Source organism: Thrips palmi, unplaced genomic scaffold (assembly GCF_012932325.1).
Source record: "Thrips palmi isolate BJ-2018 unplaced genomic scaffold, TpBJ-2018v1 HiC_scaffold_18, whole genome shotgun sequence".
Classification (NCBI taxonomy): domain Eukaryota; kingdom Metazoa; phylum Arthropoda; class Insecta; order Thysanoptera; family Thripidae; genus Thrips; species Thrips palmi.
Window position 1 is genome coordinate 17,790,322 of NW_023144627.1, and position 112,018 is coordinate 17,902,339.

A 112,018-nucleotide genomic window follows, 5' to 3' on the forward strand; every position below is an offset into this window, starting at 1 on the left:
GAGGGGAAGGGGAAGAGGGGAGGCGACGATGAGGCTCACACTGCCTGCGCTCCAGTCGCATTACAAAATGAAAATTGTTGTCCAGCAATCATGTTTTATTATTTCGTGGAGGGATATCGATATTGCCGTACGTGAGCGATCGGGGGGACGAGTGGGAGAGAGAGCGACGCACCGCGAGCGGCTGTCTCTGTTTGGCCCGTGACCCGTGTGTGATGCACGGCCCGGAATGCCTTATAGGCCCCAGGAGGTTTCCAAAAAGTTACCACGGATTTTGGATTTTCAGCTCGGTAAGGAGGTATGAAAGGAGATTTTTGTGCCAATTACAAACGATTTTGTTTCAAAGTCTCGCACACGTTCTAGTGCGTAAAAGTGCCCGACGTGCAAAATCCTGTGGAAATAATGTGGCAGAAATAGTACAATTTCAATTGATGTCGCGCGAAATGCCCTTTCAGAGTTCAGAATTCCGTAAACTGGGGCAACTTGAGACAGCAGGGTAAACATGAGACACTTGATCCTCATCTAGTTTCATTTGATGCGTATCTAAAAAAATAGTAACTTACAGGAAAAAGGCATCGGCTTTAGTGATAGCCCTCTTTCTTAGTGACCAAACACGTGGTGTCCAGTGACTCTCAAATGACACCAAAGTCGTCTGAACCTAGTCCAGCTCACAGCACACGCAAAAATATTGCACCTCCTTCTTTTATTCCCTTCAACCATTTTTCACCTTCCCGCTGAGCGCCACCTGGCCGTTGCAAAACGCAAACACCCTTTCTCTACTTTCCTTTGGGCAGCGAATGGCGTGGTCGACCTGTCGGCCTGCCGTGTGGCCTGTCGACCTAACGGGGCGCGGGCCTTTGTGTCCGGGGCCTTTCGGGCCGAAGGAAAGGACCGAAGGCAGGCCGGCGCCGTGGCATATGGAGCACATCGGAAGTGTGGCAGCCTTTATGGAGCGATGTATGAAAAGTGCGCGTTTGTTGTCGTCCAGGACGGATATGATGGATACCCGATAAAGGCCTCGTGTGGCTACCGCGTCCTGCCGCAACCGCGGCCCGCCACGCCCCGCCACGCCCCGCCCCGCCTCGGCCCCGCCTCGGCACACCCCGCCTCAGCCCCGCCTTGGCACACCCCGCAGTGGCTCGCCCCGCCACGCCCCGCCACGCCCTGCCCCGCCCTGGACACACCCCTGGCGCACGACCCACTGAACCCGACAGGAACCGACTAATATGTAAGCAATGCCATACACGTTTAGCTTTGGTTTACGCAAAAATGGAGGAACGGCATTGCAAAAAATGAGAAAATAAATTTGTCCAAGAAATTGTTTTAGGCACTTAACATTGTAATTAGATTCCCCGTTCGGAGAGCAATCCATTGGTTCGGTTCGCGTCCCATTTAGCGACCCTGGAGCTCAAAACGCGTCCAGAGTTTCGGCCGCCTCCACAGGTCTTCACTGTGCGACACCATGCAGGTGAAGCATTCTTCCTCGTCGCCGCAACGAAAACCGCTATAAATCTGCATTAGCGACCCGGCGGGCGGACGGCCCGGATATTCTCACGAGATTCCGGCGGGCTGAACCGGAAAACCGCAAATCGTAGCGATGATCGGCCATCCCACGCATGGCATCCGACGCGGCGCGACGCGAGCACAAAGGAGGCTCCTCAAGTTCGGCTGGGCCTGGCGTGGCCTGGCGAAGGTGTCGGGGTCGCCACGCCTCGGGGTGCCCGCCAGGCCACCTTCCTGGTTTTCCCAGGAAGCCAATGGCGAAGGCATAGGCGATTTCCAGGGAGTTCCTGGGAAAACCAGGAACCGTTTTTACCGTGTATTTCTAGACTTTGGATTGTCACATGGACCACAGCACCTTCATTTTTAAAATAAATGCAGAAACCGATACCTGTACTATTTTTTTTTCGTGGTTTCTGCGGGCAACAGCCTGACCACATTGAATGCCCGATGACACACAGTGACACGGTGAAGGGATGTGTGTCATCAATAACACAGCGCCCCAATGTGGCGCGGGGCCCGAAAAGTGGCCGAAAAGTAGGAAAAATGGAGGTGTTGGCTGTGACGATATCGGACGCCAACGTTTGCCAGTGGCAGATATGTTTGCCAGGAAGATTAGTGGTTGTCGCGTCCGCGCTCCGCGTCCGATTCGGTGCCCACAAAGGAGCGAGCAAACTTTGACGCAGGTGTGAGCAAATATACACGAGGAGCCTCCGGGCAGTCTATCTATCGGTTGGCACAGGAAACACGTGTTCCGCCAGTCTGGTGACGCTTGTCGCATTTTCGGTGGGAAACGCTAAGCCAGGATGGATAAAACGGTATTTAGGTAGGGCTTTGCACGCTGAAAATGATTCTGCACTGTGAATGTCTTACGGTGAAAGGCTGCACCAACATATTATGGTGCAGATTTTCTCTATAATACCAACGAAATTCGTCAAAATATCTATAAGGTACGGTGAATTATCAATGGTATGTTATAAAGTCAACTGCACCACCATAATATGGAACATTTTTACCTTAATATGGAAGATCTTCACTGTACAACACTTAGAGAGTGAAATATGATTTCGACTTCGCGTCTTATTCTTCGCCTTCTTGAACGTCGGAAAGACCACCCCGCCGGCCCGCCACTGAACACCAGGGTGTAAATAAATCGGAAATCCAGCCATTGACTGCGACATCATTTAGTGCCGGGCACTGCTTTTGGCGCTGCCTCTCACTCCCCAGCGGGACGGCCCACGAGTGCGAGAGGGACAGAGCGATGGGGAAACAGCCCGCCGGGCGGCGTGCGTCGGAGGGTGGCTTGGGCCTCGCGTGGGTGGAGGCGATCGAATCAATGGCCAAACGTATGAATTGTGATCGAAACCATTCATCGGCGTTCCCACACTGCGCGGACCCTTTGCCAAGGGGTTCCGTGTTTACATGACGGCGGACCAGAGAAAACACATGTTCCTTCGGCTGGACAAAACGACAGTTGTCGGGGAAGAGGACGACGGTTCGACTCCGCTCGGCAAGAGGAAAAAAGAGGAATTCGGACGAGGAATTCCGGCAGTTAACTCCGACCAGTGGACTCGAGTGAGAAAAGTCCCGAGACTAAATGCTTATCGACTTCTTTCTTGCACACACTGGCACGAATTCTGTGCGTAGTCTCACACCGTTGAGCGACTCTGGAGCTCAAAACGCGTCTAGAAGTTTGGCCGCCTGCGCCGGTCTTCTGGCCCACTGTGCGGTGCATGTAAAACCGCAGGCAGTGCTGCGACGCGCTGCGCGTTTCGGCGGAAAAGGGCAGCCAGTGCGGTTTGCGGATTAGGGCCGTGATGAATGGCCGGTGGGGCTGCTACAATGGGAAAGCAGGAAAAGGGGGAGGCCGTACGTAAGCCCATTCACTCCCTGTGAAAACAGCGAATAAAGTGTTGTGTGTTGACACTCTCGAGATGCGTCGTTTGTTCGTGTGTGTGTGTGTGTGTGTGTGTGTGTGTGTGTGTGTGAGTGTGTGAGTGTAAGGTGTGTGCGTGTGTGTGTGGGTTGTGGGTGTGCGTGCGTTGGTGATCCCTGGCCGTTGAGAGGATCAAGGACACCACGTTGATAAAGGGGAGATACGCTTCGGAGGAAGCTTGTCTAGGAAATCCTGTAAGTGAAAAATTCGCGGATCTGGTTGGAAAAAGTTTTCTCTTTTGTGGCTCTTTCTTTTGGCGTCGTGGAAGTTCAAGGCAGACCTTGGTGTCCTTCCGTTGGGTATTTCGATACCTCCTGTTGAGAAGGACCATTTTGGCGCGTTGCTACTGAGTCTCTCCCCGAGCGCCACAGAACAACAGAGTGTTTCTTACTAGAAGTAGGTAGCGATCTTTTCTGCAAGCGGGGCACGGTGCCGTGACGGCCGAAAGCGTTTCCAAATCGTCACTCGAACGACCTCGTCCCCAAAGCCTGTCCTTACGCGAAATGAAACAGTAGTAACTGAGCTATAACGTCCGTTTATAAGTCTCCCATTCCGTGCATCAAAGTGGACGAGGACACGGCACGGCAGACCAGCAGGCCCGGCAGGCCGGCAGCAACGTCGGAACAATAAAAGTGTTCCAACAATGCTTCCGTCGCAACGCGAGCGGAACACAGTGGCCGTTCGATCACTGTTATTAGCGCGTTGATTAAGGGGTTTCCGATTAATTAAAACGGTAATGACTCGGAACTGCGGTAAACAAATCGGGATGGTACCCGCGCCGCTCTGTGCCGCCCTGCGCTGCAGCGGCCGCTGACTTGTCACGCGAATTCCCTGCCCCCCCCCCCCCCCCCCCCCCCCCCCCCCGGGTACGTTCGAGTCGTTCGAGTGGCCGCAGCGGCCTGCCGCCGGTCGTTTGCGGTCGAAGCGCGCTCCGCTTTCGAACGCGCCCTCCTGTGGTCAGCCGTGGCGCGCGCCGCACCGCGCCGGCCGGAAGGGGTACAGTGCACTGAAAAAAAGAAAGATTACAAGTCGTGCCAAATCGACTGTCACTTGGTTGAATCTCTTAGTTGGGTGCGATTTAGAGAGAAAAGAACACTAACACCAATACTTGTAGTACTCGACTTGACTTAATGTCGTTTACTGTTTAGCACCAATACTGTACACTGTTGCATTGCGGGCAACTCGGGAGTGCGAGTGATCCCCCCCCCCTCTCCATGCGTCCGGTCGGTCCGGTGTCGTCGCATCATTAGCAGGCGGTCTGGGGTTACCAGTGGAGTGACTGGGGCTGCATGCACCCCGCAGGAGGCTCATTCCGAAATAGGGCCTCGTCGCTCTGTCTCTCTCGCACCAATAGAGCACTCTGCTGGAGTGCGAGAGAGACAGAACGACGAAAGGACCGCCGTGGACCAAGGTCCAGTGACACTGTATCCATTATGACCCCTCGGAGACAACTCGAACAACCCGAGCGTTAATTTGGATTCGCCGTTCAATTATTTCGAATGGGGTCAGTTGGGGTGATTATGCCACACCAAATGTGTCGTTTCTATTGTAAAAATTACATGAGGAATTACATGATTTTTAAAATTCTAAGATCTTGTCCAGGAAACAGCTGTTCAACTGTCACCCTTATGTCCCAAAGCTTCCCCAACTGACCTTACAGCACCTTGTTGAAAAGGACTGCGGAGGCCTTTTCGGACGGCTTCCACCAGTGTCGAGGAACTTCACCATTGGGAGGTGGTCGTCTAGTGGTGTCAGATCTGTTGACGACAAGAATAATAATTCATGCCCGGACGACATTGCAGCCGCTCATACGCACGCGCGGACGCATGCGTGTACACACACACACACACACACACACACACACACACACACACACACACACACACACAGAGAGTGCACCGTGCCGTCAATAACGACATCAGCCCCCGGCGGTGTCGACAATCAAATCTGCCAACAAAGCGTGGCTGGGCAGAGCAATGCTCATTGCGAGCGGCAATGCCGCGCCCCGTGGACAGCAGACGTCAACATGGACAGCTGCAAAAAAAAAAAACTATTTTTTTTAAACGAACAAACAATTGATAACAACTTAATTTGTTATGGTTAAAATTTTGGGCACGTGTTGATCGTTTCCCCGGTTCTATGCTCTGTAAAAATTTCGGTTGCCACTAGATGACAATTTCAAGGCTAATTCTTCTTCCGAGAATGTCCTCAAGTTCACATGACGTAACCAGTCATTACAGTATACGCCCATGCAGGCGAAGGAGCTAAAATGAAATAAATTTGAAATTTGGGACGAAATTGTCACTATTCAAAGGGGAAAAAAGGGTGAAAAATGGCGTCGTACATTTTGTTACCCGACGGTTGAGTGGAAGAGCTGTGCAAATTGTTTTACAGCGTGTGGATTTTTTTCGTACAGGCATTTGACCCATGGGAGCCCGCTAGCCCGCTAGCAAACTATGCCCCCTTTCTGACATCCGAGAAAGGCCTCGCAGGGAAGTCAAGAGTGTAACGAGGCTCATTGACTTATCCAGGTCACGCGCTCTGCGAATGTGTGTTTGCGTGCGCGTTAGTGCGAGAGTGTGCGTGTGTGTGAGTGTGTGTACAGGAGTGTGTGATTATATTATTTTCACGTGTTTACCCCCGGCAGTGACGTCACACGCCAACCGTCCATCCCCACAATGCATCATTGGTGTGAGTTTCATCACTGTCAATCAAAAAAACAAAAAATCAACAAAACAACGCGCGAAAGTTAGGAAAACAAAAACGTCCCCGCGTCGTCGTCGCGCGGACCGTGATCGAAAGGCCGCTGCTGCGTCCGCAAATAAAATAATAAGCCTTGGGGGACGCGGGTCTCGCCGTGAGGTCCTGGGGGATGGAGAGAGGGAGAGAGAGAGAGAGAGAGAGAGGGAGGGAGAGAGAGAGAGAGAGGGAGGGAGAGGGAGGGAGAGAGAGATAGGGGGAGGGGGGACAACGAACTGGGGTTGGAGAGCCAAGCGTTTCGTAAAACGGTTCGCGAAGTCGACTCCGCCGCCTCCGCTGAAAGGAGCGTCCGATCGTCTTTTGTTTTTACCGCCCCATGGAACCCTTTCCCTGCCGGCTGCTTGGCTGGCCGTGGCTCACTGTGATGGCGCTTGCCGCGTTCCCTTGTCGGGGTTGTCGGTCCCCCGCAGCGGCAAGGCACACTGCAAGGCACTGCAAGGCGCGGCGAGGCTTTGTCTCGGGGCGATGCTGCGGAATCGTTGGTCCAAGACGTCTGCTGCCGGGCCACCACCGCCGCGCGGTTTGACGCTTACCCTCCGCTCTCTCTCCCTCGCTCTCTCTCTCTCTCTCTCTCTCTCTCTCTCTCTCTCTCGCTCTCTCTCGCTCTCTCTCTCTCTCTGACACACACACACACACCCTCAGTGCATTCCTCGCGTAGGTATACTACTTCTGGAACTTCCGCTAGGGCGCCGCGGCGCCGTAAAACGCGTGTCGCTGGGTGGCGTTCGAAACGCCATCTAAGGCGCCCCCCTCGAGAGCGACAACCCTGTCGTCCTCGAGAGAGAGAGAGAGAGAGAGAGAGAGAGAGAGAGAGAGAGAGAGAGAGAGAGAGAGAGAGAGAGAGAGAGAGAACCCTTTTTTCATTTCCGAACTCGCTGCTCTTCGGCGGGGGCGGCTCCGTCGTCACATGGGCGAGGCGATCCCTCGGCCATCCGTCATCCTACAAGTACGACAAGGACGGAAGATAAATCTGACATTGTTCATTTGAAGGTGGCGCGGCGGCAGCATGCGGCAGCGTAGCGCACATGGAGCAGGTCCTAGACAAGTGCACCGTGCGCGTGCAGCTGCATTCCTACATCCCTTTTAACGGCAGGAAATTTGGATACAAAAAAGGGAAAGAAATGCGGGAAATGTACATTAATTGGACGGAGCACGTGAAAGGGAGCGGAACGGCTATTTTCGGATGTTCGCCGCACATGTCGCGAAGACCGACGAATAATTGTTGACCCTGACAATGAAGACTCCTTGGAAGTGGTCTTGCCGTTGACAAAGACAGCCCAACCGACAAGGCGTACCCGCCCCGCCCCGCCACGCCCCATGGCGTGCGAACCATTCCCTCTGAATAATAGTTTCTCATTGAACGGGTCAGGTTATGCATACCCCTTGATTAACTAACCACCCCGCGGCACGACAAATCGGACATAAAAAAGGACATGCGTCCTCCTCGCACCCTCGCGGGCCCGTGCGGCCGCCGTGCGGGTGCGAGCGAGACAGCTGCCGTAACAGGCGGCGTGATGAGTTTGAAACGCATCTGCCGTCCTAACCTCAAAACACACGGCGGCGGTCGGAGAGCGGTGGCCGCGCCACGCCACGCCGCGCCACGCCATTCACCCGGCCTCGCCTCGCCACCCTCCGCAGATCTGGGCGTGGCTGTGGGGCCGCAGGGGCGGGACGGGACGGCGTCTGGCTCCGGCTCGGCTCGGCCCGGTCCGGTAGGACACCGGCTGGCCCGGCTGCCGCCGGCGCTCCGCTCGGCCCCGCACGGGTTAAGAATAGTCCAGACGGTCAAGGTGCGGGAAGAAAGAAGAAAGTAGAGCCGAAATTGCGCTCAATTCGGAATCGTGACAGGGCAGCTTTCTCACGTTGCCCGTCTATTTAGAAACGCGCCTCTTTTCGAAAGACCGAAATTTTACTGGCTTTGCGCAGGATGCATGCACCACGGTAAGAATGTAAACAAACATTTCCATCAAAATACCGAATTATGGATTGTGTTGCTGCGTTGCCGTGGTTGGGTACCGGGAAAGTTCGGTGAGAAACGAGAAAATCTGCCGGTGGCGTTCGCAGTGTCGCGGCCGGAAGTGCAGAAGAGTTTAATGGGACAACGAGCCCCAAGTGTGCCCCGTTTGACTGATGTTCTACGCCGCCGCCATAGCGCCATGTCCACTGCATGTCGTCCTCCACAGCTGCCGCTCCACAATGCACTGTGTGTGTGTGTGTGTGTGTGTGTGTGTGTGTGTGTGTGTGTGTTCGCGCGCACGCTTGCGCCCTCGATGCTCGGGCATTTGACGTTGACGCTCGCGTCGAGGTGAGCACAACGAACACACCCGTCAACGACAGGAGCATCGCATAAGCGACCAGATCGTGACCACTAACGGGCTCGCCCCCTCGGGAGCAGTACTCTGCGAAAAATAAGGTACCTTCACTGACAAAAAAAAATCGTGAAATTGTTTCTTTTTTTTCAGCATCGGTTTAAGTAACTGTTCGACGACTCTCCTTTCCACAGTGCAGTCTGCAGCGACGCCCCTTTGCGGCCAATCTATTAACTACCGTCCTGTTGTGGGACCCCCTTCGATCCGCCCCCTTTTAGCTCCACTCTTAATTTGACCGACAGGAGTCAAATGGGAGGCACAAGCCAAGGCACAAGCCAAGGCAAAGCCTGCCATCGCACGTGGCGCTCGGCCACACCCACCGACGCCAAGCTTTAGTCAAATGGGCCGGCGACCCTTTCGCCTGCCACCTGTCTCGCTTGCACCAAGGGCAGCGCCATTTGACTGCCGCGGCGCATGCAGTCAGCATCCACGTGGCAACAGCAGATACGTCTCACTCAATGTTACGCATGCTACGTACAATTTAGGCGTTAGAGGTTTTGTTTTCTGCAGCTGAAATTTTTGCACGATGACGGTACGGAAAAGGAGCACGTTTTCCTATTTTCGGGCAGGAATTCGCGCAAATTCCTACGGGAAGTTCGTCTGCACAAAACAATGCAACGTGTCCTACAAAATTCGAAACTATACTCACAGTTTTTGTTGCACTCCAAAAACGTAAATCAAACTGCAGTGACTGCATGTGCATGTACTTGAGACAGCGTAACACAACATTGAAGTCGCTTCAATAAAATTGCGACTTAAACACAGCTATGGACTGGAACCGTACAGTTAAAAACATTTCTTCACATTTTGGAAAACAGCGTCGATTTTTTTTTTAGTATCCCCACTAATGCGGCTGCTCATGCAGTGCTAACGGCCCTCTTCCTCGGAGTGAAAAGAAGGAGGGGCGTCGCGTGAGCGCGAAAAGCAGCCCGACGCAGCGCACGCCCCTACTTCCCTTTTTTCCCTTCATTGAGGGAGATAATCGTGGACCTATTCTCGCCGTAATGCGGCGCGTGTGTTTGTTTATCGAGCGTCATTTAATTAGAACGCCCCCGGGTCCGCCTTTCGGAGGTGCAGCCATTGTGGGGCACTGGGGCGACCTAATGCGCTGGCAGAAGGAGAAACGAGGCTCGAGGACTGAAAATGATCTTCTGGACGTTGTAGAAGCGGTGCGTCGTTGCAAGTGGATCATTTTCAACCAACGAAATGGCCGAAAAAAGCGTTTTTTTTTCGAAATCAATAAAAATATAAGAAATGAGAAAGGGGTGCCGTAAAAACCATTAAAAGCTATAGAACCCCTCAAAATTTTCATTTTTTTTTCTTTTGCAGTGTGTCTTAGAATGTAACAGTTCAACTTTTCGAGCATAGCCTATCACTCATATTGAAATTTCGAAATCAGACCACTTGCTCCCTTTCTTTTTTCTTTCCCGAACTCCGGGCCGGGCTGTTGGACGGTCGTGGAAACGATATTCCTCCCCAGTGCTGACTCCGCCTCGGACTCCGCCGCTCCAAGGAGTTCTCCTCTCTGCGATTCAGCCGGTGTACGCTTACAGTGCACGCGATCGGCCGTAAATTCGTCAGTCCGTCGGAAAGCGGCCGGGAGATAAATGGCTGCCTGTCCCTGCTCCGTTCGGGCGCGTCCGAAAATTCGTCGCTGCGCCGGGGCGGGTCTAAGGGGAGCCGCCTCGGACGTGGTCCCGGGGCGTCATAGGGTCGCAGAACACTGCCACTATCAAGTGAGTCCCCGCAGAGTTGCGGACCCGCTCAGACGATTTTTTTGTGGGTCCCTTTCGAGTTTGCGACGCGAATAAATCCGAAGTCCGTTCCAGCTCGACCCTTTGCAGTCCGGGGCCTGATTTAAGTCGCTGGAGTCAGGGGTAATGCAATGACGAACTGTTTAGAAATACGTGACCGAAGTCCATTTTCCGGGAAAGGATTCCGTAAAAGTGCGACGGAGAAATAAGTCACCGCAGCACACCGCAAATCCAAGTGTGGGGCAGTCTGATATTATCTGGCGTGAGCTTTTATGGTCCACGGTTAGCAATAAGAGCCACGTTTGTCCCACACTTGCAAGTTAGAGACGGTTTGTCCCACTGCACTGAGAACGAAAAAGTATTGATCAATACCCAATTTTGGGCTGCACCCAAATTTGGGAGGGAAAACCTTCCTCACCCAAATTTGGGTAACAAAGAATTCCTTACCCAAAATTTTAGTCATGATTTGGTCATGATCATGACTGTTTCATTTTCAGTGTGTTGCAGGCGTGGAACCCAAGGCAGTGAACCACAGGGTGCCATAGGCAGTAGTGTCTTACACTTGCAAGTGAGAGACAAACCCTGGTTCAGACTAGTAAGAATGGGACATTTTGGTTAATGCCAAATGAGACTGTCCCATCGATTTGCAGTGTACTTCCGTTTCATCGCGCCGCTTCCGACAAGGCGGCCCGCGTCCCATTCGGATCGCCACCTCCCCGCGCCACAGCGCTGGTGAGATGCGCGGCGAAAGGCGGTGAGGCGGCCGAGAGAGAGAAATTATGACTCGAGAGAAATATGGGCCTCGCGTCGCGCTGAAACGCCGCGTCATATAGACTTTCGGTTAGTTCGTGTACGTTGGCAACCCTTTCAACACTGCTGCAGTAAAATTTTGCCTAAATTTGTGGCATTACAGGAGCTGTACAGGACACACTCATGTCACTACCAGTTTTGGTCTCCCCAAATGAAACCCACATTTATTTCATTCATTTATCTATCTACGTTACTGACCTATGCGCGCTCGTCATGGGAACCTGGCGACGCCACTGTACAGTTGGCTCCCGTTTGTTGACACCGCCGGTAAATACTCACCCAATATTCCACCAGATTGCCCGCGGCGTCAGGGCGCATCCGCCCCCCTCCCCTCGGCTCCTCGCCCCCAACTTATTTTGACAAATGGCTGCGTTTTTTTCCCGCGCCCATCGACTTTTTCTCCCCCTCTCGGCGTGGAGTGTGTGGTACACTGTGTGTTCGGCGCCTCTGTGAAGAGCCGTGTTGCTCTGCTCACGTGACCCCGGAGGCCAGGTGACACGGCGGCCGCGGAGAAAAAACAAAGGGTCATTATTTTTGTAATTATTTGTTTGGAATTAGTATTGGGAACAGACGGCGAGAGGCCTTGCGAACGACAAGAATAACGTCGACATTGCTCTCCGAACGAGGAAAGCATTGGTGGGGTCACACGTTCAGTTCGAGGCCTGTATAGCGACTGTGGAGCTCAAAACGCGTCTAGAGATTTGTCCGCCCCCACCGGTCTTCTGGCCCACTGTGGGACGGGGACCGAGGACGCGTGACAGGGAAGACGCGGGGGACGCGGGAACCGGAGTGCGACTGGAGGCGCACCCCGCCGACCTCATTTGTCGCAGCGAGCGTGTCCTCTTCCAAAGTCAGGAGGCCTAATGGCTCGCCCCTATCGCGGCGCTCTCCGTCTCTCTCGCACTCACGGGGAGTCCTGTGGCGGTGCGAGAGGGACAGGCAGACAGGTCGACGGCGGTAGGCAAAAGTGGCCGATGCCCTGCCGGTTTCACGACCCGGGAGCTCTCGCGACTGCGGTCTCGTTTCAGCCGGTGAGGAGCAGTCCAGTGGACCAGAGCTCCAGCACCACCGGAGCCAGACAGGAAATCTGGCAGCTCTTTACCTCTCAAATGCCGCATCTTTAACAGATCTTCCCGCTCATAGAGGACCGATACCGAAAGTCGATTTCGTTGTTGTGTCTCTCTCACTTTCATGGGGCATCCCACATAAATGCGAAATAGAGACAGAGCGACGAAAACGGTTCTCGGAATCAGTCTGCACTACTCAGCGGCAACGGTGCCGCACGGTGCAGTGCGCAGTGTAGTGGCAGCGCGTGCCTCGCCCGCTGTGCCACCCATCGCTCACCTGGAAGACGACGCTCTCGGCGCGCAGCGGGGCCGCGAGGGTGCACTGTAAGGCACTGCACTGTAAGGCACGGGCCGCGATGCCCCCCACGGAGTCGCCACCCCGCGTCAAACACTAACCAGCCGGCACCGTCATTTGGAGGGCCTGCGGGCGGAGAGTCGTTTTCGTCGCTCCGTCTCTCTCGCACCCATACGGCACGCGCCACGAGTGCGAGAGAGACAGAGCGACGAAACCGACTCTCAGTGTGCCGGCGGCCACGCGCGAGGAGCTCGACGCGCTGCGTGGCGCCGCGGGAGCGCGACGCGTTTCGAGGCAGTTTGGGTGAGAGTCGCGTCAAGGTTCCCCCAGCGCACGGGCTCCCAAACCGGAGGTACCAGTCGAATAATGAATGAAGTGCAGAGGTTTTGGCCGCTGCCTGCAATAACGATTGCTAAAAGCTGCAGCAAGACGCCTGCGGCCCGTAATGGTAATGGTAATGCAGCGTAGGCACCCCGCTCCAGAAGCGTGTGTTGCGGTACAGCATCGGCTGACTCGCAGGCGCACTGGCCCCGACAGCGCGATGTTTGCAGTGTGTCTAGTGCACGTCGGAAGGGACGGAGTACGGAAAACCTTCACGGTTGTTGAAGGACTTCAGTTTATAGCAGTAGACGGGATCTCGTAAGTAAGTAACCTAACCGAGAGGGACATTGCGTAGAGACCCCGCAGCAGCCGCACTAATGCTTGTTGTTGCCATGCAAGCCACCAGTACTGTCCATTCCCTCAACCCTGAGCCAGCGGACCAAAGGAAAAGTTAAACAGCCGAACCCCACCGGGGGCCTCATTGTCGGAGTGCTGTTCCGGTGCATTATAAGGGTTCGACCCTTTGTTTCGCTCGTTGTTCCGAGGCTGTTTGCCACACTCATGATGGCACCAAGAAAAGGCCTGCATAGCAAAGGGTCGCCGCTGGCTCAGGGTTGAGGGAATGTACAGTAGGGTGGGACCATGGAGGAACGGCGGCCGCCGAAGTGACGAACGATGGACTGCTGATCCTCGGCGTGCTCAACTAAATGGAGAGATTGCGCACTGAGCCCCTCCCCTCCCCTCCCCTCCCCTCCCCCCCTCCCCTCCGCCGCCTAACCCTGCGCCTCGCCGCCCCCAACAGCCCGCCAATTCAATTGCTGCCGCTTGGCGCACATTTATCGCCGCGGTCACAAAGCAAGCCGAGCAGCACTCCATTCCCTCTCTCTCTCCCACTCGCACTCGAAAGGGAGGCCGCATGCGAGTGCGAGAGAGACAGAGCGAGGAGGGCGCCGTTCGGATTGAAGCCATGTGTGGCGGACGAGGGGAGACGGCGTCATTGCAACGCAAAGCGAGCAGCGGATTACTTCCGTAATGCGACTCTCGGTCAGCTTGGCGAACCTCAGGGTGAAGTTCAAGGTTCACGATGCAACGCCCAAGGTTCAAGGTCCACGATGCAACGCCCAAGGTTCAAGGTTCCAGGTCCAGCACAGAAATTGTGCTCATTTCAGCACATTCCCTCCATCGTTGACACTTCCGCCAAAACGCCGAGTGAAGAAGAGGAGGAATAAAAGCACCGGGGCTAGTTCACCAAATCGTCTTATTTTCAAGTTATGTCGGGTTTCAATCTTGAAAATCAATCTTCGGTTATTTTGAATAATTCTAGAGCCCAGAAGAACGCAAGGTTCAATTTTAGCTTTCTCAGAGGACAATCCGGGACCAGAAGGCTCAATTTATGAATGAAAAAAATGGAGCTGCACTAGAGCGGCAAGGATCAAACTTACCAATGGATTTTTCCAGTGCGAGTGTTGGATGTTTACCCCTCACGTCCAATAATCCTCGAATTGTCCCATGTATTCTTTTTTTCAGTGGCTGCGGCGTCACAAGCTGTTGCTGATGAAAAGAAGATGGCCCAAAGCAACCTCGAATCGCCCTGCTTGGCCCCGCATCCCCTCCAGCAGCGCGTCGAGGCGCCCTCAGCCTCGGCTCCACCCACCCTTCCCTCGTGGGGCGTGCCCGGCCACCCCTCTCCCACAAAGCAGAAGCAAGTGCAGACCTCATCCAGTCGGGCACTTGAGACATCAAATCCAACCCCAAGCCAAGGGCCGTCCTGCGTACACTGCGAGGGATGTTGCACTGAGGGCTTTCTGCTCCGAGAAGAACGGCACCGGCATGAAAACGTCGCCGTGAGCTTCACGGCAAGTTTATCGTCACAGCTGAGGCTACGTGTTACTTGAAGTAGCTCACTATGAGCTTTTGGTGACTACTCTGTTCTCTTTGCTTTCTGTTTACAGGTGCAGCAGAGCAGTCTAGTCGTGGACATATACTCGAGGAAACATGCTATTACAACACATTGAATTTCATAAATTGTCCAGTTTTGGAATAGTAAATACCATTGCTAGGATCAATAAAAAAATGAACTTAGACTACTTTCCTCTGTAGTGCCACCCGTGTCAATTATCCTCCCGTAAAGTGACTATCCTCTAAGGGACAAAGCTCCCCAGCAGTTACTTTTTTTTTTGCAAGTCGTAAGAATTGAATAAAGAAAAACTGTTAGATATTATTTTCTTTTATTTTATTTGTCATACATTTCTAGTACACGATTCCGATCAAGCTGAGTTGAGAGGATGGTAGTTCCAGAGTCCACAGAAACAAAATCGATGAACCTGTTGGCAAAAACACAAACAAAACAAACCGAGTGTGTGGCCGTGGGTTGAAAATTCACATGCTAGAGCGAACTCCACCGCTGTTCCTTGATTTTCATTTTGCTGAAAATAGTCATACATTCCCCCAAATATCCACGGTTGTTTATGCATCCCTCTTTGCCAAAACGACTGTTTATTTCTCCGTGCCTGTACTTTCGCAAAACAAAGCGCAGTTCCAATACACATGCTGGGCATAAACCGCACGCGCGCCGTCCGCCGCTTCTGCCTGTGCTTTTTTGCCCCCTTCTCCCCTCCTTTACAATGTACATTCATTTTCCCCGGATTCGGCGCCGTGCCAGGCCGTGCCAGGCACTGCCAGCGAGCCCCGCAGAAACCGCGGAGGACGTGTTTTTCGGCGGCACGGTTTATTGTCCCCGTGCGCGTCCGCGCGTGTGTCGCGTGCGTGCCGCGTGCGTGCGTGGAGAGGCCACACTATTCGCACGACACGCTATTCTCACCGGGGGGTGGGGATGCGTCCGAGCGAGGCACACTGCTGTGCCATCAACCCCGCAGTACGCAGGACGACGGCAGTGCGATGCTGCTTACTCGGACGCGCTCCTATTTTGTACAGCGCCCGCTGTGCGTCGTAATGTATTCTTATTATCTGCTGGGGTGGCCCGTGTGCGTGCGCTCTCGGTGCGCGTCGCGAGGACCGCGAGGACGGGGTGAAAGGTCTACGACTTCTGCTGTAAAAAAAAAACTCCGAGTCCCCCTCCATCTAAATGCATTTTTTGCGCTTTTTCAAGCAAAGTTTTCGTACTAGTCGCAATTAAGCACCGTTTTTAAAGCCAGGCGCTACGCAACACTTTCCGAAATCACGTACGAAGTAGAAGTAAAGTAAAAACGCAACTAAACCTGCGAAAATTTGCAAAAATTATGGCTTTTGTCATTGAAAAAAGTTGTGAGGCTGATAGATATTTCCTACGAAAAAGAACCCTCCTAGGAAGCCCCTGAGGTTGTAATAGACCTATTACGGCTCTCCATTTACAGCGCGGCTCGCAGGACTGCGACGCAAGTCGCACGTTCCGCGCCTCTCTCTCTCTCTCTCTCTCTCTCTCTCTCTCCTCTCTCTCTCTCTCTCTCTCTCTCTCTCCCACCCACCCCCGCCGGCAACCAGATTGCGGTTCATTTCATTACCACGGCAGCGCGGCCCGCTGCGCCCCGACCATAAAACACAGACGCATCAGGCGACGCCGCGGCGGTTGATGGTCGCCAAGGCAACGCGACGGGGGAGGCAAATGACAACAAATTTAAATCAAATCTAACCTAACCGCCGCCGCACCGTCCCGAGGGATGGAAAGCCCGAGCGCTCGACCCAGGGATGAAAATAATTTTGGCGGGAGAAAAAAATTTCAGGCATTCAAAATGTTCCGTAATACTGTCAGCGAATGGGGCGTTTATCTTGTCCCGCGATTTCTAAGGGGCGAAAAAAGCGAGAGGGTGCGGGAGAGAGAGAGGGAGAGAGAGAGGAAAGAGGCGAGCCTTTGAGATTCAGACGGCCTTTCAGGGCCGCCGTTTCGGGACACTGACTTTGCCGCCGCGTTTTTGGTGGTCAGCGGACACGCGGCGGGGTAATGAAAATCATCTCTCATTGAAATTCAAGGAGGATTGTGCGTGGGATGGCCGATAATTGAGGCAACTAGCTGGAAAGGGGTGCGGAGCCGTGCGGAGAGAAGGCTAATACCGTGCCATTGTTTTCGGCTCAGTGCGGCTCGGTACACCCGAGGGTGACGCGGGCCGCGCAAGGGGTGGCGCCAGCAAGGGGTGAGTGTGTACACTGCACGGCGCCGCACCTTCAGCGTGGGAATTTCAGCTACACTGCAAAGCAATGCTGGCTAGAAGCGTCGTCCTTTGGTTTTCAAGAGCCGGACAGCCTGCTCTTCTTCTCCTTGGCTCGGACGTTGAGTTTGCTGCTGGGCGTTTTCAGGGAAAGGGGTGTCTGAGAAGGAGGAAGGTCAGGAAAAGTCAGGATGGCAGTGATTCAGTAGATTGTCAACTCTATCAGAGAGGAAGGAATGATTAAGTCAACAGACACTTGACAGTTCATGACGATCAAAGACACATTTCCAACCATAAGAGGACGTGTAGCTAAAGGCATCGCAAATTTTCCTGACCTCTTCCCTAATGGTTTGTTAAATGAACACAAAAAAATTGATATGTAAAGTAACGTTTTGTACTTGTACACTATACACATTTTACATTCGATCACGGGGTAGACAATTGTGTACACAGTCGAAGATCCACCCTCAGCTATTTTATGCACAATACTTATGAGACAAATCAACAATAAAATTCTAGATCACTTTAATAATTCTCGATGCTTTTTTTAAAGTATAAAGATAATTTGTTATGTACAGAGAAACATTTTCAGTATAAATTGTTGACAAATAATTTATAAACATAAGCAGCATTGTGTAGTTGTAAACAAGACTTTTTATTCAAAAATATTTTCAAAGATTTGTCTAGGCTGAAAGCTTTTAAGGTACAGTAAAGGTCGAAATTAATACAACCACTTGTGAGACTGGTGACTCCTAAGACAAAACCATTTAGTGGTGTCACAGCATAACCATTTTCCTACATCACCAACTCGGCCCTCGGCTGATCAGTTTCGCTGCGGCAATCCCATGCCACAGCCGCAACAGACCGAAAACCCCTCACATCAAATGAAAAACAAATCACGAATATTTAACTCATTTCATTACCCACATTAAAAACGATTTCCTAACAGTAAACGATACGAGATCCAGTGAACAATTCATTTTCATAGGTGGTCTCATATAAAATAGTTTTAAAACAATATTACATTATATGTACAGCGTAATTAAAATCTTAAGGGTATGATACAGGGAATGGCGTTGTCAGGAGGGCATCACAGACTACGGGGGCCTCGCTGCCACCGCGACTAGGTGGGCAGCTCCGTAAGACGAAAACAAAAAGCGCCGCAAACGATTGCACCACAAACAACAACAACAAGAATTGCAACAATAACCAAGTGCAATACAGAATTAATGACAGCTGGCTTGCGGCGCAGGGGCGGGAAGGCTCTGGCGCTTCATGCCGGGGCGTGCCGGGGCCGGCCCTCGGGTCGGGGCGGTTCTGGAGGGAAGCCCCACGCGGACACTCGCGCCGAAAGCGGCTTCCGGCGGCGTCCGCGCGGGGACGGGGCCTCCCAGCAGAACCGCCGCGACGCGAAGGCGCTGGACCCGACACCGGCTCACCGCGGAAAGTTTTCAAACTAAAAAGAGTAAAATTTCGAAAATTCTCAAAAACAAATGAAGGAAAATATTTGCTGTTTTAATTTAAAAGTGTATCAATTGCATGCTTGCTTACTGACAGGATTTAGGATCAGTGCCGGGAGGAATCGAACACTGCAGGAGTGGGGGAAAGTCAGACACCTTATTTTTTGAACTTAATTGTCTCACTTAGCGACTGAAATTAAGGTGTGTGATTTTCCCCCACTCCTGCAGTGTTCGATTCTTCCCCGCACTGACTCCAGATTTCCAATCAAAACGGGTCAAAATGGTCAACTTTTTTTCAGAAGTGACGCATTGAAATGGGTGCGGTGAGCAGGGACGGCTTGGGGGCCATCCGCAGCCTTCCCCTCCCTGGCCGAGCAGAGCAGCTCAGACTAGAGAGCCGGCGTGTCACAGTCTTACGGAAAGGAGGGACTAACTCGCTGGCGTCGCGCCGCGTCGCGCGTGGGTGGGGGCAAGGACGACCTGGACGAGGCACGCCCGGACGCAAATCGGTGATAAGCGGTTGGCCAGCCCGGCCTGCAACAAGGCCGTCATGCGCGGAGCGACAAGGCTGTCCCTTCGCCAGCCCTGCGCCTCGCCGCCGGCCTCGCCTTCGGGGCCCCTGGGGGGCCCCTCGGGGGGCGCGGCGGCGTGCGGGGGCGCGAGGCCAGCCGGGGACGGCGCCGGCTACTGGTACATCAGTGCCGGCGACCACGAACTTCAGACAAGGCCCTGGGGCTTGACATCCTCTAGCCCGGCCACCGACAGCCCCATGGGAGGCGGCGTGTGCGTGTGGCCTAGGGAGGCGGGCGAATTGACGCCGCCCCCCATCTCGAGCTGGGAGTTGTCCTCCGAGTCGGAGCACGACTCGGAGCTGCCCTTCTTGGAGCCGTCTCCGTCCCCGTCGCCAGACCCGTTGTGGGTCTTGACGTGCTTGGCGAGGTGGTCGCTGCGCATGAACCGCTTGTTGCAGACCGGGCAGGCGAACCGCTTCTCGCCGGTGTGCGTCCGGAGGTGCCTCTGGAGCTCGTCCGACCGCGTGAACCGCTTGCCGCAAAAAAGCCAGTTGCACACGAAGGGGCGCTCGCCCGTGTGCCAGCGCAGGTGCGCCTTGAGGTGCGACGTCTTGCCGTACACCTTGCCGCACCCCGGGATGTGACACGAGTGGATGTTCCTCTTTCGGAGGTGGATGCCCGCCGGCCCGAGGCGGTCCGCCTCCTGGCAGTTGGGGCAGTCGCACGTCGCCCTGCCGGTGTACCGCCGCTGCGACCGCGGCGACGGCGACGCGGCCGCCTGCGAGGACGCCGCCGTGGAGGTGGACGTGGCCGGCGACGGCGTGGAGGTGGTGGTCGGGTGGTGGTGCGCGGCGGCCGCCGCGTGGTGGCCCAGCGAGGTGAACCCGGGCGCCGTCTGCATCGTCTTGTAGTCCTGCAGGAGGTGCTGCCCCACCAGCGGGTGCGCGGTGTGGCCCAGCGTCGAGTAGTCCGCCGAGCTCGCCGCGGCGTAGTTGGCGGCGGCCATCTGCGCGTGCACGGCGCCGGACGACATGTCGAGCCAGGAGCCCGCGGCCGCGGCCTGGTGCACGTCCCACCAGGCGCTGTTGTCGCCCTTCATGGCGCCGTGGTGCGACGCGTTGAAGGGCCACGCCTCGTAGGGGTGCCGCGAGTACAGGTCCTGCTGGCCGCCCGTCGCCGCCGCCCCCGAGAAGTACAGGTCGCCGCCGTAGCCCGTGCCGCACGCCGCGGCCGATCCCGGCGTCGTCATCTGCCTGCTGGAGTACGCCGCCGCGCCGCCCTGGCCCGACATCTGCCGCGCCGCGCTCTGCGACGCCGTGCTCTGCGTCGTGCTGCCGCTCGACACGGGCAGGCTGTTGTTGTTGTTGGAGGTAGAGTTGTTGTTGTTATTGCTGGTGCTGTTGTTGTTATTGTTGTTGGTCGTGCTGTTGCTGGTGGGCGGCTGGTGGCCGGGCTGGCCGCCGCCCCCGCTGGGGCTCTTCTTCCAGGGGTGGAAGCCCTTGCCCACCGCGGCGTCGGCCAGCGGCGGCGGACTCTTGCTGGACAGCTTGTTGCACTGCGCCGCCAGCATGGCGAGCGGGGTGCCCCTCAGGCCCGGATGCTCCTGCAACAAGACGGAGAGACGCCACGTCAGGACCCGCGCTCGCACGATGGGCCAGAAGACGGGCGCCCGCGGCCAAAACTCAGACGCGTTGCGAGCTCTAGAGTCGCTAAATAGGACTCTGGAGCTCAAAAAGCGTCTGAGTTTTGGCCGCCTGCGCCGGTCTTCTGGCCCACTGTGTGCCATAGTTCCGGGCAGTGTAGGATGTCATTGGGTGAGATTGATTCGCCCGAAGGTAGGAGGAGGGGGACGGGTCGTCGGGGTCGCCAGTAAGGTTGCGATGATACGCGCATGCAAGCAGCCGACATTTATGGGACAAACGGCCACACCGCGTGATAAAAAGCATGAATGGAGGAAGGACGGGGAAAGAAAGAGCGGACCGCGAGAGCGAGAGAGACAAAAAAAACCTGGCAGGATGCGACATTGAAAGTAGGCTGCAAAGTGAAAATTTGTGTGCACCGCAGCGGAAGGGGAGGGGGGATTTTAGGGAGTGATGACTGCCAAATGAGGGTGTGCTTTGTCGCCGCCGCGTGTTTGACTGACGCGCTGTCTCGGCTCACTGAACGTCAAAGCAAGGCAAGCAAGGCCAAGCCCCGCGTCGCATCCTAATGCCGCGTTGACACAGTGGCGACAGTCGCCTCTAGAGGCCGACTAGCGGGCTGGGGCTGGGCTGGGGCCGCCGGTCGGTTACCGTTGCACAGTGGGACAGAAGACCGGCGGAGGCGGACAAAACTCCAAACGCGTTTTGAGCTCCAGAGTCGCCAAATGGGACTCGGACCGAACGTGTAACCCCACCAATGAATTGCTCTCCGAACGAGGAATCCATTGGTGGGGTCACACGTTCGATTCGAGGCCTGTTTAGCGACTCTAAAGCTCAAAACGCGTGTAGAGTTTTGTCCGCCTCCACCGGCCTTCTGGCCCACTGTGCGTTGGATGTACGCCATGCCACGCTGTGTGGCGTCTGGGAAAAAGCGCGAACATCTTTCTCGACACGGGAAACATTTCCTCTCCTCTTCCTGACGCGATTCGGCGCGAAATGCATCCCCCCACGATTGTGCGTGAAATGGACTGTTTGCAGAGCGCATCAAGGGCCGACCGTGAAAAGAAGGGGAAAATTAATGTTTGGGCGTCCGGGTGCTCGGTGGCCGCTCGGTGCTCCATCACTGCCTCGGCGGCCTCGGTGCTCAGGCTCGCTCCCCCGGGGCCCGGGGGCATCGGGGGTAGGCAGTGGAGTGGCCGGCAGCCGCCGGCAGCCCCCAGCGTAACGGATCCCAAGACTCTGGAGCTCAAAGCACGTCTAGAGTTTTGGCCGCCTCCGCCGCTCTTCTGGCCCACTGTGTGGCCGCAGAGGCGCCGCCGGGCCGGCGAAAAACTCGCCATCTTCTCTCTCCGCGGCGGCGCGTGGGGCCGTGGTGGCTTGCGGTGGGGGCGTGGCGGGGTGGGGCGGGGCGCGGTGGGCGTGGCCGCGTCGCGACGCATCGCAGCCAGACAGATGCGTGCGCGACGCGCTGGCCGGAGGGGAAGGGGGAGCGGTTCGCGGTGCCATGCGACGCCTGCGACGACGCCGTGCCCGCGCGGCCCGACCGCGTCCCCCTTCCCTTCCCCCTTCCACTGGCTGCCACTGCAGCGGGCCGGGGGTTCGTACCCAGTGCGCCGCGCATCTTTACGCATCTTCGCCGTTTTTCAAAATGTCCTCTCCTCGCCCCTCCCACTGTACCTGCGCGGCCGCAGCGCGCACCCCTTCTGTTTTGAATCGGTCCGCGGCAGACGCGACGGAAGGGGAAGGGGGAGGGGGGAGGGGGAAGGGGGTGAGACGGCAACGCCGAGGAAGCACCGAAACGAAAAAGACGCCGGCTGCATGCAAATGCAATCCAAAGCATTCTGCAGCCACATGCAGCACGTCGCTCTGTCTCTCTCGCACCCATGCGGGGCGGCCCATGAGTGCGACAGAGACGGAGCGCTCCGGAATCGCACCGCGGCGCAGACGGACTGGAACGAAAATAGTGATCCGTGGTACTCATTGTCGATCCCCGAGAAGAGCGCCCCTCCTTTGTAGCAGTCGGACTGAAAGGCCCAAAGGCCCCTCACCTCAATGCGTCTCTCTCTCTCTCTCTCTCTCTCTCTCTCTCTCTCTCTCTCTCTCTCTCTCTCGCTCTCTCTCACACACACACACTCGCGGGGCGTAGGGGTGCGAGAGGGACGGAGCGAGGCCGTCGGTCGTCGGTACGTGAGTTTGCAGTTATTGGCTCGCAACAATGCAGGCCCCAGCCCGTCCAATTACAAACTGAAAATTATACGCCGCTAAAGGACGGCGGCAGACTGATTCCGAGAGTCGCTTCGTGGCTCTGTCTCGGTCGCACCTCCACGCGACGCCCCATGGGTGCGAGAGAGACAGAGCCACGAACACGTCTCTCAGTCCGCTGGCGGCGGGCCTTCACAAATGAGGCGCGCAGTCAGTCGCGTCCTTTTCTTATTTATACAATGTTCTATCCGGGCGCGCTCCTACACCGTACGGCTCCGTATACGGCGGCTGACCGAATCTGACCGGGGCGGTCGGGCTTGACTCGCCGACGGCCGAATGGAGCGCGCCCCGCAACGCCCCGCACACATCGGAACCATTAGGGCCAAATTGACTCCCCGAAAAGCACTTCGGGTCTCCCGAAGGACCCTCTACGGACCGAATGGCCCGACGAGAGAGAGAGAGAGAGAGAGAGAGAGAGAGAGAGAGAGAGAGAGAGAGAGAGAGAGAGAGAGAGGCGGGAGAGGTACGTCACAAAGTGGGGGATGAGTGCTTGACCTGTGGCGGCTGAAGGCACCGCGGCGGCACTTTTGAGGTTAGGCCGCCTTGTTTGTAGAGCGGGAAAAGAGACACGCCCTGGCCGGGGCTTGAACCCGCGACCGCAGTAGCCAATCTCGGGGTTGTTCTTTGAGACTCGCGAAAAGTGGCTGTACTTCGTGTGCTCGCGTGCCTGGTCAACTCAGGTCAGTACCAGTAAGAGCCAAGCAAGAAATCTGCATGCTAGGCCGGAATTCAAATTCAGATTCGAAATGACAGTAGAAATACATAGTAGCAGGCCTGGCGGCGACGAATCGGAGGCACAGAGACACAGACAGTTGCCTCGTCATGCTGAGTTGTGCGTGGCCCGCCGTGCGTGGCACTGCGTAGCTCTGCGTAGCGACCTGGATCGGGGCCTCCTTGAGTCCGCCGCCGGCCTGCCTCCCTCTGCGCGCACGAATGCACCAATTCGACTTTTGTACGGAGTAAAAAGCGCTTCTGGCGCGGCCAAGGCTGGGTGGGTGGTGCTGGCCGGGGCTGTGCGGGGAGTTGGCTGCGGTGGGGTTGGAATTAATTTGCATATCGAAGAAGCACGGCCTCCGCCGCCTTTAGGCCCCTGCGGCGACGGGCATCGCTCCGGTTTTCTCACTCCCACTGGCCGCCTCATCACTTTATCCCTTTTGTCTGCTCTGATTCAGTTGGCAGCGGCACAAGTCAAAGGAGAACAAATAAATATTGTGGCTGCAGGTGTGGATGAGTCTAACGCCGTCTAGCGCGTTTTGCTGCTGTCGCGGGTTCACGTTGACAAATACTTCATGAAAATTGAGCTGGAGAACGCTGCTTGACCTCGTCGCGTTTGCGTGACATTTGTGTCCCAGACTACCACTGCTTGCCCTGCGTAAGGTGACAGAAGACAAACTTGGTATGAGCAACAGCTTGAGTCAAAATGCCTCCTGGTTCTTGGGTTTGCTTTCTGTCCAGTTTCGTAGTGCAAACGCAAACAACGGCAATCTAGGCTAAGTGTCATACGTGGTCCAGTCTCTTAAAGTTTAATTTGAAGTACTTGTCATCACACCAGCAGGAACCAGGAGACATTTTCCACTATGGGTTCTGCTGCGAGTTGATTCAAGGTGATGTTCGTCGGCCCAAGTCCAAAGTCCTGACTCCAATTCTTTTGACTTTTTGAGTCCGTCTCAAAATCAGACACTTTCCTGTTTTGTGCGAGGCACAGCCTGCCCTGCTTGCCGAAGCATTGCTGCTGGAAAAGCACCTGGAAAGCGAGGGGTGAAGGACTCTGTAGGAAGAAGGACTCCCTGCCGCCCATTAGTCGACTGCAGGACTAATCTGTCTGTGCTTGGCCGTAAAAACTGGCGAATCGTCCTTCCTGACTTGACTGTCCCGTCCCCAGGGCCTATCGCGGTCCTCCATCGCGCCGCGAATCTGCCACGTCACGTCGCGTTGTCCCCAAGGGCCGCGGTGGCGCACTCGGGGGCCGCACGTAAATGACCAGCGTAATTCTCTGACGAAGCGAAAAAAAAAAACAACAACAACGACAGAACACTTGTACGTAACCGGGACCGCAGTTACTGTGAGCCGAACATTAAATTTCTGGCCGCTCCGAAACAAAGAAAAATACTGCCGCGCCGGACGAAACAAAAAATTGGGCAGGAAGAAAATGAAATAAAAAGGAAAAAGATGTTTTGGAGCGAGCGGCAGCGCGATGTCAGTCGCCGTCAAAGTGAGGTGAGGGAGGTGTTGGCGCCGTCTGATGCCCTCTCCCCCCTCCCTTTCCAGGCTCTTTCCAGAGCACCAAGAGGGAGCCCCTCATCAAAGCAGCAGTGTCATGACCTAGCCTCATCGCAGCCCTCATCCACTAAGACGTCCCCGGAAGGACCGGAACGATCAGCAAAACTCGCGACAGCACGCGACACGATTCCGTTCCATATCCCACTTCCGCGAGCAGCAACGCTCGTTTTCCGCTTCCTCACTTCGTGCCCACGGAACGCGTCGCTGTCAGCACAAGGGATCTCATTAGCTCTCTCTCTCTCTCTCTCTCTCTCTCTCTCTCTCTCTCTCTCTCTCTCTCTCTCTGCCTGCCTACTGCCTGTCATTAGGAAGGAGCCCAGAAAAAGACTACACGGGACAGGTTTCGAACCCAAGACATCCAGATGACGTCCGAATTTCGACCACCTGGCGGTGCTTTGGCGATTCGAAGTAGAAAGTCGGCCGAGCCCAGCTTCCCCCAGCTGCTGTTCGATCGTGGAGCTTGTATGACTCACACACGGGGCGTCCGAGGGCAGGGGGCGTGGCGGGCAAGGCCGCGCCGCGGCGCCACGAGATCACAAATAATTAGAAACCAGGCGATAATGAAAAATGAGTTATAAAGTAAAGAGATGAGGTAGCCTGGGCGCTGCACTGGTCCGGTTGGCCGCTCGGCTCTCCCAGGCTGCCAGGCGCTGCCAGGCGCTGCCAGGCGCTGCCAGGCAGTGACTCACTGGGGGCAACGGCTTCGGACTGCCGGCTTCGAATCGGCCAAATTTACGTCTGGGATCCGCTGTCATAACACCGTACGTGCAGTTCTGAAGAAGTCGCCTCCGAGCAAATCGAATTTCATAAACTTTCCGGATTTGTTCCGAGGAGGGCCCCGCGCAAGAAGCCGGGACCCATCAAGCCCGCGTGCTTAATTACATTTGCCACCAAATGACTCCATTTTTGTTCCCGCGTAAAAACGGAACGGGCGAGTCGTTAGCCGCGGCCTCCTCAAAGACCTTTCCTCTCTCTAGCGTCGTGGCGCCAAGGCGCAGCCAGCCGGCCAGACCGCCGTGTTTTAATGCCTGACCATAACAGCGAAATAATAGAGTGGCATCCAGCCATCGATAACCTTTCATTTGCCTCCAAATGACAGTTGGAATCTCGTTTGGGACACGACCACTCGTATTACGAAGTGAGATTTTACTGTGTATCTGAGGTCTTGGTTCCATGAGGTCTCAGCTCCAGTCGAATAATGAAAGAAATCATTTTTAACGGTGGAGGGAATGCCTTCCTATCGACACATGTGTGTTGTCATGGTATCGGCGGCGCTGGCGGCGGCCTCTGACGGGCACCTTCCCCTTCACGGCGGCGGCCCGGCGGCAGGCTCGCGCTCGCGGGGATGCGGCGGGGAAAAAATATGTCGACAGGGAGCCGAAAGGGTTACGAGATGACGGTGTCACGACATGGCGGCACGTCACGGCGCGAGCGGGGCGGGGCCAGGCGGGGCGAGCAGTGCGTCTCGTTGTCGAGCTAAAGGAGATGCACCGTGGAGGATTCGAGGTGCAAACAGCCATGACCCGTAAGAAAACAAATAAGTTGGTTTGAGAACGCGGTAAAGTTGGACGCATAGATATCAACTCGCGGTCGAAAAAGTGCCGCAAAGGGACAAGTTGTATCATCAAACATGTAGCTTTTGAAAGCTTCGAAGACTGTCCACCTTTCAGAAACGACCACAACACATATTGTAAGTGCTGTGATTTTTTTTCTCTCAACGTCTGAGAGTGTTCCGCAGGTCCTTCAGGATGAACCAGCCTCTGAGTTCCCACAGGCGTGGCAGTGCTTGGCTGTGCTTCGCGCCCAGTCCGCTGGTTGGCCAGACTGACGTGTCAGGCGGGCTGATGAAGCCGTTGCCAGGAGCGCCGCGGGCAGCATGGGCTGCTGGCGCGGCCGGGCCGCGGGACGGGGGGCCTATCGACCACACAGTGATATGCAAATGCACGGTAGCCGAAGGTGTGTTGGGCTGATTAAATAAAAGGATTGGGAATGTAACGAGGAACGACAACTACTACATCGCAGTGGCGTGCCCGGGCCCTCCACAGCGCCCCGCCTGCGTAACGCGGGGGAAACGATCCCAATGAAACAATTTCTGAAACGTATCGAGCAGTGCGCGTCCCACTCGGTCGACTCGTCTTGTAAAATTCGAGCCGGCCCGCCCCCTGTCGCCCGTGGCGAGGCGCGTCGCGGCCAGATGGACATACCGAGCAGGCCTGGATAAACGCGCCCAAATGGCTTTTAAATAGTTGGCTCGCCACACCGCCACTTCGCACTGGAAAACGGAGCCGCTCTTCAGGGCCTGATGATGATTACGGCAGTGATAAAACATGACCAAGAGGCGGAAACGAGGTCTGTGGTCATGAAGGATGCTATCTCCGGTGCAGCCGCATGGAATCGGGGAGCCCTGCGCGACGCCTTCGTGGAGCTGGCACTTCCCCGCGAACTCTCAGAAAGCTCCTCGGCAGTTTCAACCACGCATGGCCATCCCTAGGGTGCACTCCAACTAATGATAGCATTTACTTAAAATAATTATTTTGACTGCTCTGTAGTTGTGAATCAATGACAACCACCCCGGGAACAACATGTTTCAAATATGGCTGAAACTACCGAAGATTTTTCTGGGTAAATAACCCAAGCCTTAGACAACGACCTGTTCATGAAAATTAATACGCAGAGTACAGAGCATGTAAATGATTCATGGGTGCGTCTAGGGCCGGTAGTTGCAGTGACGAAGCCCCCCCGCTCGGGCCCCGCAGCCCCACCTGAGGCGGAGTGGGGTTCACAAGCCCTTCAAACATAAATCAGTGCCGACTCGGCTACCGGGCGATCGGATTCAGTCTCGGCGTTGCTGCGGCCGTCTTTGGCCGCGGGGCAACCCGAACAGGAGCCTTCACCAGTACAGGGGGTGCCAAAAACTCGGCCTGAGTCGGTCCCTCGCCATGACCTTCAACTCGCCAGGAACGGGCATTGAACTCTTCAACAACTCACGAGTAAGTCATAAATTGTAGCGAAAGTGAGTTTGCTACAGTTTCAAGGAATAAGCAAAGACCGCAGGGTCGCTTCCAATCTGGAAAGTGACCCTAACCAAGCACATTCGGTGCATGTGGAATGTTTCCAAGTAGTGCCAGAACTAATTTTTCAGACCGCACCGCCAGTCGTAGCATACTTACCAGGATTTCCTGGTCACTGGGCCAGGCCACGCCGACGCCCACGCCGACGGAGCTGGCTCTGCTATGCACCACCCCGAGCGAGGACTGCAGGAGCAGACCGTCGCACACCTGCAACAGACGAAAGAGGTTCAACTTAAGCATTGTCTCTTGCAAACCATGTGACGCCCAACAGTGCTTGGGTGCACCTTCTATAGTGGGTTGTCCAAGGTTTGAGCCAACTCAAGATTTTCATGTACACTTATTATATTTAGAGTATGATTACATGTGATTTCTTTTGATTATTTTATTATTTATCACTGATTATAGGGGGTTATAATGTTGATTATTGGGAAATATTGGGGATTATTTGAGCGCCGACCTCAATATAAGTGACTTTGGGCAGCCACTGCGTCAAATTTAGTTGCGGTCATAGGCCTCCCTCGACGCCTTACTATTCTGAAGACCCTACACTTTCATGCCCCGCCTCGGGAAGGCTTTGACCGCTGAGAGTTTGGGAGCAGTGGTCTCGCAAAAATGGTCAAAAAGTGAATGAATTTCAGAAAATTACCGTTTCTGCTGACTTTGAGCGGTCACTGCATCCAATTTAGTTGCGGTCAAAGGCCTCCCTCGACGCCTTACTATTCTGAAGACCCTACTCTTTCATGCCCCGCCTCGGGCAGGCTTTGACCGCTGATAGTTTGGGAGCAGTGGTCTCGCAAAAATGGTCAAAAAGTGAATGAATTTCAGAAAATTACCGTTTCTGCTGACTTTGAGCGGTCACTGCATCCAATTTAGTTGCGGTCAAAGGCCTCCCTCGACGCCTTACTATTCTGAAGACCCTACTCTTTCATGCCCCGCCTCGGGCAGGCTTTGACCGCTGATAGTTTGGGAGCAGTGGTCTCGCAAAAATGGTCAAAAAGTGAATGAATTTCAGAAAATCACCGTTTTTGCTGACTTTGAGCGGTCACTGCATCCAATTTAGTTGCGGTCAAAGGCCTCCCTCGACGCCCTACTATTTTGAAGACCCTACTCTTTCATGCCCCGCCTCGGGAAGGCTTTGACCGCTGGTAGTTTGGGAGCAGTGGTCTCGCAAAAATGGTCAAAAAGTGAATGAATTTCAGAAAATCACCGTTTTTGCTGACTTTGAGCGGTCACTGCATCCAATTCAGTTGCGGTCAAAGGCCTCCCTCGACGCCTTACTATTCTGAAGACCCTACTCTTTCATGCCCCGCCTCGGGAAGGCTTTGACCGCTGATAGTTTGGGAGCAGTGGTCTCGCAAATATGGTCAAAAGTGATTGAATCCCCGAAAGTATGACTGTCATTTCATTGGATGATGTTGATTATTTCACTGATTACCAAGTAGACATGCAATGATTATCTTGAGTTGGGTACCCCTTGCATGCTACTTATCACACAAGTTTCTTGGGTCACTTCTAGACGGACCTGAATCGACAGAAGATCATTGTTCATGTCCTGCCATTTTAACCTCCTGGAGCTCAGTCGATGGCCTAGGAGTGCGAGCTGCCAGGAGCGTCAAGCTTTTTGAACTCAGCCGACTGGTTGACACTGTCATCATTTGGCGCGAGGAGGCCTCGGACTGGCTGATGCGGCTCCACAGGTGTTTCCCCATTACCGCTGCGCGCGCCGACTTGACTCGCTGCGCCGCCTTGCCATGCTTTGCCATTCGGAATAAAAAGAAGACCGCTATAATGACCGCCTTCGCTCTGAAACATATTCCGTGCTCCCGATGCCAACTGGGCACTGCCACGGCGCTGCCACTGCCAGGCACTGCCAAGCCAGGCCGACACGCAGCCTGGAAAAAGCAGCGGCTCGTTCGTTCAGGGGCCGCTAGATGAGAAACGAGAAACTCGGCATTCAATAAAAGGTGCGTGTGGCTGGTTCCAACATGGCGAAGCAGAGCGAGGCAGGAACGTCCTTTAGCGGCGCCTAGCCTAACCTGAGCAAATAAAAGAGCGTCTATTGGTGTCGCGGCGCCTTCCCTGAGCCAACGAGCGTCTGTACCTAAGCAAGCTAACACAAGTCTTTTGGTGGAGCCTAACCTAAGCAAATGCATAAGCGTCTTTCAGAATGACCTTAAACGCCTCTCAGCGGATCTCAGGGTCTCTTCAGGAAGTCTAAGCGAATCAAGGAGCAATCATCAGTGGCACCCAGCCTAACCGAAGCAAATGGGGCAGCGACTTTCGTCGGCGCTTCTTCGCTTGTCCGAAAGATGACAGCCGGTACGGACCACCCCGGCACCGCTAATGCGTTACTATTATCGCCCGGAATCGCCGTTTTAGTGAAGAGTAAATGTCGATATAAATGATATTTTATGTGTGGCCGAGGCTTTGGCGGGCCGCCGTCCGCGCGCTTGAAAAATGGCTCTGGAATCGAGTGGGACCCCTCCTTGCCTTCTTGGGCAGCGCTGGGCAGCCTTGGGTCAGTAATTAAAACGGGGCCACGCCTCCAGCGCGTGACAGCCGTCATGCGGTATCAATCACGACCCACTGGAAAAATAGCGGTCAAACAGTGCACTTGCAAAGGGCGTCCGGTAAGAAAGCGGAGAGCAAGAAGAAGTATAACAGCCGTACACGGTAGCTCGGCTAATCTGTTTTTGGACCATCTCGCTCCCTACCTCCCCCTTCTCTCTCCCTCCCTCTCTCTCTCTCTCTCTCTCTCTCTCTCTCTCTCTCTCTCTCTCTCTCTCTCTCTCTCTCTCTCTTCCTCTTTGTTTCTGAGTGGCCACACAGCCGCCTGCCTGATGCCCCTCAGGTAATTAACCCATGCTGATGGCCGGAGCGGTCAGCGTGCCGCCAGCTCGGCCGGCCAAGCCGAGGGCCAAGCCGGGCAGTCGAACTTGGGGAGTGTAGAGCCACGGCCGCGTCGGCAACACGACACTGGCATCGGTACACAGGAAAAATGATCAAAAGAGATTTACTTTTTGCTCGCAAGTTTCTGCCACCGTCAAGAAGGCGAATTGTGTTCCTTCGATGTTTCTTTTCTCCCGAGCCCTTTTAGGCCACGTTTAATATCGCTGCCGTACAATCGCGCGAGGAGAGTTATATCGACGTACTGGGAACTCGTTTACATACGCGTAGCTCAGCTGGACGAGCTGACGTTACACCGTGCCCTCCCCCCCCCCCTCTCTCTCACTCACACACACACACACACACGATTCGAAGAAGTGCCCATGCCCATCCACGAAGGTGGAGTGGCGGCCGGGGATCGCCCTGGCGCCCCACACTGTTGCTGTTGTGGTGCAGCGAAATCGTGCATATTAATCACCCGCGTGTCGTCTGGGAGACATGGCTCCACTTACGGCCCCGCCCCTCGCGCCGCTGGGCCAGAAGACCGGCGCAGGCGGCCAAAACTCTAGACGCGTTTTGAGCTCCAGAGTCGCTAAACAGGACTCGAACTGAAGGTGTGACCCCACCAATGGATTCCTCGTTCGGAGAGCAATCCATTGGTGGGGTCACACGTTCGGTTTGGGTCCCATTTCGCGACGCCGGGGCACAAAACGCGTCCGGTATTTGCAGTGTGGTTCGGGTCGCAGCAAATCGCCGCGTCCCCGTCGCTATCTCTTCCTGCCCTTATCAACCCCCCGACGACTGGATTTCCGCCCGTTTTACCCGCCACAACAGCAAAACATTCCGCAGCCAGTGGTGTGTCTCTGTCGCCCATGCGGGCCTCCCAGCGAGTGCGAGAGGGAGACCTCACACAGTCCGCAGCAGACGACTCGTCCGTTTGCCCCTCGAAGAAAATAACGAAGAAGGGAAAGGAAACGGGACGTGCGCAGGAAATCAGAACGGGCCGAGCCGCGCGGACCGGGCGGTTTGTAGCCTCACGAGAGGGCGCACTTCGGAAGCACCCCTCCAATGGGACGGATGCGATCTCCTGAGGTCAGCGCTTCCCAGTGTAGCAAGCAGAGCAAGCGGAGTGGCCGGGGAGAAGGGTTCCCGCTGGGGGAGGAAAAGGAATGGCCCCGGACCGGAACCGCCCGCCGTCGCGCACACTGTCGCGCACCACGCTCGCTCGCCCACCTTGCAATAAAAGCAGACGACACTGGAATCCCCGATCGCAGCGCTGATGCCGGGGAGGCTGTCTCGGGCTGTCTGTATCGGGATGCACCAATGGAAAAAAATTCGTCGACAATCTTGAATTTGAGTCGAGTGTCTTTACAACTCATGAAATTCAGTCGAAATCCGTAGAAACTCTTCAGAAACCACTGGATTTAACCTCCAAAATTCAAGAAAATTTGGCTGCAATTCATAGTTTGCCCAAAATTTATGCGGAATTAGAAAAAATTGTACTGAAATTCAAAGACATTTCCCCTCGGGCTGGCCGCGGCCACCGTGAACAGGGCTGCCAAGTCACCGCTCGCCGCTCCACTGTACTCGGTTTTACTTTTTTTCCGAGAAGCACTTACGCTCCTCTCCGTTCCCCTTTACTTCTCCGTGTGTCTCTGTCCGGCGCGCTCCTATCCTTTCCTCTCGGCAGCTGCTCCAGTATTTTCTTGGCATATTCCTCCTCGGCCTCTCTGTGCGCACACTGTACGATCTGCCGGGGATGAAGTAAAATGTGTCCCCTGAAGCGAAAGACGATTTCCGAGAAGGTTGCTGCAAAGTCCTCGCTGGCCACTGCATGCCACGCCACTCGATGAATGGAGCGCTGACCAGAAAGAGAAACAAACTGTGCGGCTTACACGCGTAAAGTGTCACCCGAGCTGTCAAGCCGCCACGTCCTCATTGAGAGGAAAAGTTACAAGTCCACCCCCACCCCCGCGCACAGATTCGGCAAAGCTGATTACCACTGCCACTTCAGCAGGGTCCTCCCGAACAAGTTCGAACTTGTTCGGGAGGATGAGTTGCGGTTGACCTGAAAGCCTTCCGCAGATCGTCTGCAACCTCAGGAAGCGAGTTCGCTCCAATCTTGACCATGGTGATAGTACTGGACTATCTCCATGACCTTGACCATGGTGATAGTACTGGACTATCTCCATGACCTTGACCATGGTGACAGTACTGGACTATCTCCATGACCTTGACCATGGTGATAGTACTGGACGATCTCCATGACCTTGACCATGGTGATAGTACTGGACGATCTCCATGACCACACCGGTCATCTGGTCATTCAAAAACCCGCGAGGGGTTGACGTGCGCGTTTGCCGCGACGGTCAAGCGGGGCACGCGGGAACGCGTGAGCTGACACTTCTGCAGAATTCCAATACAGCGGCAGAGCAAAGGAGTGTCTTGACGGGTGGAAGGAGAAAGAGAGGGGGGACTCACAGTGGTCCAGATATCAGACATCACATCGGCCAGCTTCTCGAGTGACGAGACCCGTCTGGCAGGTGTCAATATGATGCCCGCAGTCGGCAGCTTAACAAGTGTACACTGCTCGCGAAAGAGCGCTCCCCGGCCGCCTTTGCGCATTCCCCACCGCCCCACACGAGCGCATAAAAACAATTAACGGTGCAGCAGGTTCGGTTTCATGAGTCATGTTTCCGGCAACGAGAAGCCCAAGTGCTCTTTCGTTTTTCTTGGCCGATTCGCGTGCAAAGCCCTGGCGCCGGCGACTGGCGACACAGGCTCTCGAAATGACAGCTCGCCGGTCCTCGGCGAAGCCGACAGGGGGCGTGGCGGGGCGGGGCGTGGCGGGGCGGGGCGGGGCGGGGCGGGGCGCCCGACTTGTTGCGGGGCACTTATGACGGCCAGTTTGACAGAGCTCCCCGATTCTAGTTTTGTCAGGCTGGCGTCCAATCCGATCGTGGCGCCGGCGGAGAAAGGCTTCCCCCTTTTTTTCCTCCTTTTCTTCGTTCCCCTCTCGCCTTCATTTTGACCGGGCCCATAAACACTCATGTTTACTGCCCCGGGCGCTCCGGGCTGACCCGCCAACCCGTAAAACACACCGCGAATAAACCGGCGCGGACCTAGCTTAACCTAACCTTGCAACCCGTAGAACTCCCCACGAATAAAGCCCGGTGGACCTAACCTGACCCGCAGGACTCGCCGCGAGAAAAGCACGGTGGAACCTAAGCTAACCCAACGCAGGGGTGAGAGGGCAAACTAGGAGACGAAAAGTGGGATAAAATCCCGGCAAACGACAAGAAAAACAAGAATAAGAAAAGGGCAAATTATTTGGGCAGATACTCGCAGGGGTCAGGGCAGCCCAAAGTTCAGCGCTGATTTATGCCCCGCTCCGTGACTCCGGCGCCCTTGGCTTTCCGGCGGCCTCCGGTTCGCGCCAAAACAAGAGGGCCTCGTGTACGAATGACGTAACGACACCGGATCAGATCACGCACTCCGAAATTTTGCTAAAATGATGGGTACAGTGGGCCAGAAGACCGGTGGAGGCGGCGAAAACTCTTGACGCGTTTTGAGCTCCGGAGTCGCTAAAATGGGCCTCGAGCCGAACTTGTGACCCCACCAATGGATTCCTCGTTCGGAGAGCAATCGTTCGGTTCGAGTTTTTCGCGAGTTAGCTATCCCAAGAGCCGCAGTCGGAAGAAACAAAACAACTCGGACGCTGCGGGGAATTTCAGTGAGCGGCCGGCCGGGTAGGGCCGTGAAGGGACGGAGGCCCGGCAGCTGAGCAGCTATCGAGACTATCGAATGGTCGATCACGAACGCGTCTGGCGTCATAAATTGTTGCGTATCTCGATTGGCTGCCAGCAGCGCGGAGCAGAGCTCTGCTAGCGCGCTAGCGCAGCGCCCCGGCGTCGCCATGAGGGCGAGCACACTGCTGCGAGCGGCACTGCGGCAAACCGCGCCTCGGCACTGTTAATAAATAATCAGGCTACCCGGAATAAAACACTTATCTGCTAGTCTCGCGGCGCCAATTGCACCTGGAAAAGCGCGCCAAGTTCAAACAACAGAAGTTACGGCACGCCGAGCATCACGACTTCCCCGCGGGGTGTTCGTAATAAACAATCGGCACGCGGAAAAGAAGACAATAAAATGATAAAATAATTCATGCTTTCTTTTCAGGCAGCAAAAATTGCAGTACGCATATTTGCTTTTAATATTTTCTATTAAAAATACAATAATTTTAAATGCAGTCACTGAAAAAGACGGTATAACTACTGTAGCACGATTGTCACCGACGAGGGAACCAAATGACTACAACGACGAGTATCATCTGCTTTCACTAACGTTCCTTGAACGGAGTTGTTTGGAGGAAACCTCGAGTTATTTTTCAGTGGGTGCATTATTATTCAGCCGAAAACGTCAGGACAAATTCGGTGCCGCCAATGGGGGGCCCGGGATCGACCACGGCGCCCGAATGGCTGCGGCATGGCTGCGGCACTGCCGACTGATCCACTGATAAGGGGCGGTGGTTCCTCGGCCAACCGAAGACTGCCAAAGCGCCGGCCGCGTTCCGTAAAATAGGACCGGGGGAAGGCCCAAATTTTCTCAAGGTTTATTATTCTCCCTACTTATCATTTTGATCAGAGACGCGCGGTGAAACTTCACTTATCCTCTTTCCCACACTGTAAAAACAGTTCCAGGTTTTCCGAGGAACTCCCTGGAAATCGCCAATGTCTCTACCATAGGCTTCCTGGGAAAACCCGGTGCCATTTTTATCGTGCAAAAGTTATAAACTATTGTCGCATCAAAATGCCCGAATCCAAATTTTGGACTGGATGCTTGTAACAACTGCCGCCGTTTAGGGATCCCAAACTTGAGACTCTCCGACCTCCGACGAGTCCTCCCCCGCCTTTGTCGGCACTTTTGGGGCAAAAAATGACGCGAATTTCCAGCTCGGCAATAAATCCAAGTCGAGACAGAGAGAGAGAGAAAGAGAGAGAGAGAGAGAGAGAGAGAGAGAGAGAGAGAGAGAGAGAGAGAGAGAGAGAGAGAGAGAGAGAGAGAGAGAGAGAGAGAGAGAGAGAGAGAGAGACCTTAGCATCGACCCAAGGAGGAGGCGGAGGGGCGCCCCGCTGACAGGGGGCGGGGCCGCGACGCCCAGGGGCGGGGTGGGGCGTGGCGGGGCGGGGCGGGGCGCGGTGGGGGGTGGCGGGCATGCGTATTTGGCCAGCACGCGCACCAGCCAACCACCGCGGCTCCGCGGCCTCACGGCGGCGCCCTTCTCGGCCGAGGCACTGCGAGGCACACTGCAAGGCAGCGCCAAGGTGACGAGGCCGCGGAAACGAGCATGATTGTCTCATTCAGCAAGTCAAGCCAGTCAGGCCGGGCCGGGCTCGTTGAGAGAGGACGGCCTACGCGCGCGCGAGAGAGTCTAAAAGGCGCAGGGCGTCTATTCTTGAATTATTTCAGCCAGCAGGAGAGACAACCGGGAAAAAAATGGCGGGTTACTTCAGCGCGAAATATTCAAAAAATGATGATCTTTGCCCAAAGAAAGTTTTGGTCTCTCTATGGCCCCCAGTCTGCTTCCGTCACAAAAAAAAGAGGACGAAAAGCAAAAGGCACGATAGGCTGGCGCGCTGGCGCCGCTGGCGGACCCATCTGCCTGTATCAAAGCCGTCTGCGCATACCGGGCGCGCTCGCTTGGTATGCAGGGGTCAGGCCTGCGTCGTCAATTTGCCCACAACCCATCCGTAAAGAAGACACTGTCTACGAGGCCGGCGGCGCAGGAAAAAGGCGCGCCGTCTCGGAGGGTAAATGTTTTGGCCCGAAAGCAGCCGTGCCACCGCGCACAGTGGGCCAGAAGACCGGTGGAGGCGGCCAAAAGTTCTAGACGCGTTTTAGCTCGAGTCGCTAAAACAGGCCTCGAACTGAACGTGTGACCCCATCAATGGATTCCTCGTTCGGAGAGCAATCCGTTGGTGGGGTTACAAGTTCGGTTCGAGTCTCCCATTTAGCGACTCTGGAGCTCAAAACGCGTCTAGAGTTTTGGCCGCACCGATCTTCTGGCCCACCGGACGCTTCTGATAGTTTTGGAGCGTGCGGCGAGCACGGCATTCTCTCCGGCGGCGTCGTGCAACTTGTTGGTGAGTCATGCGGCGCCTCTCCACCCTCCACCCGCCGCCTCTCCAAACTCGCCTCGCCTCGCCTCGGCGTCGCGACGCCTCTCTAAGCGCTTCGCTCGGCGCCGTCTTTTTATTGGCTGCGGTGGCCCTGGAATGCCGCCTGGCACGCGCGCCGCGGCAGTTAGGACCCTCGCGACAGAGACAGAGAGAGAGAGAGAGAGAGAGAGAGAGAGAGAGAGAGAGAGAGAGAGCGGCGCCGATGACGCCGACGATTAGCCAGCGCGTGCCTTTTGTGGCGCCGCGCCGCGCGAGGACCCATTTGGAACATCTTATTCTCACTCTGTGGGGACGTTGTTTTCTAGACTGACGACGCGTGACACGCTACACGATTTCGCTTCAGAATATTTACTAAAATGCAATTGATCGCGTTTAAATCAATTTTTTTTTTCGATTTCAATCAGTTTTGAAAACAGTATCGGTTTTGTTGTTTCGAAGTGATCAGTTCGGCAACCCTTAGTTGTCAGAACTTGTCCCACTTTCAGAAAAGCACACATGTCCCACAGTGACCACGACACACGTGGACACACACTCACACACACACACACATTCAAAGACAGACACAGACACAGACACGCATCCGCCGCGGCGCGACAAATTTTACAGCGAAATGATTTACGCGCCGCGTTTTTACGATGACACGTGTGTGGGTCCGCCGTAAATTAACGAGCCGAATTTGAGACGCGTTAACAGGACGCTCCTCCCAGACTAGAATAATCGTCGCTGAAAACGGCGCCGTCCGACGGGACTTCCGGATTTTCAATAATTTTCTGTGGCATCAGCCTTCCTCCCCGTCCCCCCGTCCGTCCGACTCCACCAACCCCCTTCTTTTCTTGCCGTTCCCGGGACTGATGGTGAAACAAAAGGAAGGAAAGCAAATCAATAACCCGAGCAGATGTGCATCGGGCAGCCCTTGCGGCCCTTGCGGTCTCTCGGAAAGGAGTACAACATCTGTTGGCCGCTTGGGCGAGCGTGGCGAGCGGTGCTGGCTGGCCATTCGCAGAGACGCACCGCACGCAGAGAGCTGTCGGCGCGGGAAGCGTTTTCCGAAAATCAAATCGCAGACCAGAAGAAACTGCAGCAGCAGACAGTAAAGTAGCTGGGGATGGACGTACCATGGGCCGACAGATCTGACATAGACTCCGCAAAGGGAGCTCTACACAGCAGCGTGCCAGCACACTTCAACCTGGAAAGACTCATTTTTGTGACAGACTTCTTACTGACTAAGCACGTGGTTTCAACTGACTCAAGCTCCCCAAAATAGTCTCAAGCTTCCCAAATTTACGCTACATGCCGTATTACTCGTACTTAAAGACTGACACACAGGCAGACATACAAACAAACAGACAGACAGACAGACAGACAGACAGACAGACACACACACACTGAATGCAACATTTGTAGCCCTCATTACTGCGCGGGCTGCAGGTGTTGCATGGGAGCGAGCGACGCGTGTTGCCGGCCGGTCATCAGAAACCGCAAGCCCAGTGGCCGTGGGGCCGTGGGGTGCCGTGGGGCTGTGAAGGCGAAGGCCTCGGTGCGGCGGGCACGCCAGGCGGCAATGCGGCAGCGCGGCAGGGCAAGGATGATGAGTTCATGGCTTGTGCCCGCGGGGCCCGCACTAGGGGCGGCTGGCACCGCCGCTGTTGCTGCTGCAGTTGCTTCAGTTGCCGCTGCAGTTGCTGTTGCAGTTGCAGTTGCTGCAGTTGCCGCTGCTACTACTACTGTTGTGGGCCGGAGGGCATTTACACGCTGCTCGCAAGGCCTATCCCACCTGATTTCCGATCCCTTTCCTCATTTTAATCCCTTCCCCATTCAATCACCGGTCTCGCCGGTCCCCGTACAACCACGTATCATCCAAGGGCTCCCTATGGCTTACGCGGTTGTGTCCGGGGCGACCACCCGAATCTGGCAGGGCAGTACGTAAGCACCGCGCAGTGTATCACGCAGCCGACCTGCCGAACGCCGGAAACTGACTTCATTGGATCAGTGGGAGTCTCTCTCTCGCACCCCTACGGCCCTACGGGACGCCCCGTGAGTGCGAGAGGGACTTGGGACTCGGAAAAGCTCTTCTATTTCAGCTAAGGCCGCCCACAATTAATTTCAAAGACTGGCGAGCAGGGGCGGGTGGGGAATGCCCGAGGGGGCAAAAACTCGGGATTTTCGTGTACACATGATTCGGAAAACGCAATGATTCGCAATGATTCGCGTAATTCACGCGTTTGAATAATTTGCGTGATTTTGTCTGATTTGAAAATTTTATCTTGATTGCGCGTGATTGTGTGATTTCTATGTAATTGTGCATGGCTTTAATTGATTTCATGGCTGATTCTGCCTTATTTCGCGACGCACCAGGGTGATGTTGAGCGTGATTGTGTGCGATTGTGTTCGGAAAGAAATGATTTCGGACTGATTTTGCCTGGTTTCTTTGTGACTCTGCCTGATTTCGATCGATTTTAGTGATTTTGGTTGATTTCTGATTGCTTGATTTCGCGTGATTCTCAATGATTCGCGTGTGATTTCGGGGGCCGTGTACACATGATTGCGCGAGTTTTTGCCCCCTCGGGAATGCCACACCGGAAAAAGGACAACACCCTGCCGAAGGTGCACTAGGAAAGGGTGAGCAGCGAAAACACGTGCAGTGTGCAAAAGGAGGGGCATCGCACCAAGACGGATCCGGCGACTCGTGTGACAGACAGCGCGAATGAAAAGAAAAATAAAGGAGGAAAAAAGAGAAAAAGCGCAGTGAGGCGATTACCCCCAGCGGACAAGGGCAACGACGACGGAAGGGAATTCGGCCAAAGAGGAAAGGGAAAAAAACAACAACAAAAAACGGGGTCTTTTCCAGCGAAATTTCATGCAAAAAGATTCGCGCGAAAAGGCCAGCGGTGTTTATGCAAGGCGAAGAAATGAGGCGGCCGATCATAATGCGCGGTCCATTACAAGGACACGGTTCGAGGGCCACTGCTGGCGGGTACGAGTGGCTTCGCTCCGTCTCTCTCGCACCCCTACGCGACGCCCCGCGAGTGCGAGAGAGACAGAGCGACGCCGTTTCGGATTCACCCTGCTAGGGGAGTCCCACTGGAGTACGTCCCAGGGGGCACCGGCTGACAAGTACGGGCGTGTAATCCTCTTTAGCGGCACGGATTTGGCCATTGGCCTCAACCCCTCTGCCCCTCCCCCCCCCCCCTCCCCTGCCACTCTCCCCCATTGTCCGCGAGGTGTCACACCGTTTTGTGGATTTTCCGCTCCACATTTACAAGCTCGACACACCGGCGCGCACCTTGAAAACCTACCCCAGGTGTGGCACTGATTCCGACAGTCGGTTTCGTCGCTCTGCCTCTCTCGCACCTTCACGCGTCGCCCCACGGGCGGGAGAGAGACAGAGCGGTGACTCTCTCGGAAGCAGTTTGCCGTGCCGCCGCCCCCTGGTCCCTCGGGGTCTCCGTTTCGGCCGATGCGTCCGCGGCGACCCACAAATCCAACTCATTTCGGCGAACAATCTTTGATCCCGACTCCACTTTGCGATCGAGGAATCCGCCCACCGTCGGCGCAGGTCGGTTCCGCCCTCTCTCTCGCACTCACGGGGCGTCGCGTGGGGGCCGTGGGGGCGCGAGAGAGACTCAGGCCAATCAGGGCCCTTCCGAGGCGGGGCTGGCGGGGCCACCGCCAGACGGTCTCCGGGACGCTCGACACCCGCGCCAGCATCCCGAAACGGAGCTCCATCGCTCTGTCTCCCTCGCACCCATGGGCCGTCCGTAAGGGTGCGAGAGAGACAGAGCGACATCCCTCCGGAGTCAGCCGGCAGACCGCCCACACCGACGGACCCGCGTGAAAATCCGCGAGAAACGGGAGAAACCGCCGCGAGCCTCTAATGTCATCAGGCAGCTGATTTGATCCGGGTCGTCCCGAGGGGGGAGAGAGAGAGAGAGAGAGAGAGAGAGAGAGAGAGAGAGAGAGAGAGAGAGAGAGAGAGAGAGAGAGAGAGAGAGAGAGAGTCAGCCCCGCGGTGGGCTTGGAGTGGCGCAGCGCAGCCCACAATGGTGCGGACACGCGTCGGGCGAACAACAGCCGTAAAACAGTTTGTCGAGGCAGTGTTTCGCTTCCCGCTGCGGTATTGATTGATATGCTGATCCCCCGGGAGCGCGACCGCGGTGGCGGCGCGGCGGCGCGGCTCGGTGGCGGCCCCCCGCCGGGGATGCATCCATGGAGGCGGCGAGTGTCGAGTACAGGCAGCGTCAAAAGTCCTCGAACCGAACGTGTGACCCCACCAATGGATTGCTCTCCGAACGAGGAATCCATTGGTGGGGTCACACGTTTGATTCGAGTCTCATTTAGCGACTCTGGAGCTCAAAACGCGTCTCGGGTTTTGGCCGCCGGCGCCGGTCGTCTGGCCCGCTGAGCGTCGGAAGCACACAGAAAACAGTCCTTCCCGCCGGAAGACACGAAACAGATCCTGGCGACAATGTAGCCTAGCCGTCCGTCGGCGCGACTTCACAGGGAAACTTGTAACCAGAGAGGAGCGCTTTTCGGCAACAAAGAGCGACCACTAACATGGGGTGCATGTCCGAGGCCCGAGGGGCGCTCCGGATAGGGCAGGCGGCTACTCGGCAGACTCTCGACGGCGCAGCGGGGTCCGCCCCGCCCGCCTGGCCCGCACAGGGGCACCAACTACACGGCCAAAAAAAATCAACTTTTGTAAATTTTCACAAACTCAAATATACGGCAAAAGAGGAGCTGCCGAGATTTCCAGGTACCTCCAGGAAAGAAAGGTTTACTTTATCCCAGGATAGCCACCGGTGAGTCTCAGGTGCTGCTTTTGCCATGCTCACTCAGAGGCTTCTAGGACCAACAGTTACCAACTGGGAACAATTTTGTGCTGAGAAACTTTGTATAACCAGCTTTGTGACGATGTCTCTGGACGTGGTCGTGCACAAAATTTGTTCCCAGTTGGTATGCGTGGCCTTTTAGTGTGAAAACCACCTTTGCTCTTTAGTTTCCCTGAGGACGCCTGTGAAACGGATTTATAGCCAGACTTTTGAGCGTCGATGATGTCAACAGGGGGGGCTTCTGCTGCGCGTTGCAGCGCGCGCCGCGACGCTGGGCCACACAAAGACTCCCCAGCCGCATCCCGTAGGAGGTCCACCACACCGCCGCTGGGTCGTTTTCTTCGCTCTGTCTCTCTCACACCTATACGGGACGTCCCGTGAGTGCGAGAGAGACTAGAGCGACGACAACGTCTCTCGGATTCACCAGTATGCTGTGGTCGGTGGTGGCAGGACGATCACACCAAAAGGCACGATATAAATAGTGGGCATTGTGAACGGCCGAAATCCCCAAATCCTTTGGGAAGGTGACATGTGACAATGACCTGGTGGAGGGGATGTCCCGGACTCATTAACGTCACGTACCGGTCACGCTAAAAGGATGCATGGATTGGAGCCGGAGGGTGGGGGGAAGGGAGAGGGGTCGACCGAGGGCGTGTTGCCAAAAGCAGCCCCGCAAAAATGATGCGGATCCATTAAAATCCGCCGGCCCGTTTCGGGACATTAGAGCTGCCTGCTTTATTCTTCTTTTTTGTTGTTTTTGCCTACATTTTTTCCCCTTGCAAACAGCGATTAGTCATTGTCCACTTGCCGTGTGCTTAACGACGCCGCCGGTAGTCGAACCCGAGTCAATCAGCAAGTCAAACAACTGGGTCAGGCGCCGGCAGCGCCGGCAGCGCTAGCCCGGAAGGCCAGTCCCAAATAATCAGTCATAGTCAGCCCGCTTGCCCGCCTGCTTACCCCCGAACGAACGAACGAATGAATGGGACTGAGCCGTTTCTTAATCTTTCGCCATTTGACATTTCCCGCGTGCCGCCCGGCCTGACTCGCCTGTTTCAACAGAACTACACGACACACTGCTAGAACCGAGCCCGCGTTTTGCATTGGGCGATAAAAGGACGAAAAGGTCGTGAAACGCACATCAAGCCCCGGAAGGGAACGGCTGCACCGCCATTTCATTGCCAGAAAAGCCGAAATAATAATAATGATGATGATGATAAGAGTACAGTACAGTAACAACCCTACCGCCAGGCCGCGACCGGCCGGCGCCTCACATCCACGCTCAAACGCAGACTATGCAGCAGGCTGCATTCACTCATTGCTCCCGTATTCCTTGCAAATCAACTTCACCGACAATCCTCAACGAGAAGCTGCCTCGAAACGTAAGTCAGGATTGTGTTCAAAAAGATACAACAATTTCACAGTGCTGGTCACAAAACATTGCTTATTTAGACTGAATCGACAGCAAACCAACCGACTAAAACCACTCGTTTTCGTTGTTGAGGTTGATGTCACCACCATCACAACTCTCGTGCTCCACCGGGCGTATCAGTTTTCAGCCCAGCAAACACGCAACGGTGATGCTGCTGCTCCAACAATAAACAACTACAAAACGGCGAGAGGTCGTGAGTCCCCAGACAGTACCCAGCGCGCGTGCGGTTCACTCAACGCCGTTGTCTTTTTTTCGCGACCCCGGCGCGCTCTACCGTCTCACTCATTTTCATTCTCCCCGAGGCGGCTGGGCTTCAAGGCACGAGCTGCTTAATTATTTGCCATTATCCGAGCCTTTCACCGACCCGCGCGCCGTGGAGGCAAGGCGCATCCTAGATCAACCCCACAGTGGGCCAGAAGACCGGTGGCGGCGGCAAAAATCCCGGACGCGTTTTGAGCTCCAGAGTCGCTGAATGGGACTCTCAGGACGAGCAATCCATTGGGGTCACTCTACAAACTGAAGTGTGTACTCAGTATGCATCTACAGATGCATACTTGCAAGTACACAGCTACAAATGCATACTTAGCTGAGTACACATCTACAGATGCATACTCAGCTGAGTACACATCTACAGATGCATACTTGGCTGAGTACACACCTACAGATGCATACCTAATCTCTCCAAGTATGCATCTACTGTACTCAGCTGAGTATGCATCTGTAGATGTGTACTTAGCTGAGTATGCATCTGTAGATGTGTACTCAGCTAAGTATGCATCTGTAGGTGTGTACTTGCAAGTATGCATCTGTAGATGCATACTGAGTACACACTTCAGTTTGTAGAGCACACGTTCGGTTCGAGTCCCATTTAGCGACACTGGAGCTCAAAACGCGTGTTTTGGCCGCTGGCGTCGGTCTTCTGGCCCACCGTGCGGGCCCCCGAAATCTCGAGACCTCGAAAGCAGTGCCACCAAATCGGCGCCCTGCCTTGTCCTTGCGTGCTGCAGGTCGCCGCGAAGCGCTCCAATCGCATCCAATTTTGACAACGGGATCACGCAAAACGTCTGGGGGCGGTCGGGCCTGTGTGCGGATTCCGGGACCGTCTCTGTCTCTCTCTCTCGCTCTCTCTCTTATAAGGGACGCCCCATGAGTGCGACAGAGACGGCGAAACGAAGCGGCGCGCTCTTTTGCTCTGCGGGTCGGGGCGTGCGAGGGTGTCTCCCCCGGGGCACGGCGGCCCCGGCTGCCCTGCCCTCGTCATGCTGTCATCAGGCACGCACCCGACCTGTCCGAGCCCCGCCACGCCCCGCCCCACCCCGCCACGCCCCGCCCCGCCACGCCCCGCCGCGCCATTGTGCTTCGTTTTCACGGCAGTAATTATTTGATTCGGTTGTTAATCGGGCGCCACTAATAGGCGACGCGATACGCAAAACCAACAACGCCAATTACAGTGTACCCGCGGCGTGAACTCGCTCGCCAAACGACGCCCCGTCTCTCTCTCCCTCTCTCTCTCTCGCACTCGTGCGGCGTTCCGCATGGGCGCGAGAGAGACGGAGAGCCGGAATCGGTGCGCACACTGGTAGCCGACGAATGTGACGTCATATTCCTTCGAATGTGAATTTTGTCACGTTTGAATGTTGATTCACGTTCAAACGAATGTGACATCATATTCAAACGAACGTGACAAAATTCACACTGCAACGAATATGACGTTACATTCGTTGGCTACCAGTGTAGGGGCTTTCCTGTTGGTTTTCCGTACCGCGTCGTGTTTCCGCGTGACGCGTCTGCTCTGTCTCTCTCGCTCTTGTATGAAGAGCCCCGAGTGCGGGAGAGACAGAGCGACGAAACGACTCTTGTGAACTGCTCGGCTGGACGACACTTGAACTCCCTTAGGGCCCCTGCGTTCATGTCCCTCTGCGCGCTCAAGCGCTAAAGCCCCCGTTCGAACACCCCCGCACAGCGAGGGGCCTCGGAAAATCCCGGGCGTTGAGCGCAAATCTCACTCGAACCGAACGCGTGACCCAACCAAAGGCTTGCTCTTAGAACGAGGAATCCATTGGTGGGGTCGCAAGCTTGATTCGAGTTCCCTTTAGCGACTCTGGAGCTCAAAGCGCGTCCAGAGTTTTGGCCGCCTGCGCCGGTCTTCTGGCCCACTGTGCGTGGGCTCGGACTTTGCGCGGGGAACGCCCCGGAGACGGGCAGGCCGGGCAGCCCATAGCGGGAAACCCCTGCGTGACGACGCACCGCCACTATCACTTACGCCCCGGGTTCGAACACCCATCCTTCTGATCCGCAGAGGAATTTTGAATTGGTTCAATTCGCTAGGACATTCCGCAATTTCGGAAAGGCCCTGCACGGACCTACGTACTTACTAGATTCCCTATGTACAATTGTGGTAAAGTTGAATTTTGAGCATGCAAATCACGTAGAGAATTGTACAAAATTTTCCAAACTTTTGTACATATTTTTTTTTTTGCTGGAAAATTTTACATGCTAGAGCGCTACAGGGCCTGCTAAACTGTACAAAAACATTCACCGAGTTTGGAACGCAGTTTGAAATACAATTTGAAACACATGTCTGACAGTCGCGTTTGAAGCGCTTATTGGACAGTCCATTGCCTGCACGTCATTCCTGTGCAACGCTTTCGACGTACTCACCGACTTGTTAACAGGCGACCCGTACACTAGCTGGGGACCGGCCGCGTGGTTTCGATGCCCCATAGGGTTCACGTCCGTCAACATGTCGTTTCAAAACGGAGCGTCTTGCTGTGCTCCTCCTTGTCCTTCCCGTGGAGACACTCCGTGCGTTCTGTCCCTCTCACTCTGTCACGCACACACACTGGCAAATGTCGACTTTCTATCTATCAACTCGTCTGCAGTCATCCATGGCCGGAGGGGCAGGGCCGTGGCACTGCGGTCACCACGGCATCACTGAGGCACTGGTTATCACTGGAGCACTCGGCACGCGTGGCGCCGTGACGTCACGTGACGTGTCACACGGGGGCCGTGACGGACACACACACACACACACACACACACGTCACGACGGCGGGCAGATCCTCCCCGTGCGCAGACCATGGGCCGACTGGAGGCCGGCGCGCCGCTGCCGCGTGGTCTCCCCTCCCCTCCCCTCCCCTCCTGCCGCGAGCTGCCGGCGGGGGGCGGGGCCAGAGGCCGCCCGGCCAATCCACGCCCAGCGGCAGCACGCCCATCGACCCGCGCCCCCTCCTCCGTCCTCCTCCGCCGCGCGGTGCGTGCGAGTGTGTGTGCCAGTGTGTGTGTGCGTGAGTGCGCGTGTGTGTGAGAGAGAGAAGGCCGGCGGAACGGACAGAGACGTGACGTCACGCGTCGCGACGACGTGTCGGCCGGCAGATCAGATCGACGCCTCGTCCTGCGAATAGCGGTAGACTCCGAAAGTTGTTTCCGTCGCTCCGTCTCTCTCGCACCGATGCGGGACGCGCCGTGAGTGCCAGAGAGACAGAGCGACGAAAGCGACTCTCGGCATCGTCTGCAGGCGTCTCGGCAGGAGACACGCCGGGCGCCTTTAGCTAGTGGCGTGCGAGCTGCCAAGCCGTATCGCGCTGAATCGAATGAAGGCACGTTCAATTCAGTTCTGAAACAAAATAATTTTGGAACAAAAAAGCAAAAATAAAAATGCCCCTGTATGATTTGTTTGAATCGTATTCGAATGTGCCTTCATTCGATTCGGATCAATTTTACGCGACAATAAATATTGGATTCGAAGTGGAGGAAAAGGACGCCGCCCGGCGAGCCGCGAGGAGAGGGCAGCCCGTTGCGGTCAAATGGGGCTGAACCAAAATAGAGCCGCTCACTGCGTCACCGCGTCTCGCCGCGTCTCCAGCGCGGACAGGCCGGCGTCCCATTGGCCGTCACTCTCCCTCCCTCCAATTTCTTCGACTAATGATGTTGACTAAACGGTATTCAATTTGGCCGCGCTCGAGTCGACGTAGTCGACACGCCTGCACTTTGGGCGGTGGTTATAAGGTCTCCTTGATCCACCACCTCGGTCCACTGGTCGCGCGAGTGAAGCTGCTGTACTAGTCGACGGATCTTGCTACAACCCTTTCCTATCTCACAACTTTGTGAGTGTGTGTGTTTGTGTGTGTGTGTGTGTGAGAGAGAGAGAGAGAGAGAGAGAGAGAGAGAGAGAGAGAGAGAGAGAGAGAGAGAGAGAGAGAACATCCAACACCATGCAAGAACTCCACCTCGGAGCAGTAAATAATGTATATTTGTTAATTCATTCACGTCGGTGCGTTTCGTCGTACCTACACGGGTGCAATGGCAGCAGGTGTGTGTATGTGTCTGTGTGTGTATATGTGTATGTGTGTGAGTGTGTACTTTTATATATGTATTAATGTGGAAACGGCGCGACCCTTGCAGCCAGCCGTCGGCCCCGCCCCTTTCCAGCGGTCCAATCCCGCGGTCGTAAGGTCGTCGTCAGCAGACCGCCGAGAGTCGTTCTCGTCGCTCTGTCTCTCTCGCACTCACGGGGCGTCCCCTACAGGTGCGAGAGAGGCAGAGCGACGAAAACGACTCTCGCGGAATGAGGCTGCATACGCATACAGTCAAAATTAATTACGCGTCGAGTTAAAATCGAAATAAATGGCGGTTCTAGAACACAAGAGCGCGCGGTTGAGCCGGCAGGCAGCCCTCGAACAAAAACAACAACGACCGCCGCAGTGTTGTTGTTGTTGTTGCTGGCTGGACCCGCGCCAGCCCTGCATGTTTCCGCGGCGCGACGTTCTTTCCGACAGAGGGCCAACACATGAGCGCCGCCAGTGGCGTGCCACGGCCCCGCTCTTTTAACGGCCGCAATATTTGCGGAGACGCGCCACGCCTCGCCACGCCTTGCCAGCCTTGCCGCGGCGTACCGCGCAGTGTGGCGGCGCCCTCATGAGAAATTTATACGACGGTAACGGGGTGGTGGGGGCTGTAGTGCACTCTCCGACAACAAACCTCCGGCAGATATAAACGGTCCCATTAATCTGGCCCTGGGAGAGAGAGAGAGAGAGAGAGAGAGAGAGAGAGAGAGAGAGAGAGAGGGGGGGGGGGCGTTAGTGGTAAGCTCCGCGTGCTCTTTTCACTTATGACTTCAAAATTAATTTTGCGGGCTTCTGCAAAAAATTTGCAACCCCTTGTTTTTTTTCTTTTTTAAAGGAATAAATTCACTCAGATTTTTGGAAAGTACAATCCCACAGTGCTCGGCTTACATTCCGTGCTGCTACACCACCCTCTGAATTACAAACCAGCGCGAACACGGGCACGCTCACACTCACACTCACACACACACACACACGAACAGCTGTGCAGGGGTTGGCCCCCGGCAGGTAGGCAGCCAGGCGTGCTCCGGTGTTGAAGGGGAGGCCGCGCTGTGAGGCGGTCGAGAGCCTCATCACGCAGACCACGCACGCGGCGCACGCACGCAGGGCCCGCGTCCGGTCACGCGCGGGAGTGCGAGCGAGAGGGGAGACCGCCCGCGTGCGGTCACGCGCGCGAGTGCGAGCGAGAGGGGAGGCGGGGCGCGGATTTTCGTCATCTCGAGTAGTACGGGGATCTTGACGGTGTCAGAGGGATTTCCGCCGCCCGCGCGCAGGGGCGGCGTTCCACCGTACGCCCGTGTGCCATATTGACCACACCTGCGGAACCGCAACCGGGCTTGGATTCGTCAACCCCTCCACAAGGATTCCGGATCCTTTCCTTCCGCGTCACCATATAAGGACGAACAAAGGTTAGGTTAGGTTAGGTTAGGTTGAGGTTGAGGTAAGGTAGAGGTTAGGTTAGGGCAGTGGTTCTCAACCTTAGGGTCGCGACCCCAAGTGGGGTCGCGAAAAAATTTTAAGGGGTCGCGGCGAGGTAGCTGGGGTGGTGTTTTGGGCCGATTTTAAGCAGCCACTGCGTCTGATCCGAGGCGGGCATTTTGCTCCCTCAACCGGCAATTGGTCTTTGAACCTTCCTTTAGCATGCCTTTGTTACGGAGTGTGATTATCAGTCTTAGTTTGGGAGCAGTATTGTCTCAAAGTTGGCCGAAACGGTCAGAAATGTCTTTGAAAAATCGTGTTTTGGGCCTATTTTAAGCAGCCACTGCGTCTGACCCGAGGCGGTATTTCGTCCTCCTTCAACGGGCAATTGGTCTTTGGACCTTCTTTTAGCATGCCTTTGTTACGGAGTGTGATTATCAGTCTTAGTTTGGGAGCAGTATTGTCTCAAAGTTGGCCGAAACGCTCAGAAATGTCTTTGAAAAATCGTTGTGCCTGTTTTTGTCAACTTTGAGACAATACTGCTCCCAAACTAAGACTGATAATCGCATTCCGTAACAGAGGCATGCTAAAGGAAGGTACAAAGAACAATTGCCCGTTGAGGGAGCAAAATGCCCGCCTCGGATCAGACGCAGTGGCTGCTTAAAATCGACCCAAAACATGATTTTTTAAAGACATTTCTGAGCGTTTTGGCCAACTTTGAGACAATACTGCTCCCAAACTAAGACTGATAATCGCACTCCGTAACAGAGGCATGCTAAAGGAAGGTCCAAAGACCAATTGCCTGTTGAGGGAGCAAAATGCCCGCCTCGGATCAGACGCAGTGGCTGCTTAAAATCGACCCAAAACATGATTTTTTAAAGACATTTCTGAGCGTTTTGGCCAACTTTGAGACAATACTGCTCCCAAACTAAGACTGATAATCGCACTCCGTAACAGAGGCATGCTAAAGGAAGGTCCAAAGACCAATTGCCCGTTGAGGGAGCAAAATGCCCGCCTCGGATCAGACGCAGTGGCATGCTAAAGGAGGGGTCCCGTGGGGTCGCGAAACTTTTCCTGGGGGTCGCGGAAATTTTTGGCTACAAATTTGGGCTCGCGAGCCGAGAAAGGTTGAGAACCGCTGGGTTAGGGTGAGGTTAGGTTGTTGTTCGACACTTTCCTTCCCACCCTACATCCTTTCCCTGCTCGTGACCGTGGAAGGACGTCCGAAGGTCGCCAACATCTCGCCGACATGTCGACATCATCGAAGTAAGGCCCAAGGGACGCAGCGGGACGCAGCGGGACGCAGCGATAGATGGAATCGTCCGTGTCGATCGATCGTCGATGCAGCACGAGTGAGCCACGCTGCCGCCGTGCCGTGCCGTGCCGTGCCCACTCCGTGCTGCCAGCCGCCCCACTCGGTCCTCGCCCGGAGCTATGGGCCAGGCGGCTTCCTGGCCGCGCCCCTGCGGCTGAGGCACAGTGGAGGCGCGGTGACGTCACATCATCTTGCGCTCCGACGCTTCATTCCACGAAGATGCACGAATTTTCAACGCCTCTTGAGTCCAAACATCAAGAAAAATTACTAAATTTTTGTTTTTATTACTTCAAAAAAATGGCTCAAAATTAGTTTGGGACCGTATTTCTGCGCCCTTAACACCTTACGAAGTTTTTTTGAGCATACATATTACAAACTAATTTATTTACAAAATTGACTCCAAATTGTTTAGGTCCGTTTTTCGGCCTCCGAGAAACACGGCGGCGCAGGCCATGCGAGCCGGCTGGTCCTCCGTTCCGGCAATTTTTTCGTCCGCAGGTGGCAGAGATTTCGTTGGGATAATCGGAGCCGATACGTTGGCCGGACAGACGCCCAAAAGCGGCACTCCGCGATCGGCGCGCCGATTATGTGGAAGAAGGAACGAGTTCAAAGACCCAGCGACTCAGCGCCGCGCAGCGCAGCCACGGCTAGGCCGGACACGTCCCACCACCACCTGCTGCCGAAAGACCATTTCGTCCTGACTCTCTCGCACTACGAAAGGGCGCCTTGTGAGCGCGACAGAGCGACGGAAGGATCCCGCGGAAACAAGCGACTGTACACCCAAAAAAAATGTCTTCTTGCATCAAAATCTTCATTTAAAAAAAAACGAACTTTTTAAAAACTTTTTTAAAAGAAAATTTTTGTTTCCAAACTTTTTTGTGTGTGTGACTCTAAAAACCAAAGCAACCTCGGGTCGATCCGACTTAAATGTGGTAAATGGAAAATTAATTAATCTCTGGAAAGGCGTTCTCTCCGAGCAAATGGTGGAACTGCGGCGTTCTCGTCCGCCGCGTCCGTCCGTCCATCTTGAATGCGAGGCGCGCCAAAATGGAGGCTCGTTACACGTGTTATAGCCTGGAACAGGTTCCCAGCAGACTTATTCCGAGAGTCGTTTCGTCGCTCAGTCTCTCTCGCACTCATGGGGCATTCCCTATGGGTACGAGAGAGACAGAGCTACGAAAATTTCTCCCGGAATGATGCCCAGCCAAGCCCAGCGGAGCAGAGCCGGCCAAGTCCGAGCAAGCAGAGGACGCGCCGGGCAGAGCCTCCTAGTGTCCAGTTTCAGTTGCGAAGAAATAAAACCATTTCGACTTGTTGGCTCCGAAAATTAATTGCGGGCGTGTTAGAGCGCTTCTGTGATATTCCCCCGGTCGGCCGAGGGGCGGCCGGGCCCTCGCTCCGACACGCGAAGTTCCGTGGCCGCCAGAGCCGGAGACGGCCAAACAGAATATGAGCAGGATTTGTATCAAAGCCTCTCCGACTTGCAAAACAGGTCCAAGCGCGAGCTCCACATGGAAACCTAATCACTGCCAGCCCCGGTGCAGGCCTCGGGGGACCGGGCATAAGCCACAAGTTTCCAGAATTTATCGAACAGAAAAGTAAAAATTTAAAAAAAAATGAAATAAAAAAATGCAAGCAAAAAAAACGGACAGATAAATATAACCGCAAAATGTATTACCAAACAAAAAATCTACAACAAAAATATGACAATTTTTTAAAAGTATTTCCAGAAAAAGTGTAGGAAATGTTGTAAAAATGACGTTGAGATGTGGCGCAGAGGCAGAAAGGGGCGGGGGTGCTGGGAGAGGTTCAATTGGACAATGACTAGGTAAACAAGACGCCGCGCAGGAAACGGAAGGAAGAATAAACGTGAAAAAGCCGAGTAAAAAAAGACGTAATGTATTCGGACAAAAGCAGGACGTGCGGGCTGCCGGTATATCCGCCTTTTGCCGCTCGTCCACAAGACGGGAAAGAAACGGTGTACTGTTGCGTCTTACTCGTTTTTCGTGTTTTTCTCTCTTGATTTCCACACGCGATACAGCTTCACCACGCACCCAATACGCCGAAGTCACCAAACTCCAGATCGGTTCCGCCGGTTTTTCCCGCGCCGACACCAACTCATCGGCAACCCGGCGCGTGTGCCTGCTTCGTCTCTCTCTCTCCCTCGCACCCTTCCAATACGCCCGGTGAGTGCGAGAGAGACAGAGCGACGAAAGCACACTGTCGCCCTGCGGTGCTGCCGGGGCCAGCATCAGCAATTCATGAAGAGGGGATCCTAGTTGGGCCTCCGCCAATCTTAATTAACACTGTTTTCTGATGATGTCCCCCTCGCCCCTCCCCCCGCCGCCCTCAGTGGCCAGACGAAAAGCGAAAGCCACTCGCCGCTGGACAGCACAACAAAGTTGTACACGGATCGAACGCAAGGCAGGGCCTTCCGCCCCGGGGGAGGGTACCCACACTCTGGTCCAGCACGGCAAAGGCACACACACACACACAGAGCCCCTTTGGCGGGAAAAAGGAAAAAGGAAAGAGGGGGTGGAGGCCCCAGCGACGGCCACGTCGTACACCGCCAGGTCGTACCGCCAGGTCGTACCGATGGTCCCGAACCGGGCCTCGGCCGACTCAAACCGAGTCAAGCCCAAGCCCGAGCCCGCTGCTGTCTTGAGTCGGGAACCCTATAATTATGTCGGGCCGGCCGGTGTGAGCTCTGCTGCCCCGGCGTGTCCGCCTGTCTGTATGTCTGTCTGTCTGCCTGTCCGTCTGTCCGCCCGTCGAAGCAGGCCGCACTCTTGACGACGAGCTTCAAAAGCCCCAAAGCCGCCGGAGCCTTCCTTCGCAAAGTCCGCTGAGTCAAAAACTTGGACCGTGAAAACGGAGTCCGTTGTGGGTGTTGCGTGGCGCCGCTGCTTGTCTGGGTGGCGCCACTGTAGCTGCCTCTTTAGTGGAGCCACCAGTGGTGCCACCACGCCACTCTGTCACGCAACGACGAGTTGGCAACACTGCGGTCTGATAGTCAGCTGATTTGGGCCAAAGTCTTGAGCCCCCATCCTCAATGGATGCACTCAGCTGGCATCATGGCGTACCTCAATTACGTCAAGAAACTACTTCCCAAAAAACGACGGGCTGGAATTTCCGCGCAGGCGAGCCACAGTGGGCCAGAAGACGGGCGCTGGCGGCCGAAACTCCTGGACGCGTTTTGAGCTCCAGAGTGGCTAAACAGAACTCGAACCAAACGTGTGACCCTACCAATGGATTCCTTGTTCGGAGAGCAATCCATTGGTGGGGTCACACGTTTGGTTTGAGTCCTGTTTGGCGACTCTGGAGCCCAAAACTTGATCGGGATTTTGACGGCCTCCACCGGTCTTCCGGCCCACTGTGCGAGCGGCTCCAGAACGGAAAGCAAGGCTCGTCGAAACAATTCTGGAGTTACTGGAACGAACGACACGGCCCACGCCGGAGGTCCAGAGACACTCGGAATACGGGTATTATTATCGAGACGATAACGATCAATTATTGTTATTATTGGACGAATGTGACGAATGTAGTAACGACTGCAGCAACCTATTTCGACAGTTTTTAGGTCAGGCGCGTAAAGCTTGAGCTAGCAAAAAAAAAGCGTGGATTCAGTGACGACTAAATTGACCGGCTGAATATTTTTAGTTCAGCTTCCCATGATCAATGCCTGAGGCACAGCCTGCGGTGTGTTTACAAAATTTCGAAGCAGACGGAATATTTTAAAGACGGCGGGAATTTTCTTTCCTCTGGCTGCATCTCACTGCAGCAGAGCGTGCGTCAGGCTCGGCTCGCTCCCCCTCTCACTCCCCCTCACTCCCCCCACCCCCTCTGCCCGCAAGGTCGCGCACCACGGAACCGATACCGTCACGCGACGGGCTCCTCCACACAGTAACGCACCGAAGATGCCTTTTCCAACTCTGAAAACCAATTTTCGCTTCTTTAAACGTTCAAAAAGCTGGTTATAACTGTCGTTGAGTGCTTAAGAACCCTCATAGAAGAGAGTGTTCCGGCACCGCGCAGACCGCGGCAATTAGCATCGGCCGCGGATAAACTGCGGCCATAGAAAATAAATTGCAATTACAATGCGAGGCATGTCCTTCGCGGGGGTCGACGCTCGTGTGGAGTTGCCGACTCCTTTACATTTAGTATCCCGATGGGAGGCGCGATAGCCGCGGCGTGAGGTGACTGGACGGCTTGGCCGCGGTGGCGGGGGGCAACCCTAGACTGGCGCGCGCACGCGCCGGGTGGCACTGCGGGGCCGCCATTACACTGGTCGACGAGGAGTGACGAGAAGCAGAGAGCGCCGCATGCGGGCCGTGAAAATAGGCAAGCGGTATTGCCAAGCAGTGTGGCAGTCAGCCTGGCGGGTAGGCAGCCCGGATGCACGCGTGTGTTCGGGTTGCCTACTTGCGGCCAGCCTGGCGGGTAGGCAGCCCGGATGCACGCGTGTGTTCGGGTTGCCTACTTGCGGCCAGCCTGGCGGGTAGGCAGCCCGGATGCACGCGTGTGTTCGGGTTGCCTACTTGCGGCCAGCCTGGCGGGTAGGCAGCCCGGATGCACGCGTGTGTTCGGGTTGCCTACTTGCGGCCAGCCTGGCGGGTAGGCAGCCCGGATGCACGCGTGTGTTCGGGTTGCCTACTTGCGGCCAGCCTGGCGGGTAGGCAACCCGGATGCACGCGTGTGTTCGGGTTGCCTACTTGCGGCCAGCCTGGCGGGTAGGCAGCCCGGATGCACGCGTGTGTTCGGGTTGCCTACTTGCAGGCGGTCAGCCTGCCGGGTAGGCAACCCGAACACACAGGTGAGCCCGGGTTGCCTACCTTTCAATGAATCTGCACCACCACGGAACAGAGTATCAGATAGGCTAGAGGAAATCTTCAAAGAGAGGAGGAGGGGGGGGGGCCAACATTATGAGCATGGAATAGGCGCCATGGAAAAAATACTGTCCCCAAAACAATGGCGGCGCTGCGGGTTTTAATCCTGTGGGAGAAAAAATAGGGGGGAGGGGGAGGGTGAAGCGGGGGGGGGGGGAGAGATTCCTAGCGAGCGGCGTCTTGCATTAGGGCCCCGGCACGCGCGTAAAACACATCGCAGGAAGCCTCCTCGACTCCTTTGCAGACGATAAAAACGAATTCAGCAACAAAAGCGGATGTGTGCACTGCGAGCGGCACGTTTCCGTGAGAAAATCTCAACGAGTCGTTGCCTCGTCTTTTTGTTTGCGCCGTGTTCTCGTAAAATATGCCATCCGAAATGGACTCGCAGCAGACGATATGAGAAATGTGAGAAAACCGGAGGCGTGGCTGAGAAGTAAAATTTTAGCGAAAATATGGAAGCAAGCTTTTCTTGTTTGCGAGAAAAATTTACTGGAAAGCATACGAAGCACGTAGATTAAGGCAGTTGTAAAGGCATTGTAGAATTGCTTTGAAATCAGCACGAATGATTTAGCTGCTTAGCTTCATAATGCGAATAATGTTTCGATTCGATAGATTTTACAATGCCTTCGTTTTCTTCGTATTACGAAGAGATGCTTCGCACACTTTTTACTAAGAGTGGAATAAAAAAAGTGTTTTCCGTGTTGAATTTTTCGTCGCCGTGCAAAAGAACAAAAAGAAGGAGTCGCTCGGAACGGGAGACGTCCTTGGACGATTTCATGGACGCCGTACGAGCCGTCGGCCGAAACAATGGACATGACAATCGGGAATAAATCTAGATAAGTGATGAGGAAGAGACGGAAAGATAGAGGCAACGGAGAAAGGAGAGGGGGGAGGGGGAGCGTTTAGGCAGAACCATCAATGGGAAGGTGTCCACTAGGAGGCTAGGCGCGGCTCTAGCTGAATTTACTGCCGGAATTACCCCGCTCCTCGACATGGAAGGCGCTGGGAAAATTAGTCAGAATGTCGTTGTCACAAACTTCTACATCCAAAAAAGCCGATTCTCGTACCAAGATAATATACTTGCACAAAGAAAAATAACTTGAAGGTTTCAATTGAATTCAAAAAGTGGTTCAAAAACCTTTTTTTTTTCTTGTGACCATCATGCTCGACGCAGGTACATGTGCCCCTAAGCAGTTGGGTCTAGTTTGGCCGACGCGAGAGCCAAACTTGTTGTACTTAGCACCACGGCCCGCACCTCCGTGTTGGTAAACGTGTAGCGAGTGCATCCTGCATAATGCAGCACGCGAAACGAGTTTGACTCGGAGTTTGAGGTGACTCACCGAAAGAGGGGGATTCATCACAAAAGCCGAGAAAACGCCGCGCTCAGCACGTTACTCAAACGTTACTCGACCAAACCAGCCAAAGTGAACCATCCAACCATCTAGTTGAAATTGTCCAAATTTTTCGTTTCAGCTACTCAGTACAGACAAGTATTTAGCGTGGTTGGGAAACCCGCTTTCCCGGCCAACCAGCCCAGAATGACACTTCTCATACCTTGGCGTCCGGAGCGAGGTAGCCATTCGTCCCAGCGGAACCACTCGACTGCTGGTAGTGCAGGGCCGACGGGTAGGAGCAACTGCTGCTGGCCATGGTCGCGTTTTCCCGTGCGGGGGCACAGTCCGGGGCCTTTTCGTGGCACATTCGCGTATCACAGAACCAACGCTGAACCGGTGACGAGAACCAGCCAGAGTCACTCACTCACACAAACACACTCACACACTCACACACACACACACACACACACACACACACACACACACGGATCCGCCTATTTCCTCACGCGGCACTAGAAATCAACCAGGAGCCCGTTCGACACGCGTTAGCCGGCCATTAACACGGGCGAATCCCAGTCATTATTCGCAGAGCGACCCGATTATTTTCACTCGCAACACTTATCCGGCACTTTCACTGGTCAACAAGTCGGTCGTGTGCGGCGTGGCACACTGGTGCACCGAAAAGCGAGGCAGCGCGCCCTCGCCGGGCATTACACCGTAAATGATAATAATCCCGCACTGGTAATCATAGCCCGAAGAGGAGCACTGCGCCCCTCCAGTCCGTCTCGCTCCCACTCCCTCCCGGGCGGCCAATCCCCACCTCCCGCCCGGCCCGGCTCTGCCCCCACCCGGGGCCCCTGCCCCTCTGCCCCCTGCAGTGGTCTTTGCTTTTCATTTCAATACGCGCAGGGCAGGAGGATCGCGTTGAGGTACTCGGTGAAGGTGGCCGCTTCGCAAGGACAACGCGTTCCATGACTTTTACTTTACAAATATTCGCTTGGGTTTGATTAATTCAAGTATTAAATGTACAAAAATTCGAGGAAGCTGTGCAATCAGCACGCCTGAAAAACTGAGTTCCGACCAGTCTGCTTTGACATTCTCACACAAATGGCATTTGAAAAAAGAAAAAAAAAGTGACAAGAGCATTTACACGTTTCCGCTTCTTCACATTTCTAGCGGAAGAACTTAAGTTTCTTCCGCCAAAACTGCTTCCTTCCTGGCGCTCCCTCGAAAAGCGCCGGTAAATTAGGCTCCGCTAATGAGGGATTCGAAGCGCTCATCTTTAAAGAAAAGCAGTGTAGCATTGCTGCAATAAAGAGGAAACTATGGTGAGAACTTTTTTGTAGCTCGGACCTCACGCTGGGCCGAGGGCCGCCGAGAGGGCCCGGCTGAGAACCAGCGGGCCAATACAGATAGAAGATAAGGAAAAGGGTTCCCGTCTGAATGAATTAGTGCGCATGTGTGGGTGCGATACCTCATTGGTCACTAAACCGTAACAGGCCACGCCCACGCCCCCTCCCCAGCCAGTGCCCATCCAGAGGACCTAGTGGACTTATCGCGAACCCACCATCTACCCCTCTAACTACTTCTTTATTTAGCTTCAATATATCAATAGACTGTCTCGGCGGAGCGGAACGAAAATTTTCTCCACTGACCGTTTTATGCGCACTTTTTTTCTCAAACCTTGCCGTCTTATTTCATGTCCACCTGGAGTACTTTATCAGGTACTGGCAAAAAATGATGTCCAAAAAGCGACTCTGGAGCTCAAAACGCGTCTGGAGTTTTGTCCGCCTCCGCCGGTCTTCTGGTCCACTGTGCCTCGCCGACAGCCGAGACACGAGACATTCCCACACCGTAATGTGAGCCCCGCCTAATGACAGCGGTCATCATCGGGCCTCCCACATCAGCCGGCGCCAAACCCTTCACACACTTTGCAACCCTTTGCGCCCCAGACGCCGCCCCGCCCCCATAGCGTGGCCCCAGCGCCACTCCGCCCCTCGCCGCCCAGGCGCCCCTGCCGACGGTACAAGGCACAGTGGGCCAGAAGACCGGTGGGGGCGGTCAAAACCCCTGCGCGGTTTGAGCTCCAGCGTCGCTAAATGGGACTGGAACCGAATGGGTGGCCCCACCAATGGATTGCTCTGCGAACGAGGAATCCATTGGTGGGGCCAAACGTTCGGTTCTACTCCCATGTAGCGACTCTGGAGCTCAAAACGCGTCTAGAATTTTGGTCAACTCCACCGGTCTTCCGGCCCACTGTGCCACGCCTCTCCAGTTCCTGGAGTCAAACCTCGTATCCAGCGGGCATCTAGAGATAGAGGGCTGGTCCGCGGGCCGAAGCGCTTACCTGGAACAGAGAGAGACAGAACGAGGTGTTAATTAAGAAGCGATCGAAATGCCCGAGGTACCACGCAAACAGTTCGCAAAGGCCCCCATACGAACATGAACAACAGCTGTGCGGTCACACGTTCGGTTCGAGTCCCATTTAGCGACTCTGGAGCTCAAAACGCGTCTCGAGTTTTGGCCACCTCCACCGGTCTTCTGGCCCACTGTGCGCAGGAAGGAACGCTCAAATTGAAACCGTCCATCCCCGGCCGGTCGTTCGCACGCTTTCCCGCGCGGTTCCACGTGGCGCCGGTCAAGGCGAGCTAGATTATTATAACGCGACCGGGGCGATGCAGCGCAGGGCCGGGCCGGGCAGGGCCGGACTGTGTTGTCGTCGCTCTGTCTTCCTCGCTCTCACGGGGCGTGCCGCCGGAGAGCGAGAAGGACGGGACACGCGCCGCGTGGAGGGCAAGGGACCCGCATGGCACACCTCGCGGGGCGCGGCCGAGCGGCGCCCGGCACACTGACTCCGAGAGTCGTTTTCGTCGCTCCGCCTCGCTCGCTGCTATGCGGGGCGCCAACGAGTGCGAGAGAGACAGCGCGACGAAAGCGACTCCCAGTGTGCTGGACCAATTTGGGGCCACTTGGGGCGCCGAGGACAGCGCATAGGTGCGCGTCCTTCAAACTACACGGCCCACAGGGGACCCAAGGGGAACCGCCACCCCGCCCCGCGGCGCCCATGTTTGGCTGACCTCCTGGCCTGCCCCCCCCCCCTCCAGCCGCGCCGAGGTGGGAAGGGACTCGAACGGGGATTTGCATACGAAGGAAGCAAGGGCGACGCTCATTGGACACCTCGGCACAGTGGGCCAGAAGACCGGCGGAGGCGGCCGAAACTCTAGACGCGTTTTTAACTTCAGAGTCGGTATGGGGCTCGAGTCGAACGTGTGACCCCATCCATGGATTGCTCTCCCAACGATGAATCCATTTTTAGCGACTCAAAACGCGTCTAGAGTCTTGGGCGCCCACCCCAGCCTTCTGGCGGCCGTTCAAACGTCAAAAAACACAGATTTAAAAAACAATAAAATCAAAACTGAAACTATGATGACCATAGCGGAGTTTCACTGAAAAAAATAAATATACAAAGTCCACACCAGCAAGGATGAGGCCGGCTTTGAACGCGGATTTATACGCACGAAAGGCAACACCGTGAAACAAAAATAATAAGCGGCAAAACAAAAAACGACAATTAATCAAAACTTGATACTTCTTTATCACTCAAGGGTGACGATGGGATGCGAGTCAGATGGACCGGCCGGCAGTACCACCGGCAGCAGCGTCCAGGCCCGGCCGGCCGGCCCGGCACGCAGCGCGTCTTATCCGCAACCACAAATTTACTGGCCATAATTATAGGCTGGCTATATTTAATTGCAGGGTACGGCCGGAGATCCTCAGGATAAACTCGCATCGGAGAGAGAGAGAGAGAGAGAGAGAGGGAGAGAGAGAGAGAGAGAGAGAGAGAGAGAGAGAGAGAGAGAGAGAGAGAGAGAGAGAGAGAGAAGAGCTCGCGACGCGCGGCCGTACTGGTGGCTCCCAATAGGAAGAAGAAGGACCCGGTCAGTCCGGCTCAAGTGCACCGCGAGAAATCAATATTTCACTTCCATTGAATAATTTTCAATTTTTTCCCAAATTTCCTCAAAAAATACCGCAGCCTTTTTTTTTATTTTTTTATTTTATTAAGTCTTGCAGGACGTCATTTTTTTGTGATACTGTACTGTACAGCCGGTCAACGAGGCATACGCAGGAGATGCAAGGCGACAGTGCGTGAAAACCAAGCAGCTCGTCGCGTTCCCTCTCGTTTCTTTTTATCTTTCTCAAGTTTTGCATTTGATGTGCATGGTGGTCCCTCCTGACGAGGAGTATCCGCCTCGAATCTCCTTCCGCCCCCGCTGCACAGTGGGCCAGAAGACCGGTGGAGGCGGCCCACTGTGCGCCGGGCCCCTTGCTAGGCCCTTCTCGCAGACTGATTCCGAGAGTCGTTTTCGTCGCTCTGTCTCTCTCGCACTCTTGAAGCGTCCCGTAGCGGTGCGAGAGAGACAGCGACAGCCCCTCCAGGGGCACCAGGCAACCAACGGCGGCCACGGCTTGTCCACTCCTACTCGCCCAGCCGGAGATAAATATGAAGGAAACTATCCGAATGGCTCCGACAGGCCGGCCTGGACGACAGGCCCCGCGGGGCGCAGCGAGGGTGGCCGCCGCGGCTCAACCCTCCCCCCCCCCCCCCCACGCACTTAGGCAATGCAAAGAAAGCCGGCCGGTATGATAAACGAATTAGCCCGGCTCGCCACGGCCGGGCGGTTTGTGATGCCATTGGTCGGCATTAGTCACTGACAGTTGGACTGCCGAGACTTAGGACCCGTCAGGTTAATTGTTGGTTGCAGCGCCGGCTTGGCTCGGCAGACTGAGAGTCGTCGCTCTGTCTCTCTCGCACTCGCGGAGCGTCCCCTAAGGGTGCGAGGGAGACAGAGCGACGACTCTCAGTGTGCTGGCTGGCTTGGCGGCGCTGGAAGGGGTTGGGGAGGGGCGGGGCGGCCCACGCTGTGCCACGCTGCGGTACGCCCGTCCATGACAATGTTGCGGTCCATTTTTCCAACGCCGACCAACTGGGTGGTGGGGGTGGAGGGAAACGGACCGCGCGCGTGTCGCGCGGACTTCCCCCACCGCCGCACAGTGGGCCAGAAGACCGGCGCAGGCGGCCAAAGCTCGAGACGCGTTTTGAGCTCCAGAGTCGCTAATGGGACTCGAAGAGAACGTGTGACCCCACCAATAGATTGCTCTCCGAACGAGGAATCCATTGGTGGGGTCACACGTTCGGTTCGAGTCCCATATAGCGACTCTGGAGCTCAAAACGCGTCTAGCGTTTCAGCCACCTGCGCCGGTCTTCTGGCCCACTGTGCGCCTTCCCGCCCTCTCACTGGGATCCGCTGCGGCCTTCGATAAATATTCTTTTTCGGATAAAAATATATTTAAGAGTGCGAAGGAAAAGCTCGCTGGCCGAGCCATGCAAGGGCGGCGCGGCGGATTCGATAACCCCTCGTACATTTTTTCCCCCGCCTTCTCACGAAAAAGCCCATTTTCTGGGAGTCCGATGCCTCCAGGCACTCGTATGCTCTACTAGAAGGGGAAACACACACACACACTCACACACACACAGACACACACACACACAGTGCGCACTTCGGATTCCATGACGATTGCCCCTCTGGGCTGCCCTTTCAGTGCGTAACCTGTAATTAGAGCGCTGCTACTTTGGCGATCGTGTGTGTGTGTGTGTGTGTGAGTGTGCTCTGCTTCATCCCCGACTCGACAGCGTTGTCCAGCGGTCCATCACGAGCCAGGTGGGGCTTGGCTGCAGAGTGGAGAGGTAGCCAAAAAGGGCCGCAAGACAGGTGGCAAATCATACAACCCCTCGCACCAATTAAACCAAAGGGATTCCCACACCGCTGCGTTTTCTGGGGCTGCTGCCGTCCGAGTCAAGCCGTCTGTAAGAGGCTGAAGGTCAAGTGCAAGTTAAAATCACGACTTTTGCGATTTTTCTACGCTAAACAAGCTAGATTATTTTTTTAAAGCCCGTAACAATTCGTGCTAGTGATGCAAATTTTCGTCACCAATGTAGCTGATACAAAATCCTATGCATCAATACTGGGTCAACATTTTTAAACGAAGGCGACGTCATATCAAAAACGAACGTGGCAAAATCGACATTCTAACGAAGATGACGTCGGATGACGTCACATTCGTCGAGTAAGACGCCTTTGTTGCTCACTGCTCGTTGAGCATCGATTGGCCGTATCTGCGTCCGCCATCGCCCCCGCCGAGGCGCGCTGTTGAGGCCGCGAGGCCTTGACAGGAAGACAGTACAGTAACTCAGGCCATCCGGGTAAGTGAAAGGAGAGGGGCGCCAAGAGCTCCCACTCCGCCCCCTACACTGGGGGAGACCGCATCAAGAGATCCAAAAAAGAAAATAGTTCGCGGAAATAATTTAAAAAAAAAAAAACAGTGAAAGTGCAGACAAAATGAGTTAAAAAAAATAGTTATTGACTTCAAAAACTTAAAAAAAAAATGTGAAAAGAATCAAACTGTGCGTGGGGTTTCCTCGTTCGGCCTCCTTGGCTTTGGCGGAGGTTCGGAGAGGTGAGAGTCGGGGGTGGGCCTCCTCTGCGCCACCCTTGACCGCGGCCTCCCTTCTGTCTCGCCGAATGTTTCTCTCTCCCCGAGGGCGAGTGGCCCAACGCCCCGCCCCGCCGCCAACCACCCCGCCTCACCACGATACACCCCGCCCCGCCCCGCCCCGCCCCACAGACGTACCGCACGCACCACTTGTCCGCATGTGAACGCTTTACTGCCACTCCGCATGCGATCTTGGAGACCTCGGACCCGCCACGGCCCTTCCACCCCTCTCCCTCTCCCCCTCTTCCCCCACCCCCATCCACCCAGTGCACCCCCTGGAGCTTGCGCCGCCGGTAACCAACCAGAAGATGGACACCGTCTTGACTCCTCACCGCCTATGAAGTGCGCCCCTCCGCCCCAGTCCCGGCAGCCTGCACTCACCCTCCAGCCCCGCGTTCTCTCTCTCTCTCTCTCTCTCTCTCTCTCTCTCTCTCTCTCTCTCTCTCTCCTCTCCTCTCTCTCTCTCCCCACACTCTCCTCCGACCATCTCGGTGCCTGCTCTCACTGCACTCTCTCGCCGGGCCTTCTCCATCGCTCAACACTCACACACACACCATCACCAGCACACACCGCACACCACAAACGTGGGTGCCGCCTGCAACTGCAGCACTGCCCGGGGGACACGGAGCACTTCTCGACGAGTGCGCGGACAACAACTGCAGCACTTTATAATTCACGCGTCGGATTGCATCGTTTGGCACACCGCAGTCGGCCGACGAAAGTTGTCGTGTCCGCCAATAGCAACTGCCGCAGTGAAGGTTGGTGTGCCCTCTAAGAGCCAAAACCCCGCTCTTTTGTGTCATTTTTGACGTCACGAACCCAAAAAGGGCGTGTGTTGTCTTTGGGCCCCCACACAGGGCCGGCCGTTGTGTGAAGGTGGGAAATCTGTCAGTCGGCAAGCCCTGCCGCCCAGTGCCGTCCGAGAGTCCCAGCTTCAGCCCGCCAATTTAATTGCGCACTTACTCGCCTTTAATGACGGGCACAGAACCAATAAGGGTGCGGTTTTTTACCGCGCCGTGTTGCACTTCCAACTCGGCCTCCGTCGCGGGGTCACGGCCCCGGGGGTTTTAAATTTTGTCATTTTTCGCGGGGTTCGTTTTCCGTATCCGAGCCCTGCCGTGCCGACCGGGGGAGGTCCCCGCTTAACAGCCCGCCAAATTTAATTACCGCACATTACTCTTTGCCATTAGTGACCGAATGTGATAGAAAAATAATGGTCGATGCGCGCTTAATCGAATTACCTGCGCAGCGTGATTCACTTTCCAATCTCGGCCTCCGTCGCGCGGGTCACGGCCGCGACAGCGACGCACTTTTAAACTCTATTTATTATTTCGCGGGATAGTTAGAATAATTTTGAATTATGTCGTATCATGGCACGCCACTAGCAACACGCGTGCGGGGCCGTGGGGCACCGGCCGGGCACCGGTCTGACTGACGCAAGGCTCGTATCTTAACTTAACGACCGGCCGACCAAGAGGTAGTACACACTGTGATGTCTCGTACAAAATTTGAACAAAAACATTTAGTGTGTACGGCACGGACGCTCTCGACAGAGAAAGACGCGCCGCGGACGCACCGGACAGAGACGGAGACACAGAAGAATGGGCAGTGCAACTTTATCAAGCAACATTGTCAACGTTAATGGCGGCTTTATTCGCACCGTAATTGCCGCCGTTTTGTGTCGGCCGCCATCAAACCGAGTGACGCCAAGCGGGAACATTTTTCCAGCGGCGCCGCTTCTAATGGACGGACAGGCGTGGGCACCGCATTCAATACGCCAAAGACATATTCTCGGTTAATGTTTTCGTTTTGATTTGCTTTGACTTTGGAGGTTAGGAGAGTAGCTTACGCACGCAATTCTAAGTCTCGCGGTTACTTGTTGAAATATTTTTTTTAATGTCACAATAAGTTCAAAATATTAAAAAATTTAGAAGGTACGTGGTTATTTAATAAAGCCTCAATTTTATTCAAAATATTAGCAGCATTGTCGCTATTGACTGTTTATTGATTTCTCAAAATTGTAATTGACCAGACTAGCAGTCCCTACCTTGCAGGTTTAAAATTTAGAAATCAACAGGTGAGTTCGTATTTTTATCGTTCCCCTGGATGGGCCGCTGCCACAGCCACATCCAGCGCCTGAAAGGGTTCCGACGACGGGCGCCACACTGGACGGCGGCGCCCGGCGACGCCCCCAGGGTCGCGTCGAGCCCGGCCGAGCCGAGCCGAGCCGAGCCGAGCCGAGCCGAGCCGAGCCGGACGCCGCTAGACGCGCGCGCCGTGGAGGGCGTTTCAAGCTAATGCCCTGGACAGACCGCACCGGCCGACAGACAGACAGACAGACGGACAGACAGACAGACAGACAGACAGACAGACAGACAGACGGACAGACGGACAGACGGACGGACAGACAGACCGTCGCTAATGTTTAGCGTCGTTAGCCGCATTAATTGCAGGTGAATCCTCGGCACGCCCCGCGTTGCCCCGCACGGCTGGCTTGTCCACGTCACCCTTGGCGGGGCGGCGCGCACCGCAGTCACCCAACCTTCAATCCACTTTGAATGATTGAATCCCTTCAACGAGCAGACCAAAGGGTATAGAAAAATAAAACAAACACAATCACAACCAAAAAAAATTGTTTAAAAACAGGATGAAAATAAGAGACGTTTTAAAATAGGGCAACTTCTAGAAATTTTAGAAAAATCCTATCCTAGAACTTTGAAAAAACAAATGACAGAAGAATTTTTGGAGTCATGAAAATTAAGGAATTATAAAAAAGTAAGAAACTGGAAAAAATGATAAATTACAGTCCAAGACAGTGGTTCCAAGTCACAGCCTTGTGCTGGCTTCACATTCGTGAACTTAGATAAGTTTGTAGTCCATGCTGTTGTTGTTATACGCCAGCACAAGAGCAATAGAGTGCGAAAGCTAAGATCGCGGCGTTACCCTCCTTGACCTCCTTGCCCGTCCCGTCCACCCCTCCAGCGAAGTCTCCCTAGCCGCTCCCCTACGAGGAGCACGCGCGCAGATTGAGTAAATTCGGTCGTGTCCAGATTTGCACAAGAAAGACGGGGAGCCCCTCCTCTAAATGATAATCGGACAATCAGCCCCGGGAGGGGGACGCTGTTGTTCGCACCCCTCCGAGACATTATATTTCTATTTAGCGGCCATGTGCCCAAAATGCGGCCAAACGGCGCGGCCGTTCAAGCTGCAGCAGACTCAAGGGTCCGTTTTCGTCCCTCTGTTTCCTTCTCGCACTCACGGGGCGTCCCGTTGGGGCGCGAGAGAGACGAAACGACCCTCTCGGAATCAGAAGTCTGCTGGAGGGGATGAAGACGCCTTCCGAAGCGGGTGGTGGCCACGGCTGCCACGGCCCATGAATTATTCAACGTTGTTTACTGTTGTTCACCCGCGCAGCTTTTTCGTCTCACGTCATCCATCGTTGACCCAATGAGCCACGAGACTTGGACAGCGCAATCCCCTCGTGCAGAGTTCACTATACGCTAGCTGCTAGGGACCGTTCAGGTTTGATACTCGATTTTTTTCCCCTCTCCACTTTGTCCACTCTCCGGGCGATTTCAGCACCGCATCATTTTGTCATTTCGCTTTCCCTTCCTTCCTGGATAGATCGCGTGCACGCCAAGGATGACTGCACATCGCGTCGTATATGGTCATTAGATGCAGGGCGAAATTTCGCATCGTTATGTCATTGAACGATGTGGCTGGTCATTAAAGTGCACGTCACAACAAGACGGAAGGAGAAGAAGAAGAAGAAGAAGAAGAAGAAGAAGAAGAAGAAGAAGAAGAAGAAGAAGAAGAAGAAGAAGAAGAAGAAGAAGAAGAAGAAGAAGAAGAAGAAGCCATAAGCTACACGTGAGGTACGATACTAAAAACGACATAGCGAATTACGTGCGACGCATCTCCAAAATGGCCAAGGCAAATTCGTAATTCATGGAGGCTTGTAATACTACTGAATTTTTCTATGCACTTCGCATGCAATGCCAGCACTGCAAAAGTATTGGTGCGATGGGAACGGGTTCGAACGCATTGCACCAATTACTCTGCACACTCATAGCCTCTGGATTCTCTACACACCACACCTTCAAACACCTTCACACACCTACACAAACACTCACACACATAGAAACACACACACACAGGCCTTGTTTAATACCTCATTGTGGACGTGTCGCACCTCCGTATCCTGATGGATAGCCTCTCGTCCCACTCCTGACAGGAATCGGAGGGGTGGGGGCAGTTTGCGGTGTCGGGACACGCGTCCGGGGCGGCAAGGCGGCAAGGCGGCGAGGAATCAAACAGCGACACAGCAAAGTAAGGCCCAACTTTCAAAAAAAGGGTTCGCAATTCCCAAATTATTGCCACCAGAAAAAAAATGCAATTAAATAAAAATTAAACGTATGGAGTCTACAGTAGTTTTCTGGACGAGTGGCGGTTTCTTTATGGTGTTGACGTGATACTGCAACACCTACTGGTGGACACCACACGCACACTCTGCCCTCAATTGATTAACAGTCTAAAAAATTTAATATCGTGTCGTGATCTCTAGTTTATTTACGCTGAATGGAGCAGAAAGAAACACTGTGCGGTGATACTCTTCTCTGCTTTTCAGGACTCCCACCTGTTCCACGAAACGCCAGAAGAAAGTAAAAAGGGTCCAGGGGATGCACTGCATCTTGGGACCTCCACATAATTGATGCTCCACACACACCAACATGCCACCGATCAATTGCACGTTATTTTCAAGAAGCTGCTGAGCACGATTGCTTTTAATACCGCTGCAGGGCGTCCGTGTGTGGCTTTGTGTGTGTATGTGAGAGAGTGTATGTTGGTGTGTTTGTGTGTGTATGTGGCTGAGTTTGTGTGTGTGTGTGTGTGTGTGTGCGTGTGTTTGTGTGTGTGCATGGGAGTGAGTGTGAGCGCGCGCCTCGGACCAAGGGTTGGGTCCCGCCCCAATGGGAAACATAAAGCACACACTCGGCATCGCATAACTTCTTTCCTGTCCCAAACTTGTAATTATCCATACCCAATGGCCGAAGCGTTCGCTGTCCATCATAGCCTGACCCGGAGCTCTCGCCTGGGGGGACAGCCAACCCCACCCTCCTGCGGCGCCCCAGCCAGGGCCCCAGCCCCCTCCCAAGCCACCCCCACTCACCCCCGGCTGACATGATACTCGGCCACATGACAGGTTGGAACCTCGGTTCGATTTGGCAATACATTTTTCCGTTCAATGTTCAGCTGCGGGTGTCAGTGATAGAAAAGGACCGTCATGCAATTTATTGGATTAGAAGAATCAGTTGCGATCGCAGAGGGTGAAGGGTGGGTCATGGGCGAGAGAATGGACCTCCATCTTGGTACTGGCGCAGGTGCCTGAAATTGCGAAACATTCCGGATTGACTAACACCAGAGTCCGTGAATTTCGGTGGTCATTTTTTTCCTTTTTTTTCCTCAGCGTTACTTTTCTTTACTCCCGTGGAAACGGGAATATTTTTCGGCCGATCAAGCGTCTTAATTTCTTATTTTGTTTTGGATGATCCGCATTATCATTCCAAGATTTATGAAGCCGGGAAACAAAGCCGCCTCACTGCCGCCGGCCAGACCACGTTCATCATTTTCGCGCCCGTTGTGTCACGGATCACGCCAGCCAAACCGCACCACATTGCTCAAAGATTGGTCACCGCCAGGAAGACTGATATTCAATGTTCCAGACGAGCAGCATCGACTCAATAAAATTCACAAAAGCGTAAACAAAATATTCCCAACTGTCTTTTTTGGTCAATATTTTGGACGGGAGGCAAGAGAGTGGTTTGTTTCGAGGAACAAGTTTCTTGTGACGTTGGTATGCTGCGCATGGCATGACCGGCCTGAAAATTGGAAATGAGCCGCGACCAGGAACTTCTCTCTCTCTCTCTCTCTCTCTCTCTCTCTCTCTCTCTCTCTCTCTCTCTCTCTCTCTCTCTCTCTCTCTCTCCCTCCCTCTCTCTCTCCCCCATCACCGCTTCCCCCCTAACCTCTCTCCTCTCTTTTAAGAAGTGGACAGAGTTGCCAGCAAGAAGAGTGGTGACTGACTCGGCCCGCTGGGAGACAGCAGGTGTGCAGTTCTGAGCCGCGCATGCTCCAACGCAGGCGCTGTGTCGATAACATGGCTCATGTTCCTGTCCAGCCATTTACAAGACACACACACACACACACACACACACAGAGGAGGGCGGAGCTCCGCTAATAAACATGTAAGTCAATTTATTGACACGGTCGTGTTCTCCTCATTGTCCAGAGAGCGATGTCGCGCTACCGACACGCTGTTCAACAACGCGTCACTATCGCGATGCCGTCAAACGACACGCCGAGCTGTAAATCGCTCTCTACCTCGGCAGTCAGGCCGGACTGGTTGGAGCAAATAGTTACCACCGTTTAAAATAGGTCTGGGCGCTCGGTCGGGACAAGTAACAGCGACGGGCGTTAATTCAAGCGAACGAAAAAGGAAAGACAAATCGGACTTTATTGCTTGTAAGGTTTCCTATCCCAGCCTCCATTACGTCACCGCACTTGGGGGTTTTAATAAATTCATGAACGGAACAGGACACGCTGGAAGGAGGAAGAAGGTGGGGCGATCCATCGCATGCTAATTAATTGAGACGACGGGATGTGTGTCATGATTTAGAGTCGGACGCCGGTCGTAACTCCAGCGACGTATATCGAATGTTTTGATCGGGAGCTCTGCAGCACATATGATACCAGCCTTAAAGTCACTCCCATTCTAGGAGGTTTTAATTTTACAAATGATATTCATTGCTTTTTTGCGAGTGCTGCGCAAACTCAATAGTCTCAGTACTCTCTTAGTTCATGTACTTAGGAGAACGCTCGTAGGAGTGTGTGCTCCTTTGAGTGACGATCAGGGCGTGTACTCAACAGAGTATACTTTTGTGGCAGTGCACTCATCACGGGCCAAAAGAGTGTGTTCTGAGTACACTGTTTGCAGAGTGGTCGTACCTCGTTGAAGCGGCTCACGCGGTATGCCACGCGGTTCAAAGCCGTCGCTGCATACGAAGAAAACAAAAGTTATTAAACCGGCCGCAGTCGCGCGATCCGCCGAGCAATTTAACCTTCCAAGGACGTCCGACTTGAAGCGGGTAAATGATGCCACCCAGGGAAAAGCCCCCGACACCGAAACGTGACCCCAGGTTGGCCTTCTGAAAGCCAACAGCACGAACAGGCCAAGCGGGGCCGCGGCGGAGGCAACAGCGACATAAATATCGGAAGGTAATTATCGCCATCAGATCATCAGCCTCAATAACAGCCTCCAGCGGGAACACGCTTCATTTAAGTGTGACTTGGTGCGTATTATTCGTAATGTTCTTAAGACATACGAATAACATGCCCATGCATGCTTAATCGGGCGCCATTTGTTATGTCACGTCAATAGACGTGACAAAATGATAGCTGAGCGTCATAGTGTAGTTGAAGATCACAATATCCACTCACTCTGAGAATGAAGGATTCATAAACAGAACTAAAATTTAAGGACGAGGTGTTCTTTACCACCCAAATGTCATCGTCCAAGACTCATATTTTCACCCAAATGTGGCTGATAAAGGTTTCCCCAAACAAATGTGGGTGACAATACACCTTTTACCGTGTAAATTTGGGTCAGGAAGCTATCGCCTTAATTTAGGTTATAAAAGAATCCTCACCCAAAGTTGGGTGATAAAATACACCCTGCCCAAAATTTGCTATTGATCAAGTTGGATCAAGTCTCTTTGATTATCATTGCATTCAAAGACGACAAGTGAAAATGAGGTCACTTTTTGTCTCAAGGGGATCAACCACCGCAGTGAGGGAGGTATTGTAATTAGAGTACGCACGGTGCGCCATGCAGTGCAGTACCAAGGCGTAATTAACGCAGTGGTCATTAAGTGGCCGGCAATGGCCGGCGCCTACGACGTACATCTCATCAGGATCCACTTCGCACTCTGCGGGTGGTCGACTGGGAGCGCAAGAGCCGCACGTCCGAGTTCGTTACGTTTTTCAGATGGAACTATTTTAATTAATTGAATGTGGTGAGAAAGCACGCTGGCAAAACACGCTGCAGTTGGTCTGCATCGAGGCTCGGGTGGTTCTACATCGATAAAGCGTCGAGGCGGGCTTGTTTTCATCGTAAGTCTTGGCTGAGCTGATGTGCGAAAAGTTCAGTATCGAATGCAACCGAATCTGACCTCATTCGATTCGGATACACAGTCAAATTTGCAAAGTTCGATCTACATTATTCAAAATTTTGAATCTTGTGGTTGTTATTGAACTAAGGTTACTACATAAGAGCCAGAAAAGTTCGAATTGGCATCGCAATCGTTTACTTCCGCGCCAACTTTGTACCATATTCAATACGCGAATTCGATTCATAAAATAATCTAAGATTTGATTCGCGAAAAGCCGTGATTTGCACACCTTTAGGCCAACCAAGAAAAGCACACAGACGAACTGGCATTGAGATAAACAGACAAACATCGCAGCAGTCGTACAAGCGGACAGACAGACAGACAAGCGGACCACTCACGGCCCAGCGGGACCGGATTGGCCCCGCGACGAGTCCATTCAATGTCCACAAGAGGACCGAGGGGCGTTACCGCTGCGAGCCGAGCCGAGCCGCCGCGCGAGCCGAGCCGAGACGCGCGGTCGGCCAGGTCCGTGCCGAGCCGAGCCGGACGGCTGCGGCGCCGCGAACTGAATCCTCATTTTCTTCCCCTTTGAGTGGCCATTGGTCGGGGAAGCCTCTAAATAATCTCCAGCGTGTTTGTTTACCCAGCCAGAGGTTCACACAGCATGAGGTAGGCCCCTCCCCCGCCAGGGCCATGCATGGCCGCCCGATCGGTCAACACTGGCCGGAGCCAGTAGAGGCGTTGGAGGCTAAGAGCTCGAAGTTTTTCGGTGCCGTTGACTTTTAAATTCTGGGACCAATTGAACAACTCAAAACAACAACGGCCAAAGACACTAACCAAGTATTTCGCTTGAGGCAACCACAAAGTCACTTCCAATCATGCGGCGGATGGGGATCACGCATGGAAGTACATACAGCGACCCGATTCAGCAATCGCTGTCGCGTCGACATTAATTTACGTTTAAAACGCGACCCAAAAGGAGGAGCATTTCTCCCTTCGGCACACAACAAGTGGAGTTACTTTGTAGCTTTTCGGGCGTGCAGTGAGCTGTCCAAACAGCCTGCCCCCTTCCCTCCCCCCACCACGCTGTCAGCGGGGCCTCGGCGGGACACGCCCCTCCCACGCACCGCGAGGGAAGACGTGTTTCAAATTTCCATGTACACTTTTCTCGTTGCGCGGCGGTAATAATTGAAAGACGAAAAACGAAAAGAGAGAAAAAGGGAAATCCAGGTTTGGGTTTGCATACCGTGACGATGATAATTATCTCAGTGCGCAGTTTGGGTTATCCGGAGCCGGGACACTCACCTGTCAACAAAGAAAAAAGGAAATAAATTAAAGATTACACAAAAGTAATGGTAAGTCTTAGAATAGTGAAGGCGTTTTTTGTTCTTTTTTCATAAAGCAGTGTTGGCAAAAATTTCAGCAGTGCCCTAGTGGAAAGGTATGTGGGGCCCTCCATTCTGGACCGCATCGGACGATGTTGTGCATTGACCGAGCGCCAACGACAGTCGCAAGGGGCGCTCGTAAAACGCGGGACAGGTTATGGTAGAAATGCGAAAATAAAAGATTTCCAGTGCGACGTGCGTACAGGCGGCATAAACGCACTTCAAACTCGTACTACATTCCACACTCCGGAGCGGATCGAGAGGACCAGGCAAAAGGTCGTGCTTTCCCACAGTTGTAGGCAATTTTCGCTACAGCCTCAATCTCTTGTTAGGCAAGTTTTGCTACAAACCCAGCCTCCCGTAGACTCCCGCCCTAGACTACTCAGTCCGCCCTGAGGGTCACTCTGCGCGGTGAAGATCCACATATCCGCCGCGTTTTGGAGAGGATCTAAATTAGTTTATTGGAGGGGAGGAGGTGTCGGCGGCGCACGGGTCGGCGGTGGGCGGGCAGACTGCGGCCAGTGGGTGGGAGGGTTATTTGTAAGGAATATTAGTGATGCACGAAACAAAAGGCGGGCCGTTTTTGGCGCCGCCGAACCTCGTACCGGTCGGCGCCCTGAGAGGCCTGAAAGGGGTGCCCAAGATTTATGCCAACCGAAAAACGAGAAAAACGGAGCAGGAAACGAAGGAAATAAAAAAAAAGACGCGCGCTTTGTGTGGCCGCTTTCGACCGCGTCTGAGTGATGCCTGGCGCCGCCGACAGGCTGGGCACCCTCGCGGCACTCAACGCGTGTCCTCCCAAATTTCGTGGCGCGGTTGGCAACCATTTGTTACGAGCGGTGATGACACTCGTCGTTTTCCCGCTGATTCTCCACGCCAGAACCACCAACATCACACAGTATAAATCAATTTGGGTCCCTCCACACAAAAACACCACGACGACCAGCTCACCTCAGCGGACACTCCCGCCCCAGCCTCTAACTAGAACACACTGCAAAACCGGATCGGCTTCAAACCGCGGCACAAGTGACGAAATCCGATTTGAATTTACATGGGGAGGCCGTAAACGCCGCGCTGGTGATAGATGACGATCGTGATGACGATAATAAGGACGGTGATGGAGGCAGAGAGCGAGACGCACCGCGAGAGGACGTACATGATATCGCGAGCCGTGGATCACCGCCCGGCCGCGGCGCGCCGACAGGCAAGGCGGTGGGAAGCCGACTAACCTCACTAATGCGTGTGATTTATGGTGGCAGCTTATTTATTTTACACTACGCGTTTTGATCGCAGGGCCGACCGGCTAGATCGCGGCAGAGTGTCGTGTCGTAAGGAGAACGAGCAGCCGCCCGGCGGGTAGGCTGTCCGCACGCACAGCCGTCTCGCGAGACTGTAGCACTTTGTACACCAGCCCTGGCAGCCCGGCTAAAACTCTATACGCATTTTGAGTTCCAGGGTCTTCTGGCCCACTGTGGGTTGTGACCCTGGCTGTAACCGTTCCTTCTTTAGCGTAGTACTCTCCTTGCACTGTTCGCCTCGGCCGTTTATTCCGCGATAGAGAGGGCAAGAGACGAGCAGAGGGCGCCACCTCGGCAGGGTCGCGCTGCGAGCGCCGCGAGCGCGAGGGTCGTTTCATTGGATGCGGCGGCGTCATCCAGCAGACGGATTCCGAGGGAACAATCTCTCTCTCTGTCACACACCGACGGGACGCCCCGTGAGTGCGACGGAGACGGAACGACGAGGAACTCTCCTCCGTTTCCCTGTTGAGCGGCGCGAGATCTTCGCAATCATCGCAAGCGTTGCCACTCGGCAAGGACACGACATCCTCGCCGCCGAGGCCGCAATTTTCTGAACTGCTGCTGACGACTACCGTCACAAGCGCGCGAGGAGTCACAGCACTGTCGCGGCGCCCGGTGTCTTTGTTGCGCCAAGACGAAGTTCGACGACCGATGGATCGCTGTTGAAACGGGGAAGTTAAATTAGGCACCCAGACCCCGGGGTCGCCCAGTACTGTCATTCAATGTATGTATGGTTCAGGCCTGTTATGAATCTATAAGTTATTTCCTCAAACTATTTGGTAGCTTGAACTACTACTAAAGGGAAATGAAACCAGGGGATAACAGTTTCTGGTTTATTGAAATGAATTTTTACCTAGCTGTTCGAAATCCATACTGCGTCTATCGTGCGTGTGATTCTAGCCCTATCTAAAGGCTGTAGGACTGTTCTGCGGGTTCTATGACCAGACCGTCGGCTGGGCCTTTGGCATTTCAAGAGTTCAAAGTTGGCGCCACACAGTGGGCCAGAAGACCGGTGGAGGTGGCCAAAACTCTAGAATCGTTTTGAGCTCCAGAGTCGCTAAATGAGGCTCGAACCGAACGTATGACCCCACCAATGGATTGCTCCCCGAGCGAGGAATCCATTGGTGGGGTCACACGTTTGGTTCGAGGCCTGTTTAGCGACTCCGGGGCTCAAAACGCGTCCAGAGTTTTGGCCGCCTCCGCCGGTCTTCTGGCCCACTGTGCGCCTACTGCCCTCGCGGCCCTTATCGGCGGCTCCATCTCACATGTGCGGCCCCACAAAGGGCATCCAACATTGACAGACCAGCGCCACAATGCACGCGGCCCACAAAAGATGTCGCTACAATCGGTGTAACCCAATTACTCGCCGAGCGCCGCATAATTGGAGGTATACCTCGGGGCCCTCCAAGCGGGGCCCTCCAAAGGGGCCCTCCAAGGGCTCCTCGAGGGCTTTTCATGTGTCAGTAGGAAAACAGGAGGACAGAGCCCTCGCCACGAGGCGGCACACAGTGGGCCAGAAGACCGGCGCCGGCGGCCGAACCTCAAGCCGCGTATTGAGCTCCACAGTCGCCAAACAGGGCTCGCACCAAACGAGTGACCCCACCAATGGATTACTCGTTCGGAGAGCAATCCATTGGTGGGGTCACACGTTCGGTTCAAGTCCCATTTAGCGACTGTGGAGCTCAAAACCCGTCCAGGACTTTGACTGCCTCCACCGGTCTTCTGGCCCACTGAGCGGCAGAGGCCTTCCCATAGGGCTGCCGCTTCTGCCAAATCGCAGCGCACCCCATTTTCCCCCCGCAGTTAACGCATTATCGCTGGTGTTACTTGCCATTTAGTAAAGTAAACTCGCCATTATTTTAATGCCTTTAATTGTCATGGAAAGCCGCATTCCCACACTCATTTGCCACCCAGGCGCCGCGAGTCAAGGATTCGCCGGTCTCTTGCGTAACACGAGAGCGTTGCACGCCGCCTCCTGGAAGCTAACGGTGGTCCAGTTGGTATTATTGAGTTTTGGTGGGTGAGTCATACATGCCCCGAGGCTGGGGCCCCGGCCGCCGAGGCCCCGAGACTCATCCGAGGCAGGCCGGGCAACGCCAAGGCAACGCCGCAGCGGCGCATCTCACTGGCGGCTACCGGTGATTATCACCGCACTGGCGCCAACCTGACAGGTACCTTGACAAGCAGGGCGAAGCAGAGCGGCCCGATCCTATCTGGTCCTTGTTCCCACACACCAATTGCCCCGGCCGACTGGAAACTCCGATTCAGAGTCACTGACGCACCGAGCCCAACAGTGGTCATACCGCTGGAACATTGGGCTCGATTCGACCTCCACCAAAACCAACTAAATGTTGACCACTGAACTTAACCTACCAACTGAAAGTTGTGCCACTGCAGAGCAGTTGTTGTTTTCGGTGGCCAATGCAGCTTCGTACTTGAAACAATGAGCCACCGATGAGGCCGCATGATAGATTGCATGTAAATTTTATGACACGCACCGCCGCAATCAATTAGAAGCATCGATGCGGCAACAGCAACAAGACCAACAAGAACAACAAGACCAACAAGAAGATCGTTCCGCAATTAACTCGCTCGGTATGCAAAAGATCGGGATCAGATCACAATTCATGTCCATTCATATCCCGTCATCGCCAGCGGCGGCCTGCCGAGGTCTGCCGTCCTTGCCAGCCTCGCGTACGTTTAGCCGGTTCAGGTACTTTCTAGCTCAAACGGAGCAAAGGGGGCGCCGCCACGCCCCGCCACGCCCCGCCACACCCCGCCACGCCCCGCCACGCCCCGCCACGCCCCGCCACACGCCGCACGGGTCGGCTGACCTTTCGGGTGAATCATCCTTTGGAATGGAAATGAAACAGGCAGAGGGTATGGCACCAAAGGGGTGGCCGCCAACCAGTGGCGGAGCCGGTGGCGCATGAGCCAGCCGAAGGGAGGGAGGGCTGTAAGCGTCTGTAAGCCACACGCAATGGGGGGCGAGTCAGTGGCGCAGTTCAAACGCGCTGTTCAAATTGAGGTGCGGGGTCGGGATGGGTACTTGTCGAAGGAAAATGACTTTGAATTTTTCTTGGCACCATGGTTTGTATCTTGTTCAGATTGGTTCAGCGAGATTAAAACTTAAAAATTTTATGTGTTCCAATGACTTTTCAGTGTTTAGGGGATTCATTCGTCCATGTTTCGAAGGGATTCTTAACGTACACAGATGTTGTTTTTATTGTGACGGTTTCATACGCTGGGTTGTCGTTTTCGTCTTCATTTAAAAAAAATTATGTGTGGAGTTGATGTTTTTCTGCACGGCAATAGACGAAATTTGCGAACTTTACATGAAAGAACTGCAGGCTGCACGCCTCCTTGACAGGTTCCCACAGGTATGACTCACCGAGGGGCTCAAGTCGCGAGGTGAGTCATGAGTAAGAAAGCGCAACATTTTGGTAACTCTGTCGACGGCTCGGACAGTTAATGCACGAAGTCGTCATAAAGTTCGAATGCAGTGATGTGCGTTGTGGGTGCGTGAGTCAGCCCCGGCGCCGCAGCGGCCCGCCACGCCGAGCCCCGCCCAAACGAAGAACGAAAATGATAAAAAGAAACAAACTAGGGCAGAGGAGCCGCAGCGTTCGTACCGAAAAGAGAGGCGTGGGTGATTCATACAGTGGGCCGGCACCCCCGCCGGCTTGTGATCTTGCTCCAACATTTGCCCCGCATTTCTTGGAGAAATCAAGAGAGGCAAAGGACGACTGTCATCTGTCATCAAGAAGCCCGTCCAAACGGCGGATCTAGAAGGCTGCGGACAAAAGGCCGTTGATTTCAAACGCAGAAACCACTCACGAGGGAGGGGGAATGTTTGGAATCATGGTGGGCGCGAAGGCCACCACCGAAAGAAGAAGACTAAAAAAATGTAAGCGGTACGAAGGGGAAAAAAATCCATAGAGCACACACACAGACGTCGTAACTACTCAGTCACACGCAACTCGCGCACAGAGGGGGGAAAAGCTCATTGGGTGAAAATTAAAATGATCCCCCACCGCCCCCCACCTCCGTCGCGTCTCTTGCTCCCCTTGGACAGTGTGGAACCAAACACGCGATCAAATCATGAGGAACCACTCTCTTGTTTTGCAAAAGGGAATGAAAAAAACACAAGAAGATGGCGGTTCTCGAGAAACACGCGGCACCCAGGGAACGAGAAAAATACGCGGCACACTGTAAAAAAAAAAACTCCCGAACATACAGAACGCAGTGAAATTTTAGAAACTTTAAATTTTAAGTAAGCAAGATAGTTGATGTACATTTCAGTTATTTTTCTCGGCACTGAAGTGTCTAGCTCGTAGAGTCTGAAGCCACCCATCCCAAAGATCTCGGGATAATTTTGAACAGGTTCGTGCACTTGGACGGGGCATGTTCCAGAGCGTAGCGCGGTACATATTCGGGTGCCCCATCACAACACCACATCGAGTCGAAATATCTACGGAAACCTGCCTGTTTCCCCCATCGGCCCAGCACGAACGGATAATCCAAGCGGCCGATGCGTGTAACAACAGCAAAATAAAAAGACGGAGAACACGTGCAACAGTTTTGTAACGCCGAGGAAGCGGCCGGGCCGGACGGACTGCCTCGAAGCGACGGGGGGAAAAAACGAAACGCCGAATGCAAGATTTAAGTTCGGACACGCACACACGCCATCCCCGCCATTTTTTGAATATCAAAGTACCTCCGCCGGCCGTCTCACTCTTCGGCTTGTAGTGTATATAATGTGTGTGAACTGCCAATAGAGAATTTGTATTTCCAGCATATAGTCAGCTCTGTATAACTTGTCACTTGGCGACTGGAAGGCCTTGCGGAATAGACATGGAACGTTACGTGCCGTCACCCACGTGGAACATTACAAGGTTAGCGTTGTTTTTTTTTTTTTAATTTGAACGTCTCCCAAAGTCAACTTTTAAAGAAAAAATTTTAAGACAAACTCTAATAAAGCTCGATTTTTTTTAAATTTTGAAAGTTGCCTGCTTATGGCGAGGTTTTCTCGTTCTGTTTTTTTGCTCAGTACGGCCGAAGGTGTAATGGGTCTTACCATTCGGGTACACTGGCGAGGACGCGGGGAGATCGGCTGGCGTGATATCGACGGCGATTGGGAAGGCAAACCGACCGATACAGTGTTAATTCTCACCGGCAGAGTACAAAGACGAAGAAGCCGTTCGAGGAACACGAGGGGCATGGAGGAGACCACGACCGCCGCACAGTGGACCACACGAACGGGCGCCGCTGACCGAAACTCTTGACGCGTTTTGGAGCTCGAGAGTCGCTAACCGGGACTCGAACCGCACTTGTGACCCCACCAATGGATTCCTCGTTCGGAGAGCAATCCATTGGTGGGGTCACACGTTCGGTTCGAGTCCCATTTAGCGACTCTGGAGCTCAAAAACGCGTCTATAGTGTCGGCCACCTACCGGTGCTCTGGCCCACTGTGCACCGCGTCCATCTCGCCTTCTCGGTGGCTGGTCTGGTCCAATCACGATTAAGCTGCAATCAGCCACCGATAACGACCAGAAAAGTGACACTGTGGGGGAGCGAGAGACGAGTAGTTGTAATTATTGAGTGCAGGGATGGCAGGACCCCTGTCCGCCCCCAAGGGGCCTCAAGCTGCATCCCTTAGCACCCCTCACTCACCCACGCGCGGCTGGGAGTACCTCGGGGTACCTCGGGGCACCCAGGCCCACTTCGGACGGTCGGACGGACAGTGCAGGGCGCAGCCAGCCCAGCTTGCGGTGCATGTCAGAGACGAATGCTTTGTTTATTAACGAAAAAGGGGGCGCCCGCGCGCCCGTTCTCCACGCCCACAATCGACCCGCCGCCCCGCCCGCCGCCAAACCCTCCCCTGCACACACACACACACACAGTGTGTGCCGCCGGCGCCAACTGCAATAGAGGCGGCTGGATTAAATTTAACGATTTACGTTCTTTCCCGACCTAACTCGAGTCTCCACGTTACAGAAAACGCGACCCGCGGGGATAGGAGTTCAAAGCACGCGCGGACACGGCGACGACGGGGGTTGAAATGAAGAGCCCGTTGTTGAATGGTCAACGTTACCAGGCTCGCGCATCGTCCTATTGGTTCCGTTTTCAGGGTGATTCTTGTTTTTGTTCATTTGCGGTTGAATTCGTCGGCCCGGTCAGGCCCACACGACGCAGCCACGCGGCCCGCCTCCTGGACCACACGCTTAATTGCTCGGAATGGCCAGGTCTTTTCCCGCCAATTCCTGTCCGCTTTTGCGCCCCTCTTCATCAAACGCGGAGGAAAAAAAACACGGACCACCGACAGGTGAATGTCGGAGGGAAGCTAAAGTAGTGTACTTTGGTGCGGTTTACTGGCCCGGTGAACACCCGCATGTCTATATAGTAGTGGTAGTGGTACGCAAATTGCCCCAGGCTCTCTAGCCCACCCTTTGCTATCACGCTACCGGACATGCTCCGGGTACTCAACTCACTCACACACTCACACACACACTCACTCACTCACTCACGCAGAAGCCAGGCGGGCCAGCGCACAGTGGGCCAGAAGACCGGTGAGGTGGCCGAAACTCTAGACGCGTTTTGAGCTCCAGAGTCGCTAAATGGGACTCGAACCGAACGTGTGACCCCACCAATGGATTGCTCTCCGAACGAGGAATCCAATGGTGGGGTCGCACGTTCGGTTCGAGTCCTGTTTAGCGACTCTGGAGCTCAAAACGCGTCTAGAGTTTTGGCCGCCTCACCGGTCTTCTGGCCCACTGTGCAGCGCGCTCTAGCGCACGCACACGCGCAATGGTCGCGGATATGCGTGCCGGCGAGTTGGGAAAAGTAGCCCGCCGCCAAAGGCAGCCAAAGGTGTCGATGGAGCGCTGCTGATAACGGCGTGCCGATACCGTTTAGCAAAGCGGTGGTGCATCCTGCCCGCACTGCGTATAGCGAGGCCGCAGCGAACGTTTAGAAAGAACGTTACATTTTCGGACGCACCAGAGCCGAGCTGAGGCCGAGCTCTCCTATAGCAGAGGAGTCCAACCGTGTCCAAGGAAAGGTGCTGTGTCACGTACTGTAGGGTAGGCAAAAATACCGTAGAGGATTCTAAGGCAATTCTAGACGCGTTTTGAGCTCCAGAGTCGCTAAATGGGACTCGAACCGAACGTGTGACCCCACCAATGGATTGCTCTCCGAATGGGGAATCCATTGGTGGGGTCACACGTTCGGTTCGAGTCCCATTTAGCGACTCTGGAGCTCGAAACGCGTCTAGACTTTGTGCCGCCTCCACCGGTCTTCTGGCCCACTGTGCAGTGCTTCGTCCAGCGCTTCTGCCCGACACGCGGCCCGCATTAGTGGTCAGTGGCGCACGGCGAGCGGAGCGAGGCAGACCGAGAGGCAGACGCCTCCGAAGGTGACCGCAATCAAACGGCCGGGAGATCTCACGGCAATCGAGCCATCCACCGCATCCACCCCACCCAGCCACGCGACTCTCGTGTTCACGCCAAGATAAACTTACGGATCCTGCAAGAAACTAAATCTTCCAAAGATAGTCTAGGTTTACCCGAGGTAAGCTAAGATTACCGACAGCAAACTCAGGGTAAATTAACATGTGAAGTGAGAAAAACTGAAAATTACCTTAGGAATCCCCATGTCATCTCTCTGCTAATTTTCTGGTAACTTTTCATTTATTTTTTTTTTGTTTGCAAATGCATCTAACAACTCAGCAATGGACACTTTTTTTTTGAAAATATTAAAAGAGGGTGCGTGACACGTTTCAAAGCAGAGCGGTCTTAAACAGGTGTGTGCATCGCGCAGATTGACACACGCGATGGAGACACGCTCCGGAGGGAAGGAATCTCGCAGTAATTATCGCGTCGTTCGGCACGACACTCGCTACCCGTCTTTCGGCACGTCCAGCCGAAGAGTCTTCTTCGTCGCTCTGTCTCCCTGTAGGGAATGCCCATGAGAGCGAGAGAGACGGAGCGACGGAGTCTGCAGGCACGCCGAGGGGCTCGGGCGAAAACGGCTGCTCTCACCCCCTCCCCCACCCACGCCCATCCTCGGCCACATCAGCTGCTCGCCCCAGGTGTGCCGAAGAACAAAGAGCTTTGCGCGGTTTCGGGTTCATCAACCTAGCTTCTTTCGGCACCTCTTTGGGCGCCAACCGGCTAAATACGGCAGCTAATTAAATTTAATGCATTTTGCTCGGGGAAAGAAGATGAAGGCGAACCCTGGCGATACATCGAGAAACAGTTCTGGAACTCAAGAGGTAAAAAAAGGGAACTGTGCCTTTAAGAAGCGGCAGCAGTGGTGTGAAAGTCGGGACAGCTCAGAATCTCAAGGAAAGAAATTTGAATCGGACGAAGATAATGGGACAATGGGGGAGCGTGTCATCTGAGAATGCGTTTAGATGAGTTCGCAATTAAGAGGTCCACGACCAAGGTCGAAAAACATCCCTTTACAAAGTAAAGAAATACGATTTTAGAAAGTTGGATCTGAAACAGGTTTTCCATTCAGAGGAATGGGTCAAATGTACTCAAGTAAATTGCAGTCTGAGGGTGTGACGGCCACTTTGGCTGCTACGTAATTTATGCAGGCCCAGTGCAGGCACGCGCCCAACGCAGCAGCTGCAGGAAGCTGCTCCCTGATCCTCGAACAAATAGGAGTCGCAGCTCGCAGTCCAATCTGAGAGCCATTTAGTAATTTGATTTCGGGGCCTCGGAGCCGCACCGCTCCGCGCACCTGCGGTCTGTCGGGCGATCCAGAGACTCGCTTCACCCCTCTGTCTCTATCGCACTGATGAGGCTGTCCGTGGATGAGCGAGAGAGACAGAGCGACAAGCCGATCCTCTGTAACGCTCTGCAGGCCAAACCGCCAGGTGCGCAATGGCGGCGATGGCCCACGAGGTCAAACTGTTTTACGACCGGAAAGTGGACCTGGGCATAAATCAGACAAATCAAATCGGTGGCAGCCAGATTTCCTCTCCACTGGTTTAACTCCTCACACGTTCGGTCCGAATGCCATTTAGCGACTCTGGAGCTCAAAACGCGTCCGGGATTTTGACCGCCTGCACCGGTCTTCTGGCCCACTGTGCGCTGCAGACGTCTGACAGCTCGCCCTGGCTTCCGATATCGCTCCAATTTCGTCATTCGGCCACGCCTCTAATTAATGCAACTACTGCACCTGTTAGTCGCCCTAATAGTGCGGGCCGCCCCGCCCTCGCCGCCCGGCCCCGCCCCCACACACGTGTCTCATGACTCTTCATGAATTTGCTTATTTCGGGGGGCGGGGCCGACGGTAGTTGCAGCCGTCAGCTACCGAAGGCAAGGCCTGCTCTAATTTTGGGGTTATCTCCCTCTTCACACCCACCGGACAAAAGGAGAGCGCAGATTGAAAGAGATTGGTGCATGTGTCACGTGAGTCACGTGACTGGGAGAAAGGATTCAGCAGGAACCTTCACCTGGAACTAACCTTACCTTCATAATTGAGTTGTAACTCTCGGTCTCAAAAAATCATCCCAAGTATTTTGAGCACATGTGAAGGAGAGCAAAGAAAATACTACTCACTTTACGAATAGCAATCGCTCTCAACAAAGTGAGTCGCTTGATGCCGCGCATATTACTCTGCGCCCACATACACATCGACATTGCAATTTGTCGGGAAATGCTCTCTAGCGCCACGCGGCCGAGGCGGGCCGAGGGCGGCGCCGAGCTCCACAGAAGCCCAAGAAAGGCGCGAATAGAGGAGAGAATAAATAAGTGAATAACGCTATTGTTGTCATAATGGTGATTACTCCACGCAGCCGGTCACTTTCTGCCAGTCACTGGCGGGGCCCCGGGCGCCTCATGGAGCGCCCCCACGCCCCCCGATAACAAGAGCAGAGCACTTATCGAGCTACCATTAGGCCACGCATATATACGCCCCACGTGGACCTCAGGTGGACCCGCTGCATCCACAAAATTTCTCCAAAGGCCACGTCTATTTTTATTTTTAAAATTATTATTATTTTTGTCAACGGGGGATTTGAGCTCAAACTTTGTGGCGGTAATTTGACATTGCGGCCATCAGGCGCTCGCGTCCCAGAACCAGAGGGCTCTCTTTGATGCCGGTTCCAGGCAGTTTGCTGTGCCTTCTGGCGTGCATAGCGTAGCATAGCGTCATGGTACACTGCTGGAACGTCCTAAGACCGTTGCAAAGTCAAATATTTATCATAACTGCTTTATGAGAATGACTTTTAATCATTTAACAAAAGTTTAAAGAAGTTTAAAAAAAATTACGAAAGAACTCTCTTAAAACCTGACAGAGTATTTTAGGGCCTTGTAAACAAAAGTTGCTTGTTAACAAACGAAACAGTTTGGACCTTTGAATATGCTCAAAATACCTCGTACGCTTTACAGCGAGTAAGTTTAAATGTATTAACTACTCCCTCCAGGTGAACGGCGGCGCGGTAGCTCTGTGGTCGTGACGTCGTGACCAGCCCCTCACTCCCCTCCACTCCCCTTTCCCACTCCCCCCCCCCTTTTCCCGCGGCGCCGTGCGGCACGCGCCCCGCGATGTGCATGCCCACACCTCCAACCCCCGCCCACCTCTCACCACCAGCCGGTAATTGTTTGTACTGTCTGTGAGCGCAAACGCACTTCCATCGGGGAGGCGCACCAAATTCTCCCATTGAAATTAAAGGTAAAATTTTGTTTTCCTCTGTCCAGATGGAATTTTAAAAGTATAGCAGTTCTTTTCAAATCAAAACTATAGCGTCGGTCGACTGAGATTTTTTCATGAGTGGTTGTTTGTACATAGAAGTGCAGTTTCGAAAGTTTTCAAACATATTCTGTTGACACGAAACGTCTGTGGACAATTGTCGGTCACAAATTGGAAACAATTTTACGCATCGTGACAGAGTTGTAACCAGGTACGTAGACAGATTTGATGTGTTGCTTGATTACAATGTTGTCCCCCGAGTTTGCAGTAAAGCACACAATTTGTTTCCGTTTGGTACCAAAATTCGCTCATAGACATTGGAAGTCCCTTTTTTTTTAGTAGCATCGGTGCCGGACGGTCCCCCTGCGGTAGCCATTCCACCCCCTGCGCGCCCAAATGCGGTCGGCCGGGTCGGCCATTTTGACACCTTGGCGGCGAGCGCGGCGCAGGCCTACCCTACCGCGTCACGGTCCGCTGCACCCCCACCAACCGTCAGCACTCTCGAACGGGGAAAAGCAAAGCCCGACTCCGAGTCGCAATACCAAAAGCAAGGAAATGTTCGCCAGGCAAACTAAAGCGTAACGTTACACCTTTCCTCAAGCGTACCGGCGTGACCCGGGGGCAGCTCAAAATTTAACGAATAATTGTTTACCAATTCGTTAAATTCATGAAAAATTCAACAGCCTTGAAGGAGATACGAGGAGAGGCCTGGATAAAGCCCCGGTGTGCGTGTCGGGTCAAAAAGCAGAGAAAATTTAATTGGAGAGATCATCTAAGGTTACTCCAGAGGGAGTCGAGCGGGGAGGAATAAAAAGTCTCGTGACTACAAATATGCCCGGACGGCATATCAAGTGGACGATAAAAACGGCACGAGACTGACCGCGAGCGGAGCGATTACCGAATCAGAACGCGAACCCAACAAACTGAATACACAAAAACACGGCCGTTCAATTACTGTTTCAGGAAACGCAGCCAGTTAGTCCGGCTGCCCCACGCCACTGGGGGCCGCGACACGCTCAGACTGGAGTTCCATTTCTTTGCAATATTTTTAGCATTAATTATAGAAATTTATGTAATTCAATTTTTTTTTAAACATTTTTTATGGTTATCGGCATGTGCCGAAGAATTTTCACCATAATATGGAGAATCTTCACCATGAGACTTTTAGAGTGTTTCGCTGTGCGGGCCGTCAGCAGTTTTGCACGATTTGGAAACGCGAGGCGTTGGGAGGCCAGGTGCAGCAGACGTCCCCCTTCGCCACCTCGTCGAGAATCTGAGCCCCGTTCCCCGTTCGACGGCTCGCATCCTGCAAAGGGCCAGACTAATCACCTAATTGCGCGGGTAAACATGAGGCGCCTAACGGACCAGACGAAAAGCACACTTTTTTTTTCAATCGCCACCGCGGCGGCGGACAGTGTCCGAGAGTCCGAGCGCGCGGGCGTCGGTCGCGTGTGATCGCCGCCAACAACAAGAAGTGGGGGCCGCCCTCGGGGCCGGCGGGCGACGTCAGGCCGCGCCAAGTGGGGCCATGGGCAGGCCATGGGCAGGCACGCCACGCAGGGAGACAGTGTGACAAAGGCAATCAGCACGCGACACTGTGGGTGGCGGAGCAGGGGGGGGGGGGGGTGAAGGGGAGGGAAAGGGGTGAACCACGCCGATGCGAAATTTTTACACAGTTTCTCGAGGACGAATAAGACAGAAAGCTAGGTGGATCGAGTGAGTAGCACAAAAAATGTCTAAAAAAAGGAAAATTTTAAATTTTAACAGCAAAAAAAAACATCCTGCTTCAAATCTAAAACTAAAAGAAGCGACCAAATTAGTGAAAAAATAGGATGAAGTCAAAACGCCAACAGGAAGAGAGCAAATGTAAAGATGGGAATACAAAATTAAAATTAACAACACCATAAATGAAAATCACTTCGATTTTCGAATACCATCGGCTCTGGTGGCACATGATCCTTCTCAAAACTCCCAGGATGTTCGGACTGCGGGAGAAAGGAGAAGAGAGGGAACGGAGAAGGAGAGAGAGAGAGAGAGAGAGAGAGAGAGAGAGAGAGAGAGAGAAGAGAAGAGGCATCGCGTGTGTGATGCGCTGCGGGGCTGTCAGCCGCTGGAGCATCTCCGATGTTTTCATAATTGCGAGCAATTAAGGGGGAGGGCTAATTCTCCGAGCGTCGCGTCGCGGCGTCAAGTGAAACGTCTTGCCGCGCCACGCGGCGCCACGCCGCCGTGCCACGCCGAGCCTCATGCGGCATCATGCACCAGGATGTACCGCCGGACCAGCCGGACCGGACCCACCCGACCGGACGACTCCGCAGCGGTCCAGCGGCGGATGCAACAAAAACGGAGACGGACACGCCGATAAATTCCAGGCCACCGTAAAACGGCGCTGTCATTTCTCAACATGCACTCATTGTTTCACTCCGAAACCGAGTACGTATTCATAACAATAATTTTTTTTTCAAGTTGAATTGGTGCACACAAACGTGAACAATAACAGCACTTGTTTCAGTTTTATTTTTCTGTCGGTTGAAAAGTAATGAATTTTTCTGCAGAATTTTCAGTCAGCCACTTAGCCTTACTGACGTTCCAGCACTATATGCATTACTTTAATTGCAACCCCCTTTCCCCCCCCCCTCTCTCTCTCTCTCTCTCTCTCTCTCTCTCTCTCTCTCTCTCTCTCTCTCTCTCTCTGTGCTTAATCCATTCACCCCCCTCAAGGAGCGGGAATATATTTTCCATTTAAATGCCGGGTTCGGAAAACATGTGACGGGCCTCTGTGACGGCTGCGTGCGGCCGTCCAGCAAAAATCTTGGCGCAGCGCAAAGGAACACCAGCCATCGCATGACACACACACACACACACACACACACACACACACAGAGGCACGCACACACGCACCGAAAAAAAATCCAAGTGAACGCGCCGCCGCGCTCTGAGACCGCGCGACGCAGGGCACCTGTGCATATGCATGCCTATTTATACCACACCAGATAATTTCTTATACGCGAGATAATTTTTTCTTGATTTCGTTGTGCGGGCCGCTTTTCTGTGCGTCTGCCCTGACGTACTACACGACACTACGGCCCCCAGACGGGCCGACAAAAAAAAACAGGGGGAACACTGGAAAAATAAGTATTTGACGGAAAATGTTTAAAAATGAAAGTTCTCGACGCGCACGCAAAGGGGTGTTGTGGTTGATCCAGGAAGGGGGCTATGGGTACGATGTGCCTCTCTCTCTCTCTCTCTCTCTCTCTCTCTCTCCGTTGATCCGCCGCTCTGTCTCTCTCGCACCCCTGCGGGATGTGGCTGCGACAGGGACAGCGCGGCGCGGCAGGGGCGAGGCGGGCCGACCGCTCCGCAGGCGAGCGCGGCGGGCTGGCCTACCCTGGGCCACGCGGGCGGCAAAACCTGTCGACGCGTTTTGAGCGTTGAGTCGCTCAACAGGACCCGAACCAAACGTGTGGCCCCACCAATGGATTCCTCGTTCGGAGAGCGATCCATTGGTGGGGTCACACGTTCGGTTCGAGTCTCATTTAGCGAATCTGGAGCTCAAAACGCGTCCGGGATTTCGACCAGTCGCTATTCTTCCTGTCTGTCTGCCAGCCTGTCCGTCCGTCCGCTTTGACACCGCGTCCACCTGTCCGACGACCTTAGCTGAGGTCACCCAGTCGGCCGATTTCCTAGAAAGTAACGGGCGACGCGCAACTCCAGCGGCTCGGCTAGGCTCGGCCAGGGCACGGCCGTTTCCGGGCCTTGCTGGAGGAGGATGGAAGACGATCGCCCGGAAGCGGCGTGTCACCGAGGAACGGCCCGTCGCTCTGTCTCTCTCGCACCCCTACGGGCCCTACGGGACGCCCCGCGAGTGCGAGAGAGACAGAGCGAGTCCGCGGTGGACGCGGTGTGCGCACGAAGCACTGCTAGCGGAGCCCCGGTTCCGGAACGGCATTGTGTTGAGGCGAGACGGCCGTTCCTAGAACCGCCACTGTTTGCTCTCCGCCGAGCGATTTTCTGTCTCACTCGCACCCGCGCGGAACGCCGGGGGCTTGCCGGGGGAGCGACAGAGACAGAGAGAACGATCGCCCTCGGAACCGCTCGGCTCCGGCAGGCGCCGCGGCCGTATCGGACCGCGCCTTTTGTTTACCTACGACATTTCGCATCAACACTCCGTACAGTGTACTATACGCGCAGCCAGCACTTGAAATTAAATTTTTTTTAACCCAATCATAAGCATGAAAAGGCCTTTGCTTTTTTTTGTTTACAAAGGGGCTGTTTAAGAGAGGGGCCTTCAGCTGATTTCATTGAGGTAGCGCAGCCCGGCGCACGCAGAGATCTTTGCACGCGCACGTGTGAATTGCGTGTGTCAAACGTTCACCTGTGTGTGTGTGTGTGTGTGTGTGTGTGTGTGTGTGTCTACGTGTCACATGTGCGCAGTCTCGGTGCTCCTCTTCTCGGAAGGCAATTACATTCTTACGTGGTTGGTGGAGTGTGCCTTTGCGTGCCCCCCATCTAACCCCCCCCCCCCCACACACACACACACACATTTCCCTCTCTCTTTCCAAACCCGCATCCCCGCGCACTCCAGCGTGAAGTTGATAAGGGAGGCCTTATCGGCAAATACTCCCCCCCCCCTCTATTCTCGTTTTTTTGGGGGCGAGCAAAAAGAAGAAGAAGGAGAAGAATGCAAAGAAGAAAATGGTCGATTTGCCGAACACATTCCCTCTTCCATCAGACTGATTCCGAGAGTCTCGCTCTGTCTCTCTCGCTCTCCAGGGGCGTCCCGTACGGGTGCGAGAGAGACAGAGCGATGAGGAAGACCCTCGGAAGCAGCCTACAGACGGAGATGCCCCGCGGTGGGCAAGGGCGGCCAGAGTCCCTCACGCAACGCCCGTGTTTACATCTCCAGCGAGAAAATGAGGCAGACTGCCCTGCCGTGCCCTGCCCTGGCCGAGCTCGCCTGTCTTGTCCACGTCAGGAAAAGCCCACCAATGAAACCGAAAAGGAAGAAGAGCCCGCAAGAGAGAGAGAGAGTCGCTGGCAGCCATGAAACTTCCAGTGGGGCAAACATCACACGCGTGTGGGTCGGATCCGCACGCCCTTCGTGTTCTGCTGCCAATTGAACTTCAAACGATGTGCGGTGCAAAACGCGACGCGTTTTGAGCTCCAGAGTCGAGAAAAAGGGCTCGAACCGATCGTAAGGCCTCACCAATGGATTCCTCGTTCGGACAGCAACCCATTGGTGGGGTCACACGTTCGGTTCGAGTCCCATTTAGCGACTCTGGAGCTCAAAACGCGTCTGGAGGTTTTTGGCCGCCTCCACCGGCCTCCCCTTTCGCGACACTGGAAAAAACAAATTCCGCACCGCGAGTCTCCGAAACCGCGGTCACACAGTAGCGCTGCCGCTGTTGATCGCTTCATCCGGGGTAACCGGCCGGCCGTCTATTCGCGGCGAACAGCCAGGCCGGCTCCGAACCCCGTCGCTCTGTCTCACTCGCACCCGTGGGACGCCCCAGTGCGAGAGAGACAGGCGGTGCCGCGGCGTGCCGTGCGTGGGTGTTGATGCGTGTAAGTAACGGGTGGGTATCGCGCGGCCGCAGCGACGCACCCGGTCGGCCCACTGTAGGGGACCGCAAGCCCCACTGTGCCGCCACACTGTGCCGCCACACTGTGCCGCCACACTGTGCCGCCACCGCCTCGCCACCTAATTGTCGACCCAATTCATTTAGGGTCAGCTGCGCGATGGCTGAGCGGCCCGGCCGGGCCCTGTGAGGGAAGGGAAGGGACGCTCGCCTTTCGTCAACCATCGGCAGCGGCAGATCCTTGTCGACGCGTTTATCCGCACGTTACACAAAAAAAAAAATCGCATGTTTTTTTTCTCAGTCACTTTGAAAAAAATTTCTCAGCCACTTTATTAAGTTTTCTCTCAGCCACTTTTCTGAACTTCTCTCAGTCACTTTTTTGAAGTTTTTTCCCATCGTCTTAGTAAGTTTTTCTCAGTTACATTTTTTTTAAATTCTCAGCCACTTTTTTCAGTTTGTCCTTTTTTTCAAGGTTTTTTTTTCTCTTAGCTTTTTTTCGCATTTCCTATTTTTTTAATTTTTTGAAAGTTTTTTTTTCTTCAATGAACGCACCGGTTATTTTCCATGCTTTTTATCGCGGGGATCAGGTTTTCCCGGTCCAATTTTTCCCAGGCGGCCCAAAAGGCGGCCCTGATGGAGCCAACAACAGCGACGCACCAAACTGGCCCTGCTGGCCCCGCTCGCGCCGCCAGGACGCCGCCAGGCCCGTGTCTGATAGATCGGTCATGTTTCCCAAAAGAGGCGACCGTGTCCCGGAATGTAAATTCCGCCTTCGGGCCCTTGGCCGGCCTTCGGGCCTTTCGGGGGGTTCGAGCGTCGCTGGAGCGTCGCTGGAGCGTCGCTGGAGCGTCGCTGGAGCGTCGCTGGAGCGTCGCTGGAGCGTCGCTGGAGCGTCGCTGGAGCGTCGCTGGAGCGTCGCTGGAGCGTCGCTGGAGCGTCGCTGGAGCGTCGCTGGAGCGTCGCTGGAGCGTCGCTGGAGCGTCGCTGGAGCGCTGGAGCGTCGCTGGAGCGCCGCTGGTACTGCCTGGCGGCCTGCTTGATAGTCAGGCAAGGGGGTGGGGTGTGAACTGTTCCAGGGACCTAATGACGGTGTCACAGCCCGGCCCGACCCGCGGCCCGACCGCAGTAGACTGATTCCGAGAGTCGCTTTCGTCCGCTCTGCCTCTCTCGCACTCTGGGGCGTGCCGTACAGGAGCGAGGGAGACAGAGCGGCTCTCAGTGTGCAGCCCGCCGGTAGAGAAACGAGGTCGGAACACAATGTCGCCACATGTCGCGACCCGGAAAATTGGTCGAGCGCGTTGGGAACTTTGACAAGCGGCCACCTCGGACGAGGAAAAAAGACCCGCCGCACCTGTTTAACAACATGCGCGCGCGAAAAACAAAACTCAGCCGGCGCCTAGGCGTCTGCCTAATAGCTGATAATGACTAATAGGATTGGCTAGGTAAAGGCTCGCCGAACAATGCCTGAGCCTCGCACTCGTAATTGGCCAACGCGAAAAGGACCCCAACTCGCGGGGCTTCCTTGCGGCAGTTGGGGCGCTCTTCACCGCACACAGCAGACTGATCCCGAGAGTCGTTTTCGTCGCTCTGTCCTTCTCGCACTTGTAGGGGACGCCCCATGAGCGCGAGAGAGACAGAGCGACGAGAACGACTCTCGGAATCAGTCTGCAAGTCGTCGTGACTCACAGTACCGCGTCGCAGGGGCGTAAGGGTTACGGCCTGCAGTGCGGTAGTGGCATGCCTGCCAACCTATCCCAAGCCAGGCTGCCCTCTTCCCGGATTCATCCCGCAACAGTTGGCACCACTGTAGTAATTGGGTGACGGAATGGCGCAGGCTGGCGTGCCGCACGCCCTAACTGGTTGCGGTTTCTGTTTGGGGCGAGCCGCTTGGGTTGGCAAGCGTGCCTTCACCGTTTTGCGGCGGCCGCGGGAATGTTTTCATCGGAGGTCCTCCATGGTGTCGTTTTGGTGTCGTTTCGGCGGCAAGCTGTTTTGAATAGACCAAGGTCCACGAAGTCGGCAAAGTCCTCGACGGCGACGTCCTCAACGACGGCGACGTCCTCCACAACCGCGTCGGCGGCCTTGCCTCGCCGCCTCTCGAAGGACGTGACTCATCGCCAAGTTGGCATCCGTGGCCGACCGGTTAATCTACCGCCAAGATCGGCTGTTGTTCTACACGCAAAGGCGAGCCACCCTCCAGCCTCACGCCTCGGCCGCCTCGGCGTGCGCACCTCGCGCACCTCGCGCACATTCGGAAATTCTTTTTTATTATCGAGCTGTATTCCTTGGCCCGGGCATGGGAGGCTCCACGCGCTCCGCGCCAGCGTGGCCAGCGCGGCCAGCACACTGAGAGTCGTCGCTCAGTCTCACTCGCACTCATGGAGCGTCCCGTACAGGTGCGAGAGAGACGGAGCGACGAAAACGACTCTCGGAATCAGTCTGCAGCGCGGCCGGCCGGGTCCCTCCACTTTGCCGTAATGATAGCAACCGGCCGGGGAAGGTGTTCGGGTGTTGAGCGTGAGGGCCCGGCGCTAGGGTCTCCCCTCGCCCGAACGCCGGCGGAGCCAGCCCGGTGGACACCCTACAGTCGCTGACAATGTTTCTGAGCACACGTCAGCCAGCCCAGAGGCCGTGTGCACAGAAACGATGTCACGGACTTCAGCCCGCACAGTGGGCCAGAAGGCCGGTGGAGGCGGTCAAAATCCCGGACACGTTTTAAGCTCCAGAGTCGCGAAAGTGGACTCGAACCGAACGTGTGACCCAATGGATTGCTCTCCGAACGAGGAATCCATTGGTGGGGTCACACGTTCGGTTCGAGTCCCCTTTCGCGACTCTGGAGCTCAAAACGCGTCTTTTGACCGCCTCCACCGGCCAGGCCATGGCCCACTGAGGCGCGGCGAGGCTTGAGCGCGCAAGTTTCGAACGAGGAGGTTCAAGCAGGAAGCAGACAGGTGTAACATGTGCCTGGCTGGCCGCGCAAGCCTATTGGACGTTACGATCGGCCTCCGGCAAGGAGCACTGCGCCACGCCGCCACGCCACGCCACGCACGTCGGGAAGGCCGTGTTCACGGTGCGGCCGTTATTTACAGAATCGACACACATCTGATAATGCGTCGCGCATTCCTTGCCTCTGCGGCTCCGCAGGCCCCGCCTCGCCCCGCCCAGCCGGCCATGCGTCACGCGGAGAACAGGGAGACAAAATGACGTCAACAAGAGCGATTCAAGTCGAAATTCGGCCAAAACGGCACCATTTTGTGTCATTTTGACCTGATTTTGTCCGTTCGGCGGCTATCCGACTTTCCATCCGGTCCGCTCGCGTTTACATTGTTGTTTTTTCGGAAAAGCCTCGTGTTGCGTCGAATGCGCAGCGGGTCGGGGAAGCTCCGGGAGCGCGCGCGGGGCGCTAGAGCTCGAGATGATGGCTGTGCTGAAGGCAAACCGGATCCACGGCGAAGGCACGGCGAAGGCCTGCGAGGCGAAGATGGCTGCCGACACCGTTTCACCTTCGGCCGCGTCGTTTTCAAAACTCGTGCATCGGCGCCACGGAGTGAGTACGTGAGGCGACGCCTGGCAACGCCGCAGCAATTTGAGCAACCCGCTGCATTCGGCACCACACTGTGGCACCACCACACAGCGGAGCAGTGTTTTGAATTCACCTGGCCTGACTTTTCAACCCTTCATTTGATGACAGCTTTCTTTCGGACGGCACCTTATCTGAAACCCTCAGCTTGACAGGGCCTCGCGTCAAATTTTCAGAGCTCGGTCCCCGCCCTAAACACGGTGCAATCACAATGAGCTTCCTGCAAAACGAAGGCCGGCCGGCCGATTCACCAGCTCTCGGCTCAATGAAAGTTTGATGGGTTATTGGCGAATCGATGATGCTGACCCGGTCGGTCCCACAGTGGGTCCCACTGGCCCGGCCACCGAGCCTGGCGTTTGTAGAAGACTGATTCCGAGAGTCGTTTTCGTCGCACTGTCTCTCTCGCATCCACATGGGACGCCCCTTGAGTGCGAGAGAGACAGAGCGAGACTCTCGGAATCAGCCTGCTATGGCGCCGCCGGTCTGCCCATTGATGCCGCTATTATTTTGTGGCGCTGCACCAGTTAACCTCACTAATGCAGGGGCGGCAGTGTACCTACCGATCACCGACAGTGGATCAATAATTTCCGACGGCATTAACATCTCAAGACCCCAGTGGCCGCCAGTGGCCGAACGGGGTGAAATAATTAACGAAGCGCCCCATAACCTCACCTGCCGGAAGGGTGCGGCGCGGCGGGTTGTGCCGCGGCGGGGTGCGGTGGAAAATTGGCCTCAGTCCAAACAGACGGGCAGGGCACTACACTGGTAGCCGCGCGTGCGTGCGCGTGCGTCTCCGAGACACGCGAGGCGAGCACGGCGCGGTCATCGCGCGGGTTAGGGAAGGCGCAGGTGGGGCAGAAAAACACTGCTGCCAGTGGGCCAGAAGACCGGCGGAGGCGGTCAAAATCCCGGACGCGTTTTGAGCTCCAGAGTCGGTGAACAGGACTCGAATCGAACGTGTGACCCCACCAATGGATTCCTCGCTCGGAGAGCAATCCATTGGTGGGGTCACACGTTCGGTTCGAGTCCCATTTAGCGACTCTGGAGCTCAAAACGCGTCCGGGATTCGGACCGCCTCCACCGGTCTTCTGGGCCGCTGTGCGGCAGCGCCCTCGGCGAGTGCATCCGAAACACTGTTTATCTCTCGCGTGAGATTGCGCGCACAATCCTTCTGCGTGCGCCCAGGCCAGCCCAGGCCAGCGCAGGCCAGGCCTACCTGTAATGACGTTTTCGTGCGAATAATGTGACTGTATCTGAGCGTCTTAGAGGTTAGTTACGCCCAATTACCGCAGTCAGCGGTTAGAATAACGAGTCGGAATGAATGTGAGAATGCCGCGGCCCGTCGCGCACACTACACTAGGCGCAGGCCGGGCAGGCCGAGCTGCAGACTATGAGAGTCGCCCAAGGGGAAATCACAGTGAATTTCAGTGTACAAGTCCGATGGATTTCAGTTGAATTTTGATGAATTTCAGGGCAAAAAAACTGCCGAATTTTGAGATGAGTTTTGCACTCATCGGTGTAAACAAACTCTAAGTGTCTCATGGTGAAAGGCTACAATTACAATTGTATTATGGTGCATATTTTCTCCATGCGGCGAATGCATTTTCAGACGTAGGTGACAAAATCAGCGGTGCCAACGTATCAAGGAGAATCTTCACCAGAAAACTATTATAGCTTGCCTTTCGACCCCCGACGACAAAATTGCAGTGCGCCAGCGAGCGGGATACACATTTCAAAGACAGTGGAGCCGCAGCCTCAGGACGTGTGTGGCGGAGGCCGGCCCGGCGGGCGTGGCCTGCGGCAGACTGAGAGTCGTTTTCGTCGCCCTGTCTCTCTCGCTCTCGAGGGGCGTCCCGAATGGGTGCGAGAGAGACAGCCCCGCGGACGAGGTCTAAGGTCACGACCACCATCAATCAGGGGTCCTCAGGGAAGCGCCGGGCCTCGGACGGCCGGGACAGCCGAGCCATTCGGGGGAAGTCGCTTCGTCGCTCTGTCTCTCTCGCACCCTCGTGGAGAGCGCCGTGAGTGCGACAGAGACAGAGCGACGACCCTTCTGAACCGCGGCGCCACCAGGCTCTCGGCCCGACGGCGGTCTCTGCACAGCACACGCCGCGCTTCTTGAGGTGCTCATCAATGAATGCAGTAATGAACCGGCTGCTGCACTGTGGCTGATGGATGTCTGTGTGTGTGTGTGTACTTGTCGGTGTGTGCGAGAGCAAGGTAATGTCCACACACTAATGACGTTTGCTTAGGGGCGTGAATTTCTCTACTCTCCTTCCCCTACAGTCTAAAAGGCCATAAGCCTCGCGCGCCATGAATCAGCGTGCAGTCATTACCTGGCTTTTAAAGGGATGAGAAATTGGTCGAGCGGCGGGCACGACTTGGGGACCGCCCTGCGGCGAGCGAACCGCGCACAGTGAGTGGGCCAGAGGACCGGTGGCGGCGCTCGAAGTCCCGGACGCGTTTCTAGCTCCAGAGTCGCTAAATGGGACTCGAACCGAACGTGTGACCCCACCAATGGATTGCTCTCCGAACAAGGAATCCATTGGTGGGGTCACACGTTCGGTTCGAGTCCTGTTTAGCGACTCTGGAGCTCAAAACGCGTCCGGGATTTAGTCCGCCTCCCCCGGTCTTCTGGCGCCTCAAACAGTTCCACAGCGCTGCCACAGCCGTCTCGACCGGCGAGACTTTGCCATTTCTTTCCGAGTCTGTTTCCGTCGGTTTCCTTTTCCTTGGCCGGGCGTCGGCGCGTCAGAGGGCAAACGCGGCAAACGCCCTACCTGTGCAACCTGTGCCCGGGGCCTCCGAGTCGGCCAGGCCGGCCAGGCCGGGGGGCACCTCTGGCTCTGGCCGCCCTCGCTGCCTTTGGCTGCCTTTGGCGGCCACTCTGGTGGCAGAGGCTGACGCTTTCGTCGCTCTGTCTCTCCCGCACTCGTGGGGCGCCCCGTCCGGCCCGTCGGAGTGCGAGGGAGACGAGGCACTGTTTCAGGACCAGCCTCTCGGGGCAGCGGCCCTCAGGTCACCTCATTACGACCCCCGGGCCTCTCGGGCCTCTCGGCCTCTCGGCCCAACGAGACCGAGGGCCCCGAGGAAGAGGAAGTCGTACCGGCGCGCGCAGAAACAAAAACAAAACACCCAGGCGGCATTCGGAGTTGGTCAGCGCACAGTGGATTTGCCAGAAGACCGGCGCCGGCGGCACAAAGTCCAGACGCGTTTTGAGCTCCAGAGTCGCTAGACGGGACTCGAACCACGCGTGTGACCCCACCAATGGATTCCTCGTTCGGAGAGCAATCCATTGGTGGGGTCACACGTTCGGTTCGAGTTCCATTCAGCGACTCTGGAGCTCAAAACGCGTCCAGGATTCGGACCGCCTCCGCCGGTCTTCTGGCATGGCAAGTCCGCTGTTCGGCGCGGTCCTCGGAGACTTACATTCATCGTGTCCGTCGGCGACCCCCGCTGCTGTCCGGGCTGCTGTCCGGGCTGCTGTCCAGGCTGCTGTCCGGGCTGCTGCCCACTGGGATGCTGCCGGTGGTTGCTGTCCTGCTGCTGCCGCTGCTGCTGCTGTCCAGAAGCCTCCTGCTCCGCGGGTCCTCGATCTCGACTTTCCTCCAGCTTGGGAAATTTGGGCGGACACAACTTGAAAGCACCGGCCGTCGCACTTGGCCGCCGCACCGGCTCACTCGGCCATCGCACTCACAACACCACAGCACTGGTCACTCACACCACACCACTGACTCTACGTCAAAACAACGAACGGGATTCGAACCCACGCAATGACACTCGGATCACGACCGCAATAAGGCGGTGCGCTACGCGTGGCTACGCGGCGGTCGTCGGGCAGGGCCTAGCAGGGCCTCTGCGGCGACGGCTGTGGGTGGTCGCTCATGGTTCGGACGACGCCGTGCTTCGCCGGGCCGGCAGCGCGCGCGTGGCTCGGGCGGATCGACGCCGTGCTCCGGCGGTCGAGACGTCGGGACGTCGGGTCGGTCGGGACGGCGCACTTGTGACCACAACACCACCGGGCGCGGAGTGCGGCAGCGCGGCCGCGCGGCGTGGAACGGAAAGGCACGCGTGGAGGGAGCGTCGGCCTGCCGTCGGCCTGCCGCCACTCACCGCCACGGCGCGGGGCTCGCGGACGCCTCGCGGACTCGCGGACGGGCCTCGCGGTTCGGTTCGCGGTTCGGTTCGCGGTTCGGTTCGCGTTTCGCGCTTCGCTTCGCCGCCGGCTCGCTGCAGGACGCCCCGCGCGCGCAATGCAATGACGTGATAGCAACTGGAGTGATGGGGATATTGAGGGGTCCACCTTTCCAAGTGCCCTCCTCTCCCGCCGCCGCGCCCCGCCGCGCACCCGGCTCCCCTTCCCCGGCGGGTACCTCAATTATCCCCACTTTTATATCTATATACACGCTACATGCACGGCCTGCCTTCGCCGCGCTGCGCCGCGCTGCGCCGCGCGGTGTGAGCGCGTTTTTGGTTTTGTTTCGCCTATTCTCCCTGTAATTCCGGCATTCCTCCCGCCGGTTCTCCCTCGCCGCCGTCTTCCTCGGCGTCTTCGTCTCCCTCCGGTTCCTCGTCCTCGCCGTCCTCGCTCGCCCGTCCGCTCCCCCCGTGCCGTCGGTGCCGTCGTCTCGGCTCCGCGCGGCTTCGCGAGAGGTGGGGGGATGAGGACCCCACCCCCTTAATAGCGCCGCCACGCCAGCGCGCTCTGGCGGCGGCGCCGCGACGCTCGGCGAGACTCGGCCGGCCGCCGCAGAGGGCGCCACCTGCCGGTTTCGCGACAGGTGGCTGCAGGCGCCGCGGCGCGGAGATTCGCACGGAAAGCAACGCTGGAAGCATGGAGAATCTCTATGCTGGAAGCTCCGCGAAAGCCCTTTCGGAAGCACGCCACAAAGGACACCAAGAAGCTCGCGAAAAAGCTCGTTGACGGCGACGGGACGCCAAAAGTGCGCCGACAGTGCTTACGCTGGAAGCACTCCAATACCGACATCATACCAAAAGCACGCCGAAAGCTCAACGAAAGTTCGGCTGGACGCTAACGAAAGCTCACTGAAAGTTCGGCTGGGTGCTCGGCCGGAAGCTCACCGAAAGCTCGCCGAAAGCACACCGAAAGGTCACCGAATGCTCGCCGAAAGCTCACCAAAATCTCGTCGAAAGCTCACCGAAGTCTCGCCCCTCGGAGCGCCGGCGGGGTAGGCAACCCAACGGGCCTCGCCGTGCCGCGGGAAGTGGGCCGCCCGTTCGCGGGCGTTCCCTGTCCGGACGGGCGACCCTCCTGCAGCCACTGCACTGCACAGCGCAGCTGGGGGCGCCTTGCACTGTGGCCGCCGCAGGTAGCAGACCGCACTCATTCCGAGAGTCGTTTCCGTCGCTCTGTCCCTCTCGCACCCACGCGGAATGCCCCATGAGTGCGAGAGAGACAGTGCGACGAAAACGACTTTTGGAAGCCGTGTGCGCCTCCGCCGCGTAACTTCCATCCCCGCTGCGTTGCCTTTCAGGAGGCCGACGGCGATCCGTGTCCCGGTCGAAGTCGGTGTCACCGTGCCGGCCAAAAGACGGATTCTCGCCTCGCTGCTTAGCTCGCCAACCCGCCAAAAACCTCAAGGTAAGATCGTAAATTCGCTGGGCGACGCTGTAAGGGCTGGTCTTGTTCCCACACGCATGGCGCTTACTTTGATGCCCGTTTCGCGGCCCGGGCGGCCCCAAGGGCGGCCCGCCCCCGAGGCGCACATGTCGCCCACCTGAGTGCGGTCCGACCGTGGCCCGACCCCGCCCTGGGGGCGCCTCGGAGTCGCTCTGCCTCTCTCGCACTCGCGCGGCGTCCCGTATGGGTGCGAGAGAGAGTGACAGCGGCGAGCTGTGCGGAATCAGCCCCCAGCCGAGGCCCGCACCGCAGAGCCCTGCAGACTGATTCCGAGAGTCGTTTTCGTCGCTCTGTCTCTCTCGCACCCGTACGGGACGCCCCGCGAGTGCGAGAGGGACAGAGCGACGAAAACGACTCTCAGTCTGCCGGGCCGCACACGCGTAAATCAAGACAACAATAATAACAAATTCGGCGTGAACACCTCGGCCGCCGGTCCGGCCAAAAAGACTCGACAAATCAAAGTGACTGCGGCCCGGCCCGGGCCGACCCGACCCGCCCGGCCTAGTTCGGCCCAAAACACATTTCGCACAAAAAGAAAGTTGCGGTCTGAGGAATCTGCATGGCTGGGCCGTGCGCCCGCCACCAATACCACACGGCACCCAAAAAAGTGCATTTTCAATTCCCACCGCCCCCCACAAATCAAAGGAGAGGCATTGTGGGCCTAACCTATAATTATAAGTGGTGTGGCGGTGTGGCACGGTGTGGCCCCGCCGCCAAACATATTTATGTGATGTGAAGAGAGAGAAGGGATCAATCCCACGCTGCAGTGCAGTGTCCCCCGCGTACTCACACCCACGCACTGCCACGCACGAGCGCGCAGCTCCGGTTCAAATGCCGCTTTGTCCATACGAATGGACCACACTAGTAGTTCTTTGCCGTTTGGTAACCCTCTTTCTGAATTTGGTGGACGCTTTGCGCTGGATTAAAAAGAAAGTGGTGCCCCCCCCCCCCCCACGCACACACGCCACACACACACAGAGGCAGACGCTGTCTGGAAACAGAAGCGCGCCCCGTGTGTGATCCTCGTCAAGTCGACGGAGGCATCAGAGAGACTCGGACGGCCTGATGCAGCCTGATGCAGCCTGATGGCCTGATCGACGGACGGACAGATGTCGGGACTAGGCTGACTGTGCCGGGACGCCGGGACTAACCGGCTCAGCCTCAAATGTGGCGAAATTATGGCCACATTGGATGCAACTGCCTGTCACTCCGTGCCACTCCACTGTCAATCACGCTGCCGGACGAGTCCGGACACCTGCGGCGCCTTTCTTTCCCGTTTTCATCCACTTTTTTTTTGCCCCGTTCGACATTTTGACTTTTTGACTTTTCGGCACGGAGGAGCGTCGGTGCGTGCGTTATTAACTCCCATTGTGGTCATGCACACTGGTGACGCACTGTGAACGCAGAGCGGAGCGGGCCTCACTGTAAGCGGCGAGCGGGGTTCCTGTTCACAAGCTGACAGGTGTATAGTACGTCACAAATGTCAAAAAGCTGCGGCCGGGAAAAAAAAATTCAGAGACCACCACGACGACGCGGCGATCGAGACCGCCCCCACCGGAGCCCCAAATACAAATAAATTGGAGCGGTGAGCGGGCGACGCGTACTAAAGTGTGTTATGAATGTCCCCGCGAGAGTGACACGGTCGCACATTCCGGCTCTTCTGACGACTCCTAAAACGCGTTTTATCGGCCTTTTACGGCGTGTTCTCAAACATCACAGACAACGGCCGCCGCTTCCTACTGCCCTACACTGCCAGAAATACAAGAATTTTTATTTTTTAGAAAATTGAAACCAGCTTTGTTTTGCAACGAACGAGCGACTTGCAGTTTCGCCGACTTGTGATACAGCCGAGGGGGAACAGCTTTCCACATTTCGTCGTTCGCTCTCTGTCGCACCTATACGGGACGCCCCATGAGCGCGAGAGAGACAGAGCGACGAAAACGGCTCTCGGAATCAGATCGCTGACGGGGCCGGCAAGGTCAAGGAAGATGGACCATCGACATTCGGCCCTACCTTGTCAGCTCCCCATATTTCCCCGGGCTTTATAGTGGCCCTGCCAAATTTCAGAGTTGTGGCCACACAAAGGCAAACTTGGCCAACTAACTGTCAGAGAGGCCGGGCCGAGGCCGAATGCACGCACGTCGCGCCGTTGTCCAACGCCGTCGAAGAGGGCCTTACCTTGAGTCGTAAATAATGTGAAGAAATGTCCATGTTCCACGCGAATTCGTTCGGTGTCCGTGTTCCAAGAGAGATTGTTCGATGTCCATGTCTTGGCACATCACTTTTCACCTGATCAGGCGCGAGTTTCCGAAACTTAGGTTAGGAACTTCGCGAACCGCGCGCTTCAGCCACCGCGCGCGCAACCACACTGCATCCCCGTGGAGTGGCGCCCTGCCTTCTCGCCGCTCTGATTCAAACAAAAGACAGAGAGAGAGAATCGCCTTTGAAAAGAAAGTTTCGCCAAGACGGACTTGCCGACGGCCTGCAAGTGCATCCCGCGATACATCACCGGCGAGGCGAAAAAATGGCCTTCACCATGACCTTTGCGCAAGTGGACAAGTCCATGGACAATGGCGCGGTGTCCGAGCCAGTCGACAAATTACCCGGCGGGGAGCGTCCTGGCCGTCCTGGACCTCGGGCCGCCGCTCTGTCTCCCTCGCACCCGCGCGGGACGCCGCACGAGCGCGAGAGAGACAGAGCGACCTGAGGCTGGACTTGGGCTTGGAGCGGGACGGCGACTATTAACGCTGAAAAGCCGCACTTTTGTCTCTTGGGCTTTTCGGCAGAAAATGGTCCTCGGCCCGCAGGCCCGGTCCGGGCATTGTGTGTCCTTGCAGGCCCTTGTCCCTCGCAGCGGGCGTCGCCGTCATTTGTTAGGTCTCCCTGTTGCGTTCCTACCCCCACCACCCCGCCACCCCCACCCCCACCACCCTCTCTCCTCCCCCAGCCCCTTCTCTTCGGCCGGAAAAGGGGTAGATGAATTTCAAGTGACACTGCAGTTTTTGTTTTCGTCTGTGGGTGTTCTGTTCCTTACATTCCCACATCCTGTCGTCAAAAGCGGTATATCCAATGTAAAAAGACAAAAAAAAACATCCTGAAAATTCTTTAAGAACTTGTGGGAACTAATGTTGGCCAAGATTTTTGGACAGTTTCATTTCCGTTTTACGTTTTGTCTCCATTTTAACCAAGTTGCCGGCAGTTATTTTTTTTTTAAATGACCTTTCTTTAAATTCCCCAACGGCCTTCGGAATCTTCCAAATGTTTTTTTTTGTTTGTTTTTTTTAAAGCAGAATGAACAACTAATATGGACTTACAATTCAATATCCAGAACACCTTGCTCCGTGTTTCTGTTGAGTGCAGGCGCAAAAATCCCACGGCGATCTCTTTTTTTTTAATAATAAAAATAAAAAAGTGCGGATTATGAACGCCTTGCAAAGCGCAACGCATCCCGTGTGACGACTTGGGGCTGCTGGCAAGGGCTCTTCCCGGACATTTATCATTTCAGGACTCACTTCGCGTCTTTCTGATGATGCCAGGATGATTTTTTTTTCCCTTCATCTAATCTCAGCAGGTCTATTTGGCTATACGACAACCCGGTCCACATCTGTGGGTCGCGCTGAGCCCCAAAATCCTCACCCCCATCCTCCCTGTGCCATTGTGCCGTCTGTGAGTGAGTGGAGTGTTTGTCAAAGGGATTCCTCTTGTAACCGGGACTGTCTTTGCCCCGCGTTCGAAAACACACACGTGCACACACGTGGACAACACTCTCGCAAGATGGCGCGGACGTTTCTGACGCAGTTCGTTCCGGGATGCGATGGGGTTCATTGTGGTTCTGAAGCAGCACTGCTCAGCAGCTTCCCCTGCCCCTGCCCCCTCCCCTCCCCTGCCGCTCCTGGTCCATCCCGGAGGATGCCCCACGGGGCCCCCGAACCCGCTGGGCCGTCCGGGGTTCTTCTGCGCGATAGCGGGCGACCTGCCTTTTGGCCTTTTGACTGAGCCCGATGCCGCTCCTGCATTGTCCTCTGCTGCAACCTGGACAAGTGCATAAAGGTGACCGGGGGTGCCTCCCACCCGCCTTGTGGTCAGCACACTGTGCAGCACCGTGACTTGCTCGGCCCGCTGCGTGCGCCCGTCGCTCTGTCTCTCTCGCACCCGCAGGGGACGCCCCGTGAGTGCGAGAGAGACAAGCACGCTCTGCACGCAGTACGGCGTCCTTCCTGCGGCGCGGCAGGCAAAGTGCAGGAAAGTCGCATTGCAGTTCACAAAGTGTGTGAGCGCGGCCTGTCGCCGCCAAAGGATGCCGGAGAAAAAGGAGCGCGCTCGGGATTCGAACCCACGTCCGGCGTCTGCGGAAGCTGGTTTACGAGCAGCTGAGTTTCCTCCCGCGACACCGGCACTGCAAATCCATCTCGAAATCCCTTTGCGACTCTCCTGAACTTCCCACCATAACAATGCCTTGCATATCACAGAACGCGTTTTGAATGCCCTGAAAATTTGGCCCTCTGGGCCGAGCTCTCGTCCAACACAAAGCTGGCCGAGTGTTTGGCCGAACGTGCCGCGGCGCGGAGTCCCCGGATCAGCACTCCGGGCTGCACTTGAGTCCTTGACAGCGGGCGCGTGTGTGTGCGTGAGCGAGTCGCGTGCCACGGGGGGCGCCTCACCCCACCTCACCTCGCCCCGCCCCGCCCCGCCCCGCCCCGCCCCGCCCCGCCCCCCTTCGTCGCACGAGGCGTGGTGGAGGCCCCTCGGGGAGTGTCCGTCCACCTGGACGCCCCCAAGGAACCGCGGCAGCGCAGCAAAGCCAAAGGATTGACGCACAGTGGGCCAGAAGACCGGTGGAGGCGGCAGAAACCCCGGACACGTTTTGAGCTCCAGAGTCGCTAAATGGGAGTCAAATCCACGCCGAAATTTTGACAGTGCACAATGTGTTGCTCGGCGTGCGTTAGCGAGTGTGTGTGTGTGTTGGGTGAAGGATATTAGTGCGATGAATCGATTTCCCGGCCGGAAAGTGTCCCTGCGATCACCGCGCGACACTTTGAGGACGTCCAGGACGTCGTCCAGGACGTTGAGGACGTGGCCGATGAAGATGGACGATGACACCGCGGCACACCTTGCGTGGCGGTGCCTCGGCGGTGCACTGACTCCGAGAGTCGTTTTCGTCGCTCTGTCTCGCTCGCGCTCGTGAAGCGTCCCGTGCAGGTGCGAGAGAGACAGAGCGACGAAGACGACTCTCGGAATCAGTTGGGACGCGATATGATTCCAGTGTTGCCAACTTGATGGATGACCGCTAATCGAAGCCAGGCCTGTCGTCACCGCCCTCTTCCTCGCTCTTTCGCGTTTCTATCCGCCGCCGCGTTTCACACGCGGCACAAAAAGCGCCCCCATTCAAAAGAGCTCGGGAAAGGTGTCTCTGAATGCCGAATCAGCAGGTTTTTCCCTCTCCTGTACTTCCTCGTCTTGGGTCATTTGTATCCATTTTTACTGGCTCTCAAGGTGCGCGAAATTTTCAATGAATTTCCATATGGTGCCGCGGCGCTCCCCCTCCACTGGCGTCTCATTCGAATTGACGTCATATTCATCTGACGTGTTCTCTCTCTCCTCTCTCTCTCTCTCTCTCTCCTCTCTCTCTCTCCTCTCTCTCTCTCCTCTCTCTCTCTCTCTCTCTCTCTCTCGTTCTTCGCGCCATTCTCTTATCTTTCCCTATCATCGATCCTCCCTATCGGTCCTTCGGTCCTTTAGGTGGCGCGGCGTTGTCAACAACTTTACGAGGGCGACTCCCGGGAACTGCTACCTCACACAAAACGCGAAACGCGCAAGGAGCCCCGAGAAGCCGGCACTCGGGCCATTTACCTTGCTCCTCGTTCCACAGCGGGGGAGTTCACGTGTGTGTGTGTGTGTGTGTGTGTGTGTGTGTGTGTGTGTTGTGTGTGTGTGTGGAGGGGGTAGTCGTGATTGATTCAAACCAAGGAGTATAGGACCCATATCGTTGATGGCCGAGTCAGTCAGTATGGCGCGCGGAGTCGAGCGACGAAAAAACACAGTATTACACAGTATGTGCTCTGTCCCACTCGCACACAAGCAAATTGGGAGGTGCGGCGGGGGCGAGAGAGAGAGAGAGAGAGAGAGAGAGAGAGAGAGAGAGAGAGAGAGAGAGAGAGAGAGAGAGAGAGAGAGAGAGAGAGAGAGACGGAGGACGCGAGGGGCGCAGGGACGATCAGCGTGCCGCCGGTAATAAATGTTATTCGGGGGGACAGGGGTGTCTCGCCTGTGTCCCGCGCCGCGCGATCGGAGGCATTGACTGGGACGCGATAACAAACGATGACACGGCCAGCCCCTTGTGAAGTGACCGAGCCTCGGACTGGGCCGGCAAGAAGCCCGCAGGACGAAGGGAGGCAAAGCAATGGCTGGGGCCGAGGGAAAGTGTGGGCAAAGCGTGGGCAAGGCGTAGGTGTAGGCAAGACAGGCAAGGCAAGGATGGGCCGTAGGCCTGAGCTAGGCAACAAGCATGACACTCTGCCTGAAGCTGGAAGGTAGGCAAAAGGCAACATGTCCTCCTCCGAAAAACAATTCCAGAGCCGCCCCTGTCCTCCTTGGACACTAAGGATTTTAAGAAGGCCGCCTGAAAAGGCGCACTTTGAACTTGTACGGCCACGGAATTTGTTCGGTCGGGGGAAGAAGAAAAACTCAAGGCGCAGGGAAAGAAGCGGCGGCGCGAAAAAAAAGCCCCAGCAGCCCCGGCAAACACACAGCCTTGCGACGCGACACTGCGAAAGACTGAAAGACGGCACCACATATATCTCGTCCCAGGTGTGTATCACGTGACCGTCGGATCGTCCGGGACGGTGCGGGACGGTCCGGGACCCCCGCCGACCGTCCCTGCAAAAGTCACACACACCGCCACAATGCAAGGCCAGGCCGATGCCGAAACCGAGGCGACCCGTCGCTCTGTCCCTCTCGCACCCAGTGGGGCCACGCCAAGGAGTGCGAGAGGGACAGAGAGGGAGAGAGAATCGGTCGGCCGAGGCCCCGCTGTTTAAATTACAAAATGTATTCGCCCCCGCTCTATGGGGTGCCCGGGGCTGCGCTGGGCTTGGCCGGCTTCACCCGGGTGCCGTTGGATGTTGGATCGTCGTCTTGAAAGGGATTAGACGACGCCGACGTCGACTTGCAGTGGCGTGTCCTCGCCTCACCGCCTTGCCTTTGTCGCGCTGTGTCGCGCTGTGTCGCCGTGAGACGCTCCCGCGCACCGCTCCGGTCCTACGGTCCGCGGGGGGTGCACTTGTTTGTACAAATGGTGTGATGAGTTTTCTGGGGGAAAACAGACCTTTTTGCAGAAGTGCAAAGAGAGACGGAGAGGGGCAGGATTCAAGTGTGTTGGCCGGCAGCGCCAGGTGAAATCTCATTTTGGTACAGTATCAACTAGCAGAAGGGGTGCCACTTCACCCCCACACCCTTTTATGAAAATTCTGGGCCAGTCTCTGAGGGTGGGAGTGGAGATGAGCCATGGTGGAGCTGAGGCGATCAAAATCCCGGACGCGTTTTGGGCTCCAGAGTCGCTAGTAAGACTCGAACCGAGCTTGTGGCCCCGGCAATGGTTTCCTCGCTCCGAAAGCAACCCGAAAAATTCTGGTTCCGGAGTGAACGGTCCCCCCCCCCCCCCTCCCCCCAAAAAACCTGCTTCAGTATGCCAGCTCGGCTGCCTCATTTGCACAAATAAGTGAGCGCGCGCTCCAGATGCGGGGCATGCGGGGGTCCGGCAGCAGCAGTAGGCCTGGCAGCGGTCGCAGCGGTGGATTCCCGGAGCAGAGACAAAGCGGCCGTTTGCCGTGCACGTGCGTTCGGGGCTTCGGGGCCGTTCCTTCGTGGAGCCTCCGGTTTTTCGGGGCGCCTGCTGCATAAATCAGGGGAACGGAAGCAGAACTCGACAGCATGTGGAGGAAGTAAAGTGGAGAGGCGGGACGTGCACGGACAGGACACTACCGGGGTGACCTTCAGCGCGACCACCCTGCTGCTCTCGTTTCAGTGGGGGCGTTTTACGAGTGTGGCAACCTGATAGGAACGATTTTCCGAATCTAATCACAGTCCGTGCCCGTGCACGTGTAGGGGTGAAACAAATCGCGCTTTGTCACCCTCATCGGTTTTCTCTTCTTCTTCTTCTTCTTCTTCTTCTTCTTCTTCTTCTTCTTCTTCTTCTTCTTCTTCTTCTTCTTCTTCTTCTTCTTCTTCTTCTTCTTCTTCTTCTTCTTCTTCTTCTTCTTCTTCTTCTTCTTCCCCCCCCCCTCCTCCCCCCTCCTCCCTCCTTCCTCTTCTCCCCATTCTTCCCCTGAAATCTCCTGTTGCAATCTCGGACATAAAGTGGACATCGCGCCGAATGGACGCGCGCGGCTACTCACGCGGCGTGGTGTGTCCCTTGAAAAGTTCCCCGTCACACACACACACACACACACACACACACACACACACGTGCAGAGCACACGCACACACAGGCGCTCAAAGTCGTCAAGTTAATCGTCCGTCACATTATCTGCGAGGCCGTGACTTCTAGGAAGCTGAGGGATCCGGCGGCGGCTCCGTACCGGGGTTCAGGCTGGTCCAGGGCTCCGGGCCTCGGGGCCAGGACGGCGACGACGGCCAGCCTCGGCCGGCACTCCACTTTCCTTCAACACCCTTGTCATCCACTCGAGGGCCAGCGGGGGGCAGCGGGGGATGGCGGGGGGCAGTGGGGGGTGGCGGGGGGCAGCGGGGGCCCCGCGCCTCGCCTTGCCGCCGGCGTTATTATTGTTGTACACTTTTGCACCGCGGACGGCCAGCCGGGCCGCCGTCTGTGTCTCGCCGTCGACGCCGTTTCGAGAAGAGCAAATTAAAACCCCCGCCGTTTCTGTGAACGCGGCTCCTTTCGGATCATTCTGATTTCTGTCAGCGCGGCTGGCTGCGTCACGTCTGTGTTGGGGGTGGATGACGCGGTGGACAGGGCGCGGCCACCTGTCGCGGGGTTGCGCCGACTTCCGGTGCACCGTGGGCAGGGAGCCACCGGCGCCGACGGCCATCGGTCAGGTGCTTCACTTGCTCTGAATTTCGTCCAACTCTGTGGGTGGTTTAGATTTCGACCTCTGTCCGCCTTGTCGCATCCAGGCGCGCGTGTGTCGGTCTGTCGGCGTCTGGCCGCTCATTATCAGTGTAATAATCACTTGGTCATGCGGCTCTTCTCTTCCCATTCTCCATCGCACAAAGCGAGCGCTACCGAGTCGCATCGCCACCACCACCCCCCCCCCCTCCCCCGCCCCCCGCCGACAAGGAGGGAAACCGCGACCCCCGCCGGAGCAGCAGCCGCCTGACTGTCGTCGCTCTGTCTCTCTCGCACTCGTGCGGGACGCCCCATGAGTGCGAGAGAGACAGGGCGAATCGGCCAGCAGGTCGAGTCAAAAGGCAGTCCTCGTCGGAATTCCAAGTAGTTTTTCTGAAATCCGATACGATTCCTCCGGTCGGTCCGGTCCGGTCTTGCAGTGCACCGCCTCCTCCGCACATGTGCTGCCCGTCGCTGCCCTTCCTCGTTCCCGCCGATAATGTGCGCGCTCTGTCTCTGTCGCTACTTGTTCTGTTTGCAGGAAGTCCTCATGGCGCGTTTACCACGAATTTATAGAGAGGGCTCTCTTCAAGGCGGCTGGCTGCTTTTGCCTCCTCACAAGGGCAAAGTATGGCTGTTTGCCTACCTTTCAGGTGGTTTGGTTATCCGGGAGCCATTAGGAAAGGCGGGGGGCTTTGTCCCCCTCCCTTCGCCCTGGATCCGCACCTCTGGCCCTCGTAGTTTTGCCGAAATTTACAAAATAAAAGAACTGCTGACGCAAGCCTGGCCTAATAGGGTCCTCGTCGGCAGGTCTTCGACCCTGCCCGCCGCCTCACCGCCTGCAGTCTGCTCCCTGTCTCTCTCGCACTCATGGGGCGTCCCGTAGGGGTGCGAGAGAGACAGAGCGACGAAAACGACTCTCGGCGTTGGCCGGCCGTCGCGTTCGTCCTCATTTTCGACGTCCTTCACCCGGGAATGAGTTATGCGAGACGAAAAAGGCGAAAAGGGACGAAAAGTCGAAAGCCAAACAGTGGAGCGGTGCGGGGCGTCGGGGCGCCGCGCGTCCCGGGGCGTCTCACAGTGGGCCAGAAGACCGATGGAGGCGGACAAAACTCTAGACGCGTTTTGCGCTCCAGAGTCACTAGACAGGACTCGAACCGAACGTGTGACCCCACCAATGGATTCCTCGTTCGGAGAGCAATCCATTGGTGGGGTCACACGTTCGGTTCGAGTCCCATTTAGCGACTCTGGAGCTCAAAACGCGTCTAGAATTGTGTCCGCCTCCACCGGTCTTCTGGCCCACTGTGCGTCCCGGGGCGTCTCGGTGGCGCCCATGTAAAACAAAGTCCATTATCTTTCCATTTAGCGAGGCGGCCCGACAAAGCTGCAGGCCGGCCGGCAGGCCGATGGAAAGGTCAGTTTTGGAGCCGAATGCCCGAACCTATGGCAGGGCACGGCGTGGCGCGGCAGGACACGCTACGCCATGCACACCAGCAGACCGATTCCGAGAGTCGTTTTCGTCGCTCTGTCTCTCTCGCACTCATGGGGTGTCCTCTGCAGATGCGAGAGAGACGGAGCGACGAAAAAGGCTCTCGGTGTGCAGCGCGGCACGCACGGCAGATAGGGCCCCGGCGAATAAATCAAACGCGGGTCAAGAAGTTGCCTCCTCCACTGTTCTTGCCGTCGACTCCACTTTATGCCGCCGCTGCTCAAGCAGTCGACACATATGTCGGTAAATCAGCAGAGGAAGAATTCTCTGGACTGTTGCAAAAAAGAAGACAAGAAAAGAGCACAAAATTGCAACGTGTTGGAGAACCTACTGCGATTTTAAAACGCGATTTACACTGCTCAATCGCGCGATCCTGGGCCCCGGATTACAACGCCCTGGTCACGGTTCCGATTCTGCTCGGTCTCGCTTTCGGTGCGATTCACCAACACTCGGCCCCTCATCGCTTCACGCCGCTTCACGCCCCGGTCGAGCCGTCAGTCAATGAACCACGCGGAGCGCCAATCACGCTCATCACGGCCAAGCCATTCATTTGCCTCTAGACGCGTTTTGAGCTCCAGAGTCGCTGAACAGGACTGTGAACAGAACGTGTGACCCCACCAATGGATTCCTCGTTCGGAGAGCAATCCATTGGTGGGGTCACACGTTCGGTTCGAGTGCCATTCAGCGACTCTGGAGCTCAAAACGCGTCCGGGATTTTGACCCCCTCCCAGTGCAGCACTGCTGGTACACTGCCGCCGGCGCCACGGGTGCCAACACTCCGCTCCACACCGCGGCCCTAGCGGCCCCTGGAGAGTGACTCACCGGGGAGGCCCAGAACCAGTCAGGACCAACACAGTCCGAAGTAGTGCCCCGCGGCTGACAGAGGTGCTCCCGGTGCGGGGGCGGGGCGGGCGGGGCGGGGCGGGGCGGGGCGGGGCGGGGTGGGGCGGGGCGGGGCGGGGTGTTCCTAGGCCCGAGGCAAGGACGCGCGCTGCATCGCCCAGCCGGATAGGCCTTACGCCGAGGTGAGTCAGAGGCTGCGTCTGAAGTGCACCCCCGCCAGCCCGGGGAAGTCCCTGCAGTCCCTGCGGCCCGCCGCAGAGACCCTCGCCCCGGACGCAGCCAGCGCAGCGCCCCGCTGGACCAGCGCGGGCCAGCGGGCTGATTCCGAGAGTCGTTTTCGTCGCTCTGTCTCTCTCGCACCCATACGGGTCGCCCCATCAGTGCGAGAGAGACAGAGCGACGAAAACGACTCTCGGAATGAGGCTGCAGCGAACCGGCCGGCAGCGCTCCCACCGGCGGCCCGGCACGGCCGGACCCGCACCGGATATCGGGCCGATCAAGGAAAAGTTAATCAAGGATGACGATAACGCCACCTGGATGCTAATTACCTTTTATAAGGAATCATTTTAAAATTCAAGTCCTGCCCCTCGCTAAGCGCGCTAAGCGTAATACGTTTCGTTTCTTCCTTGTTTTTCCCGGACGGACCTTTTCCTCCGAACTGCGTCGTGCTGCGGCTTGGGGCTTGTGGAACAGGACCAGGACGACCAATGAGGACCAGGAGACCAGGACGATGACCAGGACGATGACCGGGACGACCGCCAACAGAACGACCACCTGGAGGATCAGGACGGCGACCAGGACGGATGAACAGGACGACCACCAGGAGGGCGTGGACGACGGCGAGGACGGCCACCAGGACCACCACCACCTGGACCACACCAGGACCACCACAAGGACCACCACCAGAACGACGACTGGCGTG

The 112,018-nt window shown here is 55.6% G+C and overlaps 1 protein-coding gene across 3 annotated transcripts; it reads right to left on the minus strand.

Moving 5' to 3' along the window:
• Nucleotides 1–19,069: 19,069 nt before the first annotated feature.
• Nucleotides 19,070–97,948, minus strand: LOC117645187 (transcription factor Sp9). 3 transcript variants are annotated; one of them, XM_034385202.1, is made up of 3 exons: nt 97,489–97,948; nt 28,276–28,383; nt 19,070–20,526 (listed from the first exon to the last, which is right to left on the minus strand). In XM_034385202.1, the coding sequence occupies exons 1-3, from the start codon at nt 97,492–97,494 to the stop codon at nt 19,129–19,131; spliced, it is 1,512 nt and encodes a 503-aa protein (XP_034241093.1). In that variant the 5' UTR covers nt 97,495–97,948; the 3' UTR covers nt 19,070–19,128. The 3 variants fall into 3 exon arrangements, with proteins under 3 accessions (XP_034241093.1, XP_034241091.1, XP_034241092.1); XM_034385200.1 differs by lacking the exon at nt 97,489–97,948 and adding an exon at nt 57,017–57,487; XM_034385201.1 differs by lacking the exon at nt 97,489–97,948 and adding an exon at nt 46,161–46,575.
• Between the last annotated feature and the right edge of the window lie 14,070 nt (nt 97,949–112,018).

Excerpts from the sequence above, each read along its gene's own strand:
- LOC117645187 (XM_034385200.1), bottom strand. The coding sequence starts at position 57,163 with ATGTGCCACGAAAAGGCCCCGGACTGTGCCCCCGCACGGGAAAACGCG. Across the intron at positions 28,384-57,016 it reads ACCTCGCTCCGGACGCCAAG|GTGTGCGACGGTCTGCTCCT; the intron begins GTATGAGAAGTG and ends CGTCTGTTGCAG. Across the intron at positions 20,527-28,275 it reads CCAGTGACCAGGAAATCCTG|GAGCATCCGGGCCTGAGGGG; the intron begins GTAAGTATGCTA and ends GTCTTGTTGCAG.